Source organism: Talpa occidentalis, unplaced genomic scaffold, assembly GCF_014898055.3.
Source record: "Talpa occidentalis isolate TD23 unplaced genomic scaffold, MPIMG_talOcc4v2.1 talOcc4.9, whole genome shotgun sequence".
In the NCBI taxonomy this organism is placed as follows: Eukaryota; Metazoa; Chordata; class Mammalia; order Eulipotyphla; family Talpidae; genus Talpa; species Talpa occidentalis.
This window is the reverse complement of record NW_023605305.1, coordinates 92,455,482-92,558,701: the sequence shown is the minus strand read 5'-3', so window position 1 is coordinate 92,558,701 and position 103,220 is coordinate 92,455,482. Positions and strand designations below refer to the sequence as shown.

The window sequence follows — 103,220 nt, the reverse complement described above, 5'->3', positions numbered from 1 at the left end:
GAAGTTTGGGACTCTTGAATTTTTATAAAATTGAATAGAAATATCTATGAATTTCCTTCCTTAGTTAAAACATAAGGTCATAGAACTATATTGATGTGCTTACTGGATGTTACCTAAACTGAGGTCAAGGGTCAGCCTGCAAAATCATTAGGAAATCAAGTCAAATTCTTTTGGAATTTTGAGCAAATTGTTACAGGTGATAAAAATCTAATTATTTAGTGATTCACTTCATTTGTGAACACATGAGATTATGAGTTAACATCAGATAAAGGCTATAGCATAAATATGATTTTTAACCTGAATAAATCCCTTTTGAAGGGTGATGTACAAAATAAATATAAATTTCATCCAGAAAAATAGCACACCCAGTGTTTTGCAAGTGGTTAGCTAAGCTTACCTATCAACAGGATGTTGTCATGCTCAGCATGGACAATTGGGTGTTTTGTTTGTTTCAACAGATAGGGCCTCGTTTCTAATACAACACATTGTCCACAATTAGAATTCTGACAACATTGTGGAATTGAACATTTCATCTTGCAATAAATATAATCATGTTACTATTTTAAACATGTTTTCATGCCAGGTAGAAATAAATTAGTCATACAAAAATCACCATCCTCACCTTTAACATAGAGCAGACACAGTGAAGCACTTTGGTCTATATGATAAGATTATTGAGATGAAAAGCATCTCTTCCCCAAATCCTTCACCCCATGGAGGACACCAAGGAAAGCATGAGTGAGGTACATATCTCTGTTGTAGTTCCTCTAATTGTATTCTGTACGTGGCTGAGAGCAGCATCGAGCAAATTCCTCAGGATCCAGAAGCAAATTTTAAAAAAGGCATGAAAACCCCAAATCATCTTCTCACTTTCTTTTACTGTTAAGCCACAAAACCTTAGATCAGACCTATGTCTGATCTGGGCATTTGGTACATAAGACAGTTCCCACAATCAGTAGCATAGCTCTTGGATTGAGGGCACAAATAGTGTTTCCATTTTTCTGTTCTACACAGCTGAACAGTCATTGACAATTTTTGCCGAAGATTCACACTGTTGTTAGATTTTTTTAAGTACAAAGATCAATAGGAAGCTCTGCTGACATCAGGCAAAAGGTATTATGAAGTGACATCCACTGAGCAATGTATTCACACTTTGTAACTTTTAAAATAACAGAACTGCTTTAGATGAGATGCTTATTTTAAGCCCAAGAGAGCAGAGTGAGTTCCTGTGTTTGCATCGTTAACATTCACAGCAAGGGCAGGCTTGAAGGAGATCGATTAATATACATATATATACACATAAGTGTGTGTAAGTGGATTATTTTGTGCACTGGGTTGAATTTGAATAATTATCATGGCCACCCTCCCGAGGAAGGGAGAGGGCCTGATGGGGCACACCAGCTTTTTAGCAGACACTTTACAAAGCAGTGAAATTTTTCCATCTGATGTACCCGCGTATCAAGATATCAAAGATGATTAAATTACTCAAAAACCAGACTTCTAATTCCATGATTTTAAATTTGATTATCTACTTAAATTAAAATAAATCTGGCTTCTCTAAGGTTGTTCATCGGCACTACATAGCAATATTGAGAGTAAAGGAGGGGAGCCTCTATTTAGTTTTTCAATGATGTTTTTAAAATTCGGTTAAAAATATAAATCTGTAAATTATAAATAACTAATTCAAGCATGCCAGCCACAGAAGATATTGACTTCACCCACTTACAAAATCCTTGTCAAAGGATATTTTTAAGGGTCAGGTACATGAAATAAGATAATTTAGAGTTCTGTGATGGGGAGGAATTTAAAAAATAATAGGCTGCAACAATGCATTCATGTGAATTTACACTCTGGAGAATTTTCTGTAGAATGAGGGACTTGGTCAATTGAGAAAGCAGCTAGTATTAAAATAATAAAATAACCAGCACAGATACCTTGATACAGACATAACAAAAATAAAAACAAGGATCCTGTACAGGTGTAAACAAGCTAAAAATGATGTTGGCAAAATATCCTCATCTATTTAAAAAATACCAAAAGCATGCAACTTAAAATTCCCTCCCTCTTATAAGAATGAACTGAAAACAAAAACAAAAACACAACACGAAACAAAAAACTGAAAAACAGAAGGAACCATCTGTTAATGCCAGTAGAAAATGATAGATTAGGTTCCAAGAGAAATAAAACTTTAAAATATTAATATTGAAAAAATACAATTAAATTTTTATTAAAAATACATACTCCTTACTCATCTTTGTGTACAATATGTTTCGTGTGAAAAAGAAAAACATAAAATAAAATAGGAAAGGCATTAAGACTACCTAATTATTTATACTGTATTTGGTAGAAGCGTGGTTCAATCAAACTTTAAACAAAAATAAGTTATTCTGTTTTCATTTGCTCCCGGATATCAGAAGGCAGAGTTTCAAACAGAGCGTCTTCAACGACTAGGCCAGCTCGCTTCAGAGCCCGGCAGTCTCCCAGTTCAGGAGGGAGGATTTCAAAGTGATTGCCTTTAACATCTAAGTAGGAAAGAAAGAGTAAATTTCCAATTTTCGGTGAAAGAATCGATAGGTTGTTTTTCCCAATCTTCAGAGTTTTCAGTTTCTTGCAGAAATAGAGTTCATCAGGAAGGCTCTCTACTTTGTTACAAGTGATGGAGAAATATTGTAAACTTTGTAGAACTCCGACTTCAGGTGGGATAAATCGAATGTCGTTGTAGGATAAGTCCAAGTAGCGGATTTTGTTGCATAGGAAGAGGTGAGAAGGCAGCACCTCTATCTTGTTGTGACTGAAGGACAGGCGCTCCAGACTGGTGAGCTTCTTTATATGCTCTGGGATGTAGGTGATGCTGTTATGCCACAGTTTGAGCACTGTCAACTTTCTCAAGTGCTGGAAGCTAACAATTTCTTCGATCGACTTCAGATTGTTTTCCTTGAGGTCCAGCTCCTGCAGGCTGAGCAGGCTGAACACGGCGTGCGGGATGCGCTCCAGGTCACAGTGGACCAGCTCCAGCTCTGTCAGGTTGCTCATTTTCTTCAGGTTGTTGAGCATCACCAGCTTGGTGCCGTCGTTATGGATGCACATCTTCTGGAGGTGGCTGGAGACGTCCACCACCGCCTGGGGGATTTTGGAAACGTTACTTTTGATGGAGAGAATTTTAAGGCTTTTGAGATCCCTCAGAGACTCCAGGGTGACGTTCTTGGAAATATCGTGACTTAGAGAGCCAACCAGGTAGAGCTCTTCGAGATTCCGGAGTCCGTACATCCAGGGGGGCAGCTCCCTCATATCATCAAACTTGACGCTCAAGACCTTGAGGTTTTCCTTCAGGAAGGAGAGCGCCGCGCTGTGGATTTTGACCGAGCACTGGTGGAGGGAGAGCTCTTGGAGATTGTCTAGCTGTGCGATGGTGGCTGGTATCATCACGTTCTTAATGATTTCAAGTTTGAGCGACTGCAGCTCTGTGATTTCAAAAACTGTGTCTGGAAGGCCAGAGAGCATGATGAGAGGCAATTCCAGTCGGTTGTGGGCATTTGTCTGGAGCTTCTGCCTCAGCTTATCAGGCGTCCACTCATTATTTAAGTTCAGCTGCTTTAACTTGTTTTCACTCACTTCCGACAGGAACACTGCAAATCTCTTGGAATACAGAGGGTCATACTGATCTATCATATGAAGCATAAAAGCAAAGTCATTTTTCACATCAGGAATATCATCAATTCCAGTCTCCTGCCGGACATACTCAAAAGAATATTCCCGTAGAGACCGATAGAACAGCCAGTATAAGGTATAAAGGCATGTCAACCCATAGATACTTACGAAGCACAGGTAGCAAAAGGAGAGTTTTGAGAATAAGTGTGCCATGGTATGATTGCAAGAAAAGTTTTTATATCCAGTCATGTCCTGAATGTCAACATTACAGTCCACGGTAAATTGGACTTTGGAAACCAGGGCGCTATTATATGCAATGATGATTAGGAATTTTATAACCTTCAGTACAGTCTGACGAACATACATAGCATAGAGTATGTCACCTTCTTCCACGTGTATTCTGAACTTCTTCACCTTCTCAAATAAGGCCTTTGCTTGCTCACCTTCCTTTTTATCCAGAGCCCCTGCCGTGGATTTATCAACTACGAACTTCTCGGGAATTGACTTTAAAGACTGAGAGTTGACCAGGTTGCCCTCTGGACCAGACTGGATAATGTTGGACCTGCTTACATTGTTCTTCCTGTTGTCTTTTTCTTCGGAGTCCTCCCCGGACACTTCAGATAGAGCCCGCGTGGTCCAGGGAGAGTCGAAGCACTTCCCCAGGATTGAGATGAAATGTTCTATTTTGGAGCTGGAGCCAGGGAATTTGAACCAAAAGTTGCTGCAGAGCATGAAGACCAGAGTATGGATGAGGACCAGGTAAGGGAAGTACTTGGCATACCAGTGGAGGGCCCGCTCGTAACACATCTGGTTTATAAAACTGTACTGCTGAAGGTCTAAGTCTGTCTTCAGTCCTTTCATTTCCACAGTGACGGGGTTAGTGGGAGATGGTTTCGTGGGAGGCAGTGAGGTGGTACTGACAACTGCTTGAGAGACATTTGAGACAGAAGAGTGGTTCTGAGAAGGCTGAACTCTTTTCGGAAGGCAGATTATCTTGTCTTGCATGACCTGAAAGACAGAAATAATATCTTCAAATTATATTATTCCAAGAGCTTTCATAATATCATTAGTGTGAAGAAAGCAGCAATAACATCCAATAAAAGTCCATTTCCTTTGTCTGGAGAATGCAACATTCAATTCCAGCACCACAATTTTATTCTTAGCCCACATGTTGGCAAAATGAATTATCTGACTTTGTTCAGCACATCTAAGTTATGACATGAACCAGCAGTTTGGTTAGTACACAGAATAATTCACAATAAAATAAATATTTAAAGATCATTTGTGTATTTTAAAAACTTTGTATTTCTTCTCTCACTGGGCCTGGGAGAATCAGTCACTGGTCTAGGAAGCACATCCCCTTAGCAGACTCAATCTTGAATTGGACGGCTCCCACGGCTATGTGAGCTCATGTATGAGAAGTAAAGGACTGGAAGAAGGAAATATGGAAGAAATTCCTATAATTTCCCTTTTTCTTCCTACCCATTTCCTGGACTGCATACACAATGACTATGAATAGCTTCAGTGGGAATTTAAAACCATTCTTTTCAGAGAGAGAGGAAATTATACAGAATTATTCAATAGTTAATTATGTTTAAACCTGATGGCTTTTCAAAAAACATTCCTCTACTGATACTTCAATTGATTGGAAAAACAACAACAACAACAACAAAACATTAAGCCCTAAGCTAAGACAGCCCAGCAGTTTCATAAGATTGCAGTTTGGGTAAGAGAGAACGCATTCCCTTTGAAGACAAGGCAGTATAAGGGAGCCTATACAATGAACCAACATGGAGGAATCATCCACTGGAAGAAATCCCAGTGGGTAAAACTCTGAATAACAAACAGTTCAGTGGGGGACTACCAAACACAGGACTGCCAATGAGACATGTAGAATTAATAATGCAGGGAAAGTCTGTTGGTTCCCTAAATTGTCAAGTGGTTGGAAATCAATAGTGTTTAGTGACTCTGCAATAGCAAAGTATTAAGTGATTTTCTATCAGCAAAGTTCTTTATACTATTATAGAAGAGAAACTGAAATGTTTGCAAAGAGGATCGCTATAGTATGAGAAACTGGTGGCAGAGGAGGTACAGTCCCCCAGACAGAAGTACAAGGTTTGACGATGGAGCAGAGCATTCAACCCTTAGTAGGGTGCCCAATAACAGGAGACTACCAGCAAACAGTCATTTGGTGAATGGATCTAGAAATCACTGTCACTTGTCCTGCCAGGTCAGGCTGCATAGATCTGGGTAAAGATGGTGATTATAGTGATGATGGCAGCAAACCTGACTCTTGTAAAAATGTGCAACTGGCTCAATTCTAAATATATCAGTTATTAATCTTTTAAATTGTCACCTTAACCTGATAAGCCAGGTACTCTTATATCCCAATTTCAGATTCACATTCACCACCTGGACCCAGAGCCCACATTTTATTTTATGAGTTGAAAGAATTCAACTCGACTCATCCTAAGCAACAAATTGCCTTACACAAATGACTCATGAAAAAGTTTACTTCTTTCCATATCCTATGCAGATGACAAAAGAATGACGTTGGGGGAGAGAGGAAGTTTAACTATAATATTTATAAAAGTGAAGTCCTGAATGATAAAGCAGGGGTCAACCACCTACTGTATAAAACAAAAGAAGGCAGGGAAGAATGGTAAATGTGGTCACGTTCAGAGGTGTGTAGGCTACAGTGGTGTGAGATTGAGCACTGGTCCTCAAACATTTGTACCACTTACCTGTACCAGAGAAAAAAGATGGAGCACACCTCCTCAATATGTATATATCTATTTATAGCTAAATCCATAAAGTACTGTCAACCCCTATGAAAGATGTTAGACCAGTTTAATTCCTTCCCCTTTAAATTTCAAATAAATATAAATCAAAGTTTTTACATATCAGTGGAGTTTCCCTCCTATTTCTTCTGGGTCCAGCCTACCTTGGAAACCCCAGGTGTAGAAAACAGTAGCAGAAAGTCTAGACAAATGCCTAGCTTTCTCAAAGGAAAGTAAAAGAGAAACCAATATGAATTCAGTGTTTGGGGTTATGATGGGGCTGTTTTCCCATTCCTGGTCTCATCTGATGCTCCAACAATCTGTGGAGGAGGGGGAGGGGGAGGGCTAGAGACCAGCAGGGAACAAGCTTCCCTGAGCACATTCTCCGAGAGTGACACCTCTGAGTTAATATGTTAATATGACATTTTAAATGGTGTGGTGCAAATAGAGAACTGTGCGAAAGCAAGATCAGTTAGAAGATAAAAAGACACCTACTTAAGTGCTAAATCCTGCCAAGCAACCTGCTATTGTCCCCTCGCCCAGACTTCCCTAAGGCCTGCTCCTGCTGGTGGAAGATGACAGCCCTCTGGAGCCTGGCTGCTGACGAGGGTTTCAGGCTGTATGCTGTGCCAGGGTGCCCAGCAAAGGGACAAACATGGGCTGGAATCCTGCATGTGCTCCCCATGCTCCGTGACACTGGGGCTTTGTCACACAGCGAGGATGCCTTTTCCCATTCTGCACAAAGGCTCGCGGCTGACCGTATTGCTTGTTTCAGAGGTAGACCATATTCCCCCGAGTCTACAGAAGAAGAAACCACCTGAGGTTCAGAGAACTTTGTGCTCAAGTTCACAAATCTAGGAAGTGGCAGAGCAGGCTGCTGCTCTTCCACCACACACAGTTTTCCCCCAGCTTCTGCTGGGAAGGTTTTGTAGAGAACCTCCCCCTGCAGGAATGTACCACAGATGATCTTCAGAAGTTTCCATCAGCCTCCCGATGCCACATTTCTTTCAATCTTCAATCTATATATATATATTTTTAAAAGTGCCTGCCTAAATCCCAGGATGGGAAAGACAGTGAACTGTATTCCAAAAGATACAAATTACTTAGAAATGAGCACAGTGTAGAGAAAATACTGAGATTTGGTCACTGAGAAACAGAGATGCTTATGCTGTTGAGGGAACATATCACAGGAAGACTCGGCAGGGGACAGAGAAGTTTGAGGAGTGAAAGTCACTGAGGATGTGGTGTCAGGTTGCCTAGTCCAGGACAATGACGAGGAACAGACTAGGTTGGAAGTCTATAAACAGTAAACAGTAGGAAGATTTAAACAGTAAAATGGTTACAGGAGACAGGAAGGAAGTTATACTCTATTTTTAATAGAAACAGTAATTCTGCACACTGCAACGTTGGAAAGAGGCGAAGAGCCAACATGCTGAAAGATCTAGTAAAAAAGAGAAATAAGATAAAAAATAAGGTAGCCAGCCTTCCTTAAAAAAAGGGTTAAGAGAGTTTTTGCAAATAGTAGTAGCCGTAAGGTCTTCAAGGTTTTGTTTGACTTTTCTTGCTCTTTATGAGATGTTTACCTAATTAAACCTGTACCTTGCTTCTGTTTACCTACCCAGTAACTGAAAGATTAGAGGGCAAAACTAGCCTCAAAGAAATGCTACACAACAAATTTCATAGGGATAATCACAGAGAGGCTGCTGCGCAGGCCTAAGGAAAAGTGCTGGGGGGTGGCGGTCCACAGACACTAAGGTTCAAAGCATTACCACAGCTCATGCACACGTCCCCACTAGGGGAATTCTATCATTTTCTTCGAAGTGCAATCTTCAGACTGTCTTTGCAGAAAAGGGCTTGACACTAGAACTATAGGGTGTGTTTGTATAGAGGGGGAGGGAGAAAATAAGAGAAGAGAAATGGAGCAGGGGTAGAAAACTATTTAAAAAGCAAGATGAACAAGAGAATTTGATTAAAATAGAGCAAGCTGCAAAAGTTACTGTCCAAGATGCTGGTCCAAGAATATATATATATATATATATATATGTATATATTTTCTTTTTTTTTTGTTGGACCCTCGCCAGTGGCTGGGGATCGAACTGGTGCTGCAGAAGCTGCAGGCAGCCTCACAACCCAGCGCTCAACCACTGCGCCACCAGGGGAGGCCCTGGTCCAAGAATATTCTTAATGAAATCATCTTTGTTAAGGAAAATCTCTACTAGCTTGGGAGAGAAAACAAGTCACTGAGAGCCAAGGACAGTGAAGCCGGGCAGCAAACTACAGCTGAAGTCCTGCCCCAAACTGGTATAAAGAGGCTTGGAGGTTGGAAGTGGTGAGCCAGCAGAGCAGAGCAGCTAAAATCAAAGAAAACTGGTCAGACAATATGGTAGGAAGGATAGAGCATAAAATATTTATTTTCACTTCTAGGGGGACATACCTTCCAAGTCTTCCCAAACCTTCAATAAAATCTGACACACACACACCTGTTATGAATGGATTTTGGAGGCAATTATAGCAAAAAGGGGCCAAAGTTCATGTTTGGACCAAAGTTGTACAGACAGGGTTTTGCATGGGATGGTTTCCATGGAAACAAATTCTAATCAGAAGGAGCTAATCCTTCCACAAATCTGTCAGAACCTGGAAAGGGGTATGGACTGCAGTTTGACCCAATATCTTCTAAATCTTAAGGAGCAGCTGACATCTAGGTGTATAAAATGTTTTTCAAGCCATCATAGTTAAAGTTCTGGGAGAAATAGTTCCATGACTATGATTATATCTAGGTAATATTTATGGAAAGGAAGTTTAAGGGTTGCAGGGATTGGAAAAATGGACTCAATAAAATTTGCATTCATGAGTTCTCATTTGCAAATCATCCTAAGGGGGGGGGGGACTCAGTTTCCATAATTTTAAGGTCAATGACATAAATGACTTCTTTGCTTTTGCTTTCTGTAAGGGTATAGGGGGTGTGTTTTCTAGAGAAACAAAGCAAACCCTCAAGCTTCTTTAAAAAAGGGGAAACAATCACCAAACAATGCCTAAAATGTCCACATCTAGGAAAAGAAATCAAATTTCTAAATTTATGTAAAATTTCCTGTCAGTGAAGAAATGCATTTTTGAATGGAATATATAGATAATTTATCACTTTTTGAAATCCTTGCATGGCCAATGCACCCTAAGGGCCTTTTAATATTAGTAACTTTACCTATTTTACATTTTTAATGTCCATGGCAGCACCTTTGATTGTGTGTTATCTCTTTGGTGATGGTTATGCGATTCTCAGTCTTTTTTACATCACAGTGATGTGAAAATAGGAAAAGCAGAACCCACTTGGGGTAACGAGCTGAGAAAATATCACACTTGTATGAGTGAAAGACCAACTGAGGTTAGAATGAGACCACTTAATGAGATTTTGCAACAACAAAATAGGATAGTTCACTGGGTAGTTAACGCATGCTTGGAAAGGAGTAAAGACACCTAAAAACTTTGTATGTTCTAAGAAATTATAAATTCTCTATTAGAGAAATATAGTTTTCCTAATGAGCTGAGGTAGGATGAGAAAAACATGTGAAAAGTACTATCTATATGACAGAGGCAGAAATAAAGAGGGAAAGATATACATGAAAGTTAAAAAAAATAGAAATAAAATATCAGAATATAAAATAGTGGTAAATAATCAAATGAATGAACAAAGTAATGTCATGAATTAAATTCACTTATAAAAAGAAAGAGGTAATTAGTTTGAATTAAAAAAAAATCTGTGAAACAGACTCCTAAAAAATGAATCCCAATCCAAAGGCACAAAATAAAGATTAAAGAATGATTTTAAAAATACAGGAAAAGTTGATGAAACAGCAATAATAATAGGTAACATTTAATCCAACTTGAAGAATGTGGTTTTTATCAAAGCAAAGTAAATATCTGGGTTTTCAAACATGCATTCTTGAAACTATCACCACAAACAGGGTACCGAAGAATCTCAACACCCCAAGGAATTCCCTTGTGCTGAACCTTGCAGTGAACTTCTGGCAGCTGCTGATCTATCTCTGTCTCTATCTGTTTTCTGTCCTATGTCATCTTTTGAGATTAGTTTAATAGAAAGATTACTAAATGCACATGATCCTGGGGATGTTCTTCATAAATTAGAGCACATCCACCCTATGTGATTCTGTGGTCCTTAGAATAAAGTAGATCTCTGTGTGCCAATGTGTTATCTTTAAGACATATGAGAGTGAAAAATTCAAGGTGCAAGAACATTATACATATTATGATCACATGGGTTACATGCCATATAAATGTACATGTACAGACCTAGATCAAGAAGAGTATACACCAGACTCATCAGGGCTTGACAAGGAATGCATATGGAGGACTCTATCTTCTGCATTAAAAGGTACTTTTTTTTTTTAAAGAAGAGGGCTACAGGCCAGAGTCACGGGGGCTGGGATGAGAAGATTCACCAGGGAGAGTGGGGAGCAGAACAGGTAGATGGACCGAAACACATGGTTGAGGGGAGCAGCGGCCGAGCCCAGAGAGGTCTCTGCCGCGCCATGTGGGCTGCTCTCCAGCTGGCCGGGGATCGAACCCGAGCCACAAAGGCCACGGACAGTCTCACAGTGCTGCGGCGCTCAACGCCCTCCGCCACCAGGGAGGCCTAAAAGGTACTTTTTAAAAGAATATAAAATAGTCATAACTAGCAATGTCCATTGGGACATTGATAAAATAAAATACAGTATAAAATACTCCTGGGAAGGCAAAATTAAATGTGAACATGTGGAAATACCAAGGAGAGAAATAATCAACACCATCTAGATGTCAGTCCCTCTTAAAATATAAATATAATGTTATGCTCACTGTTTTCTTAGATCCTCTATCTACCTCTGGGTCCATTTTCCTTTTGGTTGCAGTAAGTCCCTTTGTAATTCTAAGAAGGGTCTATGGATAGAAAACTCATATACCTTGTTTGAAAATGTCTATATTGCTTTCATTTTTTAATAAGTTTAGTAAATTATAACATTCTCTGTTGACAGGAATTTCCCTTCAGCACTTTAAAATATTACCTACTTTCCTCTGGCTGAAATTTTTGCTATGAGATACCTGCTATTAGTTTGATTTTGTTCCTTAGTCGATATACTTTCACTATAATAGCTTTTAAGATTTTACCTTTCATCCCAGATCTACTATAGTTTCACTTTAATTTTGAAAGGCTGTAAATTAATTCTGTTCAAAACCTAGAGCTAAGAACACAGACTTCTTCAAATCTGGAAAATTTTAGCAAATATCTCTTTGAATGTTGCTTTAAAATTGCTTCACCATTGCTTCTACTTTTCCTTCAATTCCTATTAGATGTATGTATGTTAGAGCCTCCCAATGGATCTTTCAGTCTCTGTGTGTGTGTGTGTCTGTGTGTGTGTGTGTGTGTGTGAGAGAGAGAAAGAGAGAGACAGAGAGAGAGAGAGAGAGAGAGAGAGAGAGAGAGATTTCAGTCCTATGTCTATGTTGATCTCTGAGTAAACTTAGAACTCTCTTGTTATATCTACCTGCTTCCTACTCTTTCATGTTATATCTTCATTTCTTTGACCACCCTAAATACATTTATCTTCATTGTTTCAAATCTTACTGTCATGTGGAGTGAGTCAATGTTTCAACTGCTAGTTTTGTGGACAGGCTTTCTTAGCACAGTTTTCTTCAAGAGTTCTGGGTGGTAGGCTGGGTGGAGGAGCCTGTTTGTCATCATCTTTCATGGGTTCTTTTGTGGTTTCCTGTACCATCCCCAGGCCCCTAGTGCCTGATTAGGTCTTATCATGTTGTCTGATGTTCCACTGTGGTATCTGCACTTCACAGACCCAGTCAGGGAGAGAGTGGGGGTGGGGGCAACTCAGTTCTTGGTTGGGAGGTACCCCAGATGCACTGCTTCCTCTGAAGCCCCAGCCCCAGCATCCACTTATTGCCATTCTTTTTGGCTTCCTTTTGGGAGTGGGGGCCTTGGCTTCAAACAGTGACCTGGATCCAGTCGCTTATCTTGCTTGTGCATTTTTAGTTCCCTTAACTGGCAGGAGCTGAGCTCCTGGCTGCTACCACCTACTTTTGGAAGAGAGCCCGGCTGTTGCTTTGGTCCCACTCAGTACTCCATTCGTGTAGCACAGAAATATTTATCTTCTTGTTGCATCCATGTATGCATTTTTGTATTTGTTTTATTTCTTTTTATACTTTATCTTATATGTTTGAGCAGAGGGAGTATTTCTGAAATGTAACATTTGCTTTACTACCTTTTCCAGAAGAGAGAGTGTGCTTTAACAAAAAAGTTTGAATATAATATTATATATTTCACATATTATATATCATATATTATATATAATATATGATATATAATTATATTATAATATAATAATAACATTAGTCTGAAGGCTAATATTATGAAGAGTTATAATGCATAAGTAGGGCCACACAAATAAACTTGTAATGCCCAATACCTTTCCTTACCAAAAAAAAAAAAAAAGAATTACCTTATACATCTCCCATTAACAGCACATGAAAATATTTATTTTCCAACACCTTTATCAATAAAATTCACTGTGTTTTTTACATGAACTATAACCCCAAAGTTATCTGTCCAGTTGGATTTTAAATCATAGTTATGACTATATTATCACTGAAATAAGAGAATTTTCCACATATGACAAGGTGTCATCATTCCAATATATTAACTTCTATTCCAGGTCTATCGATTGTGGCTTTTTTTTTTTTTTAGACAGTGCTTCACAGATCAGCCTGAATGTCCATTAATAGCTGATTAGATCAAGAAGATGCAGTACAGCCACACTGTGGAATACTATTTGGCTATAAGGAAAAATGAAATGTGGTCATTTATAGCAAAAATGGAGGGAGCTTGAGGAAACAATGTGTAGCAAAGTCAGAATGACAAAGACAAATCCTGAACCTTTAAATTGGAGATGGTTTGATAAAGTGAAAGCCTCACAATAGTTAGTGGGCTTTAGTAAACAGACGAGCACTCTGAGGTTAAGAGGGTGGGGCAAGGGGATAGAAAGGATGTTGGTGGGGGGAATAAAGACAGTACTTTCACTTTGTTATGTCAACTTTCATACAAACAGATAGACTGCAGACAAAAAGGCAGCTTTGTGAATATAAAGGTGACTAATTTCACCTGCTACCTTCCACCCCTAAGATTCACATATAGCTGGTGCCAAAGGGCTCTTGCATGAAGCTGATGTCCAGATCTGCCCCCAATATGATAGAAAAAAAACAGTTATCACTGCTGACCCAAGAATGATCTAGCAAGAAAGAGAATCCAGAGGCTTACTCCCCAGGGCTTGTTGAGAGATACTAAGGACACCCTTTTTTTTTTTTTAATCAATGAAAACTTACTGAACATCTACTATATGCTAAGCATCATAGGAAAATCAAGGGCATATGACCAATATTTGATGTTATCAAAGCACTTACAATCTTGTTGGGGAGACATAAATAGCCTCATGTAAAGTCAAACAGGCATGCAAACAAGGCAGAATCTATACTAAGTGAATGGTGGTGAGTACAATGAGTGTTCAGGCTTGGAGGGAGTAGAGAAGTCTTCAAGGAGTAGGAACAGTGCATTTGGGCCTCAGACTTAGTGGACTTGGATAGGTTAGTGGGAGATGGTGAGGTCAAGACCTTGTGGCATCCAGAGACAGGAGCAGAGGGGTGCATTTGGGGAGAGCAAGGGAAAACATTGAAAGGAGGGACTATCACTCTTTCTCTCAAAGGCAGACCATTTTCTCTTAGGTAACAGGATGGAGATACGGGGATAGGGATGAACTTTCATACCACTAAGTGATCAGTTCATATACAATCTTAAGCATGTGTTCCCAGACACAGGACACCAGAAAACTAACCATTTATCCTCAAAAGATGTAATATTTACCATAACCAGGGACAACATTAACTCTGAAAATGCAGGCTTTCTTTCAAGGTTAACTCTTGAAAATATTTTAATTACAAAAATATATTAATGAGAAAGAAAAGGAATGGAAAAGGCAGGGATGATGATTCCAAAGTGGGGAACATCTAAATGCTTTCCCTTTCAACAAATGTCTTCACTGGTCCTGCCAGATCTAGGTCCAGTACATGTGGATTTGGGGGCAACTAGCACTGAGACACAGAGACACCTTCGTGAGCACCACACAGCCGCGTGCTCCCCAGCACACACACACACGCACCTCATGCACAGCAGCACGCTCCCAGCACACACCAGCACCTGTCTCCAGTGGAGATGGAAAAGCCTAACTGCAAGGAAGTGGCATCATTTCCTGCCTGCTGTGCACATGGCATCTGCTTTCTTTTTTGATGCTGTTTAAAGCTTATATGATAGAACAGGAAATAACACACTTTGTAGGGAGGAAGTTTAGGTAGAAAAGACAGGAAAAAAAACGGTCCAAAGCAAAATGCCAAATTTTATGGTATTTATTAATAAACATCAAGGCTGAGCAAAAGTCTGCTTTTATTGGTTGCTCATTTCCCCAATGGGAATAAAGAAAGAGAAAAATCAGACCCTGGCGCCGAGAGGCATGGAGTCAGTCTCTGGGGAAAAACTAATGGATTGGAGGGTGAACTGATTAAAATTTGGATTTTTGAATTTCTGAGTTTTTCCAGTGATAACACATAATGATGGTGCACTTGTTACAGGTTTCTTGGATACATGATTAAAATCCAGACATCAAGTCACTCTTCTTAAGTATCATCAGAAATTTCTATGCTTGAGGAACATTAAGTACCACTAGTCTGGCATTAGAATTAAACACCGTAAAAGCTAATGTATTATTTCCTGAGTCATTCATATACAGAACAAGTCAAAAACACTTAAGTAGAACTGGAGCAGTTTTTTTTGCTCCCGTTTTCTACCACACACCTAAGAAAACATAACATAATTGTCTAGTTTCTTATGATTTTATCTCCCAGACCAGTAAGCTTCTCAAAGGTAGGCACCACGCCTCGTTGCCAGCTGCCAGCGTCTGGCACAAAAGCAGATAAGCAATGAATATAAGATGAATAAATAAACAATGTAACCCCCCCTCCGAGAAAACCACAACAATGGCGACTACACACATTTATATAATCAGATGCCCGTGAACATCTGGAAACACTTGGCTTGTAACTACCTTTGAAATCAAACAACTCATTTCATGCATCCTCCAAAGTGCCGAATGATGTCAGCCCCAGTGTTTCCTAAAGCCAGAGCTAAGTGCTGACTCATTTAAGGGAAACAAAGAGGCACAGCAAGCACTCCCCCATCTATTCCTAAATGAAGAAGGAACCCTCACATCTCTATGAGGATCTAGTCTACATTTTGCTATTTCACTTAATAAAGGCAATTTGCCTACTGCTGTGAATGTAGATTTCCACTGACTTTTCTGAGGGGAAGGATGACTAGGGACACTATTAGTGTCACTACTAGTGACATTTTTTTTATTTTATACATTTTTTACATCGTTTTTCATTTTTGCACAATGTATGCATTTTCATCTTGGTCGTAGTCCCTATACAATTCCCACCCCCCTTGTTTTGATCCTACTCCCCCCCACCCCCCAGTGTGTCTCTGGTTTATCGTTGCTTGTGGCTTGTTGATTTTTACTTTATTATAATTAGTCTTTTTCCTGGTCCCTTATTTAGGTTTTCTAGATTCCTGCTGTGAGTGAGACCATCCGGTATTTTTCTTTTTCTTTCTGGCTTATTTCGCTGAGCATGATCCCTTCCAGCTCCAACCATATTGCTTCAAATTGCATGAGTTTATCTTTTTGACTGTTGAGTAATATTCCATTGTGTATATGCATCACATCTTTTTTTTTTTTTAGATTTATTTATTTATTTATACCACCACTGGGTACGCTCAGAAGTGCGGGAGGGTGAGAGAATTCACCAGAGCCAGAGCAGGGAGCAGAACAGGCAGATGGACGAAATACACTGCTGAGGGGAGCAGCGGGTGGCAGGAGAGGTCTGCTCGCCATGTGGGACCCTTGCCCGGAGGCCGGGGATGGAACCGGCGTGGCCGAGGCTGCCAGCAGCTTCACAACCCAGTGCTCAACCGCTGCGCCACCGGGGAGGCCCAGCACCACATCTCCTTGATCCAGTCATCTATTTTTGGGCATTTGGGTTGTTTTCATAGCTTAGTTATTGTAAATAGTGCTGCAATAAACATAAGGGTGCAGGTGCCCTTTTGAATTAATGTTTCTGTGTCCTTTGGGTAAATACCTGCGAGTGGAATTGCTGGATCATATGGAAGCTCCATCTTTAGCACTCCCACCAGCAGTGCAGGAGAGTTCCTTTTTCTCCACACCCTCGCCAGCATTTGTTGTTGCTAGTTTTTTAATATGTGCCATTCTCACTGGTGTAAGATGGTATCTCATGGTAGTTTTGATTTGCATTTCCCTGATTACAAGTGATGTTGAACATTTTTTCATATGCCTATTGGTCATTTGCATTTCCTGCCTGGAGAAGTTTTTTTTTTTTTTTTTTTTTTAGCTCTTCTGCCCACTTTTTGACTGGATTATTTACTTTGTTTTTGTTGAGTCTCATCAGTTTTTGGTAGATTTTTGTGATCAGTCCTTCATCATTAGTGTTGTATGCAAAAATTTTCTCCCAGTCGGTGGGGCGTCTCTGTGTTTTGGTTACTGTCTCTTTTGCTGTGCAGAAGCTCTTCAATTTGATGTAGTCCCAGCTGTTTATCTTTGCCTTCACTATCACTGCTTTGGGTGATGAGCCTTTAAAGATGTTACTGAAGTGTATGTCATGTAGTGTTTCGCCTATATTTCCTTCTATATATTTTATGGTTTCAGGTCTTATGTCTGGTTCTTTAATCCATTTTGAGTTGGTTTTTGTGCATGGTGTGAGGTAGTAGTCAACCTTCATTCTTTTGCATGTAGCAACCCAGTGTTCGCAGCACCATTTATTGAACAAACTTTCTTTGCTCCATTGCATATTCTTTGCTCCTTTGCTAGTGACAATTTTTTTAACCCTTTGTTAGCCTCAGATTTTACAGTAATCGAATGCTCTCATTTTTTGTGTCTTACTGGTTGTGTTTGCATTATATGGTTTTTCCTATTTTGAGGACAGCTGCTCCATGACAAACAAGGGATTAGAAAAATATTTTTCAAAAATGAAGGAGTAGGATTTACAACTTTTTTCATTTTGTTTCATGACATATATCATAAGACAATTGGGCTGGTGAAGTATTTGGTCCATGTTAATTTAAGATTGAAGTGGAAAGCATTCATTTCAAAGTCAAAAATCCCTGTGAGAAGATTCATTGGCCATATTAAAACTGTGGATAAACACTAGGAACATACAGTTTATGATTCATAACAAGCAGAATTTGTTTTGGTTGTTTGAAGTTTGAAATATGTAAAATTATGTTCTTGAAATAATAAAGGAGATGCTCTTTTGGAAGCCGTCCCCAGGGCTGTAATCTTAGTTCTGTACACGACTTGTCTCTAGACACCATACAGTTTACTGATAAATCTGTGAGCAGGAGCAAGATAAAAGAAATTGGGAGAGTCCAAAGAGAAACATAAATCCTCTGGACTATCCACATGCAATGTGCAAACAGCCTAGTTCTAAACATTGGATGCATCCAAATAAATTTTAAAAATTGTGCTCAAAAGATTGCTTCAAAATGATTAGAGATTTATTATAACAAATGATGAATAAATTGCCATAGCACTACTCAGCAAGTGAACATTGTCAACTTTCAGGCTGTGGTCCAATCTATTTGTGAGAGAAACAGGTACCTTGTTGTAACATCATAGAAGACTTGCAGGTAAAGCAAAAGTCAAGGCAAGTTTAGTAGTTCAGGTATATCGTCTTGTAGGAGGTTTTTTTTTTTAAGTTATTATGCTTTTGGGAAGTTAAACTAACTACAGAAATATTATTAATTTGTGTAAAAAAGTTCCCACACATTCCAGGCAAAGAGATCTTTAACCATATAGGGTAAATTTCAGTTATGGATTTTTCTCATTTCTAAATCATCCAGATGACTGATCTCAGGGAGAACGCAAGAGTTTTCTTTGCTCTTCCTTACTTCTAGGAGAGGTGGTAAAAAGCAGAGATGGTAACATTAAGGAAAAGCATTGAACCTTGGTGTGCATAAGGTGTTAAGGCCCTGAATTTAAGCAGGACTCTTCTCTGTTGGGATTAGAATTGAATTCCCTCTTCAGAGCTCCTCTCGCATGTCATCATCTCGACTTCTCTCTTCTTTCTTGAAGAAGATGTGATGTGATGTGTCTAAACTGCCCCTCTGCTGGGAAGAGATCACATCCCAGGAGGACCATGAGTAGAACCTGCAGTTCTCCTCCTGGCTTTAGGGAGACTCAACAATCAGCTAGGTCAAGTGAATTTAAAGAAAAAGGTGAAATCTATTCCCAGAACATCAAACAAGAAATGTGAATATTCCCATATGGTTTTAGCTAAAACATAGCTTTTTTGAGGCTCAGTTATATTACATAAACAGGATAGGCATTATTTCCATTTCAGATTCAATGTGGGAAAAAATGATGATAAAATAAAAATGTATTATTTTGATTCTCTTTATAGACTCCAGTTGCCTTCCCTTTTCCCCTTTTAGCCCTCCTCCTATCTCTTCCTTGCTTGTGTTTCTTTTTTCTTGCTCTGGGCAGGCAGAGATTAAAGTGTGGAGAAGGACTCTGTGGAGGCTCCTTGTCTAGCTCCTCATCGTCTTCTGGTCATGCAGACCTTTAGTGCTTAGGCAAAGGAATTCCCAGTGACTTATCCAAGGTCTGGCCTAGCTCGCCAGGAGGTTGACAGTAAGGTCTGGAACCAGAGCTTAGCTTCATGAAATAGTCTTTTGCCTGATCTTGTCCTATCTCTCTGTAGCACCCTGCAGAGTCTTTTGAAAGAGGGTACTAGGCAGCTGTGGGAGGGAAGAATTGGGTCATTTTGTCCTTAACCTTAGACCTTGCTCAATCTGTTTGCCAAAGACCCAGCCAATCACACTCAGGACTACATGGAAATGTCCTAAATGAAGACAAGGCAACTGAAATCTATAAAGAGAATCAAAATAATACATATTTATTTTATCATCACTTTTTCCCACATTGAATCTGAAATGGAAATAATGCCTATCCTGTTAATTTAATATAAATGAGCCTCAGAAAAGCTGTATGTTTTACCTAAAACCATATGGGAATGTTCACATTTCTTGTTTGATGTGCTAGGAATAGATTTAAACTTTTGCTTTAAATTTATTTGACCTAGCTGATATTATACAAATCAGTCCAGGTTTTGTATTTCCCGTGAGCAGAGGAGGTTTCTTAAAAGTAAAATCACAATGTAGCTGCTGGCCTGTTGATTAAAGAAAAGTTTTGTGGCTAAGTAGCCACAAAAAAAGTATAGCGCTTCTAAAAATATAAACTTGATTAACCCAAACAATCACGCATAGATGTCATCCAGAGGGGAGCAATTTCTAGAATACTTTATCATCACACATTAAGCATTTTCTGAGTCTCATATCCAGTCCCCACATTTAAAAAGTTAACATCAACATCCCCTATGCTAACATATGAACTTGAGGTTACATAGCCTTAAACAGGAAGGTGTCAACTCAAATTTAAAATAGCTGATCCCAATTTTGCTGGGTAAAGGTCTTCTTAGGGAAGCTAATGTTTTGAACTTGCTATTACATGATAAGAAGTCATAGGTACCATTAAACCTTTATTTCTTTTTTCTTTGAAATAGCAAGTGCTGCTAAAAAAAAAGTTGAAAGTCTTTATTTGCTAGAAACTTTTAGATAGACATTAATTAAATTTTACTTTGCCTGAAAAGTCTTATTTTTAGGAACATAATTTAAAACATCCTACATAGACTATCTAGAACTTGGATTTTCCCAGAAAGACTTAATATACAGTATATTACTGTTTCCTGCAAAGCTTCTTCCTCCCTCTCTTCTTTCCCTCCTTTTATGCCTCCTCCTCATCTCCCATTTCTCTCCTAGCTTGCTTTCTTTCCTTTTATTCCCTTATACCATGTTCTCCCCTGCACCAACATAAATGATCATCCCTCCCCTAAATTTTAGTGTAAGATTGTAAAGTTTATTAATAATGCTTTGAACTCATAATTTATGAGGACTGATTAACTTAATAATATCAAGTCCATGCCATCCAAAAATGTACAATGCCTTTCCATTTATTCAAATTACCTTACATGTCATTTAAGAGACATTAAAAAGCTTTTAGTGAGGGTTTTGTGTATTCTTGGTTAGTTTAATTCACAGATGATCAATAATTTTTTTTAAAGATTTATTTATTTATTAATACAAGCACTGGGTACAGTCAGAAGTGCGGGAAGGTAAGAGAATTCACCAGAGCCAGAGTAGGGAGCAGAACAGGCAGACTGACGAAATACACTGCTGAGGGGAGCAGCGGGTGCGACAGGAGAGGTCTGCGAGCCATGTGGGACCCTTGCCCGCAGTCAGGGATCAAACTGGCACTGCAGAGGCTGCCGGCAGCTTCACAGCCCAGCACTCAACTGCTGCGTCACCAGGGGAGGCCCTGCTTGATAATTTTTGATTTTGTTTTCTATGTGAATGATTTCTTACTATTTGTTAAATCTTTTACAGTTGGTATGTATCTCTCTAGTTGAGTGTGTTTTACTTTATATTTTAAAAAGTGAACACACAACAATAACACTGGCTTAATTATTTTTTCATTATATAAAGGCTGAATGTTCCAAGACAGCAGAAATTACAAAATATCCCACCAAAATGTGCTGTAGTTTACAAAGGAAAACAGTCACATAGAGAAAGAAGGAGCAACACTCTATATATGCCAAACAGAAGACTCCAGATGGAACCTCGAGATTTACTACTCTGGCAGTTAAAATGTAACCAGCATCATGGGCCTCCCTGGTGGTGCAAGGGGTTAGGACGCAGCCTATGAAGCTATCTTTAGCCACTGAAGCATGAGTTCGATCCCCGGCTGGGGAGATACCCACATGGTGCAGCAGACCTTTCCTGTCTTGCCCACTGCTCCCCTCACAGCGTATTTCAGTCAATCTGCCTATTCTGTTCCCCGTTCTGTCTCTGGTGATCCTCTCACCCCCACACCTCTGGCCTGTACCCCAGTTCTTATATGCATAACTAAATAAATCTTTTAAAAAAATGTAACCAGCATCAGCCTTATCCTCACACAGGGTCTCTACGTGGCCGAGAGTATGCAGATATAGTCAGTGTTATCAGTGAAATGAGAAAGATAGGAACCAAATTAGGGAAGAAAGGGAACAGTAGATGTTTGCCTCATAGAATTAACAAATTGGGAAGGTTCCAAGTATAGGGTGCTGATTAGAAATACAACATCTACCCATATCATAGGAAATCTAGCTACACACAGGTTTTGGAGATTTATAGCCCAGGATCAATAATAACTAAATACATGGCAATTCTTATTTGCTTCACATAAAAAACAAAAACAAAAATCCACCAACATTGTCAGTGCTTTGTTATCTGAGGAAAAAAATGTATTGTTAAGTAACCAATAGGCAACACAATCAGAAAAATCCAAAATAGTGAGATAAAGGGAAATGTTCTTTAGTCACTGGCTGGCATTAGATGGCATCCAATGATCTAAGAAAAGCATTTAGATTCATGCCTTGTGTTAAACCCAAAAGGGTGAGGTAAAAGGCATTCATATATTATTCTCATGGCCAGGAATTCACTGCGCATTAAATTGTCAAGGTGATAGATGACAAGAAGTAAAGTTCTAAGGAAGATCAAAAATAACGGTTTGAATAAACCACCATACCAAGGAAGCCCTAACTAAGGCATATTTTTTTCACTAGATAGAACAAGGAGTTTGGAAGCGTTTTTTCTACTGCACCCACCACCATGCCTCCAGAGATGACAGAGGCTGCTCTTTAAATTTATTTTCACTATCAAATGATTTTTGTTTCATATTCTCCAGAGACACAGGTAGAAGGTGTCACGGGTCCACAGAACCTTTACAAAACATATCTTAGATGAGGTCTTTATCTGCTACTTTATCCGCATTCTGAATTTCCTTAAACAACAGGCTAATCTAAGTAAGAATTTCTAATTCTCTTTAAATTCAGATTTGGCAAAAGAAAACGATGGACTAGAAATCCGGGATAGTGTGGGAGAGTGAATGGGAAGTGGGGAAGGAAGTAGAAGCAAGAATTCAGAGTCCACTATCAAAAGAAAGGAAAACCTCTGGACTCATAATTTTTACTACTGTACCTTCCAGTGACTGGCATGTGAGTATTTTTACCTGAAGGCCATTTGCCATGGGGTTAAATGCCTGAATCAGAGAAGCAGCCATTAATGTCAGTGTGGACCAAAAATGAAAATGGGGTCAACTCTGACCAACTCAAATGCCCCTAACTCTTCAGTGTCTCCTGTCAACCAGTTTGCTCTTGGTGGCTGGCTTAAGCTTAAGAATTTTTTTCTTTAGGTGGTTTCAAGCCATGAGATCATTCTCTCTCTTTCAGAAAGCAGGAAATGTCTTTCCTGTGTAACAGGCACAGAGCAGTCCCCTAGGGCTTCAGGGGGCTTGTGTCTCACAGTTCCTGTTTCTGGTTTCTAACTGCTAACTCTATATTTGGTAACGGCTGGCCTGCCTGTGGGCTGTTTTGGATTTGGTCTTAATAAGATAACCTGAAGTAACTGAGCAGAGATCTGAAGCAATCTTATTTTTCCAGGAAGCAACATGTTGACCTTTCAGGATTTGGTCTATTTTATCAAGTGTGTTGTGTTTTGGACTAGCGTTGTTTATAGCTCAAAGTTTGGTGTTTACATTAATGGTCCTTGAGGGTGTGTGACTGTGACAGTACAGGAATAGGGTACATGCATGCTCCTGGCTTACAATGAGTTTATATTTGTTTCTGATGCGGACTGATGTAATCTAAGGAATGCTTTTTATACATGCTCTTATTCCATAGCAGTCTTGAAAATAGCAACTTGCTCAGAAATGAATAAATATTTGTCAGATGAGTAAGACAAGAGTGTTGATTCTAATCCTTTTATATCAGGGCCAGAAAGAATCAACACTCCGATTGATAGTTAATAACTTCTTCTATCCCCCAGTATTTTCAAAGCTGTGTAGTATTAAACCTATTTGAACATAATCTTTAAGGAGTGAACAAGTCATCAACTATTATTTGCCATGGGAAGAAGCCATTTACAAAACAGTCAAAAAGCACTGGGTTATTTTTTCAATCACCCAGGGAGCTCTTCTAACCCTACCTTGGATCTGGCTCTTCTGCTTTCCAACCTGAAGAGTTAACTGCTTTTCTACGACCAGAAAGGACTGCATTTGTGTTTTACAAATAGAGAATCAAGGCATAAAAACATTGTAACTACGATAATATCACCTTGGAAATGGGAAAGGAATTTGAGTTTCATAGAGAACCCTTTGTTTATGAAGTTATCAATCATTAAGCCAATTTCAGGGGATTATCACAGCAGAACTAAAATAAAAGCTCAGATTTACCCCGAAGGAACATTCCTTTAATCTATAATATGGATTCTGTGTGGTTTTACTTTTTCTTAGTAACATATCTTATTTTAATTCTTGCCTATTTAATGCTTACTATAGGTAAACAGTGTACTTGGTCTTAGATTGGAAATTATTCTTCCCGTAGTAGGTATACAATGAATAACCTTTAAACATTTAAGCTGAATTTCAGACAATTGATTCTTTATATAACAATTTATTTTCCTCTTTTAGTCACTTTAAACTTGCCTTTATACTAAAAATACTGTGTAACAAACCAAAATTCAGCCACACTTTCTGTATAAATATAATGGTTTCATTATATCCCATGGCAGAGCACAAGGGGTAAAAACATATGCTGGAGAGTCAGCCCGAGGTCTGGACCCTTACCGCATCTCTCATGCCTTCATCTTTCATTTCTCATATCTCAAAAGTTACTTAACTGGTTATTCTTCAAGATTTGCATCTGAAAATGGGACTCGTCTGCCGCTAAACAGAATATGTACAGATTCTCACACAGGCCCAACCAGTGTTTACTCAGAACAGCGCCATTGTCACTCTGGGAGATGACTCTTCTTGTGCATAGGAATGATACCCGTTGCAAGGTGTCCCCAAAGTGCTCTCATACAAGTCCATGGGGTGGTGTGAAATGACCATGTAAAATCTTCCCTTTATGCTGATTTTTTCTTTCATTCCTCTTTCCAAAAATATCTTTGATTGTGTAGACTTATTCTTTGAAAATCTTGGCTCAGTTATCACCTCCTTTAGTTCCTAATTTTTAGTAGTTGAGATCATTTAAAATTCTCGAAGTTTACACCATTCAGACACTGACTCAGTAAATGATGTTGCTTTTGTACTTCTGTGGTCTTCAGACTATTAACAACATGAGGGCAGGACTGCATGGTATTTCTCTCTTGTTTTTTTTTTTTTTTAATTATTGATTTGCCGCTAATTTATATAACTATAATTTTGGGTGTACAATTCACACCTCCATATCTGTAGGTCCTTCATTCCCCTCCAACTCTCTGGTGCCACAACCCAACCCCCCTCCCCTAGTCACCCCTCCCTTCCCAACCCCATCCCTTCTGGTTGCAAGTATATTTTTCAGAGTCTAAGAATTATTCTTGTTGTTTTTCTAATTTGTTGTCTTGGTTATTTATATTCCACAGTGAGTGAGGCCATCAGGCAACTGTCTTTCACTTTCTGTCTTATTTCTCTTAGCATCATCATCTGAAGACTCAGTTATTTTGTCTCAAAAAGGCACATCATCTCTTTTAATAGCTGAGAACGGTATTTCAGTATCTAGCACTGCCTGATAAGTCCCTGGTACTCAGGGATGTTTGACAGGATGGTCCACGCTATTGAGTTCTGAGCCTAGTAGCCCCCAGATTCCAATGCAAACTTCCTTTGGGGCATCTCACTTTTTGTAGAACCTTGACACCTCAGATTACACTTGCTGTCAACCTGCATCCACTTTCTTTTTACAAGCTGTAAGCATGAAACAAGCCTGTGTGTAGAGGGCCAGGGTTAGGTCTCCTGTCTGAGAAGTGGGCACTGACGGTGGCAGGTAGTGCCATGGTGCTGGGCTGGGTGGTAGGTGGGGGTTGAGGGAGGGATCAAGAGCTTCTCTATAGCAGATATACGATGGGAGCTGTGGCCTGGAAGGTGCTCCTCACCACGTACAGGAAAAGATGCTTAAGTTGTGCTTGAATCTCCTCTTGAACTCACTGTGCACACCTCTCCCAAAGGATGTTTATTTTATTTTCTAGGTATACGCTCTTGTTTACAATCATTTTGCTCCAAATTAGTTACTAGTTCTTATAGATTTTCTGTGTGCTCTCTTTTTTTCTGCATTTCATCCTCCTGCAGTAAGTTAAACACGAGAAAGCATTCCTGGGCTGGTGAACCACATCTTGTGGCAGTGCTAGGTAACCAGCACAGTTATAAAGATGTCTAGACCTCCTGCTGATGTATGTCACCTTCTTCCCCTATTTCCCAAACTGGTCATTCCAAATTTTTTACCTTCTCCCCAAGATTCCTAATAGTCACTACCTTCCCTGTTGTCACATCCTGTGATCATTCTTCCCTCTCACTCTTGCAGCTGGTGTCTCTTCAACTTCACAGAAACCATAAGGCATAAACTCCAATCTTTCTGCCCCCTCCCCTCCATAAGATGCCTCTGCGGCCATGACTCCCATTATGATAGAAGGTACCCAAGTCAAGGGTAATCCTTCCCCCTGGAAGATGGCCACCCCTCTCTGACCCTAAACTTCTGAGTTGGAAAGGATCCTGCCTTACTTAGTATTTCTACTTGGATCTCTAACAGATTCTAACTTACCATGCTCAAAAACAAACTTTTCTAGTTGCTCAGGCCTAACAATCTTAAGAGTCATTCTTGATTTCTTTTTTTTCTCCACTACATTCAAACTCTCAGCAAATCTTAGTGTTTTACTTATATATATATAAATATATATATATGTACATACACACACACACACCCTCACACACCCACACCCACCATTGCTTCAGCCCTGTTTCAAGCCATCTGACTCATGTCTTGCGTGGACTATTGCATTAGCCTGCTAAATAAACCCCTGCTTCCATCCTGTCCCTACACTATATTCTCAACAGTGTCTTGTTAAAATATCAGTCATGTAATGACAACCCTTAAAATACTTCAAATATGTTCTATCTCACTCAGAGCAAAGTCAAAATCTGTACAGTGGTCTACAAGGCTTACCTGACTTGGCATGTGTTGCCCTTTGGGCCTCATTCATCAACCCTCTTCTCACCCAGTCTGCTCCAGCACACTGGCCTTCTGGCTTTTACTTGAACAGGCCAGGATACCCCTTCTTCAAGCCTATAACATCACCAAAGGTCTTTCTAGGTTCAGCTCAACATGCAGACATAAGATATCCTCAACCTCACTGGGCACCAGAATCACTTAGCTACAGGATTGGAGTCACAGGTCATTAGCAAGGCAGAAAGCCACTCTGGGGGAATCTTCCCCACTGTCCAGCAGTGGTCCTCACTGCTGCCCAGGAGCTAGTCCCTGAGCCTCTCCTGCCCATAGCTTCTCAGCTGCAAAGAAAAGAGATCCTCTGTAGCTAGGTTCTGGAGTCACCTTAACCTAAAAGTCTTATTATTCTCCAGAGGTGTCAATATCTCTGCAACTCAATAGATACATCTTCCACATCTGAGGGACATGCCCAGTTACAAGTGTCACCTCAGTCATGGAAGGCCATGGTATGGCTTCCTGCAGGCATTTCTAGTCCTCCCAGCTCAGATGCAGTGGAGCAGTCAGCAGTCACTTGTACCACATGCAGTGCTGCCTAGTGACATGGTTACCATTCTGTCTCAGGTCTCCAGGGACACTGAGCTAGAAGGTTGAGAAAGTCAGAGTCTCCTACAGAGAGGAAGGATTCTGTTAACACTCTGTACACATGTCTCTTGATCTCGCTCTTCCCTATGTCTGGATTGCTGGTAGAACATTTGTATGGCCTGTTCCAGCACCTCCTTCAATTCCTTTGTCAAAAGCCACCTTCCCTGAGGAAGCTGGGAATGCTGAAAACTCATCTCAGCTGCTAGAACCTCCGACCGTCCTCATAGGCTTTCTTTTCTACCACTTTACTACCTTCTGATATATATAATTGACTTTTGCTTGTTTTATTCCCATAGAATAAAGGCTTCCAAGGCTGGCATGTCAATTCCCCTAGTGTTGTATACCTGTCATCTGAAACAGTGTATGGTAACAGATGGTTTCTTAATAACTCTTTGTTTTATTTGGGAATGAATTTATGCTGCTTCTCTCTCAAACTCTGCTTTTTCATTGGCAACCTTTTTGGGGGAGGGATGGTCAAAACATTTTTACCCTGCAAATAAAAGAGAGGGACTTTGGAGTCAAACTGCTGGGGTTTCAATCAGTGCTCTGCCACTGACACAAGTGGGTTACCATGAGGATGACATGGATTAAAACTTCTATAAAGTGTTCAGAAAAAGTGCTTGACACACAAGAAGCGCTATGCAGTAACAATTATTAAAATCAGCTTTAAAAAGGCTTAATTTTAACCTGCACCACGTCTAGCTATTTCTGTCTCTTCCCAGCTCCCCCTCCTCACAGCTGATCTACTTGAAAGCTGCATCAACCCCACAGCCTTTACTGTAACTTTCATTCACTTTTCCAACCACTGGAAATTAGATTTCTAACAATCTAGTTGCTGCTTTTCTCCCTGTCATCTGTAACTTGCACCACTTACCATCACTGACCATTTCTCCCCTGGCTTCTGAGATATTCCTGCCTCCTTCTGATTCCGGCCTGTCCTTATCGCTGGCCCTTCTCAGTCTTTTTTAGAGGTGCCCCCTGCTTCCTGCTTTATTCTTGAATGTTTTTCCTGCTACCATCTCATTCACCACCTTTTCCTGTCTTCAATGACACCCAAGGGGTGTCAGTCCGACTGACAGTTCCCCAAAGATAACCTGTTCTTTCTCACTTCTATGATTTTGATCCTTCTTATCTCTTTCCTCTTCAACTCCAAATTCCTACTCCCAGACTCACTTACCTGGTTCTCCAACTTTTAATTCAACTATCAATTTTTCTCTTGTTCCCAAGCTGAGTGCTCTTCTGTACCTACTATGTCTTTATCCTAGCATAACACAAACATTTCTTAATGCAGGTTTATTTAGTTTTCCCTTAGAAACAAACTACTTACAGGTAACTATGTCATCAAAGTATAGTGCCTGGCATGCAGTAGGCCTGAAAAGATGTCTGGACTCAATATAAGAGTACATGCATCTATATTGAGTAAATTTTGCTTGGGTTACATTTTAATACAGAACTAATCATTGGGTAAAATAATATTTTACGAAAACATTAGTTCTTCCAGAAAACCTTACCAGGGGTAAGTATAGTTGGTGAAGAAAAGAAAAAAGTTCTATTTTTGAATATAAATGGCACTGTGGATACAGATGCTATATCTTACTCTAAAGCCAACTTTGAGGGTCTCCCTGGTGGTGCAGCGGTCGAGTGCTGGGTTGCGAAGCTGCCCGCAGCCTCTGCAGCACCGGTTCGATCCCCGGCCACCAGCGAAGGGCCCACATGGGGGGCAGACCTCTCCTGCCATGCCCGCTGCTCCCCTCAGCAGTGTATTTTGTCGGTCTGCCTGTTTTGCTCCCCGCTCTGGCTCTGGTGAATTCTCAACCTCCCGTGCTTCTGACTGTACCCAGTGCTTGTATAAATAAATAAATAAATAAATAAATAAATAAATAAATAAATAAATCTTTTTTTTAATAAATAAATCTTAAAAAAAAAGATTTAAAAAAAAATAAAGCCAACTTTGAAAGATAAGGGACTCTGATATTAATGACATCAAAAATTACTTAACCATAGTCAAGTGCAGTTTGGGCTCTAAATAAGTGTTTGGGCTCCCTGCCATGCTTACAAATACCATACACAAGCAGAGAAGAGCAACTCACATTTACATGGCTCAAAATCGCACACCTAGTTCCTCTGACTCCCACTCTGACCGTCCTGGCACCTACCTGTAAAGTACATCCAAACACACCGATCATCAGCATGGCCACGGACAGGTAGTCGGTGAACACATCCCACCACGGTTTCAGCACCCGGAAGGCAGGCTGCTGCTCAGAGAACTGCCGAAATTCTGTCACAGGAATCATGTTTCTGAGAAAAGAAAGGTAACCGATGCATTAATTCATCTTTATACATTGCATCATTAACCGAATTCAAAATGCTGCTTCAGCCCTTCAGTAACAGTGCTCTGAATTTGTCCAGGAGCTGTTGACACATCTGTGTTTTAAGAGACCTCTGAGTAAAACCATCATTCGAGGAAACAGGGAGCTGCCCCGGCAAAGAACAAGCACTTCTCCTGACAATTATCTACCTGTGCGCAACAGGAGCAGCTCATACGTCTCCTGGACTCTCCATTTCCCTAAGCAGAACATGCAAATGCCATAAGAAGTGGAGGCCATCCTTTGAAATATTTTTGCTATTTATCTTACCATCTTGAGATTGTTATTTTGAATGTTTAGTCCTCTATTTTATTGGGGTAACACTGGTTTACAACACTATATATATTATGGGCTTAGGTCCATACCTCTTGACGCCACACTCACCACCAAAGCACCAATAACCCTTCACCATCATGTTCAATGGGTCCCCACTCCCCTTTGCTTTCCACCCTGACCCCCACTCTGGTAGCCGCAGTTCTACAGTCAGATTTCTAGGGTCTGCTCTGTATTTTTTCTCTCTTCCTTTACTTTGTTTCTTTATTTTACATGTGAGTAAAATCAACCAGTATTTATTTTTCTTCTTCTGACTTATTTCATTTAGCATAATACCCTCCAGTTTCATGCATGTTGTTGCCAATGGGAAAAAAAATCATATTTTTAAAGAATAATATTCTAACATATCTCTGGGCACTTATGTTGTTTCTATAACTTGGCTATTGTAAACAGTGTTGCAATGAACATGTGGCTCTAATAGAGTGGCTCTATTCCTAAGAATGAATGTTTTAGAATTCTTCGGGCAGATATCTAGGAATGGAATTGCTGGATCATATGGTAGATCTATTTTTAATATATTTAGAAAAACTCCATACTCTTTTCCATAGGGATTGGACTAGTCCATATTCCTGCCAACAAAATGAAAGAGGGTTTCTTTTACTCTCTACCCTTACCAACATTTGCTCTTTCTGGTCTTTTTAATATGAGCCAGTCTCACGGTGTGAGGGGCTCTCTTACGGTTTTGATTTGCATGTCCCTGATGATCAGTGCCGATGAACATTTTTTTTCATGTGTATGTTGGCCATTTGTGTCTTCTCTGGAGAAGTGTCTATTTAGCTCTTCTGCCTTTCTTATTGTTGAATTGTTTGTAGATCTTAGATGTTAATATTTGATCTGATGTATGACATGCAATTATTTTCTCCCACTCAGTGTGGTGTCTTCTCATGCTACTGATAATTTCTTTCTCTGTGCAGAAACCCACATATATTAATCCTCTACATTGTTAAGTCAAATGATTGGTGTTAGCCACCACTTTATTTGCTCTATCAGCAGCATTTTCATGATTTGATTTTTAAAAATTATATTATTTTTGAGGTAACAGTAGTTTACAACATTCTATATGATTTGGGGGCACAGGTTTATACATTTTCAATGTTTATTACAACACCACAGCCACCACCAAAACACCCACAATCTTCCACCACACTCCATTTGTGGCCTTCAGGATGCCACAGCATTGAGGCTTTCCTCCTACTTCCTTTGCTGTTTCTTTTTCAATTTCTTTGCTGTTTCTCTCTTTGGCCCCAGATATTTTCCTTTGGTAGAAGAACTGGGGTATAGGCCAGAGATGCAGGGGCTAAGAGGATTCACCAGAGACAGAGTGGGTAGCAGAACAGTCAGATCTATTGAAATACACTGCTGAGGGGAGCAGCGGGTGAGACAGGAGAGGTCTGCTGTGCCATGTGGGTCAGCTCCCTGGCCTGGGATCAAACTCAGGCCGTAGTGGTGATAGCACTGAGACTTAACCCCTAGGCTACCAGGGAGGCCCTGGTCCCAGATTTTGTGGTGTTTGGGGCTTAGTTTTTGGTCTTCTGCTCTAACTCATTCACTCTATGGTGAGCACATCTAGTCATGTGCTTTAAATAGCACCTGAAAGCCAACTCTTATCTGCTTCCACACTCATGGACCCACTGCCTAGTTGACATCTCCATTTGGATATCCACTTGACTCAGTAAATTCTCTTCCTTTGTTCTAGTTCTCTTCCTTTATTCACATAACCCCCATCCCCAACAAAGCTCTGCTCTACTTGCAACTTTCCTATCTTGGTTGATGGCGACTTCAACTTTCCAGTTGCTTACTCCAAAAATCTTAGAATCATCCTCAACTCTTCATAGTCTTTTACATCCACATTTAATCAGTCAAAAACCATATATTTATTATCTTCTTTAATGTATTGCCTGATGTATCCCAACTAGCTAGAAAATAATGGTTGACATAAAGTAGGTACTCAATACTGTCTGAATAAACTAGAGAATATTTAGTAATTTTAATGAAGAAAGTGGGTATAATTGCCTTTAGTTTTAGAAATAATGATTGTAAAAACAAAGTGTGGATTTGAGCAGTATCATAGGAGGAAGATTCCAGGGTACAGGGCTGGCAGCTGAGGCTAGTTGGAGAAGGAGTATACAAGAGGAGGAGCACAGAAATCTGATTTATTTCTGGGTTCTTTTCAGTTCTACTTAAAACCTCCATAAATCCAAATAAAATTATCAGGATATGCTCAAAAACAATCCTAAAACAAACTGCTTTTCCCCTAGCAGTGCTAAGATGGAAATAAAAAGTATGAGAGAAAGCCAAATTTTGTAATTACATAAAATGACACCTTTTTTCTTGGGAAAGCATGACTCTTAGATTGTTTAAGTTGTAGTACACATGACAAAATATTTCTATGAAAAGGAAGCCAATAATTACATTGTTCTATAGAACTATATTTAATTAAAAGCAAATCACAGGTGGGTTATAAAATTTTAGAGATCGTTCAGTTCATAACTCATCTTACAAATGAAAAACAAGCCAAGAAAATTAGTTGACATGCACAAGAAACATGGCTAATGGTGAGTCATGACTTTGAACCAAATCTAACCCTTTATTTTACAACTCTTGGTTGACACTGCACCACGTTGTTCAAATGTAAGAATCTAAACTATATCAAGACACTAATAGTTCAAATAGAATTTACCCTACACAGGCATTGAAATTCTCTTTTCATGTCCAGACCTATTTGACAATATAAATTAAAATATAAACTCTCATTAATATATATAAATGATTCCTTATAGTGAACTTACAGTCCCATAAAACTAGAACTTTGAACTCAGAAAGATTATAAGAGGCAAGCTGAACTTGCAAATGAATGGATACTTCTGTATTAACATCTCCACGGATATTTCCACGTCATCTTTTAAATTAATAGCCCAACCATTAAACTTATCATTGTTATTGCAAACATTTGAATAATATTCAAATTGAATTAAGCTGTTTTTCTAGGGGCATGGTGGTGGGGAGCAAAAATTACTCCTATCTAGTAACTCTAGTTCTCCCCTAACCAAAGAAGATATTATACCTCTGTCTCATTAAACCCTTCACATTTTTAAAGAAAAATATTTTTGATCACTCTTTTTTAGGTCCTACATGATCACCCCCACAGTTATTCTTATCATGCCTTAAGTTTTTGAATCCACAAAGATTTGTTATACATTATTACCAGTAGCTGACTTACCGCTCTCACAAGCATAGATTACATTCATCTAATCATGAACTTGTTATAAAAGAATTATGAGACTGTAAAACATGTTAGACGCTGTTAGATGCTGGGGATGGAAATAAACAAAACAGACAAGGTAACTGCCTCTACCTTTATGTATATTCATGGGAGAATGTACATTATGAGAATTCTATAAAAGCATGAATTGCAACTGATCCACTATGTAAATGTGATTGGTTATTTGTTCCTTTGTCACTGGGGCATTTGAAGAAATTTATAATTTTTACTTCATTCTAGACAGGGTTTATGTATTGTTTACTTCTGAATCTTGTAGAAAATAATGCAATGCCTTAGAATAGTCCCTCAATAAGTACCTGTTAAATTGAAATAGGACTAAACATATGCAAACACTCCCACAGATACACATATTGAGCAATTCATAGTTAAGACCAACTATTCTATTATGTTATTATCCTCTGTTATCGAGTTTGACATTGCAATAAGTAAGTGACCTAACCACATAGCTTCACATTGTAAATAATGACAATTCAAAGAACAATCATGACTGTAGAGAGTGCTTGGGAAGAGAAAAATAGTCAGGAATAATTTATAATTTCAAAGTTAAGGATCATTGAAATTTAATGCACAACGTTCTATCACCAGTGCTAAAGAAGCCATGTAGATCGATGATGACTTCTTAGGCCTCAGCTTGGATCCAGTGGCCAAATTTTCTGACAAAGCAATGTCCCTTGTCAGAACATTACTCTATTAAGAAACAAATGACAAAAAGCAGATCCAAACATAAAAGTCTTGTGCAGAATATAATGGTTTGAAAGACTGCATTTACAAATCTCAGTGAGAGCATGAAAGGCAGCTTTGATTTGTTTGGGATTTTTTTGTTAAAGAGCTTCAGCTACATCTATATGACATTAATAAGATTTAATGCTTATTCTGTACATATTAAATAAATTTAATGCTAGAAATGGGGGCTAAATTTTGATTCAATAGCTTTTTAAAACTGACCATAAAATATTATCATCAAATATTACTCATTCGGCCACGCATCCCTGTCATTCTGGATACACCTAAAGTCTTTCTGATAAATGGTTTCAGGTCTCTGCAGTCCACTGGTTTTCTTGATCACCTCTTCATTCCATTCCATTTCTATCTTCTCTAACCCAGGAATAGTCTTCCAGGAGGCAGAGTATCTACTTAACCCCTACCCCCCTCCCTGTCTCAAAATAGGATTCTAAACCCATGAAAAGTTCTGTGTCCTCTCAAACTTTCATTTAACTGTGATTTAGACAAAGTTTGAGTTCATCTTACTAATCTTACCATCCCAAAACTACTTCTAGGAATCAAGTGAGTCAATCTGCAATGATTGTTTTGAAGACTATTTATCTCTTCCTTCAATGAGTAAACAACAATGAGGTTTAGCTCCAAAACAGTTTTCTCCTCATGCAAAGAAAGCACAGTGATTCTAAGTAGCACAAACACCATAAACATGCAGCACAGGTCAGTCAATTGACAGAACAATTGTTGGCTGAGACCCTACCAGAGAGGCTGTTTTGTTTAGTCTAAAGGGTAGCAAGGGGAGGTGGAGAAGGCAGGAAGTGCCCCACACTCCAGAACATCAAAACTAAAGTTTCTTGCTCATTTTTTGTTTAAAGTGCTGGAATTTTTTTTTTAACATTTATTTATTTATTTATACAAGAGCTGGGGTACAGGCCAGATGAGCGGGAGGGTGAGAGGATTCACCAGAGACAGAGTGGGGAACAGAACAGGCAGACTGAAGAAATACACTGCTGAGGGGAGCAGCGGGTGAGACAGGAGAGGTCTGCCCCACCACGTGGGACCCTCGCCGGCCGGCTGGGATTGAACTGGCGCTGTGGAGGCTGCAGACAGCTTCACAGCACTGACCTCAACCACCTGTGCCACCAGGGGAGGCCCTCTTGCTCATTTTTTTTAAAGATTCATTTATTTATTTATTTATTTATACAAGCACTGGGTACAGTCAGAAGCACGGGAGGATGAGAGAATTCACCAGAGCCAGAGCGGGGAGCAGAGCAGGCAGAGGGACCGAAGGACACTGCTGAGGGGAGCAGCGGGCGGCAGGAGAGGTCTGCGCACCATGTGGGACCCTCCTCTGGTGGCTGGGGAGCAGCTGGGGATCGAACCGGCTCTGTAGAGGCCGCGGGCATCTTCGCAACCCAGCGCTCAACTGCTGTGCCACCGGGGAGGCCCCCTCTTGCTCATTTTTTAACTTTTGTATTTAGAATAGTCTAAGAAGTCAGGGGTACATTGTGGTTCATATTGCCAGCTCTGGGACCTAAAATGTTCAATAACTGTTGAGTTGAAAAGTTGACTTTTCTTTTCCAACAGGAAGTCTGGTGTGTTTCACTAGTGCATTTTCACAAATATAGATGGTAGACTGGTACTGACAAAAAGAGTCAACTAAAAGTGTGACAGGGGAACTAAATTTACATGTTATCAAAAACTTTCCCACTAAGCCCATTTTTTTTTCCCAATGGAGTATAATGTAAAATTTCCAGCTATGTTAAATGTAACAATAACAACAACAACTCAGGAACAAAGTAACATGGCTGAGGAAATAAGAGATTGGTGTTTAAAGTGAGCAACTAAAAGACTGACAGATTACAGTATGAGTATTTCTACTGTCCTTTTTATTTAACTCATCTTTACAGGAATTTACCATTAAAAAATAACCTTTGAAGAGCAAGGGCCATGGAAAGTTTGATAATGGCAAAAAATATTAAGGACTGAATAATTATCTGAGAGCTTTTCTTGGAGATTGTTCTTAAGAAATCAGCTCTTGGTTCATCTTTCCTGTTGGTTGTGCTCAGTAAATCCATAGCAGAAGGAAGAAGTTCATGTCTTCCAGCCTCCAAGAAAAGAAACAACTCTGTAGGAAGAAATCAACAACTACCACACTTTTAATGTGAAACTATTAAAACTGACATGAATGCACCAAAAATTTAGTCTATTAGGTTTTTGTCCATCCAGCCAATATTTATTTAATGCAAAGCTTTGTGCTTACGGAAAAAAATGTTTGTTGGGTTTGGCTCTAAATTTAACATATTGATCCAATGACCATCTCTTCCAAGTTAGAGTCTCTCTTTCAATTCTTTCCTTTTCACAACAAAGCTAAATAAAATCTAGCACAATGATATTCAATACTCATATCCTAGCAGCTGGGGAGGAGCATAAAGATTTCTTTATAAGAAGGAGGATATAGTCAGAAGCAACTTGCCTCCTCCCAGATCTAGGCTGTGCCAAAAACCTAAATGTAAGACATGCTTGAAAAATATGAATTAACTCCTAAAATATATGTTTCTAAGGATGATATGTTCTTTAGTTAAAAAAACAAAGCCAAACAATGCTCCCTGTCCCAAAGGCAAATAGTGAAACTAGGAGACACACATTACATGATTGTAAAGGTCAAGTGATCTGTGCTTGAAATGTCATCACAAAGAAGATACAAGCAAGAGTAGCAGGGCCTTGTGGTGCTCATTCTACTTGAGAATGTTCTTTCAGTCTCCTCCTGCTTTGCAGACTCCTACATATCCAGCAGCCGTAGGCCCTGCATGGCTCACTCAAGGAAGCCATTCCCAGCCCTACAGGCTCTCACCTGCACTATGGGCCTCCCTGAGGGAGGCACCACTTTCCACAGACACCACTTTCCATTCATTTGGGTTGACCCTTGGTCTCCATTGTTCTCCCAGCACCTAAAATGTTCAGTACATGAAAGGTGCTCAGCATGTATTCACTGAGTAAATAACCAAAAACAAAGTTGCAAGATCAGTCTAAGTGTGAGACCTCAGGCATTAACTGGAATACTTTGTCAGCAAGAAGAAAACAGAGGGAGAAAGTCAGAGATCATCATTAACCTGGATCAAGACCTGAAGTACTGTAAACTTCAGAGACAAAATGTATAGCGTTTTGAAAACTGTTTACTCGCAGTTGCTATTATTAGTAAGAAAGCTGACTTGGGCCAGATGAGGTCCTCCTGAGAAAACGATCTCAACGAAATTAAAGGTCCTGCCAAGTATATTTTTAAAAATGGTTGAAAGACTTGAAAAACAAGATAGCGAATTACACCAATATATCAACGTGCACGTGACATCTTGTTATTTGGTTTCATCTTGTCATTTGGTTTCAGAAGTGGTTTTGGTCAGTAACTATATCAAGAGGATGACAAATGTAGATTGGGGGTGCCTGAAGAAGCAAAAGTAGCCCAACTGCTTTTAAATTGGAAAGCATTAAATAGTAACCACAAATAATGAAAAACTGTATCGAAAAGCCATAGGAATTATTTGAACCCTAGATTTAGTAGAAAAAAGTAAGAATAGAACAAAAAAACTTGTAAAAGCTAAACATTGCAAAGCTGAGAGATATTTGGAAGTTCTGAAGTAAAGTGGGGTTTAGGAATGAGTGGATGATCTGGGTGGCTTCAGGCCAAAGGAGAAGACAAGGTTCATGGAACAACTGTGGGGATTTGTTTGTTTTAATTTGTTCTGTAATGTTTGATCCTATTTTCAGATGACCCATGTTAAAAACAACACAGAGCAGTGTTTTAGCAACCTAAAAATGGCTATCCAGATAGAAATTAAAACTGTTTCTGCAAAAACAAATGTATACTCAACAAATAAAAGTTGGATGAAAAAGTTCATTTTTACCCAAGGTCCTTCAGTAAAAGCAGGATCAGTGCTGGGATTCTTGGGAGAGAGAAGTGAGATGTGGGTAAATGAGGTCGAGAAAATCATGGGATCTTTGTCCACCCTTGGTCTTTCCCTTCTGAGATTCAAAAGAGGAACAGACTATCACTGGAGACAGCTGGCCCAGAAGCACACAGTTTCTCAAGGGTAGATGTAGTGTCTTGGAAGAAGTTTTGTATCCCTAGCCCTACACTTTAGTGCCTTTTCATTCTTTCTACTTTAATGACCCTCTTTTACAGGTTAGAGTCCCTTTTCCACTTCTGAACCTAAAATGATGTCAAAGATCTTAACCCTTGTTTTCTTTGAGTAGATTTTTGGTTTCAGGTTTTTGTTCCAGTAATTAATCAATTTTGAGTGGGACACTTGTGTATGGTGTAAGATCCTGCTGGGGTTTCGTTGTTTGACTTATGCCTGTCCCGTTTCCTCAGCCCCATTTATGAAGACATTTATGCCTTCTCCCTTGAGAGTCATCCATTATTTCTTAAACTGGCTTTTTTTTTTTTTTTCTGTTGAGAAGGTCCATAATCTTATCCAATCCTCAGTGGGATTTGTAATTCCCCAAATACTTAACCACTATAGCAGCAGTCAATCAGCTATTATGACTAAAGAAAGAGAAGCAGAAAACATGTCTAAGGAAAGTAGCTATAGGAATTAAACTAGAAAAAAACATTGCAAGAACATGAATGACTCAGCATGAGGGTATAAAAGCCTTAACGGCACCCAATTCAAAGAGAAAATGAAATTATTTGGGTTGCCCTGGTAACAGCAAGATAAAATGTAGATGTGAAAAATGTTGGATTCAACATTAAGAAAATCTTTTTCAGCACTAAGGTCTCTCACATCATGGAATGAGCTTTACCATGGCAACAGGTAAAAAAAAAAACAAAAAAACATGTAAGTGGATTAAAGAAAGAAAATATTCCAGGGGAGTAGAAAGATGGTAATAAGAACTAAGCTGATCTTATAAATATTCTGTACCTTTCATTTCACTCACAGAATTAAATAAGAGAAGGCAAAGGGTATAATGAGACTTTCTCTAATGATTTATGATTTTAAAAGTTAAGTTTATGTATTATTTCTACATACTCACTTTGCCCCCTAATTTTACAGCACCTCCACTCATTCTACCACTCTGGTTTTATTATAAAAAAAAGAGAAAAAAATATAAGAAATTGGTTACATTTTCCATGGCTAATCTCTACTTTTGGGGAGGAGATATGTCCTCAGTGTTTAAGGCAAAAACAGACATTCCTATTAATGCAATACTGGAGCATTAATGCATTCCTCTGATATTTTCAGGGCACAGCACTGAATTGCAATTTCCTGAGTTTGAATCCCAGCTCTGCCATTGTGAGCTGGGTGATCATGAATAGGTTATTTAATCCTTCTCTTTCCTCATATTTAAAATGGATGGGAAAGAAAAGCATCCTACTTCATTGAATTTTTGGGAAGTATGTAAGAGATCACTGTGGCAACACTCTTTGCAGTACTAGATAAGAAATTAGTGCTCAATATATTAAAGCTGCAGATATTTCCCATGGAGCTGACAATCAAATTTGATTAGTGTGACAGGGAACTGAATACAAAGAATAAGAATTCCTTGGTGTTTGGAGACTTCACTAAAAATAATTCTTCATAAAATCTTAAAAGAGTTGTTTGTTAAATGGGAAAGAAAGGTAGAATGACAAACATTTAATAGTATTGTACCTATTAATTTTCAGGCGATAAACATGTTATCTATCGAACTTTCATATTAAACCCATGAAGCTGGTCATATCTTTGTTCTACAGAAGCAGAAATATGCAAAAAGAGATTAAATAATTGCAACAGAGATATCTCCACAGAAGGGGGCGGTACCATGCTCCCCACCCCTCTTAACCACAGGCAGAGCTGCATGGCCAGGTAAGGCTATTCGAGACTTGGGGGGACACAGGAGGAGACACACATGGAGTAGAAAGACATGTGAAGGGGGGTGTGCTTGCTTCTCAGCTGAGGTCTTGTACCAGGGCCTTTGGAGACATGGAAGAGAGACAACGAGTCAAACACATTAGACACTTGAAAGAGAGATGTGGGTGAGGCCCATGGGGAGGCTGATAATGACAGTCTTTATCTGGATTTGAACTCTGATTTTGCTCCTTTCATCCCAGACTTGCCGGGCCCTCTGCCCCTTTCCTATGGTTCCCTGCCAAAAGGTGCCTTAGCCTTGTGGCAAGATTTTGGGCCTCTTTGGGGCCACTTTGGGCTGACCCTGTTTGGCTGGTCATTTACCCACCAAATATGAATATAGTTTCATTGGGAAACTACATTCTTACTCTTCTCTGCTCAGTCATTCCATTAAAGGTCCTACACACTAAGAGTATGCTTTGTCTTTATGCCGTAGATGGCAGAATCCCTGCAGAGAGTGAAAGTTTGGGGGTCTCAGGTTGCCCTCAGTCTGTCTACAAACATAATTCCCCTGGGGCTACAAAGCCCTATGAATGGCAAAGCAAACCCTCCAACTTGGGCCTGTCAGATTCCAAAGTGCAAGTTCAAGCTACTTCATGGGAGAGATTATTTTTGTCTTGAACAACTTCATTTATGGGAAATGCAGCCTTGGCATCTATTGGAGAAAACAACCATTTGCACAGTTAGCTCTCCGACTGAATTCAGAGCAATCACATTTACTACTTGCGTACTTTAGACTAAAATATGGCTGCAAGGGAATCTGAGGAAAGAACTTTTAAAATGTTATTAAAGACTCATCTTCTGTCTGAAATGGAGTAAATAGGAGAGGATTTGCCCTTCTCTTGTAAATCACTAGAAAAACAGAATTTTACTAGCCTCGGGAGCTCTTCTGATGTTATACTCTCGTTATACCTATCCTTTTTTTGCTGCTGAACCCTTAGATGGAGAATTCAATCCCCAATTTTATACCATATCAATCTCCTTCAGAAAAATCTCCCTGTGATTTCCAGGAACCCAGTGCAACAAAATCTCAAGAACCTTCTGTACTGAGGATCTGAATGCTGGGAAACTTATATCAAATTAAAATAGAAGGACAGTAACTACTTACTTCCTTTTCATTGTTCTGATTCAAATTAAATTCGTCAAAACACTTAACCATTAACCATCTCTTGCCCCTGGAAAATATCCATAACCTCTCTCTCCTGATGTTTCAGCAAAAAATTTTGCTTTATTGCCCACAAAGAGGAGAAAAGATTTTCTAAAATACAATTGAAATGTTCACAGTACTTTAACATTATGACTCTGCATTTCTGGCTTCCCTCTCAAGGGCCCTCAATGTTTTTCCAAAAGCAGGGGATAGAAAATGCTTTATATACAAATTCCTTGTCAAGTCCAATGGGAGAGACAGACTTAATTTTGTCAAGGAATTCTTGATGCTAAGACACACCAGACAGAGTGGACCACTCTGAAGTTTGTTTTCTAGAGGAATCTGGCATATGCTATGATTTCACAGCCACCTGAGTTCCAGGGCCCATATATCCTCACTTCTTCATTTCATCAATACTGCTCTGCAGGTACATCTACTGCTGTTTTCTTTTTAAAGATTTATTTATTTATGCATACAAGAATTGGGGTACAGGCCAGAGGGGTGTGTGTGGGGGGGTGAGAGTTACCAGAGACAGAGTGGGGAACAGAACAGGCAGACTGACTGAAATCCACTGCTGAAGGGAGCAGCAGGTGAGGCAGGAGAGGTCTGCTGCACCATGTGGGTAGCTCCCTGGCTGGCAGAGGATTGAACTCAGTAGCTGCGGATAGCTTCACAGTGCTGTGCTTAACCCCTTGAACCACCAGGGAGGCCCTATTGTTGTTTTCTTTTTTTACTTCAATTTATTTTATCCCAATGCCCAAGTTCCCCCTTTTCCTGTTTTCTCCTATAAAAGTCATTTATGATCTATCTGATAGGTTGAATATGAGAATTAAGAGAGGGAGATAAAACCAAGATTTTCAACTTGACACATGGAAAAAGTGGAGTTGGCATTTACCCCAGAGGGACAGAAGAGGCTACAGAAGAGCAGGTTTGAGGAGTGAGGGGATGAGGACCCTGGTTAGAGACATGTTAAATCTGATGCATCTATTAGACATTCAAATGAAGGGGGGCTCCATGGACAGTTGGATATACTAAGGTACAGGAGGAGAGAGCTGAGATGGAGACACAGATTTGGAAGTCAGCAGGGTTTAGGAAGCAGTTAAAGTCATGAGTCAGGATGAAAGTGTAATGGTAAAATCCCCATAGGAAGGGGAGGTACCACATTCCCTGTCCCACCTAAGAAAGGGTGGGGCTGAGGGGTGAAAGGAAGCTAGAAAGGACTGAGAGAAGAGACTTGTGGGAGCAGACAGCAGGAACGTGGAGCAGAGAGGCATGTGAAGAAGCAGCCAGCTTGCTTCTCAGCCTTGGACTTGCACCAGAGACTCGGAGGGCCTGGAAGGAGACACATGGAGCTAAGACATGTAGAGTCACTTGAAAGAGATATGGGTGAGAGACTCATGTGGAAGCTGACAATGGCAGCCATTACCTTGATGGTCCCTTCTGTCTCTTCTATGTTTCCCTACTAGAAGGTGCCTTATACTTATGGCATTTTCAGGCCTTGGTAGCCCTGTTTGGGCCAACCCTGTTTGGCTGGACATTTACCCAGGAGGGGATGGGTAACTTTGGGTGTTTCTGTGGGAAACTATATCCTTTTTCTCTTTTTTCTCTATGCACACTAATTCAGAGTTCTTTCACACTAAGGATATGCTTTTTCTTTATGCAGAGGATGACAGAACCCATTCAGAACCTGAATGTTTAGGGGTCCCAAGGTGCTCCTCAGTTTGCACATTAACAAAATCACTTAGGAAGTATATATATAGAAGAGATAGCTACCTAAAAACCTTCTGCATCAAAGAGCATTTTCCCAACAGATATGGTTGCTAATCAGTCTCTTATCCTTGAAATTTCTGCACAGAAGCCATAATCACAATCAGAGATGCCTTTGCTGTCATCTATTAAAAATATCTCTCCTGCACTGTTGGTGGGAGTGCAAACTGGTCCAACCACTATGGAGAGCTTGTGGAGATTTCTTGACCTACTAAACATAGAGCTTCCATATGATCCAGCAATTCCACTCCTAGGTATTTACCCAAAGGACACAGAAACATCAATTCCAAAGAACACCTGCACCCCTATGTTTATAGCAGCACTGTTTACAATAGCTAAGCTTTGGAAACAGCCCAAATGCCCAAAAATAGATGACTGGATCAAGAAGATGTGGTACATATACACCATGGAATATTACTCAGCATTCAAAAAAGATAAACACATGCAATTTGCAGCAACATGGATGGCGCTGGAAGGGATCATGCTCAGCGAAATAAGCCAGAAAGAAAAATAAAAATATCAGATGGTCTCACTCATAGCAGGAATCTAGAAAACTTAAATAAGGGACCAGGAAAATGAATAACTATAAGAAAGTGAAAATCAAAATCAACAAACAACTATGAACAAGAGACACTCTGTGGAGGTGAGGGGTGGGGAGGGGAGGGATTGGGGTCAAAATAAGGGGGTTGCAATTGTATGGGGAATATAAAAATAAAATTTATTTAAAAAAAAAAGAAAATATCAATACTAACCAGCAGCAGCAGCACACCATACCACCATCCCCTTTTTATTATTGTAAGTTACTTTTCCTAAAGGCATTATCTTTATCAAATGTGCTACATGTGTCTTTACACATGTTTTTGTCTGTCTCCTGCATGTAAGGTGAACTCCATAAGAATCAGGGACTCAGCATTGTTCACCCCTCTCCCAGCACCCAGAACAGTGCCTGGCACATAAAAAGTATTCAGTAGGTAGTTGCTGAACAAATGAGTGAAGGATGAGGGTAGATTTAGTCTTATATTCTCCCAGGCATCAGTAACAGAAATATTTCTTGTGAATACAGGAATGTGGACTAAGGCACACACGTCCTTTCGGGGAGGAGAGCCACTAGATTTCTTTGCAACACTCTGTATTTTCACATGAAACCTGCACTCTTCTTAGAAGCAAAGAGGAAGCAAATAAAGTATAAAAGGTCACCTGAGAGATTTATGTGGAGGTTGAAAAGGGAAAATCTTTTCTTTGCCTTGTTCAGGAGTTGGGAGAAAAAGGATAGGAACGGGAAAGGAGGTGTTCTAAGTTTAACTTATTTTTAAGCTTGGGCTCCTGTATAATATTAACAATTTCATATTCTTCACTCTCACTGTCTGCTTCAGTCACCTTCCAGGGCCCTACCATAGAAGAAGGTAAAGACTGCAAGAAGGGAATGAAGGTGTTTACTAAGCAAGAGTAGTGCAATAGTGATCACTGATCGCCTGGGTCCTGACAGTAAATGGCAAATGACCAGCAAATCACACAGCACATCAAAATAAGAGGGTGAGGACTGTGTGAAGTTATGGTGCATCACAAGAAGAAGAAATCAGTAATACCATCTGTTGTAGTTTTTATAGGGTTAAAAGCTTGGTCTCTTCTTTGTCTTGCACACACAAGCATAAGTTTTATTTATTTATTTATTTATGCATGCAGGAGCTGGGGTACAGGCCAGAGGTGCAGGGGATGAGAGGATTCACCAGAGACAGAGTGGGAAACAGAACAGGCAGACTGACTGAAATACACTGCTGAGGGAAGCAGTGGGCAAGACAGGAGAGGTCTGCTGCGCCATGTGGGTCACCTCCCTGGCTGACCGGGGATTGAACTCATGCTGCAGAGGCTAAGGATTGCTTCATAGTGTGGTGCTTAACCACTTGCGCCACCAGGGAGGCCCACAAGCATATGTTTTAAACAGAAAAATGGAGCTGAAGACATTGTCCTGGGAAATGGCCAGGCCCAGAAGCAGATAAGAGAACCAACTGATATTGAAACGGAGCCATTAAGCCCACTTGAGGCCATTAAAGGCTGATGTAAATTCTGAAGGAATACTGGGACTAATTAAGGCCTGACACTTGAGTAGGTAGTGGCTAGCACAGACCTGTGTCCTAAATCTTAGAGACAGCCTGCAAACTCAGAGATGAAAGAGCCCAAACTCCTCCCAAGGCTAGGCGAACACTTTCTGGTCTCTCCCTGCTCCTCTGCAATAATTCGATAAATCTGCCTTTTCTACTTTCCATACTGTCTCTGGTGAATTCTTTCACCCCTGCAAACCCATGTCCCTCATGGCCATATCTCCTTCACATGGCAGCACTGTTCTGTAATAAAGCAAGAAATATGGTACAGAATCTGTGGTATTCAAAGACAGCCAAGCTTTTGCTATAGCTAGCATTATTCCCGTCCCTGACTGCAGTCTGCAGCTATTTCCAAAAAACACAAAATGTGGGAAATGGAATGTGGAGAAATATTAAATAAATGCTTACTTAAGAATCCCAAGTTTGGGCCTCCCTGGTGGCGCAAGGGGTTAAGTCTCAGCACTATGAAGCTATCTGCAGCCACTGCAGCACGAGTTGGATCCCTGGCCAGGGAGCAACCCATATGGTGGAGCAGACCTCTCCTGCCTCGCCCGCTGCTTCCCTCAGCAGTGAATTTCAATAGATCCACCTGTTCTGCTCTCTACGCTGTATTTGGTGAATCCTCTCATCCCCTCGCCCCCACCCCCGGCCTGTACGCCAGCTCTTGTATGCATAAATAAATCTTAAAAAAAAAAATCCCAAGTTCTACCTTCAAAATATATCCAGATTCCAACCAATTCTGACTCATCTCATTATTCCTCTGGTCCAAGCCATCATCATTGCTCAACCAGACTAGTGCATGGGCTCCCACTGATCTCCTTGCTATCACCACTGACCCACATGGATCAGTTGCAACTGAGCAGCCAGGAAGTTCCATTTAAAATGGCTTTCATCCTTTGCTCAAAAGCCTCTAATAATTCTCCACCTTATTCAGAGAAAAGTTCAAAATACTCACAAAAATCCCACAGGAGCCCAACATAATCTATACTATCTCCTAACCCCCAAACCAGCCTCAGAGTCTCCTTCACTGTGTTTCTCCAATCACACTGCTCCTCCTTGTAATTTTTTGTTTGTTTCTGTTTTGACATCCTAGGTTTACTCTGACCTCAGGACTCTTGTATTTTAAGTACCCTCTAACTGGGATCCCCCCTGATATCTGCTTGGCTCAACCCCCCATGTTGTTCAGGCTTTTCTGAAACTTACACATCTACCCACTTTTCGCCATCTCTGTCACTACCACTTTGATCCAAGCATACACCAGTTCTTATTTGGAAAATGCTGCAATATCTAGTTGAAAATATTCCAGCCTTATCTCTTGCCCCAGCACTCTCTCTACAATGGCCTTGTCTTATTTTTCTCCACAGCACTTGAACACCTTTGAACAAACTGCATATTTCAGTAGCTTATGTGTTTCCTTTCTACCTCCTCCCACATGAGTGTAAGTCCCATGAAAGCAGGAATTTCTGACTGATTTGGACATTGCTTTGTCCCTGATGTCCAGGAGACTGCTTGGCCCATATTTGTCATTCAATAAATAACTGCTGAATAAAGGAGGCTATAGTAGAAATAACCTTTACAAAAATGTAAATTGAGATAAAAGTAAGAGAAAATGTAAGTGTAACAGGTGAGTCAAGAGTCTGGAAGTTTATGGGCAGAAAGAAGTACCAAATAAAAATACTCCTATTTCATATATAGAAGCAGACTTCAGGTGCCTCCCTGATGGCACAGTGCTATCAAGCTATCACCAGCCACTGTAGCACGAGTTCAGTTCCCCACCAGCTAGGGAGCTGACCCACATGGTGTAGCAGAACTCTCCTGTCTCGTCAGCTGCTCCCTTCAGCAGTGTATTTTAGTGGATATGCCTGTTCTGCTCTCCACTCTGTCTCTGGTGAATCCTCTTTCCCCACCCCCTGAACCTCTGGCCTGCACCCCACCTCTTGTATGCATAAATAAATAAATTTAAAAAAAACCAGACTTCAAACTGCTGCATGAGAGATTTAGGGTGGACAGGGAGAACCTATTGGTAGATGGTTCTAGAAAAAAAACCCATGGATTAGTTATGCCATGGAGATGTGACAAATAGGACAGAATTTCTGTTTGGATGGTAAGCTTGCCCTCAGAGGCAGAGCACTGGAAGAGAAAGGCCCTGCTTCTCTAGAGCAGCCTACGTGGAGAGTCTCTCCCAAGACAACCCCACTGACTGACTGAGAGTAGTCTGAAGTGCCATGTGTTTCCCAACTGGAGAACACATGGATCAATAACAGATTAGGAACTCTCGAAACACATGGACCAATAATAGATTAGAAACTCCCAAATGGAAAACCTGCTGACCAAGTATGGGCAGAGCAGGTCCCCTGTAATTTATTAGAAAATCTTGGGGGAAACAAAGCCCCAGATAGGCCTCTTCATTTTGACTGCATATTAGAATGGCTGGTGAACTCTACTTATAACAGGTAAAATCTGGAAACAACCTAAATGCCCCCAAATAGATGACTGGATCAAGAAGTTGTGGTACATATACACAATGGAATACTATTCAGCAATCAAAAAGGTTAAACTCATGCCAGTCACAGCAACATGGATGGAGCTAGAAGGAATTATGCTCAGTGAAATAAGTCAGAAGGAAAAAGAAAAATATCAGATGGTTTCACTTATAGGAGGAATATAGGAATGAAATAAGATATCGGGGGAAAATAATAATAATACAAAATACAACAAAACAAAACAAAAACAGACAATTTTAAACCAGACACATCCTGCAGGGGAGGAGGAGGGAGAGGGATCAGAGGGAGGGAGGAAGGAGCACAGGGGACTGAGGTGATGGAGCACAGGTGCATTGGTGAAGGAAACTCTATGGGAACTACACCTGGGGGTAGGGGGAAAGCAAACATTGTTTAAAAATGAACGATGGTGTAAAAAATATATATAAATTAAAAGATTTTAAAAAATACTAATACCTGAGTCCAGTTAGGTCAGAACAGCTGGGGTGGGACCCAGACACAAGGTTTCTTTTATGAGTGGGATTCATGCAGCTGAGGTTGAGACCAACTCCTCTACAAACATCATATTTCTGCTACTTTTGATAAAAGTAAACCTACATGCCAGATAATGTCTAAAGGGGGAAAAAGCATAATCTGGTCCTCCAAAGCAGTATTGACTTTAAGTGATATCAATATTTTATGAATTTATACTTTTATATCTTTAGTTAATATGTACCTTGGACTCCAATTTCCCCCAGATAGCCACATCAAGAGGGACAGGCTGAGCCGTGCAGCCCACCCGCCTGTTGGAAGCATATGCTGCCAGGATGACATTGGAAGGGTCTTGCCCATAGCTGCAGTGTCCTATTTTGGAAGCCTGTGGCTGAGTATTTTTACATGCAGGCCAAGACCAACACTTTCCCTACCTGCTCTGTTCATTCCTTCACTCCCCTGGGTTATTTATATATTCATGTATCTCCCTTCCCACACTGCAAATTCTTTAAGGGTAGAGACTGCGTGGTTCATTTTGGCACTCACAGCCTCTGACCTACTTGTCTGAACAGTTATGGCTTTACATGACATGCACAGCAATGATTTATTCCGATCCCCAACCCTGGCCATTTCTGAACATAGATGGTGCTTTGAATCCTAGAACTGTAGTTCTGATTGGGTCCTTTTTTATTTTATAGGTGTTTTCTTTTATAAGTACAGTGAGTATTGATCTTACCTAGTAAAGATCTCTTTATGTATAAAGGAAAACCCTACCTCCATTAGAATATAAGCTAATGTTTACTATATACCTACACAGTATCAGACACTTAACATGCATCATTGTTATTTAATCCCCAGACATCCCCAGGCATTAGGCACTCTACTCTTACAGGGAAAATGAGAGTTAAGAAGGTTAAATGTCCTTCTTGGGGTTACACAGCAGTAATTAGAGGAGCCTGACTCTAACCCAGGTAATCTGTTTTTAGAGTTAATTATTCTAAGCCACCAAACCTGATATTCCACAAACAATACAAATAACAGCATCGGAAACTAAATTTCTCCTTTCGCTCCCCCTACTTGATTTTATTCAGGAATCAATTAGCAAGAAAAGGTCTTTTCCTTTATGGAAGTGTTTCTTAAAACTGGGGTAACATTGCCAAAAAAGTCCCAATTAATTTACATATAGTATCAGAGATGCTTTCTTTTAAATTTATATTATACTCAGATCATCATATATTCTGAGAAGTTTTCTTTCACATTTCTGTTTGCTTTCCACTGGCGGTGACTCCAAACTGACTTCAAATATCTTCATTTTTTTCAGCCTCTTGGCCTAGCACTTAATAACTTTAAAGAATTTAAAGGGTAGAATCTGTTTCACCCAATAGCTAAATGAGGGTACAGACAATCCATTTTCCTGTTGGAAAAATGATTTTAGCATAACATATATGCATATTTTAAATAAATATTTTATAGTTTATCACTTGATATGAAAGATAATGACACGCAGGCTCAATTTTTGTGTCAACAGCCTAGTTTTAGAAAGATGAGAATTTCTTTAATTTTGTTCTTAGGTGATTCTAGTATAAAAATAGTGATGATGCTTAGGTATAATTTTTCTCAAAATGAGGACATCACTGTCTATTTTTAAAATAAAGTGATTCTACCATGTTCCCCATATTTACTGAATAAAATGCCTTAGCTGGACGATGTAAAGTTGAGAGATGGGGAATGACTTTTAAAATGTTATGGAGGTTAAAATTTTTCAAACTCTTTTTCAGATTATATCCTTAAAGCAAATATATTTTAAAGTAGGCTTCATTCCAGGTTTCTAAGTAAACACATCCAAATAGATTAATTAATATTATCAGAGCCTTCGACTGTTTTCAAATGCTATACTTAAACTGCTTATGATGTCACACACATCATAATTTTTGATTCAGTTTGAATATGTCAACAGGAAGAGGCCTGGCAGAAACATAAAAATACTAAGCAAACTAATTCTGAGACTCAACCAATTCCATTAGCAAAAATGCTAGCTAGCTAAACAGCAGTGTGGCCAAAGAACATCAAGGAACACCACTGTTTTCAAGATTTGTGGTTTCCTCATATAAGGGACCTATTCTACTCTTATTTGGATGTGGTACAAGGGGGCTTTCTGAAAGCAATGTATAGTTCAATTAAAAAAATTCTCAATTTAGGGCCTCCCCGGTGGCGCAGCGGTTGAGCGCTGGGTTGCGAAGCTGCCCGCGGCCTCTGCGGCGCCGGTTTGATCCCCGGCTGCTCCCCGGCCACCGGAGGAGGGTCCCACATGGCGCGCAGACCTCTCCTGCCGCCCGCTGCTCCCCTCAGTAGTGTACTTCGGTCCTTCTGCCTGCTCTGCTCCCCGCTCTGGCTCTGGTGAATTCTCTCACCCTCCCGCGCTTCTGACTGTACCCAGTGCTTGTATAAACAAGCAAACAAAACTAACTAACTAACTAAATAAATAAAAAAAACATGCCTCTATTAAAAAAAATATATTTAAAAAAAAAAATTCTCAATTTAGCTGAATACATGTAAAGATGCTTTCAGTCATATGCAGACATTCCTGAGATGTTTCTATAAATACATCTACTGCTTGGCATTAACAATACACCTTACTGCCTCACCTAACACATTTTTGGTTTTGCATATAAATTATTCTATTGTGATATAACCCTTTGCACACAGCTATAATTTAAATCTAAAGTTTTCCCCTTCTATTGAAGAATAAATTTTCTGAATATTCTGCAGCAGCAGCCAGCCATCATACTAAGCATCTTTCTTTTTTCATCTTTCATCACTGCTTACTGAGCTCACTTAGGCAGACCATTTAAAAGTGGGGTATGCTCATATTATGGCACACACATGAAATTAATAGAATGTAAAAAAAAAACTTAAAAGTAATTTGGGTGAATTCTCTTCTCTGTGTGGTAGTTGTTTTGTACATTTAGGGTGACACGAAGTCCTTAGTCCAAACTATATAAGTCAATAGTAAAACTAATAAAAAATATTCCTGTTCTTACTTTATATGCCTATCTTACCTCATTAAACATCTGCATTCCCAGAACTCCAAATTCAGTATAAGAAGTCACATTAATTCAAAAAATAAAAAAATCATCTCCACTCATCATTTGGTTTAACATAATGCAATGGCTACAACACTAACTTTATAGCCAGAATTTAGTTCTGTGGCAACTACTTCAAATTGTGCACATACAGAAAAGTGCCTGGCAGTAAATATCATAATTACTAACCTCCTTAGTTAAGAAAATATTAGCTATGGATCTCTCCTGAGAAACTTCCATATTTTGATATACTCCATTTACTCTACATTCTTCTATAGCTACTGTTCATGAAAAATGCCTAAAGTATATCAAATTTGTGGTGTCCTCTTTAAAACATTGGATAATCTTCTCCCTTGCCTCAAGCTTGGCCAGTTTGTCCAAACCAATCATCTCTTATCCATGAATTGCTTGTCCTTTCTGCATAGATATGTTGAAACAAAACCCCATGAAAATGCCAACTTGGGCCTCCCTGGTGGTGCAAGGGGTTAAGCACAGCATTGTGAAGCTGTCCACAGCCACTGCAGCACAAGTTCAATCGCCAGCCAGCCAGGGAGCTACCCACATGGCACAGCAGACCTCTCCTGTCTCGCCCGCTGCTCCCCTCAGCAGTGTATTTCAGTCAGTCTGCCTGTTCTGTTCCCCACTCTGTCTCTGGTGAATCTCTGGCCTGTACCCCAGTTCTTGTATACATAAATAAATAAATCTTAAAAAAAAAGAAAAAAATGTCATCTTGCCTCATTCTTGAACTAGGCATCTGAAAGCCCAGAGGTCCTTAATGTGAAAATTTGCATCCGCAGACTGCAGTTCCTGGAGCTTACCCAGTACTGAGCATCGCAGTAGCTCTGACCAGTAACGACAAGGCCAACTGAACAGCCCCTTAAGAACAAGGACCCTTTCCTCCCCCCACCTTCACATGGTTAGATCTGCAAGCTTAGATCATACCCCCCCACCCCGTGGAAAGGCTGCTCCTCTGACTTGTGCCATCCAAGAACATAGCTGCATTTCTGGGGCCTCCGGGATGGTCAGCAGCTGCAATCTGTGAGAACGAAATGTCCCTTTAAGGAAGACCCCTTCCTAGAAGCTAAGTCTTGATCTTTAAGAGCAGTCACTCAAAGGGTCTTCGTGTTGAATCTTCCTTGCCAGCTGCTACTACTAAGCCTCTGTGTTCTTTGAGTCCTGAGCTCTCAGATTGGACAACACCCTGTGGGCAAGATCATTTAGTGTCTCCCAATGTCCGGTCTCTCCTTTTTACATGACAATACATGCAAAAATTACACATCAGCACTGTAGAATGACATGATGGCGCATAGGCTCTAGACCCTTTGGAGCAGGTGTGATCATGTGACTTTGCCCTAGCCAATGACACAAGAACAGAAAAGATATTCAACCCTTAATGAAAAGGAGTTTGCCCTCAATATACCCTCCTGCCCACTTCTGAGGTGGGATGTAGGCTTAGTATTAATCATCCTCTATCAGACCAGCAAGGGACATGAGGGCAATATTGGAGCATCAAGACATAAGGAGGCCAAATGATCTCACACAAACATCTGGGTATGTTCCCACTAGTGGGCAAGCAGGAAGTAGAGTTGAACTTAAGTCAGCAGTTGAACTTAAGTCGTTAGTGTCTGTGGCAGTGTTCATACCAAAGTAGGGGAAAACATGCCAAGTGGAAGGCATGGCAAGCCACAGTTTGCATGTGATATATTTGCCTGGCACAATCATTTCACTCAAAAATTTGGGACTAAAAAGGAAGTGCTAAAACCAATAAGAATACAGTTTCATGTGCTTTCCAAAATTAAAATACAAGATAGTAAGTGAAATTTGGTCCTTCACACAGATTGCTTCCAGCTCTACTCATGCATCCTGAGATAAGTAGAAAATCTTTATCTTAAGGGAGTTTCTGATAAAAGTATGAGGAGTATTAATTCTAGAAAGAGCATTAAGACTGGAAATCCAAGTTGCTAGCTCCCACTCTGGCTCTTAGATAATTCTTACTTCTTTGGTGGGTGCTTGCATATTTATAAAACTGAGCCATACGTCTACAGGTCCAACCAATGCACTGTCATACACACACATCATACACAGGTACATGCACACATATGCATATACACATATTCACAATACACACTTTTGGTTTGCATGGAGAATGAAATGACTCTGACAAGATCTTGGAAGACAATGAGATGCCAGGAGTTGTAATTCTGCCACAGTGACATCCAAATGTTAGTCTTCCCAAAAAAGGTTATGAAGCTCTTCAGTGAAAAAATTCTACTGTTCACACAGAACTCCACACAGTTTTTGATGCTGCACTATTAAATATGAAAACTCAATTATCGGTTTCCAGACATTGTGGGGATGCTGCCTAACTGAAAAACAAATGTAAGCAAGACACATGCAATCAAAGGCACACGTGGACACTCAGGAAAGCCAAAAGCAAGAGAAACATACAAAACAGAGACTAGCAGGTCACATTTTAAAAATTCTAAACTAGAAATAGTATTCTCAGACAGCAAGCAGAAGATACTGTATCCATAAAATACACACATCAGAAAAAATTTGGAAATCAAAAATAAGGTCATCAAAAAATCAAAAGGGTTATATAGATTTTAATGTTGAGGAAATTCATCTTAAAGTGGAACAGAAAGGCAAAAGGGAAGAAAAAATAGATTACAGTATCCAGATTCAATACCTGGAATACAGAAATTTTAGAAAGAGTAAAAAAAAAATAAAATGAGTGGAGAAATTACCAAGAAAATAGTTCAAGAAAAATCTCCCAAACTGCAGGATATGACACTTAATATTAAAAAGACTGAATAAAGTGTTCAGTAACATGAATGAATAAAGACCCATAGATCGTGAGACTTCAGAACATTAGGAATAAAGAGAAGATCCCAATAGCTTCTGGGGGAGAGAGGCAGTAAGAGGCCATGCACAAAGAACCAAAAAACCAGAACAGCATTAGACTTTTTAGTAATAACACTGGAGGGTAGGAAAAAATGGGAATAAAAGTCTTTAAAGTTGTTAAGGAAAGTAATTGTCAATTTAGAGTTGAATGGTCAGTGAAATGAATTTTTAAATCTGAGAGTAAAGACTATATCTCAGCTACTTGGAGGATTCAGAAAACTTACTTTTACCCATTTTTTAAAAAAACACTGAGGAATGGAAATAAAAATTTCCTCCTCTGAACTTCAGATTTAAATATACAGCTGCTGGCTGACATTTACAATTGTATGTTTAATAAACATTTTGAAATTAAGTCTAAAACAGAATCATTTCAACCTTAAACCTACCTTTCTCAAACCATCCACATTTTAGTTCTCCCGAAAATTTATCCTGGGGCTAATTTTTATGCCTTTCTCTCACATCCGGGTCTAGCTGATGAGCAAAGCTTATTGGCACAATCTTTAAAATATATCCGGAATCTGACCATCTTTCATTACTTTGATGGCTGGACTCCAAGCCACCAGTATGTCTCAAATGGTTTATTGTAACAGCTTCCTAACTAATCTCGATGCTTCCATGCCAAGTCTCAGGACTTCCATGTCAAGTCTCTCCCCAACCATTTTCTCAAAGTGTGCCTTTTCACAGAATCAAATGTCAAAACTATTTTCATAGGAGTAGCAAAAAATATTTCCTTTTTTAGACATCAAAGAGATTTAAATGTAAAATAACATCTCTTTTTTTGGGTAATAGTTATTTTCATACATGACATTTGTGTTGCATGTACATTTATTATACAAAAATAAATGAATACTTAGGATTAAATCTCTAATATGGCAAATATTTATAGACATAACCCACATAAAAATCCTTGGGTGTCTTTGATAATTTTTTAAGAGTGTAAACACGGTGAGGCTAAAAGTTGACTGAGGAATTCTTTACACTGTAGCCAGAGTGGTCCTTTTAGCTCACATCATATTATGACCTTTATTTACTCAGAATCTCAATATTCTGAATAATGTCTTACTAATGACCTCATGTTACTAGTGACTCCTCATCTTACTCAGAGTAGAGGTGGACAAGATATTTCATAGGCTTACAGCACCCTCTCTTAGTTACGCTCCTCCTTGTTCAGAATAACCCAGGTACTCCAGTCTTCTTACTATGCCTGTCTTGCCAGAGGAATACGCTTTTACACATGTTGATCTCTCTGCTTGGATTTTTCTGCCCTCAAACACAGATGAGTCCATCCCTTCCTTCAGATCTTTGGATTATGAGCCATTTTTTTCTGTTTCCCTTTCTAGATATTTAAATACTTGCAAATTATTTCCTGGTTCTCCCTGGTAGTGCTAGTTCTTATCTGTGCCACACGTAAATTATTTTACCCTACTTCCTCTGTCACAGAGCAAGAGCCCAGGGAGAGTGGCTGTTTTATAATCTTTTTGAATGAAAGATTTGGGGCCTCCCTGGTGGCGCAGTGGGTTAAGCACAGCACTATGAAGCTGTCCGCTGCCTCTGCAGCGTGGGTTCAATTTCCAGCAGGCCAGGGAGATACCCATATGGTGTGGCAGACCTCTCATGTCTCACCCACTGCTCCGCCCAGCAGTTCTTCAGTCCATCTGCCTGTTCTTCTCTCTGCTCTGCCTCTGGCGAATCCTCTCACCCTCCCGTGCCTCTGACCTGTACCCCAGCTCTTGTATAAATAAATAAAATCTTAAAAAAAAGATAGATTTGGTGATTTGCACCCACTATGGTCTTGAATTGAAAACACATGACTGATCTCAAGGGGTTATCTGGCGAAAGCTTCAGACAAGATCACATCAAACAATGGCACAGCACTCCAACTCTATTCTAGCTTTAAGTTGCCCAAACATCTAGCCTGCACAAACTTTGTGAAAAGGCTGATGACGTGGTGTCAGAAAATTCTTCCCTTTTAAATCCTTGCACTATATATTAAGCCTTTATCTCTTTTCAGGAAAAGTAAAATTGCTCTTCATATTCAGTTGACGATTCTTTTACATTACTGCGAGTCATTATGAAATTTTTCCTTGTTCTCATCTCAGATGAAATACTCCAATTCCTTTCATTTTTTCCACATAGATTCCAGTTTTTAGTGCTCTAGTCCTCATTGTCATGCCCTTCTGATACTCTTCCAAGTTTTTTTAATCTTCCTATTCATTTGCAGTCTTTTTTTTAAAGATTTATTTATTTATACAAGAACCAGGGTACAGGCAAGATGCGTGAGAGGGTGAGAGTATTCACCAGAGACAGAGTGGGGAACAGAACAAGCAGACTGACAAAATATACTGTTTAGGGGAGCAGCAGGCGTGACAGGAGAGGTCTGCTGTGCAATCACTTGCAGTCTTAAACTGTAAGAGTGTGACATCAAAATGATTCCTTGATTCTATTTTCCTTTTACTGCATCCTAGAGCATGTTTTTAAAATATACCAGTAATACACACACACACACACACACACACACACACACTAGTACACAGCCTTGTAAAAGAAAAATTCTCTGAATATGTTCATATGATTGAACTTGCAACCTCCCTCCCAAAAGAAATGAAGTAATTGATTCTCATGAACTTTAATGTCTGGGAAATTAGTTACCACCCACACAATTCACCAGCTGTCAACCAAGAGTTTAGTGGCCTTTAACAAAATAATTTTTCTTTTCATGTTGAATGTAATGTTTTTCTAACCATTTTTTTTCCCTATAAAATGTCCCTAACAAGAGAGCAAGTATTTGAATTAGCCTATTAGAGTGTTTCCCTTATAGCAAGTTTGTTATAAAGTTTTGATCCACACTAACATCTAAATTGTTAAAATTTAGACATTAAATAAACCTGCTCCATAATGGGAGAGGTAACAAATACTTAGGTCTTATCAGTTATAATCAGTCTAAGTAAAATCCAGTCATAGCAAGTGGGCTATACATAAAGAGGTTGCAGATGCTAACTACATAGGTCACAGTTTGTCAGTTTCTTTTGCAATGGTTCTTGGAGTTGCAAGGAGACTTGTTCATCTCAAAAAAGGAAAGCTTTTGGCAGTCACTGGATCAAGAAACTTCACAGCATATATGCCATTGAAGTCCTTTATGTTTCTCTTCTTGAGTCTTGGATTGTGGACTGATAAAAACCAATTTGACCTTTTAAAAGTCAAAGTATAATGACCATATGAAAGAACTTTCATGCTAGTGTACTTAGGACCATCTGCTTTCTAGTTGAGAGCCTGGAGGGCAGTGTGGGCTCTCAGAACTTGAGCTTGGAGTTAAAACAGAACTGCTCTCCAGCATGAGATTAGAGGTATTTCCATATCTGAGGGACCACTTGGGACATAAGGGGAAGGGTAGTCAACTGTAGAACCACAGTTTCTATTCCATATTTTCAGTGCGAGGAGTTCCATAGAACATGTATTTGACACATTCCATGTTTAACATGCGTTACATTACTAAGAAACAACCAAAGCCCTTAAACAGAAAGTTTAGGGTGAGCAAGTATGTGCTGTTCAGGACAAAAGTAGCCTAAATTTGGAAATGGCCAAAGGGAAGGCAATATATCTTTTCATTATAATTTTGAAAAGCTGGTAACTGGCACATCCAAGCATTATTTAACAAAGAGATACAGTTTATTTGATTTGCTTATTAATACTTATCAAATTCCAGACTTACAGATTTTTTCCAATAGAAAAGCAAATCCCATAAAGTTTTGCATTACCCTGAGAGTTAGATTTGTATCTCAGCTAGCAACAGCATTCTTTTTTTCAAACAGTTCCTTGAATGCTCTTTTAATCAGCTTTGTCATCCTGTGGATCCTTCATTAAGGAATTGAAAAGGCATTAACATGTTTATTCAATACTATTTTAAGAGTCATATTTAACTCTTTGAAATATGACCATTCACAGAAGTCAAGTTGTTCTTTGTTTCCCTTGCAGTAGGTTTGTATATATTTGCATCTGTTTTGCATTTATCTAATAGTTGCAATTGTATGTAGAAATTGATTTAGAGGTTTTCTATACATTTGCTTGTGTCTGTAAGTGGTAATTTATAATGTTCTGTTTTGGGGGTAAGCTCCTCGGGCATCTTCTAGACCTATAGCTTTCCACTTGCTTAGCTCACCTCTAAAATGCAAGGTTAAATGGTGACAGTAGTTTGTCCTTTGTGTATTAGGAGAACACCTCCTTTAAACAAATGCACTCATTTTGACATAAAGGGAAAAGGGGGAAATCCGTCTGGGGGATTTCACAAGAGCTGTGAAGAGAGTTAGGGAAATTTCTGTCAGATCTTGGTCTAACAGTGAATTAAAAGATCAGTGCTAAATAGACTAAAAGAGAACTGCAATTTATCAAGATAGTTCCTCTATCACCATCCCAGGCAAAAAAGCAGTGCCTAAAAGAATGTGAACCAAAGAAAGTTGTTTACTTGTAAAAGTGTTTCATATCTTTTTAGAGACTGCAAGACTCAGATGAATGGTGCACAAATTTTCCAGGAAGAAGTTAATGAACAGTTACAAATATCTAGAATAATGGAATATGTAAAATAACACCCAACATTTCTACAACAAAAAGAGGAGAAAATGTACAAAGGGCAAGCTTGTTGTTAATGGGTGGTATCCAGAACACTAAAGATAAGGAACCAAATAATATGCAAATGAACAACAGTTCAGCCTTCAGCAGCCATTTCTATATTTCTTAATCAGAATCTTTAATCCAAAGAGATTTAATAGTGCTTTAACAGCACTTTGCAAAGTATGGCTTAATTATAAAATTCAAAGTTCAACTGATATTCTTGACAATGATGAATATTTTGACATATAAAAATATCTTGCTAAATTTTATTAAAAAGAGAGACACAGAGGCCTCCCCTGGTGGTGCAGCGGTTGAGCACTGGGCTGCAAAGCTGCCCACAGCCTCTGCAGTGCCGGTTCGATTCCTGGCCGCCAGCAAGGGTCCCACATGGAGCGACAGACCTCTCCTGCAGTGCCCGCTGCTCCCCTCAGCAGTGTATTTCGTCAGTCTGCCTGTTCTGTCCTCCACTCTGGCTCTGGTGAATTCTCTCACCCTCCCGCGCTTCTGACTGTACCTAGTGCTTGTATAAATAAATAAATAAATAAATCTTAAAAAAAAAAGAGAGACACAAGTCTTAGTTCTTATCTTATTCTGAGAAATGATGTAAACATTATATCTTATTTACATAAAAATGTTAAATACAGTCACCATATTCCATTTCTACACATACCTATTTGAGAGAATGAAAATAAATGTCCACCCCAAAACCTGCATATGAATGTTCATGGGATCATTATTCTGATAGAAAAATATAAATGTCCATCAACTGATGAATATTGATAAATATATACAGAAAATGGTACAGCCATACAATAGAATATTTTGATAATGAAAAGAAATGGAGTACTGATAATTCTGCAACACGAATGAACCACAAATATTTATATGTATGTGTGTGCATATATATGCATATGCATACATATATGAATGCTAAGTTAAAGAAACCATTCATAAAAGTCACATATCGTATGATATTATTTACATGAAATGTTCAGGATAGGGAAATTTATAGAAACAGAAAATAACTAGTGACTGCCAAGAGCTTGGGATGAGAACTGGAGTTATGGTGGAGAATGATAGCTAATGGGTATAGGTTTCTTTCTGGAGTGACAAAAAATGTTGTAAAATTAAATTGCACAACTCTGTAATTATAGTAAAAACCTATAAATTACATACATTAAACAAATAAATAATATAATATGCAAATTATCACAACAGATCTGCTAAAATGCATTTTAGTTCATGCATTACTGATGCTATTTTCGTTCTTTGATAGGATGCCTATTTTACTGAAAGTTACTAAATTCCTTATAATTATCTCAGAGGTCAGATCATTATTTACAATAAAAATATGAGTCTTTAATAGTTATGTTCAACTGTATTGAATTATAACTGGCTTCTATTTCTTTAATGATTGAATATTCAGGAAATACTGTAGCAGGCAAAACCACAGAATGTCATATTTTTGATAAGTTTTAATCTGAACATTGATTACATTATTTTTAAGTGGCAACACAAAATGCAATTCAAAATAATCAATTTAAAACCAGAGGGTAATATTATAGTCTATGGAGCAGATCTACACAAAAATATAATTTGTCCTTCATAGCATTCAAATATTACGACCATAATCAATACCATATAACATGAAAGCTTATAGAAATACTTTTAATACTTTAAATACTGTCACCACTATTATTCAGCTTAGTGATTTATATGATAAATAACATATCTTAAGAAAAAATTAATTATTTTTAAAATAGATTAGATAACTAGCAACTCAAAAAGAAAAATTATTTTTGAGATGGCCTCTTCTCAATATGAGGTTATAGAGTTATTTACTTGTTGCATATTTTACTCAGATGGCACAATTATACTTTTTTCTGTGCAGCTCTTTGGTATTTCCAAATCATAAATAACTGAACTAAAACAAGTAGGAAAATAAAAGATTCTTGGTTTGAAGAGAGATTAAAATTGTGACATCGCTTACATACATTCTGAGTTAGTGTTACTAGTTAATAAGCCAATCAAGAGTATGAATTCTTAAGATTTGGGCATCTATATTCTTACTTGCAACATTTTAAAATGCTGCTTTTAAGAAAATGCCCCAATTTTAAAGCAATAAAAATGGAGCGCCATCAATATAACCTAGGATAAACTCAAAACATGTTTGATACACACTAAACAGCATCTAGGTAGCATCAAAGATTTGTTCCTTCTCTTATAAATCTAGAATGTGGCACTCACAAGTAAAAGGGATGCTAACAACACTTTTAATTGATTTTCTCCTGAACTCCTTAATTGGGTCAACAGTAGGCAGTTCTGTTTATTGCAATCACGTTAGGGGTGAAGCTGCCAAGTTAAAAAAAATTAATAAGTAAAATGTTATGAATGTGATTATTCATTAGCTACCCCTTCAGGATAAGTAAAATCATCTTCACATTCAAGTACAAGGATTGGCTGAAACAGTGACTTCAAAAGGTTTACTTCCAAAATTTCATTTGTAAAATCTGAAAACCCACATGTCAATCACAGATTAGTATAACATTTATTATTTTTATTTGTTACTTTGTAGATTCCTTAGGATATGGAATCTTAATTTATAATCACAAAGTCTGTAAGGAGAGGTACTTTTACTTTATCCTCCTAATATTTATGCCTTTAATTTTTTTCATTCTGATTACACAAGTTAACCTCCTGTATAATGTTGTATGGATGTGATAAGAGCACATACCTTTCTTAGTTCTTGATCTTAGGGGGAAAGCACATTACCATTAAGTGTGATGTCAGCTATGTTTTTTTAACTAAAAGAACATTATGAGATTTATGATAATCTTTAAAAAGCTCAGAAATAGATGCTGAAAGTGCTGAATGATTTTTCTGCATTTACTGAGTTACTAAAGGAGAAAGGACATAGAAGCATTTAATATGTTAAATTATAGTGAAAGATTTTTTGACTGTTTAGGTAACCTTATAATCCTGACATAGACACTGTTCATCTGAAGTTTTCCCTGTGGGAAAATTTTGGGTTATTAATAAAATTTTTGTCAGATTTTATGATTTGTGTTTTTCAAGGATTTTTTCTCATTTCATTAAAGTTGTCAAATGTATTGGAATATAATTAATCACAATATTTCCATGCTAGCCTTTTAATGTCTGTAGGATCTGTAGTGACACCCTCTCGTACAGTCCCAATATTGATAATTTGGATTCTGTTTCTTTTTCTCTTCTGCTGTCCCACCTTTTTATACGTTTTGCCAGATTCATTTAGATTTTCAAAGAACCAACTTTTGACAGATGCATTTTCTTTTACTTTCACCTATTTTCCATTTCATTTATTCTGCTCTTAAAATATATATTCTGTGAACTGTTACAGAGGCTCTGAAGTATGTAAACTTTCCCTGAAGTTTTTTTAGCAAGTCATCACTTGGTTATCTTCAACTCCAAACTATTTCCGTAGGTGAGTGGCAGTAAAACATCTGTTTAGGTCTTCTACCTTTCCCGGCTCTAAGGGTTTATCACCTCCAGGAGCATTTCTGGAGTCTGGTAGAGATCTAGAGAGTTTATATGAATATTTTGAGATCTTTTCTTTAGTAACTTTCATTCAAGATCTCCTCTTCACTTTCTTGCCACTATGAAAGGACAAATTTCCTCCCTCTGACTTTCCATGTCAATGTGACTGCAGCATCTGGTTTAAGATTTAGCATAGACCAGGGAACTGTTTCACAAAGAAGCATACTTCAAATATTGCCTAGTGCTATTCCTTTCATTCAAGCATCAACCTCCCTCCAGTTTCTACTTGCTTTTGCTTGCTCTCCAGTGCCTTCCAATAGTTGATTTTTCCCCCACCCTTCCCCCCAATGGTTAATTTTTTAATTTTGTCCCAAGTTTATGGTTCTTATCTGCCTGAAGGGTATCTGATACAAACTATCCCATGACTGATGTTTTATTTTTTGAAAGGTATTTGATATAGGTCCTGTTTTTCCTCTTACACTATTTCATGGTGGCAGCATGCTAGAAATTTTGTAAGTTCAGGAACTCTAAAGAGTTTGTTCATGTTGGGTAAAACTCAAATCCAAAATGCCATGCTCCCAAAGCTAGTGTGATTCATTTCACATACTTTTCTATGTTGACTTCTCCTCAACTTCTGAAAGAGGTTTCCACTTCACCTTTCCTTTTGTTGTTCTTTAAAGGGATTTCTGTGTATTTAAATCCTTTACATCTGATGACAACAATTTAACAGTTTTTTTTTATTACATTCATAAAGTAACTCTTAAAAAAATCTAAAAGTTAAAATGCTTCTAATATAGACATCCCTTATTACTGGTTATACCTGCAGCTCTATCAAATGCACATCTCTAGTATATTACCAAACAATTTGTATATGCCAGAAGCTCAGCTTTAGGAATTGAGGGACTGTATTTCTTAGTATTTTACCTGACATGAACAAACTCTTTAGAGTTCCTGAACTTGGAAAATTTCTAGCATGCTACCACCATGAAAGGAGAATATCCTGTATAAAATGATAACAGAAAAAGTTGGGACTAGAAAATAATAGAACATAAAGAATGCTTTTAAAGGAGTATCTTTAAAAGACAGTAGCTTTTGTTAAGGATTATTTCATTAAACTTCACCTATTCTAACTAGACTTAAAAGCCATAAAAATCTATTTGTAGATGATATCATTATCATGGAATCCCTGAAAATCCTCAGAAAAATGTGATACATGTAGGTTTGCCTAGTCCACAAAACGACACTGAACGGTAGTCATTACTGAGACACTTTACTTCTGGTAACAGAGCTACTTGATAGGCTCATTAAAGATCTGTCCTTCTTGGGCGTCCCTGGTGGCGCAAGGAGTTAAGATGCAACTTATGAAGCTATCCGCAGCCACCACAGCACAAGTTTGATCCCTGGCCAGGGAGATACCCACATGGCGCAGAAGACCTTTCCTTGTTTGCCCGCTGCTCCCCTCAGCAGTGTATTTCAGTCGATCCACCTGTTCTGTTCCCCACTCTGTCTCTGGTGAATCCTCTCACCCCCTGCACTTCTGGCCTGTACCCCAGCTCTTGCATGCATAAATAAATAAATCTTTAAAAAAATCTGTCCCACTTAATGTATAGTATAGTATAGTATAGTATAGTATAGTATATCCTTGAAGTACATACTTGTTACATGCTATGCCAAATGTGTCATACTTACAGATGAATTGCATTTAATTTGGTATGACAATCCAATAAGGTACTAACATCACACTTCATAAATGGCAACAACACCTCAATGTTCTCCCTGGATACTTGTCTGGTACCTTTATATCCTTCAGAATCTCAACTTCCTAGATGGATCAGAATCTCAGAAGGAATAGAGGGTCTTTGAGAAAAGATGGACACCCCAGTTAAACTAGAGGGAAAAGTGATGGAGAGAAATTGGGTGCTTCTTCTGGGGACCTGACCTTAAAAAAGACAAGCTGAGAGGACAATATAAAATAATTCTGGCCTGAAAGAAATAATTAAAAATATGACTAAGAATTTTACAAAGCCTCCACAAAAAAGCTAATGCCTTGGCTTTAGTAGTTTTTCAGTATGGTAGTAAATTTGCTGAACACATAACAAGCTAGCTTCTATGAATACATCAATACTTCTTGCCACATTTGTTAAAATAAAACATGCTAAATGAACACATAAAGTACAGACCAGGTTCATAAACTACCCAAAATAGGTAATAATGAAACAGTGTCAATCTGCGTTATGATTTAAAAACCTTCCCTGATTAAAATAAAAACACATTTCAATTCAAAGTAATATCAAAATATTGCTGGCAATTATGACTATGTATGATTAAAAGCTAAGAATTGTGAATGACTAAGTAGCAAATTCAAACATTAATACAAAAATGGAATGAGAGAGAGGGATCTTTCCTTGACCACAACAGATCACAAAGATTTTCTAAATTGAGTGACTACTTAAAAAATTTTTTTAACTTGAGTTGAGACAGAATCCATTAACAAGATATAATGCACAACTTCCTTATGTGAAGGAATAGTGAGCTTGAACCCACATTTTTATCTAGTCTAACAATGATATCTAACCAACTACTTTCCTCATAAAATGTCTTTACTGAGAATAAATCTGTGAATTGACCTACTAGAAACTTTATGTCCTTTATGTAAAGATGGAATTTAAACTTTAACACATGCTCATAAGTTATTTATCCAAAAAAGTTTTTCTCTAGAATTCCATTTAGTGTATGAGTTATCCATCACCACCTCCTTAGGAATAATTTTACTTTTGCTCTAATGACAGAGAGTTAGTCTTTCTTCAGCCTTCATTTCATTCATTCAACAAATATTTATACATCCATTGATACATGTTAGACACTTTCCTAAATGCTGGTGATATAAAAATTAACATAACAACAAAAATCTAATATATTTATATGGTTGGCTTGTTTTTCTTCAAGGTAAGACCCTATACTTCTCTTAAATGAATTTCATTGATTAGTTTTGACTATTTCTTTTTTTTATTTTATTTAAATGTACCAAACCCATTCCCAGTCTTCACATCAATATCAATCTACTCTATCCACCCTGAGGCTACTTATAGGAAAATCAGGCATCCAGATTCTTAGATTAAATGCTCAAATATTCAGCTCAGGTCCTAACCCTAGACCCACCTCCAGCTGTTAGTTCCTCTCGATAACTACTCTCTGGTTACAGGAAAATACAAAACAGTACATTAAGTAGAAAGCTCTGTGTATTACTTATCTGTGTGCAGTATTTCCTAACTTTGCTGATAACATTACCCTGAACCTTGTTAATGTCAAGAGAAAATACAAATAAGCTTGGCAGTGTTTTCCTCATGAAGTTATTCTGTTATTTTTTAAAAAAATTTAAGGTGATTAGCTAAATGATCCTCTGTAGTATTTTTCCAGAAGTTGGATTTATAGGCTATATCTTTCCTATTTTTTTTTAAAAAAGATATCTGAACCTGTTTCTGATTTTCACAAACCTCTAAAAATATTTGAGAAGGACCAGTTGGTAATTTTTATGGATTTGACAAGTTCTTCAAATATACAGGCAGAATTTACAGGATCTATGAATCTTCATACATTTAACTTACTTAGTGATTTTTACTGGGGCTTTATTTTGATGTCCCAATTTCATATTTTATATAATATGTAATCTCAATTTCCAACCACTTATAAAAAATACGCCTGAGTACATATTTTATGATCCTATTAAGGAGGACAGCTTCTAATTTCACTGTCAAGTTTCATTACCAGAATTAAAGATAATAGAAAGGGAAATGGATACTCTACAATGTTAGATTAGAAATATCACTGTAACATACCCCATGACTATTGCTTGAACTCCTACATTTCAGGCTCTCTGCAGGTGCTATGATTACAACAGTGAATAAGACAGATATGGCCTCTGCCCTCATGGAAATTTCAGTGCAGCCCCAAAAATCAAACAAAGAGAAAGGATATTGAAAAACAAAGATCTTTGGAGGCTCGAGGAAAGGGAAAAGAACTATGAATAAACTCAAAGCTGGAGGAGATAAGGATGAGTTGTTTTGGAGGAAGCGAGCTTGTAATGGCCAACAGACTCCGAATGCTGGAAGAAGTCAATATGTAAAGAAGACACATCCTCCTAGAAGCTCCCAGCCCAGGTGGATGCTCCTTAATGAACCACAGCAAGGGACAGAACATGAAAAGCTAAGAATAACTTCAGAGGCCTACCTGCACCAAATTCTATTTGTTATGAACTGAAATCTATTTGATAGGGAACACAGTATTTTATAATTATAAAGCAATGTTTAAGAGACCAATCCTCTGATAAAGACAAATTAATTTATACTTACATATATTTAACCAGACTTAAGAGTGAATGGCTAACATTAGAGCCTTTCCAGCATAACAGCAATTAATCATGATGAGTATTTAACCATCATGATGAGAACAATCATGATGAGAACTTAACCATCTAGGAAATGAAAAGATGCAGGATGCAGGTAGTAGAGGTTTGAAATGATAACAATGAATTTAATAATTTTTCCAAGGTTAAATTGGGAGAAATACATGTTTACATATATATCTATATATATTTACATATTTATTTATATATACCTATATATATATATAATTGACCTCAGTGTAAAAGCCAATAAAGTGTACTTTTTGATAAACATCAAAAAGACCTCAATCTCATTCAAGAGGACTTGTTATTTAGGGTAGCAGATGCTTTCATACAAATACCTGGGACTACTCTTTGTGTCTTATTTTCATATGTCCCTTTTGTGATTTTCCAACATACTATAGAAACATGCGTTATCAATTCAATGAGGCACTCTTGCCTCTGTCAAAAAATTGGTTCTAGGGGACAGGGCAAAAACATCTTAAAACAATGATTTTAAGGATCACAGTACATAAATAGATACACAGTATATCATGATACTACAATTTGTGTATGAAGGGCTCTGAGAGGGAAAATAATAAGAAAAACAACAATAAGGAACACTTCTGTATGAGTGCCATCATGTTCAGAGTTTCACTAGAGAATCTAAAACCTAGAGTTTTTTTTGTTTGTTTCAGCTAAATGAACTTTGCTCTACATCCCCATCCTTCTCTGGTGTGGAAATTCTCTCTCTCTCTCTCTCTCTCTCTCTCTCTCTCTCTCTTTCCTCTGTTGCTCTCTCTCTCTCTTCAACGCTAGAAGCAGTGGAAATACCTCCCCACCCCCATGCTAGATACAATTCAGCACCACCATACAGCAAGCCTAAGATAGAGATTGCTCTATCAGCAACTCTGGTGTTAGTTCCAGCACAAGTTCTAGAGCTAGAACCTGTTCTAATAACAATTTCAGAGACAGAGCCCTGCAAGAGAGACTCAGATCTAGATCAAGCTCCACATCCAACTCCAGTACAACATTCTGACCTAGAGCCAGCTCTGGTAACTATTGCAGAACAAGGGCTGCTGTGGCTACACAGCAAGTGAAAAATCAACACCAGCTTCAGCACCAGCTCCAGAGTTAGAGGAGCTAGTTCCATTTACCAGATTCACAGCTGGAGTAATCTCTGACTCACCTCCAGTGGTTCAAGAGACAAATACAGGGCAGACTCTAGAACCAGAGTCTTCCTGTCCCAACTGCAAGGGCATCCTTATTTTCCTCTTTGGTGTTTTCTTTTCATAGATTTGCAGTCACTTGTATTTTATGTTTTAAGAATCATACAATATAAACTTTACTTTTTTAAACATTAATATATGTACAATTCAGAGGAATTAACTACACTATATGCTGTGCATCATCAACAATAGTTCCAGAAGATTTCATCACCCTAAAGAGAAATCCTGGGCCCATTAAGCAGTCACTTCAATTCCCACTTCCCCTACTCCATGGCAACTATTAATATGGCAAAAGTGGGAATATCTTTTGTCCTGATTCCATGGAAGTATTCTTTAAAGAATATTTAGTTCTCCTGTATTCCTTTGCTTCAAAATATTTCAGTCATCTGGAACATTTTCCATTACTTCCCTAAGCTTTAAAGCATCTTAAAGAATCAATTCAAAATTGATTTTTGGGTTTTGCCAATTTTCCCTTTTCCTTTCTAAACTCTACTCATTTTCTGAAGCCATATTACCATTTTGCTACCAACTGCTATTCACAGCTGGATACAGCATAGATTATAGAACCCCACTTTAAAAGGATACCCATCCAATGCCAGAAAATGATTCCAAATTCACTCCCCAAATTTGATAGTAAGTTACACATCAAGGTACAATTCTCAAGTTCTTTTTTGTTTCACGCACAATATTAGAAAGAAGTTCTGTCAGTCTCTACCTTTTAATACTTAGGAAACGTACAATATATTCCTGCCAAACTATCTACTTAAAGCAAAGCTCTGAGATAACCCTCTAGGCTCTCTGTACCAGCCCTAAGCGCAAAGGGAGCACAGTCACATACTAGAAGTTCGCGACCACACCAGTTTTCCCCTCTTTGCCCACACTGACCCGGCAATCTCTTTCCTATTTCTCTGGTCTGGAATGACCAATGTCTAGCAGGCTTCAGTCATACAGTTGAATAGCAGTGCTTCATTTTCTTTACCACCTCCTTGTAATTTTTTACCCCTCATAATTGGTAATGAGACCTTCTGTGTCTTTTCCCTGTGCTAATGTTCTCTGAGGTCACTTCTGGCTGTAGATGCCACACTGTGCAATGTCCAGTCCTATTTCTAACCAAAGAGGTTTGTAAACCTTGCTTATTATCTTAACCTTCTCTCCAAGGTAGATTTTCTTTTCTCATAGGTAAATCCTATTCCTAATTAAAGAAACCCATCTGGACCATTACTCCATGTTAAACGCCAAACTACTCAAATACTGTTGATGTGCTCAATGTACTTGCAACCTAACGAGGTAATTATTCACCATGGGATCAATTTATTAACAAAACAAAGATATCTTACATGGTAATTACAGAATTATCACCTTCCAGGAAATGTAATACCTGTTAGATTGGTGAAGACTGGGATGAACAAGAGAAAAGAAAAGAGGGTGGTACCACTAACAATCATACAAAAGAGACAAAAAATTTGTGTATTTTCCTAATAATTCTGAGAATCTCTCTCAGGATAGCTGACTCATCTTTTATTCAAGAAATAGAAACCAACTATGTTTGAAACTATGCAAATAATATAAAGACATATAAAAACATCCCTGACCTCAAAGAGTTAAATTTAAAAAAAAATCATTAGAGGAACTGTCAGAATTAAGATTTAATTGACAAAGAATTTAAAAGGGGAAGGTATGTGGGTTCAGGAAGGAGGTTGCATTTAGACTGGGCCTTGGAGGAGGTGCAGCATTTCTGCTGGGAGAGGCTTGGTCAAGGGTGAGGTATGATAGTAAGTTACACGTCAAAGTAGAATTCTCAAGTTCTTTTTTGTTTCATGCACAATATTGGAAAGAAGTTCTGTGTGATAGGTGTGTGGTAGGAAGATACTGGGATTGTCATGGTGCCTTGAGTGATAAGCAAGGCTGAGAAATCAGGAGAGGTAGAAAACAGGAAAGTGTGCTTGCCAAAAATTACAAATTCCCATCCATTGAAATATGGCCAGTGAAATTCTAAAAAAACATAGGCAGAGTGGGGTGAAGTACAAAGTACATAAGGTGAATAAATGCTTCTAAGTCAGGGCAACAACAAGACAGGATGTGATTTAAAAGTTAAAGATGTTAAAAACTGGATTAGGTCTGTGAATACCTGCAGGAAGAGTGAATCACTGATAGCACTGACTATATGCATGTAAGATACACATAAAGTGAAATACAGGAGGAATTTCAACCAGTGCTAGGACATAGGAATATTAATTCCTATTATGCAGTGAGTACCTACTAAGTGACGAACCACCCTTTACATGGGTTGTTACATTTAATCTCAGAATGATCTAGCTAGGTGGGCTTTATGAACCTCATGGCACATGAAGAAAGTGGGGCTCAAAGAAGTTCAAAATGTGAATTAGTCTGTGCTCCTACTATGCAATAGAGCCAGAATTTAAGAGCAGATTTTCCCATCTGTGGTCACACACTTTATCCTATGCCAATCCAGAATGATTTATATTTTAAAAGAAATTAAGTGGTGGCTTCAAGGATACCTTTATAGTATGTCACTCTCTGGGGTTGCAATATGCTGTCATTTGTGATTCAGTGCTGAGATCCAGCCAGCATTCTAGAGATTGAATATAAAATCTTGGGAGTGTGTTGTAGCGCATGAGACCAATCTCTGCTGGGTGAGAATAGCTGATGGGCAGGAATAAAATGTCATTTAGCTCAAGCTCTTAATCAGCCATTTAAAAGAGATGACTGGCAAGAGCATGAATTGGGACAGAGATGGCTCTCATTCCCAATTTGAATTTTGCTACACACACGGAACACCCAGGACAAGTGACTTTACTTCCTGATCTCAGTTTGCTTATGTGGTCATTATGGTACATTATGTATATAGAAAAAGAGGCAGTTTTGGATAACAGAAAAAGTACATGATTACTTAAGAGGCTTGGCCTCATGTAGGCACTAACTTAACTGAATAGTCTTGAGGAAATCACAAACTCTAAGCCTCTTCCTTCTTCTGATACATATGGGTGGTACCATCTACCTCAAGGGTTTACTGTGTTAGGTACCTAGAACAGATAGATTCTATTAATGTGCCATATTGAATTATTGACACAATGCTCGGTAAAACAAGTGCATATTTCCAATCCATTTCTTTTTAAACTTATTTTAAAAATGTTTTCAGTGACTATAACTTATACTACAGATCATTAAAAGAACATTAAAGTGTGGTAAAAATTGTATATCTTAGGAGTTAAAAAAATCTTGGTACTGTTAAAAAATTGGTCATTAAAAAAATCTTGGTACTGTTTTTAAAAGATAAATTGTCATTAAAGCAGAAAATTATTCATTTTGTTCATAGCCCTGGACACATTTTATTCATTAAAGCAATTCCTACTTTTTTTTTCTTTTTGTATAGAAGAACTGGGGTGTAAGTCAAAAGTGCAGGGGGTAAGAGGATTCACCAGAGACAGAGTGGGGAGCAGAACAGGCAGATCCACTGAAATATACTGCTAAGGGGAGCAGCAGGTGAGAACGGAGGAGTCTGCTGTGCCATGTGAGTTAGTTCCCCAGCTGGGGATCAAACTCAGGCAGTAGAGGTGATAGAGCTGAGACTTAACCCCTAGGCCACCAGGGAGGCCCCAAAGCATTTCCTTGAAAAAGCATATTTCATTCAACAAAGTGCTTAATCTGAGAAATAAGAGATTAGTACCATTAACAAGACTTTGATGACTGTATTACTAAGAAAATGGTTAAACATGCTTGCTATCTCTGATATGATCACTGGGTTGGTGGGTCTCAGTCTATTAAGTGAACCATGAAAAACACCCATGCTTACAAAGCTGTTCCCTACCACCGCTGAAAAGCAAACAAACAAACTGACCTCAAGACAGTATTTAAGTTCATCACACCAAAGTAAAACAAGTCAGGCTTACTCTCTCAGTCCTCCCTATTTAATCAAGTCACAGGAATTCAAATATCTTAGACCTCATACATCTAACTGTTCACTATGTCCCCACATCTGACACAAGGGTAATGGGTCTGAGCAAATTTTGTGACCTTCAGCTTACATTGTGGGTTGCCAGAGCCATCCCATCATTTAAAACAAAGAAAGAGAATGTTTAATATAAATTTATGAAGCTGATTGGCCCTGGCGATTTTGCAGTTATGCCAACTGTGAGGGCTGCCATCACCTTCCTGCTCTGTCATCTTGGTGGCATTTTAATGACTCTCCATCCAGAAGCCTCTTGATACCTCGGGAAACTACTGCATACCTGTCCCAAAACCTGGCAGTTGGTGAAGACCACATTTCTCACATTACTGAAGGTTTTTAAGAAGTATGTAACTGAAACAGGGCTGCCTTTTCCTTTACCCAGTTCTCCACCATAGAAAAGGCTTTGTTAAATATGGTCATTGGGACCTTCCTCTCCCCCACATCGACTAGTTCTTGATGTTTACTTTAAGGAGGGAAACTTGTTTTTCCTAACTGTTTTGCTGGTAGTTTAGAAAGCTCAAAGAATCTGAAACCAAGAGAAGTTTGGCCTTAAGACTCTGACTTAGGCATTCTGGGATGGGGACCCGCCGGGTGGCTAAGCCAAGCGAGGTACCATGAGAGGTTTTGAAAGATCTGGACTCTGATTTATGTATATACCGCCAGGCGTGGGATGGGGGTGGGAAAATTGGCTGAGGGAGAAAAGAAAGTAATTAGTGTCTACAGAGCACATCCTAAGGTTCCCGAGTTGCTAATTCCATCCCTAACCACCTCCTTGCTGGGAACCAGCTGCAAATGGAAAGATGGGCGAGCCTGGCTTGGGGTGGAAGACAGCGGTGCTGGCCTCAAGCGCCGGCCTAGACACCTGGCTTCTGGGCCCGCCCAGCCCGCCCAGCCCGCTCTGCCCGCTCTGCCCACCAGCCCACAGCGCTCCCGGCCGCTCGGAGACCTCCAGATCGCCCTGCTCCAAAGTGCTAACTTCAGGCGCTCGGGGCTGGCCAGGGGAGCTCGGACTAGAAGCGACAGGCCCTGGGGTGTGGGGGATTTGCAAGGTAAGAGAGACCCACCGTCGCCCCGGCCGCGGTCCGGTTTTCTCCCGGTCCTCGCGCCCTCACCCCACCCCCGAGTCTGCAGAGCCGGCCGCGGCCACGCTCGTTCCGCGCCAGGCTGGGGTCCCTCGCCCGATCGCCGGGGCAGGCGCGGGCGGGGTGGGGCAGGAGTTGGCGGGTCCCTGCGCCCCGGCAGCGGTGGCTTCGGGGCGCCCCTGGGGTAGCGACCACCTCCGCCCGCGGGGAAGGCGGGCGCGGGCGCGGGCGCGGGCAGGCGAGGCGAGGCGGGGCGCGCGCGGGCTCCGGCGCACCTAGCGGACCGAGCCCCGCGCTCCCCCGCGCTCCCCCGCGGGCCGCCCCTCTCCATCCCTCCGCGGTCCCCGCCCTTACCTCGGCGCGCTCGGGGGCCGGCTCGCGAGGGGCCCGGGGGGCGCCCGGCTGGCTGTCGGCGGGGCTCAGCGGCGGCCGGCGACGGCGGGGTCGCCCGCGGGGCCGCTGCTCATGGCTCTTGGCGCCCGGAGCTCTGCGGCCGCGGCCACGGCGGCGCCTTCCTCCCGGTCCTCTTCGCGGGCTCCGAGCCGGGACTCAGCTAACGCCCCAGCCCCGCCGCCTCCACCCCTCCGCCTCCCGGGCCGCGGACGGAGCCGCCTCCAGCGCCGCCCCGCGCGCAGCCGGGCCAGCGGCAGCCAGCGCCGCCCAGCGCCCAGCCCCGGGTGGCCGCCGCAGCCGCCGGCCCTGGCCGCGCTCTGCCCCGCTGTGACGCAGGCGCCGGGGCCCGGGCACTTCCTCCTCTGCAGACCCCGCCGTGCGCCCGGGGCGGGCCGGCCAGGCGGCCGCCGCCCCGGTGGGGGCTGCCTCCAGGACGGGGAAGACCCCCCGAACCCCGGCGCCTCCCCGCGGGCCGCTGCGGCCTCCGGGATCGCCGCGCCCGGGGGCCTCTGCCGCGGGAGGCCACCGCGTCCAGGGCCGACCCGGCCCCCAGCCTCACAATGCGCGCAAAACCCGGGGCTCCCCTGCGCGCAGCGTCTGCTCGGCCCCCCAGCTCCTCCCCAGGGTAAGTCAGAGGGAGCAACGGCATTAAAATGAACCCTCTGGGAACCCCTCGGAAGTACCGGGGTCGGGATGGGCATAGATCGCTCTTCATTATCCCCTTAAATGTCACCCCTCCCCAGAAGGGGCAGGAGGACCACAAAGGAATAGGAGGGTGGAGTGGGCGCGCAGAGGGAGGTGATGGAGCCGCAAAGGCAAACTCCCATTTCCCTGAACCTTGGAGCCCGGTTGACACCGAGTCTCCCCTCCGACGGGAATTTCCATGTTCCTTCTGGCCACACTCCTTCATCTCTCAGCAGGGCCCAGGGAGACTGAAATCTAATGCCCCGCCTACAGTTTTGTGCTGTGCCAGAGTTGAGAGAGCACGTATAAACTACCTGTTGTTTAAAAAGCATGTTTAGGCCCTCCCTGATGGCTCAAGGGATTAGGCACCGCACTAGGAAGCAATCCACAGCCTCTGCAGCACGAGTTCGATTCCCCTGCCAGCCAGGGAGAAACCCACATGGCAGAGCAGACCTCTCCTGTCTCCCCTGCTGCTCCCCTCAGCAGTATATTTCAGTCAATCCACCTGTTCTGCTCCCCACTCTGTCTCTGGTGAATCCTCTCATCCCCGCATCTCTGGCCTGTACCCCAGCTCTTGTATGCATAAATAAATAAATCTTAAAAAAATAAAAAGCATGTTTAAAGAGGGGTGGTCCCTTATTTATCGATCAGAACCAAGTTTTTCTTCCCTCCAGGCCCCTACCCAATTTCAGGATGAAAAAACCAGCTCTGCCTTCTCGAAAGCTGATGACAGTCCATATGAAAATCTTCCCAGTGAAAAATAAAACGTATGGACAAGAATACTAAGTAATATAGAGTCTTCTGGATGCCTTGTCAATACTTATTGTAAGAGCACTAAAAATTAAATTACTGCTTTGCCCTGGCAGTTAGGAAACGACAGATGTATGTGAAGAGAGCAAGGGACAAATAACTAATCATCTTTCACTAGCTGGGTGGTTCTAACACAGCTTGCCTTGAAGCAGGCTCCTCATTTGACCCCATTTCTATTTCCAAGCCAAAATGAAAACGTTTGCCCCGCCCCCCCAAAAGTTCTCTTGGGCTTTTAACTACTCCTTTTGTTTGCCTGGTAATCTACTCCTTTTTGCAATTCCAGAAATGTTGTTGGGTGTCCTTCTCAGAAGCAGCATTAGACCCTTTTAGGACATAGGAAATGAGTTTAACACCAGTCTTAACCTGGATCAAGAGACAAATCTAGGGTGAGACCTTCCTTCTAGAAAGAAAGTGGAAAATTTTCTGGAGAGTTCTTGGGGAAAAGCCAGAAGCTGACTTTAGCAAATTGCTAGAAAATAAGTAAGCCACAGGGTACTATGTGATGTAGGTCTGGCTTTTAGGTACCTTACTTGGACTTACTAGGACTTGAGACAAGTACTAAGAGTATGAGCCTCCTGTAGTGGGCCTTATGCTACAGCAGCTTTCTGTACGCCCCCTGTCCTCCTTGTAACTTGGGCACACTGAGCAAGCTTAGGCATCCCTGAAATGTTCCCTTGCAAGCCAGTATCAAGGAACGACTCAACTTTAGACTTTAGACTCAAGTGAATCAGAAATACATCCCTATTCTTCCTTTGTAAATGTAGGGAAATTACTACTATCCCACCCCCTCCTGTTAGCAATGTAAGTACAAAACATCAGGTGCTGTGGGAATTAGATAACCTACTTGAAGCACCAAGAGCAATGCCAAGCACTTTGTGAGTTCTCAGTAAGTGGTGGGCATCATTGCCCTGAAAGCAAAAAGGAAGTGCAACAAAGTTTAGATATAAGACATGAATCTCTGCAAGTTGAGTCTCCTTCCCTTACCCCAGTTGCTTAATTGTATCTTTGTCTCCTCTGCACCTGCCTTCTAAGAGGGTGAAGCTGATATTTCTGCATGTGCAGGTTGGTGATTCACATGCCCACTAAGGTCTGAGAGGCATTGGTTCACCTGGTTTTGTAGCAAGTAAACCTTAATAAGCCTAGTCACCTTATCTCCAATCAACAGCCATCCTGATCAAGCCCAAGGTGTAAAGTATGAGGGGAATCAGCAATCAATCAGCCAACTTCTGGGAATGCAGGACTCTGAGGGTCTCAAAGAACTGTGAATACCAAGGTCTTCACAGGAGAGAGAACTGGCATGCATGTGTTTTGTAATAAACCATTTTGAACTAAATGTGGTTGAAGTTCGGGGAAAGGAGAGGGTACTTGGGCGAGGTGACCTGGATATACAGAGCTATACTGGCTTGACTTTTCTCTTAATACCTTTTTTTTTTTTTCAGATTTATTTATGCATACAAGAACTGGGGTACAGGCCAGAGATGCAGGGGGTGAGAAGATTCACCAGAGACTGAGTGGGGAGCAGAACAGTCAGATTGAGATACACTGCTGAGCGGAGCAGCGGGCGAGAGAGAAGTCTGCTGCGCCATGTGGGTAGCTCCCTGGCTGGTTGGGGATCGAACTCCTGCTGCAGAGGTTGCGGACAGCTACATAGTGCTGTGCTTAACCCCTTGCACCACCAGGGAGGCCCCTTAATACCCAATTCTTTTGGCCAAAGTTTGACTTCTCAGATGGGCTTTCAGAGTGAATTCCCACACTTAGACTCTATGTGTGAGTTTACTGTGTACTAGTTGACAACAGAGAGCAGAAGTAGCTCTTTCTAGGCAGTGGAAGACCATGATTAATTGCTTTGGAATCATAAAGATCTGGGTTCAATTGTGGCATCTGCTACTCACTGGCTAGTGCCCCACCCTGAGCTACTTAATCTAAGAACCCCAGTTTTCTCATCTGTCTATTAGAACATTAATATCCACTTACTTTTTAAGGTTCTGATGAGACTTAGAAAGAATACCAGCAATCCTTTTTTTTTTAAATTTTTTTAAGTGGGTAGTATGAAAATAGTAACTGTACTGCATGGTTGTTTGTTTCTAGCTACAAGGCAATGTAGGTTGGACTGTATCATTCCTTGAAGGGCTCGTTCAAAAGTTAAATTATCTATGAAGCCCCTGCAGCTCCACTCAAGTATAACTCTCCCTTCTTTTTGCTCCCATAGCACTTAGTTCCAAACTCTATTTCAGCACTTACCATGGACTGCTACCATTTCTCTCTATGCTATCTGCTTCTCTACCTAGCCACAGACCCTGCAGGCAGGGACTGTGTCTTTATTCATCTCTGTGTGGACAGCTAGCACAGAACCTGGTATTAAATGTTGAAAGAATGAGTTCTTGAAAGTTTCTCTTTCTTCTTCTGGTTCTGACTTTCGATATAAATTGTATTAAACTATAGACTCTTAGAAAGTGAACCCTTTAGCTCATAAGGGTTTTTACTGAAAGAACGTATCATGTACATGTATCTTCCTAATCTTGATTTCTGAGTCTGGGCTTGTTATTGGAGACCACCCTGCTATTTTTGTTATATATATATTTTTGTTATATATAAATATCAATATATATGTATGTCAGTTGATGCTGTATAATAAGAGTGAAAGTAAAATTTAAATTCTAAACCAAAACCACTTGCAAAATTTTACTTGTATTCTCTACTCATCCTTTGTACATCTCGCTCCCCAGACTGTTGTTGGGATTTAGAGAGTGTCCTAAGCTAAGAGAAAACATTGTTGTTTTAAGTTTCGACTGTTAAGTTAAAAGCCACCTTTTGCAACAAGTTTGAACTCCTTGACCTACCCATTAAAAATGTTAAGACAGAGAGAAAAAAAAACCTCCCCTAGAAAATGTCTTGTGAGCAGAAAGTTCCCAAAAGGTAATGTGAGGGCCTCCCCGGCGGCGCAGCGGTTGAGCGCTGGGTTGCGAAGCTGCCCGCGGCCTCTGCTGTGCCGGTTCGATCCCCGGCCGCTCCCCAGCCACCAGAGGAGGGTCCCACATGGCGTGCAGACCTCTCCTGCTGCCCGCTGCTCCCCTCAGCAGTGTACTTCGGTCCTTCTGCCTGCTCTGCTCCCCGCTCTGGCTCTGGTGAATTCTCTCACCCTCCCATGCTTCTGACTGTACCCAGTGCATGTATAAACAAAACAAACAAACAAATTAAAAAAAAAAAATCATAAATAAATAAAAAAAATACATGCCTCTAAAAAAAAAAAAAAAAAGGTAATGTGATCAATTGTGGTCTTGACCCTAAATGGCATCTAAATTTGTCCCAGGGAATGGTGATGCTGAGGAACTAAAAATAGGATACTACAAAACCTTGGGTAAAATCCTTCTAAATCAGCTTTGAATTTTTTATACTCCTCCTTTCTTCCTACAAACACACACACACACACACATACACACAAAATAAAAGTGGTTGGGCCTACTAACTTGTGAGATATTCTTTGGAAGTAATTACGATGAATAAGCACTTACTAGGTATGTGGCTTCATATGTGTTCTCAGTAACTACCCACTAGGTAAGCAGTGTTATTTTCTCCTATTGACAAAGGAGACAGCTAAAGCACCTAATAATCAAGTAACTAGCTGAATATCTTATGACTGATGAGAACAAGAATTAGGATTTGATCCAGGTGACTCTGTTATCAGAGATCTTGTGCTTAACCACTACTCAATTATATAAAAAATGAGTTATTTATTTTTAACTTGGATCCATCTGGTAAATTCTATAAGGTTAATGATATACTATTTATTTATTTATTTATTTATTTATTTTTTAAAGATTTATTTTTTTATTCATACAAACACTGGGTACAGTCAGAAGCGCGGGAGGGTGAGAGAATTCACCAGAGCCAGAGCGGGGAGCAGAGCAGGCAGAAGGACCGAAGTACACTGCTGAGGGGAGCAGCGGGCGGCAGGAGAGGTCTGCACGCCATGCGGGACCCTCCTCAGGTGGCCGGGGATTGAACCGGCGCCGCGGAGGCTACGGGCAGCTTTGCAACCCAGCGCTCAACCACTGCGCCACCAGGGAGGCCCAATGATATACTATTTAAAGTAATATTGGGTTGTCAGAAAAGTCATTATGTACAACCCAGTATTTTGAAATTTTCGTCCATTTGTGCTTTTCCTGATAGCATCTCCCAGCATCTCCCATCCTACCTGTGCTTTCATGAGATGAATTTGCAGCTTAATGCTTAATTGAAAAGCACTTTATGACTGAAGCAAATTTCTTAATGGGATATCAATATCCTGAAAAATAGGGGTCTGTGGTTAAATTTATTTGGGAGACACTCTTTTCCTCTTGGAGATCCATAATGCTTGGACGATCATAGTGTTTTGACTGAGTTTAGATTGTATGAGATATACCAGGCAAAGAGCCTCTTTCATATGGACTAATGATAATAAGCTTTCATATGATTTATATGTAAAAAGGTTAGTAAAAAATTAGTTTTCAGGAGTGACTTTTTTTTGCACCTAAATATCACTGCTATATCTGCATTAGTAAATAATATTTGCTTGCTGTCATTTCTTAAGCATGTATAGCTACTGATATAAGGACTTTACATATATTGACTTATTAATTAAATCTACAAATGGCTGGTTCTATCCATTAATTTAATTATTCTAAAGATAATGAAGCACTCTTAAAGGGATTAGGACTTCCTTATCTATTAAAAGATGTTAGGATATACCTCATAAGAAAGGTAACTCATTTTTGCCATGCCAAAACTGAAAAATTTCAGTCTTAACATCATATTTCAGTCTTAAGACACATATATACTATATATACCATAAATATAGTATCATAAAACATCTCAGTTTACAGTTTAACTTTGACTTGCATTGCATCAAACTTAAGTGACATCAGCTCTGGCAAAGCACCTAATTTCAAGCCCAAGGAGTTGCTTCTCTCTTTTGAACAACAAGATTGATGACTGAAGAAACCTTATCAGGGTAGTGAAAAATTGAAGATGCTCCTATTATTCACATAAACATGACTCTCTCTGGAAAATTATCATGGTCGGGGATTCATGTACATAGAAAATGTCATAACTATGCTTACAGGCTCTCTTCTTAAAGGCACATCTATACTGACACAAGATACATTTTATTGAACCTTTCTGATTTAATTTTTTTAACGACCTGAATAAACTCATGTTTTTTTTTTAACCTCTCTTAAAACAAGAAAACTGGGTTTGCTTTCTCAGTATCAACAATGTGATTATTAATGGTCACTTGTATTGCTGCCAGTTAAGAGAGTATGGGCTGGGACAGATAAGACCTGGATTCTAGCCATGGTTCTGCCATTGACTAATTTTGGGTCCTGGGACAATGTCTTAGTACCTTTGGCTCCTTAGTCTCCATATTCTGAAATGAAGGGGTTGGAATCTGATTTCTTAGGACTTGTTCAGTGCTAAAACTTTTCACGCCCATGATATATATTTATTCTCCCTAGTCTTCAGTCAGCAATGGATATCATCACCAACTTTTGGTCAGGGAAGCAGGGAGGCATCTATGGGAAATCTGTCTAGAGCAGGCAGCATATTACAACCTTATCTACCATCCTTTGCCAGGGAGATAGAGCCATTTCTTTATGAGGCATTTCCAAGCAGCTTTCTGTCGAACTCAACCTTTTGAGTATCCTGAGAAATAGGGGTCTGTGGTCAAATTCATTTGGGAGACACTCTACTCTTCTTTCTTATTTTTAAAGGGAATTAAAAAATTAAGCCTCATTATATGGAAGTACAATACCACTTTACTGTAAAGAAAAGAAAAGAATATGGAAACGAATAAGAATAAGAAAAAGAATAAGAAAAGAATACTATAAAGAATATGGGGTTACTTGTGCTAATTTTGAGTTACTTGTGCTAATTGTATCCACAGGCAATGGAGAAGGAGGAAAAACCTCTAGAATTCAGATAAGACAAATTGTTTCATGTGACTGGAATGATCCAAAGGGAGGATCATTTTACCACAAGATGAAAACAACTCTAGTCTCAAATAGGATACTGAAAACATCCAAATTTCTTGCATACCTTCCACAGTCTTCAGTTTATAAAATGCTCCTGATCAATAGTATTTACATCTGATCCATGTCATTTGATATTAACTATTGATTTCATTAGCCAAACTAGAGCTCAAAATTAATGCTTTCTGTTTTTCATAAAATAGTAAAATTTCATAAAATTTTACTTCATAAAATTCTGAAGTAATGCATTCATCAGTAGCTTTGAAACAAACATTTTCTAATCGAAAAGCCTTAAGAGATTTAGAATATCACGATAATTGGTTCAGGAACAACCTGGTCTGGAAGTTTTAAGAAGTAGGCTGATAACTTGCTGTATTGATTTGAATGCCACATATAGGATAGTAGATTAACATTTGTTGGGCATTCTATGCCAGGTATGGTTTAAAGCATTTGGGATGTATTATTTCATTTAATCCACATAATAATATTATCACTGTCTCTATTTCAGTGTGTTGGGACTCACACAGTCAGGTACTGTCATTTGCCCAGGGTCATGCTACTGTTAAGTGGCAGAGCCAGGAATGGACACCAAGCAGCCTAACTCCAAGGCTCACACTTAACCACTCCCTTTGTGCCTTATAACATCAGAAAGCTTAAACTGCTGGAAAATGTGTTCTTTTTCTTGAATACTGAAAAGAAATAATCATCAGTTTTCTTTGGAGTTTTATCTCTAGATTATCACCTTCTCAGATGTAACATTTTGTTCTTCATTTCTCTGTACAGAATATATTACCATTAGGGGTAATCAGCCCATGTTGGCTGAGAAGGGTGATATAAAATGTAGCCCATTTTGAGTAGGGAGAACACTCCAGATAAGCCACATTCTGCATTCAGTTTTGAAGTATCTCCAACTCCTAATACAAGGTACACTTGAAAAATCTTTTTAATAATCCAAAATAAATACACAGGAAATACTGACTATTTGCCTTTAAGTCTGTATCGAGAGAAGTAGGAAAAGCAATATTTTTAAAGTTGCTGGTGTTTACTTGGGTGAGCTTTAATTTTCCATGATCAGTAGAGGTGTTACTATCACCCCACAAATCATGCATGATTGCCATAATCCCCAGATGGGGACATTGTGACCCTGTCTAGACCAACCATCACATCACAATGCCCTTCCTCAAATCCGACTGGGGCTTATCCCACTCAATCTCCCTAGGAGTCCAGAGGTGGGGAGTAGAGGGGATGTCTTTGGACTTTGAGGGGAAAGGAGTCTTGAAAATCTTAGATAACTAAGTCTTTGAATGATGAGGAAGTCATTTAATATAGAACATTTTATAGTTTGAAGTCCAGCCTCTGAAACTCCAACATGGTTTTCTGGAAACTAGTGATAGGAGATTTCATGTAAAACTCTGTGTGGTGTCAGACCTGTTCAGTGTGCGATGCTGAAGACAGCGCCGTGGTACAGATGTCACAAGCAAGAACAAGATGTGCTTCCGCACCCCCTGCCACCGTTGTCACAAGGAAAGGAAGGGCCATCGAAGGCTTTGCTCAGCAACTTTAGTGGAGATTAGTGGATATTTTTCTCTCTGCCTGTTAAAGGTTTTGAAGAACCAGGAGTTGAATGGAACTTTCTGCTCTTTTGCTTATGAAGTTTTTTTTTAAAATATATTTATTTATTTTTATACAAGAAGCGGGATACAGGCCAGAGGCGCGGGAGGGTGAGAGGATTCACCAGAGACAGAGCGGGGAACAGAACAGGCAGACTGACAAAATACACTGCTGAGGGGACCAGCGAGCGAGACAGGAGAGGTCTGCTGCACCATGTGGGATTCTTGTCTGCCGGCCGGGCTCAAACCTGCACAGCAGAGGCTGCAGACAGCTTCATAGTGTGGCGCTCAACCTCCTGCGCCACCAGGAAGGCCCTGCTTATGAAGTTTAGAGTGAACATATAAGTTTAAGAGAAGCAAATATGAATCTAACTCCTGATCTTTGCAAGTAGCTCCATGCAAGTGTTGAAATTCCTTAACCGATTTGGATTTATTTGGATTTTTACCTATAATGAATGCTTTTACAAGTTAAAGGATAAATGAATTACTATCTGAGGTTCTGGGCAAAAATTGCCTTCTTAATGTTACAATTGTATTCTCTTTAGGCACCTACTAATAATTTTTGTAAACTTTAAGTGACTTAAAGCTCACTGCCACATCCTTATTCATGTTTGTGTCTTTACATAACCTACTTTCTCTCTCCCCTTTGCTCATCATGTCACCATCCAAATGCCGTCAGTCTTTAAGAATCCTTTTCAAGTCCTTTCTCCATAACATTTTCCTAACACTTTATTTGCTGTAAACTTTTCCAGTAATTAATCATCTGTTTATCTTCCATTGCTGTGAGAATGTGAATAAGTTACTTAACCTCTCTGAATCTCAGTTTTTCCAGAGATAAATGGTGATAATTGTAGTGCATACTTTGTAGTATAGTTGTGAGGATTGGGTGATTTCATACAAGTGTTTGTCAACAGTGCCTGACACATTACAAACATGAAATAAGCGTATATTCTTACTAATATTCGACAGCTAATGATTTTTATTATTTGAAGTACCATTGTTTTACAACACTGTATATCCCTAATTTTTAAATATTTTACATGTCTTTCTCACTTCCCACAGTTGAGGTTCAAAAATTATTATATTTATTGATCTGATTATTTTAACTAATGCCAAAGGGGTATTTCCTTCACTTTAAAAAAGTATATTGACAGGGCCTCCCCTGGTGGCGCAGGCAGTTGAGCGCTGTGCTGTGAAGCTGTCCGCAGCCTCTGCTGTGCTGGTTCGATCCCCGCTGGCTGGCGAGGGTTCCACATGGCGCAGCAGACCTCTCCTGTCTCGCCTGCTGCTCCCCTCAAAAGTGTATTTCGTCAGTCTGCCTGTTCTGTTCCCCGTTTTGTCTCTGGTGAATCCTCCCATCCTCCCGCACCTCTGGTACAGGTACAGACCCCGGTTCTTGTATAAATCAATCAATCAATCAATCAATCAATCTTTAAAACAAAAAAGTATATTGACAAACATGAAGAGTTCCAGCTTTCTTGATAGCCAAACACCCTGTAGCTTGCTATATACTTAAGTTTTCGAAAAGTAAACATGAGTTCCATTGACTAACTAAATGATGTAATTTTTACTATTTCATTTCTATTTCAGTTTAACATATACCCATGGTACATTAAAATAATCATCATTCCCTTCCCCCTCCCCATTTTAAACCTAAGTGCCTGTCATATTGCAGAACTCCTGTAGATAGGAGTGATGCAGTGTTTTAATTGTTATTATGGAGAAAGTGTACAGAAGGAGAATTTTCAAATATTCCTTTTATTGTTTACTGAAATCTGCATGCAGGGAAAGATAGCCAATTTTAATACATCAACCCCTTAAGTAGCATTTTGGTACTGGAGACAAAACTTTAAAGAAGTGGGATCTGCCTTCAGAATCACTCAAATCCTTCCCTTTCCCTTCCCTCAATTTCCATTTCCACTTCTCTCCTAGTTTAGTCTTCAGCATTTTGTGCTACGCACTGACTACTGCCTCTTTATAAGCCTTTCTAGACCAGCCCCCCATGCAGTTGCCTGATTTACCTCTGACCAGCACTGCTCTCGGGCATGTGTTATGAATACCTGGCCTATAATAGTTGCTCAATGTGGGATAATTACCACTTGCTTTATGTAACTTTCCACCACCCAAAGGACAAAGCTAAAATTCAAAGCCCTGATGTAAATAATAGTAGGAGATCATGGGCTCATAAAAAATATTTTAATATATTTTGATCAAATTTTGTTGATTTACAAAACTATATAATTTGGGGGAGTACAGCTTCTCATCTTGATGTGGGTATCTACTTCACTCACCTACTGGCAGAGTCCTAGTGCCATCACACTATTAAAGTGACACAACCTATGATGCTATCCACAGCCACTCAAGCACAAGTTCGTTCCCTGGCCAGGGAGCTACCCACATGGTGCAGCAGACCTCTCCTGACTCACCTGCTACTCCCCTCAGCAGTGTATTTTCAGTCAGTCTGCCTGTTCTGTTCCCCTCTCTGTCTGTGGTGAGTCCTCTCAGCCCCCCCACACCTCTGGCCTGTACCCCAGTACTTGTATGCATAAATAAATAAATCTTTAAAAAAATAAAGTGACTTCTCTAACCATTGAATTACCCCTCTTACCCTTTGATAACCGCCATACTTTTCAGATGCTAAGAATTGTTATTTTTTGTTTCTAATTTTGTCTTATTCTAGTTTGTTTGTTCTAGCTATTTATAGTCCACATATGAATGAAAGCATCCAATAACTGTCTTTAACTTTCTGACTTAATTCACTTACCATAATTGCCTCAAGTTCCATCCATGTTGCCATAAAAGGTAAGAGTTCATCATTTTTAATTACTTAGTAGTACTCCATTGACTATATGTGTATATATTGATATATTTATCATAACTTCTAATAAAGAACATTTTTGGTCTTTGTCCCTGATTCCTTGCACGGAGCACATAAAAACCTTGGAATTTCCTGAGTGATAGGAGTGCCTCTGTTAAGTGAATGAGGGCCTCCAAGTAGTTTCCTAATGGGATTGGCCTCAGAAAGATCAACTGTGGTGAGTGTTGGAACTTTGAACCAGATTCACCTCCTGGGTTTGGCATATGGAAGGCTGAAGACTGAACATGACCTGGGGGCAATGGTTGAATCAGTCATATCTACACAATGAAATCCTGATAAAATCTCTGGATGCTGAGATTTAATGTAGCTTCCCAGGTGGTGAGCTCACAGGTGTGCCTGGAGGATGACACCCTAACTTCATTGGCAGAGGGCATGAAAGCTCTGTATTCTCTCCCAGACATTCCCCTGGGCATCTCTTCACTTGGATGTTCTTGAGTTATATCCTTTATAATAAAGTAATAAGTATAGCACTTTCTTAATTTCTATGAGTCATTCTTATGAAGTATTAAACTTGAGGGGGGTGATGAACCCTTGAATTTGTAGCCAGTTATGTAAAAGTGTTGTGGCCTCCTGAAACAAACGTGTGGCTGGCATCTGAAATAAGGGCAGAACTTTCCTTTAACCCAGCCAGTCTGTGTCAGAATTGGGTTGGGTTAACAGAGATGGTTAACCCATCTCTGTACAGAGTAGAGAATGTACAGAGTACAGTAAATCCTCACTTAGCATCATTGTCAATAGGTTCTTGGAGGACTTTAAGCGAAACGATATATAATGGAAATCAGCTCTTCAAATTATATCAATTTTGCCTGGGGATATTTTTTTTTCTAGTTGACATAACAACTGACTGTCATTATTCAAGGGCCTGCTGTAGATTAAGTCACCTGAACATAATTTTGTATATTGTAGCTATAATGGAAAGACTGATTTACTACATACCTCCCCATGATCACAAAATGATAATACTGCTTTCTCTAATCTGGCCTACATAGAACCTGTTAGCATGAACTCAGACTAAGGAATCATACCTGTGAGTTACTTGAAGACACAAGAGAAAAAATATCTTGACTAGAGTAGGGCCACAACCTTCTGGAATGACCTTCCAGAATCCTTCTGGATCGTGATCTGTGGCCTCAGTTCCACAGCATCTTATTTGGGCAGAAGACAACATTACTTGTCCTCTGCTTAGTTTCTCTGGGAAACATTCCACCCAGCAAGACAACCAAGCCTGGCCAACGACTTGCAAGGAGATGGGTATGATCTATGTAAAGATTTGGAATCCTCTGCACAGTTGACATCCTCAGTAGCAATTCCAAAAAGAATCAAACTGCTAGTGCTAGTGCTAGTGGCTATGGGAGGAGGGACAGCATTGTCTATTGCCCACCAAGCTCATTGTTTCCAGTCTAAGCAGCAAAACAAAGGAACAGAGGGAAATTAAAGAAGCCACAAAGCACTGAGCACCAATTGCCTACCTGGCTCAGAGTGATTGCTTTTACTTAGTTTATTTCATCTTCTTAAATACCACCCCTCCCGCCCCTGAGGAGGAGGAATTGTCTTCCCCTCTTTACACACATTCAAGCTGTGCCTCCCAGTTCCCTGAGGCCTCGCAGCTGGTAAGTCAGTGAACAGCATTAGCATTCAGGACTGGCTCCACATTCAAACTCTACACTCTCCTTTACTGATGAGTTTCCACCTTTGGTTCTCACTCTGGCAAGCCTGAGACATATTTCAGGTTAGAAAAGCAGAGACAGATTATCTTTCACCTTCCCATCCCCTCACCTCAGAGAAATTTAAACCTCACCTTAGGCTAGAGTAAGTTCCTGAGCCAAATTTCTCCAAAGTCAGAGGTTTCCACTGGCAAGGCAGCACTAAAATCTTTTTTGCAGCCTTTACTCTCTGTATCCTCTACTTTAGGCAAGTTGGTGCTAACTCTGCGGCAGGTAGGAATAACGAAAAATCACATCCTCCTGGAGAGCCTTGGCACAGCTGCCCAGGGTATGCTTGGCTCTGTTTACAGATTCTCCTCACCTCTGAATTAAATCCTCAATATAGTCATAAATAGCCAATAGTGACTCTTCCTGTGAGAATCCTTTGAGACAGGGCAAGCTAGGGTTATTAGGCAGTTTTAGGGACAGTGCAGGAGGGGATCTCTGAAGAATTTAGGGAGGCTTCAGAGATAAGGACAACCAAAGAAATATAACCAATTCCATTAGGAAAAACAAACATGCCAGGACCAAGGACAACATTGTTAATGCTGGTCCTGGTTTCCTTCAGGTGGTAAAGGGAGGCAGAGATTGGAGAAATGGAGAGTGGTTTAATTTATGGACACATTAGAAGGGCAGCTGTTTAACTTCAATGCAGGGATGCCCATCCAGAAGACTGGGCCATAAATTTAAAGATGCAACAAATGGGGAAAGAGAAAGCTGTTAGATAAGGAATGTAAAGATCCCCACTCAGTAACAAATTGAGTGAGACAGCCGAGAACTGACCAATCACAAAGAGACTGGGGCAGCTTTAGAATAATGAGGGAAAAAAGGTATATATTCCCTAAGACACGACTCTACTTTGGCTTCCTTGCCCCTCCCAGGCCTGGTTCCCTGGCCTGGGAGTCCCACTTTATTTCTGTTCTTTTTCTCCTCAATAAACTTTTTCTTTTTCTAAACAAACTGCCTCTTCTCGCTTGCTTGCCTGAGCGTCTGCGAAGTTCCTACTGCGGCTTCGTGAGACACCAACCCGTGGGGGTCTAGCGGCTGGGGCTCAGCGCTGCCCTGCAGCCTGGAATCCATTCCTGGCTGGGAGACTAGGCCTGACAATTCCGGCATCACCTTGATGGTGCATTTCTGTTGCTCAGAAGACCTGCTAGAGGGCTCAAAACATACAGGAACTGCACAGGAAGGGGCCTGTTGTCATTGACAGGGGCTCTTGCTGGCTGGCATGGAGGGTTGAGGATCTAACACTGGAGGGGCTGGAGGAAGTGCCCAGCCCTCTGGTGGTGGGGGGTCCAAAGGAGTCAGACCAGACATCCGACCTTCACAGTTTCACTTGCGACCTGCAGCATAGGCAGCGTAGGACACATCTCTCCTGGCCCGAATTTCCAGCAGCCTGTGGACTGGAGCCTGCATGCTGTGGGCCAGTGTGCCCCGCCCCAGAGAACACCAGACTGAACTCACCCTCCCTCCCATTTCCTAAGGTTTCCCAGCAGTTGATTTCCCATGGAAACAAGCAGAAATCTGTTTTAATCATCGGACATTTCTAGTTTCCTAATTTGTATGGGAACCTGGGGATACAGACATATGGTACATTTATTATCCCAGAGAGCTACAGCTGAAAGAAAAATAGTTAAAGCTAGTCTAAAAACTGGAAAGCTGCAGCATATGCCCTCAAATTACTTTCCTTAATCTCAGAGACTGTCAACAGTGCTGCCAAAGAGTTGTTGCTGTTTGAGCTCAGAACTCGTAGAAGGATTCCACTTGCACATTCGTGTGTTCTTCCCCCCAAACACATTGCAGCAGGCAGCTCCTGTGGCTGGCTAGGGAGTCCCCCTCACCTTCTGAACCAGACAGAGTGAGCATGTGGAATAAACACTGGTCGAGGTCTAGACCTGGCTGTTGCATATGCTAGTCCCTGAGACCTCAGCCTGAAACTGAGCATCTCTGTTCTGAAACTTTCAGTTATTTAACACTGAGCACCAATTTCTGAACATCTATTTTGTGGCAGGCACTGTACTGAGAATGGAAAGATAGCAGTGAATAAAATAGGATTCCTCCATTTGTGGAGTTTATATTCTATTTGGGGAAGATAAATAACAAAATAAATGACTCGAAGGCATACTATTTTAGCTGGTGAAAAGGGGTATAGAGAAAAAGCAGAGGAAGGAAATGCTGGGGCAAAGGTAGAATAGACTGGGCAAGGAAGTTCTCCTACACAAGCAGCAGAGGCCTGGTGGAGGTGTGAGGGCGAGCTGGGTGGATATGGGAGGAAGGGCACTTTGGGTGCAGGTCCTGAACTGAGAGACACCTGCTATTTTTCAGGACCTGGGAGAAGCCCAATGTGCGATTCCACAAGTGTGGATCTGGTGGGCACTGAAGAGGATTTGTCTGAGTTTGTGCTCACACTGGAGGGCTTTGAGCAGAGGGCATATGATCTAAGTTGTATTCAGGTTACTCTGGCTAAGAAAAGTCCGAGGTGGGACAGGTAGAATGTGATCATGGTAACGAATGGAGACAGCAAGTTGGTTTGGATCTGGGAAACTGGCATTTGCTGGTAAGAAGTGGGTGATTTGTCACTAGTATGTCATTTTGAAGGCAGGCAGGATCTGTTAACAGGTTGGATGTGAAAGAGAGGTGTGAAAGATGACTTCAAGGTTTTTCACTTTGTTACCAGGAATGGAGTTTATATTTTATGGGATGGGGAATAATCTAAGAGGACAGGTGTGCAGGAATGCACATCTGGAGTTCAGTCTTGAACATGTAAAGTATGAGGTACAATTAGAAATCCAAACAGGTAAAATGAAAACACATGACTTGTCATGCAACAACTTTATCAAATGAAATAAATGTAAAATACTGTTTTTGTCTTCAAGAAAAAGAACTTAGTCCCCTTGGGAAAGTGACATAGTGCTGGTCTCTGAATGTTTGTGTCTCCCTCAAATGCATTCTTTGAAATCCTGATCCTTGTTGTGATGGTATCAGGAAATGGGGCTTTTGGGAGGTGATTAGGTCTTGAGGGTAGAGTCCTTATGGAAGGCTTTAGTGCTCCTAGAAAAAAAGATTCTTTTCAACCATGTGAAGATACAGCAAGAAGATGGCATCCTGCAACCTGGAAGGGGACCTTCTACAGAACCCAAACTGCTGGTGCTATGGGCCTGGATTCCCAGCCTCTGACACTGAGAAATAAACCTGTTGTTTCTGAGCCACCCCATCTCTGATATTTCATTATGGCAGGATGAATAGACTAAGACACACAGGCTAGAGCTATAATAAAAAGAGGGTACTTATGACTGTGGGCACAGGGAAGACCAAGGGAAGACAATCTTATGCTCATAGCAGTTTAAAGCAGCTTTTTGGGATGCCTCTCTGGTGGTGCAAGAGATTAAGTCTCAGCACTATCAAGCTATCAGCAGCCACTGCAGCACAAGTTCGAGCCCCAGTCAGGGAACTCACCCATATGGTGCTGCAGACCTCGCCTGTCTCACCTGCTGTTCCCCTCAGCAGTGTAGTTCAGTAGATATGCCTGTTCTGCTCCCCACTCGGTCTCTGGTAAAACCCTTACTGCCAGCACCTCCGACCTACACCCAGCATGCATAAATAAATAAAAATAAATCTTTAAAAAATATAAAAAAGTATTAATCAAAGTCCTTTCTAATAAAGCTACAACAGGTTTGAATCTTAGCTTGATCATTTGCTAGTTAGGAAACTCTCTGAGACTCAACTTTCTAACCTGTAAAATGTGAATATTAATGATTCACCACATAAGATTTTTGTGAAAATTGAGGTAATATGTGAACGTACATAGAACAGTGCTTGATAGCAAGTTCTCAACTAACAATACTATTTCTGGTGACAATGGTTGTTTCATAAATCTTAAGGAAAAAGGTTATGTATAGTCTATAACACAGAAGCTGCAGAATTAGAACCTCTTTTTGGGTTATTAATAGGTTATTAATACACAGTGGCATTGGAGAACTCTTTCTAGAATATCTCAATCAAGAATTTATTACAGGGGGCCTCCCTGGTGGCTCAAGGGGTGAAGACACAGCACTATGAAGCAACCTGCAGCCACTGCAGCATGAGTTCAATCCTTGGCCAGGGAGCTGACCCACATGGCAGAGCAGACCTCTCCTGACTTGCCCGCTGCTCCCCTCAGCAGTGTATTTCAGTCAATCTGCTTGTTCTGCTCTCTACTCTATCTCTGGTGAATTCTCTTTCCCCCACACTCTAGCCTGTACCCCAGCTCTTGTATGCATAAATAAATAAATCTTTACAAAAAAGAATTTATGCCAACAGCACTAATATTTTTAAAGTGATTTATATTTAAACAGGTCATACATGCACATGAGAGAACATTACAAAAAGATAGGCAGGGAGAAGCATATACAGTTTTATCAGTGTTTGTGCATTTGTCAAAGGTATTGTGTGAGTATCCAAGTTTGCACACACATGTACACACATACACACACACCCTTTTTTTTTTTGTGGGACCCTCGCCGCTGGCCGGGGATCGAACTGGAACTGGAGCTGCAGAGGCTGCAGGCAGCCTCGCAACCCAGCGCTCAACCAATGCACCACCAGGGGAGGCCCCACACACACCCTTTCAAATATTCAATGAGCAAATAATTCAGTTGGAGTCTATTGTTTTCACTGAGATACTCCTCCAAAGCCCCAGGGTAGGTAAAACTTGGACAAGAGTTTAAGTTAGGGGTATCGATTAATGTTTCCCTGGGGACATTTTCTTATAGGCTCACCTCAGCTATTGACACTGTTAGTGAGGGTCCCGCCAAAGGCCTCGGGGGTGTGTCAAGAGTCAGTAGAGGGAGCCAGCAGTGTGTGTGGAAGAAGGAAAGGAACGTGAAGCTGCTAAGTACCTGCCGGTGTCAGACATAACTTTAAATATTTTAAATGTACTACCTTATTTAGTCTCCCAAGCGCTCTTGGAGATGGTTATTGTTCTCTCTCATTTTGCAGATGAAAACACTAAGGGCTCAAGGATGAAGTAACACTAACAGAAAGTTGACAAGGCAGAATTCAGACTAAAATGTGAGTGATAATCAAAGTCCCAAATCCAAAAACGTCCTCCCAGGGGAAGGGCAAAAGGATCAGTTACCCAGCACAGCTGAGAGTTGCTGAATCGCCAGTTGCTTTAAATGCTCTAAGAAGGCAGTAAGAGGTGAAATTTGAAAAACCAACAATTACAACATCAAAAACAACAACCTTTAGGCAGAGACCATAGTTGATAATCCTTCTGTATCTCAGCACCTCTTCAAACATGTGGGCTTTTGACCAGGACACGTTTTTAAATATTCACAGAGGTCAGATGAAAGATAAGCCCACAGAGGTGGTTTTACTGGAAAAAACAGATATTCTGCACCTGGTACTGCTTCAGTTCCTCCCCAGAATCCTTACTTCTGTGACTTAGTGACTGTTTGTTATCATGTGAGCACCTAAGGTTTTTGTAAATGTAAATTCTGGAATAAAAAAATCAAAATGTTCTTTGGTTCCAGTGGTGTTATCTTAGCCTATTCAGGCTGCTCTAAGGACATACCCTAGATGGGATGGCTTATGTAAGTTATTTATTTCTCACAGTTTTAGCTCCTGGAAGCTCAAGACCGAGGGGTTGGCAGATTATTCTTGGGGACCCATTTGTTGCTGTCACAGCTGGAGAGAGTGCCAGCCCTAGTCTCTTTCTCTTCTTATAAGGACACCAATCTCATCCAGGAGGGTGGGGACTCCACCCTTATGACCCCAGTGACCTCCCCAGGACCTCCCACCCCAAACTGCCACACTGAGATTAGGATTTCAAGTGCATTTGGGGGCGAGTGGGGCAGAGGAGGAGAACAGTCTTTTTATAAAATTAACAATAACAAAATAGCGTATGCCTGCAGGGTTTACAGTTGGCAGAGGAAGTTTACATAAATCACCTCACTTGTACCTCAAGCTGTTATGGGTGAGTTAGCTATTTTTATTTTCCCTGTTTTACAGATGAGGAAGCTGAGTCCAGAAGAACTGGGTGATTTCACCAAGGTCACGCAACTAGTATGTGGCTGAGCTGAAGTGCAAATTCATTCAGGTCTTCTAATTCCAAACCCCATGTTCTCTCAGCTGCATCAGAAATCTGGCCATTTGGCAATAACAAAGCAGGAACAAAGCTGGTATTTATTTAGTGCTCTGCTATGTGCCAGTCTCTTTGAAAACATTATCTCTTGAGGTCGGTGCTACTATTCTCTACTTTACATTTCTGAGAAACTAAAAATCATTGGGGACTGGTTACTTTCCAAGTTCACACAGTGAGTACTTTGCAGAAGTAGCATTTGAACCAGGACTGGCTGATGTAGAGGTTATATTATTAAACCCTCTGCTCAAGTGCCCTTTGAGATGCTTTTTGAAAATGTCTATAAGATAAAAATATTCTGGGGGACATAGTTGTTGAGATCTTAGTCAGAAATGGATTTCTTGCCCTTTAAAAGCATTAGTATCCTACAATGTACTTCACTGAAAATTCTATTTTTTAGGCACTGCAGATGGAGGACAGATGTTTCTTTATACTCTGAAAGGTCCACTCTATGTAGCTGACCATAAGAGATTGTATCTTATTCTGAATGTTTCATGAAAGTGGCATCAGGCAGATCATTCCAAATGAAAGCCAAATCAAAGCAGTTATTGCATAGATTTGATGAAAACAACAGGATGTTATTCAGTGGTTTGGGTGGGAACTTTGCATTTCAGAGTGCACTCTGAACCACATGGATGTTTTCGGATGCATTCTACCCTAAAATTCTGCCCATCGTCAGAGAATTGCATGTATGTCTGGTTGGAACTGATGTGGTGAGGGGAGGGTGTACAGGTTTGGAGACCCCAACGCTGAACTTTGACTTAAGTATCACTCTTCAGATAAAAAGTTACTTTCCGTAAGTTCAAAAGTTATGCTCGAAAGCCTGAACATATTTTAAATGTCCATTTGGGAACAGTGTTAGGACCATTAAGATAATATTTCACAACTTTTTTGGTGTGTTCTGGAGTCATGATCATATACTTTGAAAAGGTTTTTCAGAGTCCAGAACACCAGTAATCTTTACCATTTAACCAAACTGATTTCTGAGTTAGGAAGTCTGCTTGTATTCTTCAGAGAATCATAGTTTCTCAGTGCCTAGAATTGGTCACCCATTCACCTGACTCAGTGCTCTTGGCCTGAATGAAGAAGAAACTGTGTCCCAGCAAGGGTAAATGACATTCTGGAGTCAAACTTAAGACAGCAGAGAGAATATTCCCTGAAGACCTAAAGTATCCTAGTGCAAGGGGGTGTTTGCAGATTGGCTGAGTTTTTACTTAGCATCCAAGAATACAAACTCTGAGATCACAGCTGGATTTCAAACCAGATTGCTTGGCTCACTAGGAATGTGTATTTTGGCAAAATAGTCAACATTCTCAAGTCTCAGTTTCCTCATCTGCAGAATGGATGTAAGATTTTCTTCCTTTAACCTCATGACATTCATTATACCCTCAAATAATGTGCCCAAAGTTCTACTTCATGCTGTTTCCTTGCCCACAATCTTCAATGACTTATTGTTTTAATACCATTTACAAAAATATCCACTAGTAATTTCTGGCACATGCACTTACCCTTCAGCATTCTGGCTGACCCCTTGGCCTCAGGACTAACTGTGCCAGTGGCTGACTTTCTGCCTTTGATTCATTCTGCACCTATAAAATGCCAGAAAATATACAAGTTGAAGGGGATGAAAAGATGAAAAAGATTTGATTTCTGTCCTCAAATTAGTGAGCAGGCATTCTATAAATAACCCGACCACATTGTTAAAAGGTTAGCGATAAAAGTACCTCACTCACATCTGGTGAGAGGAAGGTGGTCGGAAAAGGCAGTAGAGACAAAACAATTCATCTAAGTCTTGGAGAATGAACTGAAGTTGTATCTTCCATGTGTGTGGAAGCAGGGGACTTCTGACGGAGGGGACAGGGTGGGCAAAGTGTGGCATTTGGGAAGGCCTGGCAGAGAAAATAGCGTGAAGTTCCATACGGAGAGTCTGCAGGAATGCTCGGGGAAGCCCGGCACTGCCCAGGGGATTTGGACTCTGGCCAAAAGCAAATCACTGGGGTCAGGAGGGCATATTTCCAGTGAGTCACATGTAATAACTGTGTATGCCAAGGTTACATTCTCAAGGTACTGAGTCTGGGGGCATCTTTCATACCCGGGGGGAGAGCGTAAAAGATTAACACAGTGACATTCCTGCCACAGACATCATGGGGCATTGGATTTCCATTTTTCAAGCTGCTTCTGTCTCATTATGGGAAGCAAGACCTCTTCCTTTGAATCACATGGCTGGGCCGTGGAGGCCAGACAATGGTATGACGGAGGGTGGGTGGGGGTCTCCTCTTCAGCCCTGTTCTCAGCCCTGCTGGAGTGGGTGCAGATAATCACTTGTTAACCGCAGGGACCCAGTGTGCCCTTCCTTGCATCTTCCTTGGCTGCCTGGTTGCTTCTGGGGAGATGTGGGTGCTGCCAGGCCCTGCCTGTATTTGCAGCTATCTCTAGCCTGGCCTTCCTCTTCCTGTTGGGAGGGAGAAAAGAGGGAGGAAATAAAGCCCTCATGTGTTCCTGCAGGTCGGGTTCTTCTTTTCCTGGTCCAGTGGGCTATTCTCATTGGTGTGGGTCTGCTAGACTTAAGCGGCTGCTAGACTTAAGTGGCCTGTTCAGCCACCATTATGATCACCTGCAGTTCTGCATTCCTATACAAAGGTCAGAACTGTCCAGTCACAGTCATGTGAGCCGAACCTCACAAGGTGTCTTTCACATCAATCACTAGCGGATAGCTTGATCACTCTGGGAAGGGTATGCATCAAGAGGTATGACCAGAAATGCCCGGGGGGCTGAGGACGGATGCCTAAATTTACTCCCGACTCATACATCATGAGGTATGACCGGGAACACCAGGGGGGCCGAGGAACGATGCACGACAAGGGACCGCAGAAGCTGATCAGTGGAATGCCTTGTTGATAAGATTAGGACCATGGCTGGGGGCTGGGGTCTAGTTTCAATGACAACACTTGGTCATCAAGCTGATAACATGGTCAGCAGACTCCTGTCCCCCCAAGCTCGAGATGACATTCCTGAGTTTCACCCATTTTTTCTCCTTGTCCTCCTAACACATGTAGCTGATGCTCTGTGATTATTCTGTCAATAAAAATGGCCAGGATCTTGCTCTCAGCAGCATCCTGTCTTGTGCAGCCTGCTCCATGACTCCCGTGTCTTTGTCAGTGTGGTGTTGCATGACACAACACATTGGGAGCAGAACAGCGTCCCTCAAGTGTCAGGTAGGCAGATATTTTCCTCAGAGTCAGGGTGGAGACCTCAGGTGAACATAGCTATTGTCCACACCAGGTTTACAGTCCACTCAGGGAAACAGCCAACTGGCGGCTGTCAGAGGGATGGGCATCTCAGAGTAGAGTGCCTGTTACCAGGGGAACATGCATTGGGGGAAGGGAAATGTGCACCCCCATCAGGGAGGTGCTTCCTTACACAAGTGCCTCTTCACCCAGAAGTGGATGAACAGACGTTTGCTAGTACAGGGAGGAAGGAGGAGAGAGTACTCTAGGCACTGAGCAGTACATGAGCACAGACAGACAGACAGACAGGAAAGGGCAAGTTCTAAAAGATTTTCTGTCATCTTGGGAGGAACATTTTACTAGAATTAACATTCAGTGGGCATCCACTGGGGTCAGACAAGATGCTAAGCAATTGACATAATCTCATAGAATCTTCCTAGATCCTGTGAGGCTTGTTTTCCTCTTTATCTTGTCCCTATCAAGCCCTCTGCAGCCTCAATATCTTAAGGTCACACCTGCCCAGTAGCAGGCACCTAATATTTGTCAAACTGAGTTTACATTTTTAAAGAAGAGGAAACGAGGCTCAGAGAGGTTTCTTAAGCATTACTGATGGAGACAGGAACTGAACCCAGGGTGGGGCTGAGTGCCTTCCTGGCAGCCAGAAGAAGGCCTGGCTCTGTTTAGGACCATGGTCTGGCTTCCTTTTCTTCTAGCTGAGGCCAAGCTGAAGCCTGGAGCATGCTGAGCTGGACACCAGGGCACACAGTAGGTGCTCAGCATGCAGGTCCAGGACAGCCTACCTGAGTCAGGGGAGCCTGATGGACTTGGCATCCAGTTGGGGTTGCACCCTAATTACAGGCAGGAGCTAGACCCCTGTTGATGCCCCCAAATCTGGAGGAGGCCTGAGCTCAGGGCCCCAGGAAGCAAAAACCCAAGAACTTAAAACTTGGATCCATTTATTGGCCCCAGACTCTGAGCTAAACATCAGCAGTGATGGGCCGGTCCTAGAGTTTAAACATTGGCATGAAAACCCACAAGAGCCATGTACCTGCCAGGTACAGTATTTCCTATGTCACCTTTAGGTCCTTTGTCCTTACTGGGGCCTGTAACCTGAGTCTGAGCAGGGCCTTGCTGAGGGCGTCACCATCCACCCTGTGCCTCTTCATTGTCCACCTGACTCTCCTGATGGGAGGCCCTGAAGAACAGCCTTATAAAATAATTCCACCCCCTTCACTTGCTATTATGCCTTAAATTCTTCGGTGAATAACATTCTTGTTCATGTGTCATAAAAATGAATCATTTCAAATGCTAAAAAAAGTATGACATGCTCAAGATTTTAAGAAAATGACTCAGTATTCACCCTGATCAACACTTCCCACTCACTGAGCATCTTATATAGATACTGGAGATAGAAGGCTCCCTGGGGGGCCACAGAGGCCCACTCCTCTCAGTGGCTCAGGCAGGCCAGGGCCCTGAGCTAACTGAAATGTGTCAGATCACACTGGACAGATGTGACAGATCACGATGAATGGTAGCATCCTGAGGATGATGCCGGATGCCAGAAGTCACAAGGACCTGTATCCTTTCCCCGAAGAAATAGCCTCTGTTGTCCTCAACATCAACAAATTCCCTGAACCACAGCTTGCCCGGAGAAGTGTGTTCATTTTCTATAGTCACAGGCCCAGCCTGGGCCTTTGCTGGTGATCTAAGGCTGCACCCATATCTCTTTGCCAGCCTTGCAAGAAAATACCTCTCAGGGCACTTTCTTCTAAGCTGGAGGAATTAGATTTACTACCAGAAACAAAAAGGGAAAAGTGCCAATTTCTTTCAACTGCTGAAAGAATATAAAGAGCAGCTCATATGATTGTGCAAAGTTCAGAACACATTCACACAGTCAGTCACCTCTCCTTGGTCTGTAGCACTCAGTAGGGATGGGATGGGAGGATATCTGGGAGCTGCAATCCCACTGTGTGAATGGGCTTTGGAGACAACTGATTGGGTGACTTACAGGGGGTCTGCCAAGCCACTTGCTTCAAGGGCAGGTATGTTGAAGAACCCAAGGGAGGGGAGATGCCATTTTAATCAGTGCTGCTGGGAGTGGATTCTTGAAGCTTGGTTTAAATTTTCTCCCAGCTGGGCAGGGCATTCAGTCAAAAGGCAAAACCGGGGGGCATGCACCATCCGCTTGGAACCAGGAACACAGTTTCTTGTCTGGAGCGTGGCAAGAATTCAAGCAGGTTAGTATAACCCACCCCTCCACCTCACTCTCCTCAGACGTCTAAATCAGCAGAACAGATTTAGCCTTAACTGTGATGGGTAGTCATTTGCAAGTCTGACATGTGTGCTGCATTTTCTTCTAATAAATCAGGACTCTCACAGAGTTAAACTGCATTTCTGTAGTAAAACCCAAACTGACTGTAAGCTTCATCTGCACCTCTTTTTAACAAGGATGGGGTCTTTATCCAGGATCACCTACAGGATCAGAAATCTGGGATGGTGGGCCTCCCCCGTGGCGCAGCGGTTGAGCTCTGGGTTGCAAAGCTGCCTGCAGCCTCTGCAGCGCCGGTTCGATCCCCGGCTGCTCCCCAGCCACCGGAGGAGGGTCCCACATGGCGCACAGACCTCTCCTGCCGCCCACTGCTCCCCTCAGCAGTGTACTTCGGTCCTTCTGCCTGCTCTGCTCCCCGCTCTGGCTCTGGTGAATTCTCTCACCCTCCCACGCTTCTGACTGTACCCAGTGCTTGTATGTATAAATAAATAAATCTTAAAAAAAAAAAAAAAAAGAAATCTGGGATGGTTCTCCAGTCTCCTCGTGAGAGTGAATGTGCTCACAGTCTAGGTTAAGACATCAAAATGAAAACGGCATTGTCAAAACAACCACAAAGTTTAAAAACACATTAGTCCTTTGGGTGAAATTATATGTATACTAAAGAGTGTTTAAAACTGGTTGTACATTAGTTCTTGTCTAGAACAGTCAGAGCCTACACACTAAAGGGAGAGAAGACTGGTTTAGACACTGAAACCCTAGGCTGTGCTCACGCCCCATCACTTAACTTTTCACCTGACCTTGACACGTGCCCTTTATAAACAGCAAAGACCTGGTGCCACAGTCTCCTTTTCGAGACCTGGTTGTGCCACACCCTAGCTAACTAATCTAATCTATTGTATGTCAGTAAACCCGCCTCAGCCTATTTCCATTTCAATAAAATGGAGAGAATGCCTGTCTTTTTTTTTTTTTTTGAAATAGGTGAGAAATATATTTGTTTTTTCTTTTTTGTAAAAATTTTTAAAATTTATATATTTTTTACATCATTGTTCATTTTTAAACAATGTTTGCCTCCCCACCCCACTCAGGTGTAGTCCCCCTAGAGTTTCCTTCACTAAGGCACCTGTGCACCATCACCTCAGTCCCCTGTGCTCCTCCCTCAATCCCTCTGATCCCTCTCTCTACTGCTTCCCTGCAGGATGTCTCTGGTTTGTAATTGTCTGTTTATTTTTGTTTTGTTGTGTTGGGTTGGGTTTTGTATTGTTATTATTTCCCCCCTCCCCCCATGTCTTAATATGCTTCAAGCAACAGTGGTGTTTGCAAAGTCTGGCAGATGTTCTAGTAGTTCTCAGTCACGGTAACTACTGAAGATGCTTGTTCAGAGTTGAGTTTTCTTACATGTGGAATGGAGAGAAAAGTCTGTAATAGCAGGCCCAGTAAAGCGCTGTGTGCAGCAGGGTACGGGATGCAGCTACCGCGAGTGATGGCACAGGACCTGAAGTCAGCTACGTCACATGGGTGCTAGTCTCGGCTCCTCTACCATAGTTAGGGCATCATGTGCCCGCGCACCAGTCCAGCAGGGAGAAAAGAGCACACAGGAGGGAGTGCAGCTGACCTCAGTGGATCTGTGATCTTGAACAAGCCACTTGACCTTTCCTTTTCTGAAAAGTCTCAATGGTTCCTCTCAATTGGAAAGTTGTGCAATTATGGAATTATGTCAGAGGCTGAGAAGAAAACTAAGATAGGAAGTGACTCACTGGCTCAGGAAAAGATATACTAGGATAGAAATTGAGCAGGGGATGCAAAAGGTTTAAAGCCGACGAGAAAAGACCAATGAGATCTGAAACTCCAGTGTCACCTGTGAGTCGTAAACACAAAGGTGGGTAAGAGGAGGCTGATATTGGAGTTTACCAAAAGCTCTGTAGCAGCAGAATTTGTAGATTTGCAGATTAAATGTGGTTCTCTGCTGAACAGTCATAGGACCATGGGAAAGTTACACTTTTGCTTTTCTCATATGTGAAATGGGAAATAAGGTTGTTGGAGAACCCAGTAGTGCATGTAGCATGTAGCAAGTGCTAAATAATCTTACTGTTTCACTATGTTATTCTCCCTGAAGAAGCAGAAGAGGACCTCCCTGGTGGCCCAAGTAGTTAAGATGCAACCTATGAAGGTACCTGCAGCCACTGCAGCACGAGTTCGATCCCCGGCCAGGGAGCTACCCACATGGCATAGCAGACCTCTCCTGTCTCGCCCGTTGCTCCCCTCAGCAATGTATTTTAGTCAATCTGTCTGTTCTGTTTCCCACTCTGTCTCTGGTGAATCCTCTCACCCCCACACCTCTGGCCTGTACCCCAGTTCTTGTATGCATAAATAAATAAATCTTTTAAAAAAAGGAGAAATGATTAGATTTTTTACCTTTGATCAGGTCAAAGCCACCAGTGAGGTCCATGATGTAGTACTTTGCTGCTTAGGTGCCAGAAGTTCAGCAAATTTTCCTTGGCTTCTTTACGCAGACAGAATCAATTCCCCTTCACTTGGCTACTCCTCCAGGCTTTCAGGATTTGCCTGAGACCAGCTTAGTCTATGACAAAAGGGTGACAGAACTGCTCTTCTCTCCCCATAATGATAAGGCGATAAGGGTGTGAATCCAAACACAATTCAGGAAAAGGCTAGAAGGAATTTGCCCTACACACATGGCATTTGGATTTTTCCTGTATTTTTAAACATTTGCCTGGGGGTACTCATTTTCAAGGAATACCAAATGCCATTGGAATAAGGGATAGGAAACTAGTTAACTCAGGTTTCCAATGCAATTCCTTAGGTTATCAGCTTAAGGAGAACAAATTGGTCTTAGTCCCATTCAACACAGTGAATAAGTCTTATTCAGATTTGAAATTGTAACAAGAAGCCACCTTCTAGGAAGGAAGAGTTTTATAATTGATACTTACCGATCCATTATAAGCAAGTATAAACTCAAACATCATCCTTGGTGTGATAGGTATTTAATATTAAAAATGTGATTTAGTAAAAGGTTAGGAAGCGTGTGTGTGTGTGTGTGTGTGTGTGTGTGTGTGCTTGTGTGTGTGTTGTGTGGTGGCGGAAGAGCAGAAACAGGAGGGAGTATTGGAGGGAGTGGGTGTGAGATCTGGGAAGTGAGCGGGGCGGGGGCTGGATGAGTAGGGTGCCTGGGAGTGGAAAAGAGTTGGGAGACCCAGCAGCTGACAAGCCTGCTCTGAGATCTGGAGAAGATGGTCCACTGGGGATGTTTGTCAGATGTGCTGTGAATGGTGAGGACCCCCGCGCCCCTCCTACAGACCCACGCCCACCTCTCTGCTCAGTCATCTTCAAGTTCTACCTCACTCTTACAAGTGTTTTGATTTTGGAGGAGGGAATAATTAGACAACTGACATAAATGTTCATTATTTTTACTAATAGGGAACCAGTTCCCCTACCTCTTCCAAATTCATATTGAACCACCATCCAACGCATCTATTTTTTAAGGGGTGTCAAATACTTCCCTGCGCAGGGCACCTACCATGTGGTCGCACCGTGTCGTCTGGTCCTGGTGCCAGGCACAGCATGGGGCTTTCTTTCTATGTGCATCTCACTGGAGATAGAGTCACTGAAATTTATGAGAATCTCTGACTTTTCCAGATCTCACCTTGGGGGCTGCATTTGATAAAGGTAAGGCAAGCAGAAGCAATAAAAGGGAGGAAGAAGAAAAAGGTTGAGCTTGATTTGATTTATTTTCATCTTAGCAGCAGAGGGAGACAGAGAGTTAAAAATGATATGCATTGAGCCCAGCAGAGTGAACAGGCCTATCTATGTAAACAGGCGCACACATTTTAACATGTTTATAAGAAACCATTTGAAAAGCTGCTCAGGGGTACACAGGCAGCACTGTAGAATCATTGGTACTTAGGAGACAGACTTATAACTCTGGTTTAGAGGATGATGAGACAGCACAGGGTGCAGATGGATTTGTATTTTAAAAAAAGACAGCACATTTTAAAAAATGACTTTCTGATCCTTCTTTGGCACGTGGACGTATGTTATTCTATAAATATGGGCTTTGAGGCATGGCTTTGTGCCTCTTGGATGAATTGCTTTTCTCTAGACATGAGAGATCAGGGAGACAGAGAATGCAGAGGAGGGAGCAGAAACCCAAATAAAAGCGATAGCTTTAGAGAATCAGACAGTACCCTCAACAGCAGCCTCTCTCCCAAGGTCAGGCCCTACACGAAATTTTTTGATCAAGTCACACTTAACTGCTGTGCTCTAGGGGCACTTTGCTGCCCTATAGGCTATTAGCAGAGGACCCCAATCTCCCCAAGAACCTCGTAGTCCCTGAACAGACTCTGTGATCTTAAGTCAAACCCTAGCTCCATTTCTGCAATATATTTTCCATTCCTAAAGCATTTAGAGGTGGGTGAGAGCATTTCCTGACGAGGCGCATTTGCAGGGAACAACGTGGTCATCTGGCTTTCCTTCATATTTTAGTTCAGTGTCTATTGAGTTCTGTCCTTCAGCAAAATTCAGGGTAGGAGTTTATTAAAGTGGTCCTGAAACTCTGTGTGTATGTGTGTGTGTGTGTGTGTGTGTGTGTGTGTGTGTATGTGAGTGAGACACTAAAGAAAGTCTCTGTCCAAAAGTCAAAGAAGCATTGCATATTTTACCCTGCAATTCAATTTTTCTCTTTCTCCATTAGACCTTTATTTATCTGACCGTTATTCAACATTAGTGATAACCTAACAATAAATGGAGAAATGGGAGCTAAGATGAGCTGGTCTGCTCATCTTCAAGCAGAAACAGTGGTGAAAAGATGGGCTGGTTAGGAGAGTGACAAGCTCCACCTCCTCCCCACCCCATGTCC

At 40.5% G+C, this 103,220-nt stretch overlaps 1 protein-coding gene and 1 long non-coding RNA gene across 5 annotated transcripts; one reads left to right on the top strand and one right to left on the bottom strand.

Annotated features, from left to right (window-relative positions):
- Positions 1 to 2,196: 2,196 nt before the first annotated feature.
- On the bottom strand, positions 2,197 to 102,003 carry LRRC8C (leucine rich repeat containing 8 VRAC subunit C). Of its 4 annotated transcripts, XM_054691458.1 has the most exons (6): positions 101,883 to 102,003; positions 100,763 to 100,928; positions 98,090 to 98,292; positions 94,363 to 94,443; positions 29,471 to 29,612; positions 2,197 to 4,656 (listed from the first exon to the last, which is right to left on the bottom strand). In XM_054691458.1, the coding sequence occupies exons 5-6, from the start codon at positions 29,606 to 29,608 to the stop codon at positions 2,383 to 2,385; spliced, it is 2,412 nt and encodes an 803-aa protein (XP_054547433.1). In that variant the 5' UTR covers positions 29,609 to 29,612; positions 94,363 to 94,443; positions 98,090 to 98,292; positions 100,763 to 100,928; positions 101,883 to 102,003; the 3' UTR covers positions 2,197 to 2,382. The 4 variants fall into 4 exon arrangements, with proteins under 4 accessions (XP_054547433.1, XP_054547434.1, XP_037354645.1 ...); XM_054691459.1 differs by lacking the exon at positions 98,090 to 98,292; XM_037498748.2 differs by lacking the exons at positions 94,363 to 94,443; positions 98,090 to 98,292; positions 100,763 to 100,928; positions 101,883 to 102,003 and adding an exon at positions 73,005 to 73,208.
- On the top strand, positions 73,573 to 95,100 carry LOC119236565 (uncharacterized). The gene is made up of 3 exons (XR_005123097.2): positions 73,573 to 73,668; positions 91,711 to 91,782; positions 92,725 to 95,100. It is a non-coding gene; the product is annotated as an uncharacterized LOC119236565 (long non-coding RNA).
- Positions 102,004 to 103,220: the final 1,217 nt, after the last annotated feature.

What these genes read in the sequence shown, in the direction of transcription:
- LRRC8C (XM_054691458.1), bottom strand. Translation starts at nt 29,608, where the DNA reads ATGATTCCTGTGACAGAATTTCGGCAGTTCTCTGAGCAGCAGCCTGCC. An exon ending in TGTTTGGATGTACTTTACAG is followed by an intron (nt 4,657 to 29,470) that starts GTAGGTGCCAGG and finishes TCTGTCTTTCAG; the next exon opens with GTCATGCAAGACAAGATAAT.